The sequence below is a fragment of the Pipra filicauda genome, unplaced genomic scaffold, assembly GCF_003945595.2.
Source record: "Pipra filicauda isolate LSUMZ 115617 unplaced genomic scaffold, ASM394559v2 scaffold107_size2268652_pilon, whole genome shotgun sequence".
Taxonomy (NCBI): Eukaryota; Metazoa; Chordata; class Aves; order Passeriformes; family Pipridae; genus Pipra; species Pipra filicauda.
This window is the reverse complement of record NW_024103518.1, coordinates 442,083-586,261: the sequence shown is the minus strand read 5'-3', so window position 1 is coordinate 586,261 and position 144,179 is coordinate 442,083. Positions and strand designations below refer to the sequence as shown.

The 144,179-nt window shown below is 41.5% G+C and overlaps 2 protein-coding genes and 1 long non-coding RNA gene across 13 annotated transcripts; 2 read left to right on the top strand and 1 right to left on the bottom strand.

Annotated features, from left to right (window-relative positions):
- Positions 1–63,633: 63,633 nt before the first annotated feature.
- Positions 63,634–72,957, top strand: S1PR3 (sphingosine-1-phosphate receptor 3). 6 transcript variants are annotated; one of them, XM_039380391.1, is made up of 3 exons: positions 63,634–63,817; positions 64,397–64,500; positions 68,992–72,957. In XM_039380391.1, exon 3 carries the CDS (start codon positions 69,175–69,177, stop codon positions 70,318–70,320), a length of 1,146 nt encoding a protein of 381 aa, XP_039236325.1. In that variant the 5' UTR covers positions 63,634–63,817; positions 64,397–64,500; positions 68,992–69,174; the 3' UTR covers positions 70,321–72,957. The 6 variants fall into 6 exon arrangements, with proteins under 6 accessions (XP_039236325.1, XP_027598403.1, XP_039236331.1 ...); XM_027742606.2 differs by lacking the exons at positions 63,634–63,817; positions 64,397–64,500 and adding exons at positions 64,517–65,456; positions 67,990–68,065; XM_027742602.2 differs by lacking the exon at positions 64,397–64,500.
- Positions 72,958–81,380: 8,423 nt separating this feature from the next.
- On the bottom strand, positions 81,381–141,091 carry SHC3 (SHC adaptor protein 3). Of its 6 annotated transcripts, none has more exons than XM_027742610.2 (15): positions 140,769–141,091; positions 140,121–140,313; positions 139,754–139,836; positions 138,673–138,837; positions 122,622–122,692; positions 110,296–110,359; positions 107,451–107,570; positions 104,490–104,543; positions 100,183–100,234; positions 96,083–96,209; positions 94,861–95,014; positions 93,778–93,874; positions 92,677–92,871; positions 90,148–90,443; positions 81,381–87,420 (listed from the first exon to the last, which is right to left on the bottom strand). In XM_027742610.2, exons 4-15 carry the CDS (start codon positions 138,820–138,822, stop codon positions 87,292–87,294), a joined length of 1,509 nt encoding a protein of 502 aa, XP_027598411.2. In that variant the 5' UTR covers positions 138,823–138,837; positions 139,754–139,836; positions 140,121–140,313; positions 140,769–141,091; the 3' UTR covers positions 81,381–87,291. The 6 variants fall into 6 exon arrangements, with proteins under 6 accessions (XP_027598411.2, XP_027598422.2, XP_027598419.2 ...); XM_027742621.2 differs by having other exon boundaries at positions 140,121–140,200; XM_027742618.2 differs by having other exon boundaries at positions 140,940–141,091.
- A 33-nt stretch (positions 141,092–141,124) lies between these two features.
- On the top strand, positions 141,125–142,501 carry LOC120323083. Its single transcript, XR_005563210.1, has 2 exons — positions 141,125–141,357; positions 142,416–142,501. It is a non-coding gene; the product is annotated as an uncharacterized LOC120323083 (long non-coding RNA).
- The last annotated feature ends 1,678 nt before the right edge of the window (positions 142,502–144,179 follow it).

Sequence of the window (144,179 nt, the reverse complement as noted above, 5' to 3'; positions counted from 1 at the left end):
CAAACATAAACAGTTTTGTCTCCATCTCCCTTGTATAACCTTAACTTCACAACCTACCCCTGTGCCAATGGATCTCATAGTGACAGTAAGTCAGCAGAGTTAAGCCATTAAACTTCTCCAGGGTTGACTGAGGAGCACAGTCATTTCACTGTGTGCCATTTGAGACAATGGTTTGTTTATTTTTTAGACATCCCCAGCTGAAGAATCATTTCCTGTTTAAAATACAAGACTTATTACTAACTTGCTCATTTCTTGATGGCTGTAATAGTGGTGGGGCTGTATAGTAGATGACAACTGATAAGTGAATCATCTATTTCTCTGGGAACAGATGGCTAACAATTCGAGAAGATTTGATGTTTGGAATGTCCCTATTTTCCCTGGTTTCTGTTCTTTTGACACTTCACAGAAGCTGAGTTCCTAGGAATTTACAATGTTTGGAAATCGATCCACTTGGCAACCTTTGGTTTTGACAGTGTGCCATTTTACAGTTAGTGATTCAGTTGTGATTAACCCACATAATTCCTTGGTTGTCTATGATTTGGCTGCCAAGTGGTGCTGCACAGAGACCTTTCACATGTCACACTCCCATCACATCCAGATTTGAGCATATCAGGTCTCTTATTGCTCTCTACAACTATGTGAAAGGAGGTTGTAGGGAGGTGGAAGTCGGTCTCTTTCCCCAAGAAACAAGAGATAGGACAAGAAAAGACCTCAAGGAAGTGTCGACTGTAATGGAGAAGAGTGAGACAATCAGTTCCTTGCCTCAGTCTTCACTGACAGTCAGGCTTCCACATCTCTTAAGTCCCTGATCCTCTGGATGGGTGTGGGGGCAGTGAAGTCCCTCCCACTATAAGAGAAGAGCAGCTGTGGGACCCCTTGATGAAGCTGAATAACCAACCACAAGTCTATGGGACTTGATGGGATGCACCCAGGGGTCCTGAGGGAACTGGCTGATGTTGTTGACAAGTCACTCTCCACCATATTTGAAAAGTTCAGGTAGTCAGGCAAAGTCCTTGGTGTCTGAAAAAAAGGAGACATCAGTCCCATTTGTAAAAAGAGGAGAAAGGAAGACCTGGAGAGCTACAGAGCAGTGACCCTCACCTCTGCGTCTGTTGTTATGACCCAACCCTGAAGGCAAGCTAACTGAGGTCCTTGGGGTGAATTAGAGTGAGATGACACTGAATGACTGGTGTTTATGTATATGGCAGGTTTATTTTAGAACAATTTGGTTGCAATGGAAAGGAGGTATGTAGCCAGTTTGGTTATCATTATCTACATAAATGAAACAAGGTAAAAGTATACAGACATCATTTAGGAAAATACATAAGGAAGGGAAAGAGAAAGAAAGGATAAGAGTAGACAGCAGAGAGGAAAGATCACTATGGATCCAGTGACAAGAGTAGATTGTTGCAATATACATGTCCATTGGCCGAAGTCATCATCCCAGTCTTGATCCGTCAGGGGTGGGGAAGTTCCCAAAACATGTTCAGTGGGTTAATATGCATTCAGTTCAGGCAGGAATGCCCAGGTACCTCCCCTGGGATGGGGGAAGTTTTACACCATCCTTTGCAACACTGTGGATCATGGGCAGTCCTCTGATGGAAGGCCCCTGAAATGAGTCTGGGGGCACTTCAGGGGTCTTTGATGGTTTATGACGCCTTCTAAGACGTGATAGCTGTCTCTCACATCAGTGTAGTCAAGCCAGTTATGCCCCATCACAAGGAATGGATAACTCCATGAGTATGTGTGAATGCTGCCTTATTTCCCCAAGGCAGGGGCAGGGGGGTGAGTTTTATGCCTGATGTAGTTGTGTGAGGGAGGACATTGGCACGATAAAAAGCACTATCCCACCTGTGCAGGGTCTACTTCTTGTCATCCTTCTCCCTCATCTGGCTCAACACCCAGCTATCATCCTCCCGTGGTGGGTGCACATCCCCTCTGCACCGGGGCTGTGACCTTGCAAACCTGGCCCAATAAAGCACCTCCTGCTTTTCCAAAAGGCTGATTGTTCGAGTCGATTAACCACTAACATTTCAGTCTCTCTCACCTGGTAACATCATGGGGCAAATCCTCCTAGAAGATTTAGGCACATAAAAGGTGATCTGAGGCAGCCAGCATGGCTTTACTAAGTGCAAGTTGTGCCTGACCAGTCTGGTGGCCTTCCAGGATGGAGTAACTGCAGTGGTTAGCAAAGGAACAATGACAGAGGTCATTTATCTAGGTCTCTGCTGGACTTTAGACATGGTCCCACATGACATCCTTATCTGCAAAGTGGAGACACATGGGTTTGATGGATGGACTATTCAGTGGACAAGGAATTGGCTGGATGGAAGCAGCCAGAGAGTCGTGGTTGATGGCTCTGTGTCCACAGAGTTCAGGTCTCTGCCTTGGGACTGGTGCTCTTCAGTATCTTCATCAGTGACACAGATGGTGAGATCAAGTGCATCCACAGCGAGTTTGGAGATGATATGAAGCTCAGTGACGCAGCTGACACAACAGAAGGAAGGAATGCCACCTGGACAAGCTCAAGAAGTGGGCCCACAGGAACTTAATGAAGTTTAACAGGTCCAGGTCCAAGTTCAAGGTGCTGCACATGGGTCAGGGCAACCCCAGACATGATCACAGACTGTCAGAAGAAGTCACTGAGAGCAACCTTGCAGAGGAGGGTTTCATATGGAAGAAAAGCTGGACATGAGCCAACAGTGTGTGCCTGCAACCCTGCAGACCAATTGTGTTGTGGGCTCACTCAAAAGAGGAGTGGCCAGGAGGTCAAGGAAGGTGAGTCTGCCCCTCTACTCTGCCCTTGTGAGACCCCACCTGGAGCACTGTGTCCAGGTCTGGGGTCCTCAGCACAGAACACACATGGACCTGTTGAATTAGGTCCAGAGGAGGGACACAAAGATGATCAGAGGGCTGGAGCACCTCTCCTACAATGACAGGCTGAGAGAGCTGGGGTTGATCAGCCTGGAGAAGAGAAGGCTTCGGGAAGACCTCACTGTGACCTTCCAGCACCTTAAGGGGGATTACAAATAGTAGGGAGAGGGACTTTTCTTATGGGCAGACAGAGACAGGACAAGGGGCAATGGATTTAAAAGGGGAAATTTAGGTTAGAAATATGAAAGAAATTCTTCATTCAGAGAGTGGTGAAGCACTGGAACAGGTTGCTCAGAGATGTAGCGGGTGTTCCAACCCTGGAAGTGTTCAAGGCCAGGTTTGATGGGGTCCTGAGCAACCTGATCTGGCAAATGACATCCCTGCCCATGGCAGGGGGGTTGGAAGTACACGACCTTTAAGGTGTTTTCCAACCCAAATCATTCTATGAATCTGTGGTTCTAAGTTGCACTGAGAAGGTTTATATCAGCTATTAGGAAAAATTTCCTCACCAAAAGGATTCCCAATCACTGGAACTGGCTGCCCAGGGAAGTGTTTGAGTCACTCTCTGTGGAGGTATTTAAAATATGTGTAGATGTGGCACCTAGGGACATTTTTTAGTGGTGGACATGCCAGTGTTCAGTTAGTAGTTGTACTTGGGGACCTGCAAGGTCTTTTCCAGCCTAAACAATTCTATGATTCTATGATTTTTCTCCTATGAAAAATCAGGTATTCTGCCTGTCTGCAGCTCTGCTTTCAGCCCTCTGCTCTGTGCTGGTTTTGAGCATGATTGAAAGATTTCTGTCGAAAGCAAATGGCATTTCATGATCTCAATGATTCTTCCATGCTACAGTGATCAATGGGCATGAGTTAATTTCCTTAGACTTCAGCGTGGGACTCGTACAGGCCCTGGTGTAGCACCTGCTTCTGCAAAGTGCTGAGCATCCTCAGTTCCCTGGAGCTTATGGAAAGAGCTGACTGCAGTCAACAGCTTGTTGGGCTATGCCTGTGCCCAGCATTGACATTAATGGACCTCTTGAATTCATCAACCTTAACAAAAACACGTAAAAGAGAAGCATCCCTCTCCAGGACACATTCTGGAAGAGACTTCTGAATGAAAATAGAGCACATTAAGCCATAATGCTGCCAATGCTGACGTCTTTTCAAGGCTGCACATCAGATCCATATGTCTCGTATCACTGTTCTCAGATGTGAATAGCAGAGGTCAAGGGCAAAACCAACATGCATCCCTTGGAGACAAAGGGCAGCAAAGTCTTTGGGGTCACTATGACCACTGTGGGGAACAGGCTGGTCACTTTTACCTCCTCCAGACTCCAGTGGTGCAGCTCTGTTCCAGGTTCAGCAGTGACCCTGAATCCACAGAAAGTTTTTGTGTCAGTTGAAGCTTTTTTGTGTGGATTAGGCATTCACAAGGCACCTAAACCACCAGAGACTGCTGCAGGAGGAAGCCTTTGGTCCCAAATCAGCTCCCAGCCGTTCCTTTACAGAATTACAGGTGCTCTAAATACAGTTTATGGCAGAGGAACTGATCCCAGTGATAGATATCCTGCAGAAAATTCATTCTCTGCAGGCTAGAGAGAAACTGACTTTTTCAGATTTTGACCCAATAGTTCCTGCAGATATGAGGGAGGGAGGTAGTTATGGGGAGAGTGGTTCAAGGATTCTGCCAGTTATTTTTTGATAATCAGGGTTTTGTGAAGGTTTAAGTATGACTAAAACCTGGTCTGTAGGCCTTAAGAGAGATTTTCAGCTTCTTTTCATGCCTGTCATTTAAAAATAACAGTTCCAGGAGGAATACACTTGATGTACAGCCTATATCTTAGTGGTCTTAAAAAACTAACCAACAAAAAAACAACTGTCAACCTCCCAGCCCTTCTGAGCTACAAATGCATTTAAAATGGAACTTTGGCATTGCTGTTAACTTCTAAGAAATTCTAAGTTCTTTAAGCATAAGGGAATCTGCAAACAGAACAAAAGTGTTAATAATGGGACCCACTCCCTCCTTCTGAGCCTCTCATTTGGGTTTGAAATTGCATTACTGTATTTCTCTTTGCATTTAGTAAGAGAAAGTCAAACATTTATCTTCAAACCCTGAAAACACTTGGATTAGCATATGACTAAAACATCTCACTTTCTGCACTGAAAGGGATAAAAAAAGAAAATCCTCTCTACTTTTATTAAGTTTTTATATCATTCCTTAGAATGAACTTTAAACCCATCTTCTGTAGTACACGTTAGTCTGCACTTTCTAAAATCTGGGAAGCAGAAACAGAGATTTTTAATACTACTGAATTAAAAGAAGCAAAAATATTATTTATTTAGGAAAGTAACATTTTGCTGTACAAACTGCAATAACAGCTTGTGTCGGTCAGCCAATGTGTTGCTTTTTTGTTTCTTTTTTCCCCTCATGTTTTGCTTGTTTCCTTCATCCTTAAATGAGATAATATCTTTTTTTTTTCATGAATTTCATTACAAAATTATTTTTATCTTAGAATTAAATTCTTGGGAATTTTTCAGTCAACTTTATGACCTATGGTATACAAACATAGCTACATGCTAAGTTTAAATATGATAATAGGCACTCTATTTCATGTAGTTGTTACCATAATCACAACTTACGGTAATGTATGAGTTATATATATATATAATGTATGTACAAATTATGGGAATGTAGGAGTTTAGCTTCTGAGCAGCCTACTGCAACACAGAAATAGCCCTGTGCTCATCAGGGAAATATTAGTGGGCAACTGGCTTGTGGACTGTCAGCCTGTAAAATAAGCAAACCATCAATCAGCCTTTGCATGGCTGCAGTGCTGAATCAGCTGAATGGTTCAAACAAAGCGACAGTCCTGCATGAAAATGTTTTAAAATCATTCAGCAGGCTTGGGGCCTTCAGCGGCGGCTGCTGCAAAGGGCCAGCTGTTGGACAGGGATCTGGACAACTTTCTGTAGACAAATGTCTGTAACAAGATGTGTGCGTATAAAAAAAGCCAAAGACCCAGCCAGGCTACAGAGTGATCAGAGAGAATATGTGCTGGTGTTTCCTGGCTGTAGTGAGAACATCTGCTGAGATGCTTTCTCATAATTCTTTGCTTGAAGGCCAGGCTGCCCTTTGTAATCACTTGCGGAACATTCAGAGAGAGAAGGGCTTGGGTGACTGCAGGGTAATGCCCTATCAGAGCAGGACCCGGGAGACAGAGAGAAAGGAAAGAAAAAGGAAAGGAAAGAAAAAGGAAAACTGAATTTAGTAGAGATTCCAATGAGTAGGAAGGCAGTTTCTCTGGTATGGCATAGGAGGGGACGCGGCAATCCCTGGTGAACTGTATGGGCTCAAGCACCATCTCAGGGACTGCTCCTGGCCCAGAAACCTCAGTCTGATGCTCACTGAGATGCAAGTCCCCATATAAAAACACACAGTGAGTGCAGGGAGCTTGTGTCCCTGTGTGGTAGCTAGATTTTCCTGTATAGATGACTCACTAGGATTTAACAAAAAAAATTACGAGAGAGGGACACCTCTTTTTGTGGTTGAATCTATAGAACATTTATCACTAATAAAGAACAGGCTTTACATGACCATCTGTTAAAAAGGAAATGTTTCTCATTTCTTGTAGGTCCTAAGGGACTCCTGAAGAATGCTGTGGACTTTACAAATCAAAGTATAAAGCAAATAGGTAAGTCCTTTGTTTTCTTTGCTGAATGTTTCTACAACCACCAAGATAAAAATCAGAACCTGTGTGTACACAAGTAGAAGTAGTACACAAAGAAATCAAAATAAGAACTCTTCCTGTCTGGAGAACAGACTATTACATGAATAACAACATACTGTTATTATAGTATAGCCGTGCTTTTTAAATGGGCTGCTAAAAAACTCTAAAATCAATCTTTCTTCCTCCTACATGTGTACACACAGAAGAAAGTAACAGGAAATTGTTTCCCTCACAACATTTTGAGGTGTATTAAGAACTTGTACATCAGGATTGAGTAATATGCCTCTTGGGGTTTTTCCAAGTCTGCTCATAAGCTGAGATTCTGTTCTTTGTTCTTTTTTTTTTTTTTTTTTTTTTTTTTTGAGGTGTGTTGTTTTATGTTGTTACTGCTTTTTGCAGTGGAGCTGCTACTTAACATTATCTCTAACTGGCCCAAAATTAGACTTCATAGGTTGGCATGAAAAGTTCTCCGCTGACACTTCTTAATAAGAATTTTGCTCAATCTGGTGTTGCATCAGGGGGAGAGAATTTTTACCCAGTCATCCCTGAGGTATCACAAGTTTTATTTCATAGAACTGTCATGAAGACTTAAGTCTTGAAGTCTGGTGCCAGAATTCAGTGGAGTATGTCACAGGCTTGAGTCCTAGAAAGATGTCAAGGATGGTATTTGCTGCTTACCAGTGGTAATTATTCCCTGTGAAAACTTGTGATCTGGTCAAAGTTGTGAACCAAATTGCCTTGGAACTTTATTGGGTAGGTAGGAGTTAACAGGGACTTTTGGCAACTCACAGAAAATAAGTCCAACCAGAGACTCTTTGAAAGGTGAATGCATTGTAGTGCACTGTCAACTACCTCATCTACATTTCTTCTGTCAGTTTGCGTGGTTATGAAAGCTGTACACTGTAAATGAAGGTGCCTTAGTTTATGTTAGCTAGAATCTGAAGTGTGATATCCTCATGCTCAGCAACATTTGCTAACACAGAGGTACCTAGGAAACCCACAAAGAAAAGACATTTCTGGTGTATTAAAAAACAAACTAATCCTCAAATTTAGGATCATGTCAATTACTAGGTTGTTTTACGTACTTTTGGCCCACGCATTTGATTAAAATCCCCAGCCAGGGAGGCACAGGCAGCTGTGCATCCACCAGCCCCAGACACCACAGGCAAGGAGGGGTTGGAGTATGCTGTGGCTTCTCCATGAGATGTGAGTGCATTATGCCAATCTCAGTTCCACATTCCTGTGTTTTCAGATCATGTATAAAGAGCTGTGTGGAAATAGTCATTGTTGTAGAGCAGAACAAATGAGGCAATTCAAAATTCACTTCCTAGGGACCTACAGATTTATGGCCTCTCATGGGTTAACGCTGTGCTTTATTTAATTTTAAGTTGTTTAGAAATTCAGATGCTAAGCAGATGTGCTCATAAAAAACCAAACCAAAACAAACACACAAACACAACAAAATCCAGCTATTTCCTATGAGAGCTGAGAAACTCACACAACCAACACAATCTTCCTGAAGAACAACCTAAAGACTGTTTTTGTACTGTGTCCTATACTTGTCTCCCCATGACATGTACTGTGACCTATGTCATGGACACAGAGGAGGACTACTGTCAGATGTCCCTGAGAACAACAGGAGGGAAATGAACATGTTGAAACAAACCCAACCTCACCAAAAACTTTTGAGGTGAAACTTGCATTGATCTTTGTATCAGTCCATGTAGTCTCACCGTGGGAGCAAACTGGCTGTCCCTTGCCTTCTTGCATTGTAAGTTTGTGAGACAGATCATCTGCCTAATCATCCCTCAGTTCCATGTGCTCATCTGCCTGTGCACTTCCCACCGGCTCCTGTGGGGAGAGCACAAGGAAAGGATCTCCAGTGTCAGCTCTTCCCACCACTCCACCCACAATCACCCTTTGGGATCAGAAAATAGCCACATGCTTTTCTTGTGAGGCTCTACCCCACAGCTGGTTGCCTGCAGACAGCTTTGAGGAAGTATTTAATTGCTTCATGGCAATCTGCATTTGCCCACCGTGTCGAGTCCTCCACTCAAGTGCACATCCTGAGCAGGCGCTGCTAAATATGTCCTGTGTAATTTGAGGTTTCAGCAGCATGGTATCCAGTTCTTTATCAAAGACATGCATCTCCCATCTTCACATTGAGGCCTTCTCTCTGCCAGTACCTAAGTTTATCCATAGGAGGTGGGAATGCAAACAACAGAACTGTGCAAAAGAAAACAATGTATAAAGAGGTGATTGGTGGCAAGCCAGCATGGTTTTGTTAAGGGTAAATCATGCCTGACAAATTTGGTGGCCTTTTGCAACAGGATTACAGCACAGATGGATGACAGAAGAGCTACTGACAACATCTGCACCTGGGCCTGTGCAAATCATTTGGCACTGTCCTGCACAACATCCTGGTCTCTAAACCAGAGAGTCTTGGATTTGATGGACACTTTATTGATAAGAAGGTGGCTGGATGGTTGCATTCAAAAGGTTGAGGTCAGCTGCTGGATGTCCAAGCAGAGATCATTGATCAGTGATGTTCCTCAGGGGTCAGTATTTGTATCAGTGCTCTTTAACACCTTTACTGATGACTGGGACAACCTTCTCCTATGAAGACAGGCTAAGAGAGCTGCGGTTGTTCAGCCTGGGGAAGAGAAATCTCCAGAAGACCTTACATCATTGTTCCAGTACCTAAAGGGGGCTGACAGGAAAGTTGGAGAGGGACTTTTTGCAAAGTCATGGGGTAACAGCACAAGCGGAAATTACCTAGAACTGAAAGAGTTTTGGTTAGATACTAGGAAGAAATTCTTTACTCTGAATGTGATGAGGCACTGAAAGAGTTTGCCTGGAGAAGTTGTGGATGCCCCATCCCTGGAAGTGTTCAAGGCCAGGTTGGATGGAGATAGGAGCAATCGAGTCTAGCAGAAAGTGCCCCTGTCCAAGGCAGGGACGTTGGAACTAGATGATCTTTAAGGTCTCTCACAACCTTAACTATTCTATGACGAAAAGTACTGCATATTGATAAAAAAAATATTTTATGCCACCTAGAAATCCAGTCCTTGTCACTTAATTAGAGTCCATAATTATAACTGTAAGGCCAAGCTGAGGAAAATATTACTGGCATGTTTCACATTGCAATCCCACACCACATAATTGCATTAAAAGTCAAAATCAGTTTTCAGAAGTGCATACAGGAAGACTTGTAGCTAGACAAGCATTTGGTTATCTAAATTTGACAATTAAAAATCCTAAGTTTGCTAGCTGGAAAACTGCAGTAATTCCCAATGACTTTTTGTGCCATTATGAGCAATGACCCTAGGGAATCGTGTCCATCAGACAGCAGCTGATCACACTGGCATGTGTGACACGCTGGGAGACAGTGATCTATTTCATGCATTTCATCACCCCCAAACTTTTTTTGATCCAAGACTTATATTTAATGCCACTTCTTGGCCCACAACAGCTGAAACTGCATGTGCTTTACCCTGAATAACTAAATTATTAGGAAGTAAAGTGCCACTGATTTCTCTGATTTGCTGTCTGAAGAAGCCAACCTCTGTCTACAATAGTAAATGCTGGAGTGAAGTACAAGGGTGGCTGGAGAACAGAGAGACATGCTCTTCTCTAAACCCAGCAACCTCCAGATAACCTTTCTTTGAGGTTTTGCAGCTTGTGTTGCTACTGCTGCCGCCAATCAGTTAAGCCCCCAAATAGATCTTGTCTAAACCTCTTCATCCTTTGTCTGGTAAGATTATTTTCTGTTGCCGCTTTACTCTATGAGGAGGCTCAGCACCAGTGTTTCCAAGAAAGAGTAAGAGAGAACCCAGACAAAATCAGAGCCCAGAAAATGTTTTTCTTTAATGGAAATCAAGCTTCCAAAGAAAGAAATGGTGTTGTGTTTATTTGGAAGATTACTCAATATAGTTATATTTCCAAAGTAAATAGATTACATCTACAGCATGATAAAATGGATTTGGAAAAAAGTCATGTCAAGTACCACATAGCTCTGATCTCAGGGGGTTTCCCAGCAGGGACTCTCAGCCACCCTGAGTCAATGCCAAATTGTTGCATTACTCTTCTGCCTCCATCTGACAGAGAGAGATCAGGCTTTCTGTCCTAGACCTCAGCTTCCTGCAGCCACCCTCTACCTCTCCTGTCCCTATCTTCTGTCAGCACTTCCAGAGACAGCCCAACAAATTCCTGTGATGTTTCTGGACCAGGAACCGAAAAAGCACAGGTTACAGCAGGCTAATGATGGCATTTGAGAGGAAGGTCTTTAGAAATACAGGAGAAAGAAACTGGAGGAGCAGCCAATTACCTTCTTTTTCCAATAAAATTGTAAACGTTTTTTTTGTTTGTTTGGAAATCTTGTAGACTCTCTGTTTGGTTAAACTCTCTTCTACAGCAAGTTTGTCTCTCTTGTTCTTCAAATACACTCCAAGGGTCAAATCCCAGAAGGCAATGATAAAACACTCGTTTCAACAGTGACCAACTGTTTCACATAACTAAATAGAAATTGTTTGTAAGAACAGCTTAAACTTTTAAGATGTAAAACAAAGCAGTTACTGTCCCACAGAGTAAGCACAGAACTTGTCTTCTGGGCAGGGAGACGGGCTGGGAATTTTTGTCTTTCAAAAAGTGTTGGGGAAAAAATCTGTCTATTTCTTGACTCTTGCTTACAGAATTCCAGACAGTAATTCTTCTACTGAAGGTAGATATTACAGAAAATGTTTTAGAAATCTACTGGAGAGTCAACACTGTAATACTGCACAGTGAAAACCACAGCCATTTACAGCATCACATGTGTAGATGCGACTTTTTTAAAAAAGGAAAAAGCTTTAGGAAGGCCCAAGAACAAAGTTTGTTGTTTTTTTTTTTATTTGAAGGTGGCTAAAGTAGACTGGGAAATTTATGATTGAGAAGTACATCTTTGATTTCTGACCTAGATGAATTTGCACATGTACACTTCTGACATAAAGGAGTAAAGAAGACTTAATTTTTAAATACTTGCTGCCTGTTTATTATGTCAAAAAGGTTAAGTTCTTATCTTTGAATTTGTTCTTCTAATAAATTTTCTACATTTATTGAGCATTTTTTTCTCCCTCCCACTTTATCTTCTCCCATAGTTTTTTTTCTTCCATACCTCTCTTGCAGCAGTAGATTTCTCTCAACACTTCTCTGTATTGTGCAGTCATTTTTTCATTCTTATATTTTTTTCTCTTTTTAATTCTTTTGCTCTGTTTTTAATTGTTGTTTTCAACTTCTGCTAGCCACAATCTCCTTTGTTCTTTCTCTCCTGTCACCGTAGCCTCATTTTATCCCCTCCCCACTCTCCTGTAATCAGAAGGTGAAGGATCAGCATTACAGACCAACGTTTAGTACCATAGGTCCTGGCACTTCACATCTAAATTTTATTTCACGTTCCTAACCTCTTGCTGCTGTCATTGCCAAAAGTCTTGAATTCTAAAGTACCGCTGTAATTAGTACAATAATTTCCATTGATGCAACAGTGTTTGCCTGAACTTGTGGGAAGTCTGAAATACTGGTCTGGAAGATTTTCTTTTGCTCCATGTCTTGCCTCCCCATTGCCCTGCAGGAAAGCGAAGAGAAATAATTCCACTTTTTCCTCATAAGTTTATAGAAAATATTGGCTTTTGCATTACTCTGTCTGAGTGAGAGATGAATGCCACTGTCCTTGTATATGTGGGGTCATACCTATTGTGTCTGATGTCTGGTTGCCTTGCTTCAATCCTGTCCATCTTTGTACCCTGCTGATCAAACACACACAGGCTCTTCTCTGCCTTGCTTTCTCCAAGACCTCTGTCAGAGGCACGCACACAAGCACCACAGAAGATCACAGAAGACACCCACACTTCATACCAGAGACAAGACCTAAGGAAGCAGGCAGAAAATTCAGGTGAAAGAAAGGTGGTCAGAGAGAGGTTTTGGTGTGAATGCAAGACAGGTGCTTAAACATACGTGTTAATGGATATTCAGTAGACAGTAGATGGTGCTCCAGTATAACTGTCACTGTTACTATGTTTTGTAGAAGCAACTTTTCTGGATCACTGCCTTTTCTTATCTTTCAGTCCAGACCTTGCACAAGTTTGTGAAAAAATAAAAGGAGCAGTGAGACCATCTCTTTGGAGGTCACAGGTTGGGACAGGATGGAGGATTAGGTTTGGCTGGAGACATAACCATGGCTGCCAGAATCAGGATCACTGGGGACTTTTTTCTGTGGATTGCTACCTTAGCATGAGAGACAACTGGTGCCCTGTACCCCTTTCCTCAGCAATGGGTTCTTAGGTCTGCTTAGTCCCAGCTGCCCCAGTTCATAAGGTTGGAACTCAGGCACACGCCTGTGAGAGTAATTTGTGCTTCTGCAAATTACTTTACTGTGATGAACTAGGGAGTTAGCAGACTGATTTCCTACACTTGGGCAGTTGTGATCTGTGTGCTAATAGCAGTGTGGTGATATGCCATCACGCTTCATCATGATGTAATTAGTGCACATACTGGCCCTTCAGACCAGCAGCCAGCTGTGGCTCATTAGAATCTTGGCTGAAGGCAGCATTTCATTTATGAGCAATGTTCAGACTTACATATCTGCTCTGCTTGTCCTCATGAAAATAAACCTCAGCAGCACGACCAGGCATCACATGTGGGGTTCTTGTAACCCCAGCCAGTAACACCAGCCAAGTGTTGTGGTATGGGTGCACAGACCCTTCCATCTCAGTGATGTGAGATATCCCCTGAAACATAAGCTTTCCACTGATGCTCCTGTCAGGGTCACCAGGCTGCCTCTGCCCTTATTTTCTTGTGAGGGAGCAGAGCACTGACCCTCTTGTTCTAATGTCTTTTCTGTGCCAGTGCCTGCCCTGGTGGAGCTGGAAAAGCTTTTGTCCTGCTCTTTGCCCTCATTGCCAAGTGTGACCTCCATGTCACAGAGAGACAAAGTGCAGTTTGCAGTGGTCCCCTGCAGCCATCACCACACAGAAGACATCAGAGAAGGGCAAATCAAGGGAAAGCCCCTGGTTTCTGGCTTTCTGACATGCTTGCTTACTCTATGAGTCACTGTATGGGAGCTGAAGGCCATGTTATCTTAAACCCTGCCCCAAAATCTCTGGCAATCACTCAGTCACAAGCACAGTCACTGGCAATTCCAACCCTCAGTCTGGGACAATGACTTCCCCAAGCTAGGAATATGCTAAATGGTTCATCTTTCCAAAACCACTCCGGTTGCTGGGCTGCCAGGTGTTTTCTGTGGGACCTGGATGCAAGGGGATTTCCTGCACAACTGCAGCCTTGTGACTGTAATCTGAGGGTTCAAAGAGGATTTGATTTTTTTGCTGGAATTTCTCCAGTTGAGATCAGTAATTGAGATGTTCCTTCGCCTGCAGTGGGGCACACTATAGAGTATCATTAAGTTTATTCTTGATTTGGAAATATAAGAAATTGAGCTGTTTAGGCAAACAGCCAGTGTAAACAAATATCAGCATACGCAGCAGATAAAGCCAGGCAATCAAGTTATTACCTTCTAGGGAAATAGCAGAAATATGTCTGAAACTACCCCTATCCCTTTTAATGCACTTTTAAAAATTATTCCCTTAAGCTGCATATGGGTGACTTTGAATTCATTGTTAACATCTTTAGAGTGTGTTTGGTTTCCTGGAACAGGAAGTAATAACCGTAAAGCAAACAAATGCCTTAATTAAACCAGCACGTGAAAAGAGGCAAGGGTGATGTCAAAATATTACATTCAACAGCACTGGAAATATTAATGAAGCAGTAGTCACTAACAAGTACTTTTAGTACGTAATCAGCCGGGGTGTCCACTAAAAAAAAACCACATTAAAATGTAACACTGCAAAGTTCCCCCAGGGTAAACTGTGTGCCAGGTGTCTTAGTTGAACAGTGTTGTGGTAAAGCGACAAGGACATGAAAGGAATTCCTGCTCCACATGAGAAAGTGTAAAAGAAAAGGCATGAGGCATTTCTGGAGAAGTGAATTCCTGAGTGCTATGCATAGCTGTACTGTGCTACTCCCTGTCCACAGGGGCATGAACAAGGGTCTGGGAAATAATATATTTGGGTATGTTATACCATATGTGATGCCTTAATATATACTGCAAGTATGGCCTCATATATACGTATGCACAGACCCTCTGACCTCTGACCCTGGCCCAAGGTAAGTGAGAAATTTCTGACTCAACACTTTCTCAGTCATAAGCCACCCACCAGTTTATGGCCACAGATAAGGAACTGGCTGCCAAAAGCCAAGCAAAATGAGAACAACATCAGTCTTGTGGAAGGAAGAGACAGCCATGATATTTGTTGGGGCTATGACATTCAGCAGAGCATCCTGTTCTGATCTTGTTCAACAGGCTGACTTCTGCTGTTGATGTACAGCAAATGCAAATGGCTGAACAACATAAAAACATGTTGCTTTTCCTGACACTATGTAGAAATAAGCCACTTATTGTGGCTTTTTTTCATAGCTGGTTGTCAGGCTTTTAGGAAAACATTGATTTGTTGGAACAGAACCTAAAAACATATCAGCAGTATTGAGAAGAAGACCTTGACAGGAGGCTTACCAGCAGCTGGCATGTCCTCTCCCTCCCTGCACATGTGGGAGGACTGGAATTATCACCTCCTTGGACAGCAGTAGCTGTGGTTCCCTTACTGCTGCCCTCCTCCTGCTCCTGCTGGGTCTCATGATTACAAGTCTGCTTTAGTCTGAAAACATCAGGGGTTTTTATTGGCCGTGGTGCTTGCTTCCATGGGGCAGCAGAAGTGTTTCGGTGAATTCAAACTCTTCCTCTGTTATGAAGGAGAGTAGAAAGCAATGCTAGAAAAGTGAACCTTTTTAATGGTGTGGTGAATCTCAGTTTATTTATTGCTCCGTGTCTACGTCACATGATGTAGAAACCTTGAGTTCATGTAGTGTGTCTTTATGACACAGCACAAGGTCTCACAGAAGGGCAAACACATGATCACAGGGATAAGGAAGGATATGGGTATGTGCTGCTGTGCTGCAATCATTTGCATGGGTGTCAGCACTGTGAGGAATCAGATAACAAACTCTTGCACAGCAAAACTGAGACAGCTGGACTGACTGACACATAAGGATGGGGACCTGCTCTGCATCACTTCTGCCCTCCCACCAAGACTGCCAGTCTCCTTCCCAGGAACACCCCTGTCACTATTCAGTCCTTACCCATATATCCAATACCTGCCTAAAGCTTTACACTCAAATTGCTATACTACTGAGGTCTGGCAGAACCTTCTAGGCTGAGGAGAGGCATGAAACGCGTGTTGCTCAGGGTGCAACATCAGGCTGATGCAGTTTTGTTATTTCACCAGAAGCTCCACCTTAATTTTGGCCAACAGCAGGAGTTCCCACAGAACAAACGAGCATTTCTTTATGGGTGCAGCATGGCAGAGCTCTGTGTGTTGGCTGGTGGGAAATGTTAAGCAGCAAGGCAAGTTCAGCTCCCTTGCAGGGCCGGTGTGTGTCATTCCCCGTGATGCACACTTCCCCTGGCATCCACTCCACCTCAGATCATCCTTTCAGAAAGGCTGTGTGAACCCCACCAACACAGGCTAGGGGATGCCAAAAAAAGCCACGAACTTCTCACTTTGGGACGGAAACAGCATCTGCTGAGTATTTTCTTGATTCCGAATGCTGCAAGGTCTGCAGTTTTTCAACAACTGTTTTACTAGAGGAGGGAAAAGTCTTCAAATCTTTTGGGAAATCTCCGGACAAGGATTTCCATTAATATTTTTTGAGGAAGTCTTGAACCCCTCATTGACTAGGATAACATTCCCATAGCGTGTTCCAACTTCTGCAAAAGCCATTAACACAGACTTCTTTGAGCAGCACAACTCTATTGGCTATGACACAGAACTTGCCGTGCAGAGTATCTGACTGGTTCCATATGAAATGAATGTATCCCAGAAGGGTTGGAAGGGGACTGAAATCTTTTACCATGCCCTACTTTACTTTTAGATATGAGATCAACATAGGGTTTATTTATATATAAATGCTGTTTTCTTATCTCACGTTTCAGCAAAAAAGAACCTCAAATGTTGTAGAGCAAACAAAACTAAAACTCAAGTGAATGTGTTGCGTGTCCTCTACTCCCTACAGCAAAACAGCAAAAGGATAATATGCAATTGGAGCTTTGTCACAAGGTGGTACACAGGCAGTAGGTGAGATTTCGAGTACTGCAGCCAGGTATTCCAGAATGAGTTGTAACTTGGTGGTAAAGATTCTCAAAGTATCACAGATACCCATGAAAAATTATGAAGACACCAAGATATCGAATACGAGGGGATGCTTTTTGAAAAATATGCATGCACTCACTTTATTTTTGAAGTTATAAAGGTTTCTGAAGTGAAAAAGGAAAGGGATGGTGGAGTCTCTCTGACCACCTCCACACCCTCACAGATTAGTAAGATAGAAAAGGCAGTAGAGTGACACAAAAGGGAGCTGTGGGACCATACGACCAACTGCTATTCTTGTTGGCCCCTGACAGAGGGAAGTGAATTAAAATATACATATTTCTATTTATAGGTATACTATGAATGCTGCAATTGTTAAGAACTTTCCCTTATGACAACAAATCTTTGCCTTTGCACGAAACATTTGCAAATGTTTTGTGTCTCCTTAGATACACCGGTTGCTCCTGAATTTAGTACAGATTCATTGGATTCCCAAAAGCCTCTAACAAGAAATAAGCCTGATATAAACTCACAAATGGGTATTACAAACCTCTTTGCTCTGGAGCCTCTCACCTGTGATTCACAGTAGTGAACTTGATGCTGCAACACTCAGTTTAACAGTGGCAGTTCACAAAAAGACATTACTTAGCTGAGCCCACTAGAATCCACTTATTATACCTTGGCTGTTGGATCTTTTACAGAGACACTATATCTTTCAGCTTCAATGGAATTTGCTCACTATCTACACATGGAGACACAGCACCTCATAAGTACTTTTTAGTGCTTTTAACACTGTTTTATATTTGTTCTTAAACTTAGCAAAGTGGTTTTTACTAAATGTTTTGTGGACTACAGGAAGCCTGCCCATGTAACTTAATTACTTTCACTTGTGTACCACCATAATCACATAGGTTTTACTTAAACCAATTACTTTGATGAAACTCATTAAAAATAAATTAGATTGTTGTCTACTAGCTTACTTACTTTTCTAATCCAAATGTAATAATAAGAGACAAATTGAAATCAGATACAGTTTTGAATGAGGTCAGATTTAAGAGCAACAGAAAATAAAAATATAAAGAATTATGGCATAAATTGTACTAATTTTTCTTCTTTCTTAATGATAAGATCTGATTCAATATGGGTTTCACCTGTTTAAGTCCAGAGAAGTTTTATTAAAGTCAAAATACAAGAAGCTTTTTATTGTTCTTCCATCAGTTGTGCTTTGGAGCTGAAATATTTCCTTTATGTACAAGGCAGCTTTCACATTATCAATAAATGCCTGCTTTGCACAAGCAATTAGGATAATGTCTGGGAGTGCTGTTAAAGGCCACAGTCATCTCTCGGAGAAATTAATTTAATTTATTACTGTCAGTGTGTTGAAATCCGTGAAACAATGAGCTATATATTATGCACTCTCCAGCAGCCTACAAGCAGATTGCATTTCCATTAGGGATTGTATGTGGTGATTAAGCCTTCCACGAGGTATACTTTTAGAAGCAGTAATTTTTCAATTTTGTAGTAATGTAATGTGTGATCAGCTCACTGCTCCCTTCACACAGCCCTGCTGCTTTCTCTTGCCCATCTCTGGTTAGTTTCTGGACGGGACTGCTGACAGTGTAATGACACATGCCCTCCTACATTGCCATTATGCTTGTGAAATCTCTGATACTCTCTGGGGACAGGGAGGTGCAAGCAGCAAAAACAAAATCTTCCAGCAATGTGTCGTTGAGCTTTCCCCTTAAAGGCTGTAAATCCTGAAAGCTGCCAGTCTCTGTGAAGAACCGGGGTCCGTTCAAACACAGTCTGATTGGTCAGTCACAGTTTTCATCAAATCCTTCTGTCCCTGCTGTGAACTGTCTCTCTCACAGGTGATTTCAAAACTTATGGAAATGAACTTTGTATGTGTTGCAACAGGCACAGGTAGGCACAAGACCAGTGGACGCGAGTGGACGTGAGACCACCTGAGTACATGAGCAATTTGCCAAGGAAGAAACAGATAGGAGCTGAAACTGTGGCTCAGTTCCCCCAGAAATACAGCCAAGAACAGTGATTTGCCCTGTGAGATATCACGGATGAGCTCTCAGGGTTACTTTGTGAGCTGTTCATGCTGCTTTCACTCTGCCACTTTCCCTGCCCCTTCTCTATTTTCCTATTTTGAGAGAGGCAAAACACTGAATTTCAGCATCTGTCCTCATTGCCTTCTGGGGCAACCTCTCTTCACATACCAGGCTCTGATTTAAATGAAGGTGTAAACAAAGAAAAAAAAAAATTATGTTTGCATCTTGTTGCTGGACATATGGAGGAACCAAAGCAGAAGTAAGAGATGAAAGAACACAGTCTGACAGGGCTCTGGCTGAGACTTACAGGTGTGTTGACTAAAAGGCAATTTAAAATATTTAAAAATTAAATATGGACAATAACAGTTTAGATAAGAGTCATCAGGGAGATGCCATGAACTATAGGTCCAGCAATATGAATATTATATTAATATCAACTGTCAGAAAAAGTGGGAGGAAGCAAAGCCTCAGAAAAACCTCAGCAGTTTTATCCAATCCATGTTCAACACAATCTGATAGCTGGGCATTGAGGAAGACATGTCAGACAGAGAAACCAAATGAAGGAATGATGTAAAGGGCTACGAATTAGGGAAAAAAGGAATTTTGTGAGCCATTTGTGACTGACACTCACTAGTTAATCATATAAGTGGACCAATTAATTCAAAGAAAATGAAAGGTCAAGGGCATAGATGTGAATGGGAAAAAATATTGAAGGACAGTCCAGAACACAGAAGTAGGGATCCCTTATAGTTTACAGCAGAGCTAAGAAGAGCCAGGAGGAGACATCTGCTTTGAGTAAAAACTGTGCTGGAAGTCCTCTCATCACATCCACCTGGATAGATCGTATTATAAAGTCTACAAAAACCCACACGTCTTCCTGACTTATTTCTCTTGCACTTTTTTCCCAAAATAATGCAAGGGTTTTTTTCCTGGCACCCTTATAATGTTTGGCAGAAGTGGATTTTTTTCAACATACCCACTGATGGCTGAAAACTCCTAAAATGTTTTGGCATGAATGGAAAATCCTTATTAATGGAGTGGGAGCAGATCAGTCAGTATGGAGGATTGTTACAAGTCCCAGCTCGTGCATGTCTGTCTCATTATCACAGGAACACTAAACTTAATTATATTACTGAATTTTAAAAATCAATATGGAATGGAGAATACAGAGCAATAAAACCCCAATGCCCTGGTTAAACCAGTGGAATCTTAAAGACCTTGGTGTGAGATTTTCAGTGACAGATTATACATTTATGCAGCTGGTGGGTCTCTGTCCTCTCTTAACACAGATCCATGCTCTCTAAGAGAACCACTCAAAGCCTGTGGAAACCAAGATGACTCTTTTTACTGTCTTCAGCTCAGGCCTTGTTTTCACTGATATAAAAGCAGCAGCTGGCAAGCGTATGTAAACTCTTGTAAATTGCCAAGATTTGCAAGCAAGCTCAGAAAACCAGGTGAATTGTATTGTACACCGACATACTCTGTGCTGATTTGTAAACACAAAGCAGTCAAAGCTGCATACGTGCCATTGCTTAGCAGGGAAATAATTAAAAACAGGCTGCAGCGTTTGCTGAATTCTGTTACCAAAGAGTTCATGCTTCCAGTTCTCAGCATATCCTGCATTCATGGGAAGAAGTTATTCAAAACAGGAAAGTATTCTTTCTCACATAATTATGGTGACAGAGAAGTACATTTGTTTAGTTTTGTTTCCTTCTGAAAGCTGTTCTACTCACTTTAATATTAATGTTCTAAATATTGTCATTTCTTCCAGTCTTTCATAATGTGTAAGTAACACATTCTTTCCTAAATCACAAGTCATGATAAAATCATGATAAATTAGCTTCCAGCTCACACCATACAAGAAACTGTATGTTCCAGCTCTCAGCAACATAGAAATAAGCTGTGTGGCTATTAGAGGATAAAAAGTCCTCCACCTCTTAAGAAATTCTTCTCTTCGTTTTAATGGTGAGCACTTCAGTCTGTTGCCTGCTGAGAAAAGTGTTATTCCTCACACAGCATAAATCTTCCAGCACTTACCGTGTCACCTTGACTGAAAACCAAATATTGCCTCAGTGAATCTACAGGACTTTAAATGTTGTACTTTTGTTATGTTGATTTCTGTTTTGGTGTGGTAATGCATTTGTCATAGAAAATTTCAGCACTGCCTTTCTTCGGCCTTAATGGCCTTTGGAAGAGTTTTTGTAAAGTCAAGAGGGAAGTGGGCAGCCTTCATAACCTCCATGCACAAGACCAATCAGCACCAAGTAGGCCCAAGAGGCTTAGACAGGATGTGTATTTTTTGTGCCAAAATGTCCCTGGAATACAAGACCTACTGTCCTGAGAAGCTCTTACCAAGCAGAGTCACTGGGAGAGGCATTGTCAAAGTGTGGAGTCTTTCTTGAGCTCAACTTAGCTGAAATGTGGCTGAAACTTCTGGGAACTGACTGGTCCTTACCCCAGCTCTTCCCACGCTGATCTTCTCTGACATTCTCTGAGCGTTTTCCTGAAGACTTCATGACAGTTATTTGCAAATTACACTATTAAAGGACAAATCATTGCAGCAGATAAGTAGATTGGCAAATATCAACAGCAGCTTTTACAAAGGTTGGTTGAATTCTGTGCTCTTTTGGGCATTTATCAACGTGATGCTGTGCATCTATACATCCTTGTAAAGTTTTGCTCTGAAATTGTGCTTCCATTGTGTACTTCACAATAGGTGCCTGGATCTGAGATGTCCTAATTTATTTGTGAATGTTACAGACACAAATCCAATAGTGTGGAAATTATTCAACAGTTTCACCTCTACTAGGTGGAAAAAAAAAAAAAGCCCTAGGAAGGTGGGCTCTTTCAAGTACATTTTAGTAGCTCACCTCACCATTATCTTCCCAGTCAGCAATCACTGATAGTCATTGTGATGGTAACCATATATCTCTTGCTTTAAAACAGCATTTAAGGAAATCTTCAAGAACCTTTATTGAAGAAGCTGTCTCTCTAGGCAGATGATTAATTTTTTTTTTTCCAAATTACATAAGACTGATGAAAACCTCACCATAAGAAGTTGTGGAGCTTTTAAATAGCAGATGGTCCAGCATGATTTGTTATTGACTAAGTGCATCCACGAATCCTAAAATACATATAAAAGCACATGGCCCTTTGGTTAAAGTAAAAATATAACCCATGAACTTATCTCACTGCTCAAGCAGCATTTAATGTCTACTAAACAACAGATGTTGAAACATATGGAGACATGGCTAAAGGCCGTAAAAATATAAATAATCCTCAAATTTTTCTGTTATTCTTTAACTATATTGGTTCCACCTGACACACTGAAAATGTCTGTTTGGGCGTCATAGGGAAATCTGGTTCCCCAGTGTCAGCCACGTGAAGAGATCACAGTACAAGTTGTCACCAGGAGGAAGTAAAGCAGGGACTTAGGAAAGAAAACGGAATAGGAATCTTGTGCTTGGGAAGAAGAGGCATGGCTTGAGCCTTGAGAGAGATGAACAAGAAACAGACTGAACAGAAAAACTGATGCAACAAGAGTCAGTGAGAACACAAATTTAAAGACCAGGCACTGTCCTTCAAGCACCACAGTTCTTGGAAGGAGAAATCTAGAGCAAAGCACGTGTTCTGTTTGTCTCTGCTTCCAATTAATTTTGTTTATTTGCTGCTATTGCTGGGGAGTGGAAAAGGGAACAGGGCTTTGTTGCTGTAAGCAATTCAGTTTAATTTCATTCAATTTTACTTCTTTTTTTTTTTTTTTTTTTTTTTTTTTTGGCTTTGGTTCTTCCCTGCAGTCTTATTTTCTAGGTGTCCCTTCTCTTTCACCAGTCGGCAGGAGGATGCTTGTTTCTCAGGTATCAAACTTCTCCTCGATCACGTTTGCTGGCTGTGCTCTGTTCCTTACTAAGAGAGAAAAGATGATTTAGCCCAGGCCTGCATATGTGAGTGACTACCTTGTAAGTGCTGCACCACAATAGTTAGTGGTTGCCTTCAGGGCACTAGGTTCCTCAAAATATTTGTCTGCTTTCGGCTCCCTGAAGGAAGAGTAAGATGTGAGGCAGGATCACACCACTATCTACCCATGTGAAATTACCTCATTTGCATTGAATAGCGGGAACTCACACAAGCCTGGGAAGGTGTGGGCATCATCTGACTGCCCCTTTTGATGTTTCAGCCTTGCCCACACAAGTTCTCCTTGGTTAATGGTTCTCACATTGCCATGTGATGTGGTATGGGCCACAGACACAAAAATTAAAACATCACTTTTTTTTTCTCGCACTGCATTTTCGTGCCATATGCTACATTGGTCCACAAGGGAAGCTTGTTCAGGGTAGTGACAGCTAAGAACAAGATTGGTGAACAGCACCTATGAGAAAACACTAAAATCAGACCACACACACAAAAGAAATTACCCATGCTCGCTTCAAAGGCACAGGGCCTCAGTTTAAAATAAAGTGAAGAACTACTTACGATCCAGGAAAGTTTTAGGGAAATTAACCAATGCTTTTCTCCCCTTCTCAGCCCCACGAAGGAGGTAAGAAAGGCGAGCAAGCAATGCCCAGTACATGAGTATCTTTAAAGTGCTTTCAGAGCCTTGGTCCCATGGAAATCAAGACCATGGCTGTAGGAAGGAGAAGAGCAAAATAACATTGACCCAAGTCTGGATATTTTTTTTTGAGGGATTTTCTGGCTAGTGTTTGTTCTGAGAAGGGTTTTTTTTAGGAGGGATAATCCAGCAAAGTTTATTTTTTACTGAGCTTCATAGTTTTCTGCTCCACATGAGTACTATGAACACCCACATACATTTTTTCATTCACAAAAAGTGTATGAAACTACTTCCTGCTTCTCATTATCCTACAGCTCTTTGTGTCTTCATTACCACTAGTCTAAATCTATCTGTATTCATTAACTAAGAACTAGAAAAATCATATCTGCACAGGGAGTAGAAGTTTCTCACAGAGATCTGTAATGTAAATCTTCCTACTGCTTAGATGTAAATTTAAACATAAATGCAGCCAGTATCCTGGAAGGTATTTGAAGTCAAAGCTGCTCCTGATCTTCTTTGTTGGACTGGCAGTGTCAGCACTGCAACTGTACAACTGCCAAGCACAGAAGGAATAACTGAGTTTTTCAGTTTGTCTTCATGTTTGAAGTTTTGTGTGAATATAGATTAATGAGTAAAGACCAGAGATTTGTATATGCCAAAATCTATTATGGGACTCAATATTTATAAAGACTCAATGTTTATAGTATGAAACTAAAAGGACATAACTGAATTAGGGGCTTTGGTGTGAAAAATAGGAGATGTTAGCTTGATTTATTGAATCAGTATAGAATATATTAAATGTTAAAGGCAAGCTGGAGAAGGTCCAGTCAAAGCAGTAGAAGTGATAACAAATTAAGAAACATGTCCTGCAAGGAAAGGTTAAGGGAAAAGAAACCTCATATTTATATTATGTAGAAGGCAGAGGGACATGATAACAATTTCTGGTGCTTAAAGCTTTGTTCCTGAGAATCTGGTGACCTACTGCTCTCTTGTGACCATAGGGGAAGGCAAGAAGTAAGCTTGAATTGTTGCAGTATAGATTCATAATAGCTGTTACAATTTTTTTCTGGTGTCAGGAAAATGGGAATGAGCTAGCTAGTTCAGCAGAGAAACCTGGACATATTTGGAGCACAGTTCACATAATTGGTTTTGGATAACTTCCTTAGAATAGGACAAATCACACTCTTGGAAGTACCCGTTCCTCCCTGCAGGCTCTGAAGCAAGCCTGGAGTGACTAACCCTGATGTAGTCATCCTCATTTCATCAGATGAATCCCCATACCAGATGTCCAGCTTGGCTTGACAGTCCCAGAGCACAGGGGCCATCTTGGCACTCTGACAACAAGGATGTGTTGTTTTTTTTTTCCTGAAGTTTTGTCAGGACACCAGATTTTCTCTGTCTCTTCCTGTCAAGCTGCAGCCCTGAGAACAAATTCATTCCCAGCACCGTAGCCACAGGAACTGGGTCCCAGTTCCTGACCCTCACCATGCAGGCCAGCACAGGATGGGGGTGTTTCCATCTACCCTGTGCCCCTTTACAAAAAAAGAAGCAGCACTGAGTATTTTTAAGAGGTGGTCAGGGAAGTGTTAACTGGGGTTGGTCTAGGTACGTTCCATCCTGCATCTGTGCTGGGACTACTGCTGAGTTCATCGACTGAGATCCTACTTTTTCCACCATCATAATTCTTAGTAAGACTAAGAATTTAATGGAAAAGACAACAGAATACTAAGTGGCAAAACCTTACTATTAGTAAGATCTGTCAGACTGGAGTAGAAAATTATCTCACAGATAAGGAAGAAACATCAATAAAATGGATTGAGATCATCATGGAATACAAACTGTGAGTAATAATCTCAAGAGGACTTTGAAAGCCTGAACCAAAAGCAATCTCTAACAGGTCTTTCTGAAGGTTAGCATAAAAAAGTTTTAGATTACATTGACACAAAATGTATTTTTCTTGCAGGTCAGTAAAAGATAAAAGAGCTCCCTTTAAAACAATTGTATTCACCTGAGTAAAATTCCTGGAGGTAGGTATCCATATCTATTCATAAGAGGGTGTTACCACCTATTTGGTAATTAATACTGCAAATTCTTACTGTGTGGCTTGCTGTAATATTACAGAATACTCTGACCCAGCTGCAGACAGAGTTCTCCCATGTACAAGTTTCTTTATTTAAAGCAGTTTTTCTCAATATATTAAAAGCTGTTTTCCAAACCCAGTTTCAAGACACACCTTTATTTTCTTCAGTTTTTCAGAGCTTCGGGTAAAAACTGAACTTTTTTTGCCCCACAGCCTTCCAGGATTTGGCCAAGCACTTGGAAACTACATCATTGGAAGTCAAGGTGGGCTTTGATCTTCTTCTTGGGTTTCCTCTCCACCTTCATTTGCTGCCCATCCTCTAGAAACTGCTGCTTACATAGCTAAGAGTAGGTGAAGTTGCTTCCAAAACTGGTTTTGACAAATGGTCTTTGTCAGTGTAGGGGCTCCAGGAACACGACAGTCATGAGGGGTTAGGGGTGGACTGGAGATGGCAGCTTTTTGGTGCTACTCAGTCAGAGCCAGACCACCACCACTAGTTCAGGATAACAAAGTGCACATTTATGAATGCAGCGTGGAGGAAATGGGACTGAGTAGAAACATCAGGAGTACAACAGTGTCCTCTCCCTCCTTACAGCAATGCACTTGCTACACCCACATGCTGCCACGAGCTGCCTCCCGAGCCTCTCACTCCCTGTGGGGGAAGCTGCCCTCAGAGTCACAGCAGTTTTGCTTGCACAAGGTGTTGGGATGAGGTGCCCCGGAGACAGTGGTGTTGGGGATGGGGCTTTTCCTCAGAGGCAGAGCCCAGTGCAGCAGGCTGAAGGAGCAGTGGTGTGCCTTTCTGGAAACCATGGATTTGTGTGCAGGGTGTACTTCTAACCATTCACACTGACACCCACGGCTTCCACTCAGTAATGAACACTTAATTCCTCTCCAATCCTACCTGTTTTGGATGCTGGGCAGCTCTGGAGCAGCTCCCTAAAGTCCTGCTCGTTTGAGCAGGCACTAAGTTCTTCAGTATCTATTGAAGAAACAAGATGTAATATTACTTCTAATTGTTTTTCTAGAAATGGTCCTGAGTTCTCCTCATGAGAGTTTCAGGACCGGTGGCTCAAAAGAGCAGTGCTCCCTTTTGATTCAGATATCTCAGCAAAAAGATTCACATGTCCCAAGATGAGTATGAGCTTAAGTGGTTTGGTGGATGAAAGCCAGTTTGCTCAGCAGCATCCCTGTTGGAAAAGGTGCCCACAAAGTAGACTGAGAAGGTAGATTAAATATCCATCCATCATACAGAGCACATTTTCCCTATCCGGGGTCCTGCTCAGATGCATTAAGGATGTATTTTAATTTCTCAGATGCAAAGTCATTCTGCTTTTAGTAATTTCAAAATCACAAAGGAACATATGCTTTCAGAGAAAGTCTTAGTGAGCACGAGATAACTATCGGTGCTCATAAAGGTGTACATCAGGAAGACTTATGGAAATATGAAGCACATTGGGCCTGAGTCAGAGCTCAAAAGAGGGTTATATAGAGACATAAATCTTTGGTCCTGTCTCACATAAATGAATGCCAGATGAGAACTGCAATGTTTGTGTTTGGAGTACAAACACTTCAGGAAAGTGGCAGCTAATGCAGTCATGACAACAACAAGTAAAGGCCACAAAGGAAACAGTAGCAGCAGTTTGGACTGAGGTGTACTCCTACTGAAGTCCTTGGCTAAACTTTGCATTTGTTTTCCTTTCTGTTGACCTTGGAGTTCTAATCACTTTCCTGTAACCTTTCTCAGACGTCCTGATTAGTGTTATGTTCACGTATGGGATTTTTTTGCAAAGCAGCACTTGTTATCTATCAGGATTTTCATAGTGTTTCTCTGCAACAGAAAAAACATAGGTCTTATTTAAAAAAACATTTCATTAGAATTCTGCTTCCATGGTCTGATGCTTATTTCAGTAGTCACTTGAGTTACTGCATCAAAAAGTCAATCTTTCAAAATGTGATGCTTCTACCAACTTTGACATCCAGAGAGTTTTGGAGATATTTCACAAATGTTCAGGAATTAAGAGTCATGTAAGTTACAGCTAGATAAACACAACTGTAACGCTTTTGCAACAAGAGAAATGGAAGCAAAAACATGTACAACACAGAAACACAGCAGTTCCGGCGTAAATTCAAAAACACACTGGTATTGGGGTAAGGTGAATCTCGTTTCGAGAAAGACAACTGAACTGAAAACCTGGGAAACTCCATCCCTTTCTTTAACCACTAAATAAATTTTAAATGGGATATTTTTGTTAAAGATATGGAAGCTGCAAATGCTATAGACTTTACAAGGAAAAGGGAAATGCTAGTCCCTGAAAATTTGTCAAGCTGAAGGCAAAACCCTGAAAAAGTAGCAGCAAACATTTAAGACATAGGGAAAAAAATTAACCCAAAACCATAACGAGATGAAAATAATCAGATTTTTAATTGCAGCTTAATAGTGGGCAATGGAGAACCTAAAGTGGACAAGGAACTAGTCAAGATGCACTGCTTCCCACACACAGAGCAGTGGACTTGGGAAAAAGGCAGGGGAGCAAAGTGACTTCATTCAGATTGTGGATAGCTTCAATGTTGACTACATAAGGGTAAAGGCAGGCAATGACCTTGGTTCAAAATAGACTCCTGGGCTGCTCTAAGTCACAGGTCGAAATGCAGTAGTGATTTGATAAGATATTATGTGTAAGAGCGTGCAGCAATGGCAGTTTATTATTATTACCTTACCCTATTTCTCATACATCACTTTGAGCTGAAGGAGGTGCTGGGACGGGTAAGTAACTGACAAAGTAAAAAAGGTATGAAATAGAGTGCTTCCATGGATGGACAGGAATGTTTGGGGGTTTTCCCTCCTTTCCTTCAGGGGGATATTAAATTCTTAGTCATATTTCCTTTCTTTTATAAATGAAGCAATAAATCCTGAATCCACAAAAATTGGGTCCAAGACTCTTACAGCACCTGTGTTTCAAAACCCAACTGGACAATCAGAGACCAGTCAAAAAGGACTGTGTGCTTATAACAGTTTACATCTTCCTTACACCCAGTGATCATCCCTGATGTCAGCTAAAGAATTAATTTTCTTTAAGCAATCTGAACTGTAGTAGTTCTAAATTCCTGGGAACCTTTTCTGAAATTTCCTAGGACTCCCAAGCATGAACTATGAAGTGATATGAGCTATAATTCCCTTTAAGCTAGCCCCAGACCCTGTGGGGTTTATTTTCTGCTCTGCATATCAAATTTGAGGGAAGGGGTGTCCTTGGGACACCTATGCACACAGGGATTTTTACCCCAATTTTCCAAAGAAATAGAACTGAAAACCATTGTCCTCACTGCTTCTGGAGCAACATGAACAGTACAGGTACACATCAAAGATCACACCTTCTCTATGAGAATATTTTACAGCCCATTAAGTAGGGCCTTATCAAGAAATTAATGCTGCTATACATCTCTCTTTTCAGCATTGCAGCAACAAAGTGATGCACACGGGAAAAATAACTTACAGAGGCTACAAATTTCAGTGCCTGCACACCAAAGCACTGGCTTTTACATGTTGTAAAAACAGATACTGCTCTTTTATGGAATGATAGGATTTTGAACACCCCCGAGTCCAAGAAAGAATTGCCTCATAAAGCTAAACGACGAAAAGAGCACAGGGAAAGCACAATTCTTCTCATTAACAGCCAGAGATTTTTTTTTTTTTTTTTTTTTTTTTTTTTTTTTTTTTTTATTAGGCATAAGGAGACAGAAGGCCAAGCAGAAGCAGCTGTCACCACTCAGTGGCACTCAGGGCATGGGGCTGCTCTGGCCATGCAATGCCCACCGCGGGCAGGGAATCCAGAGTATCATCAACATCCACCCATGAAGGAGACCCAAGAATACCTTTCTGGATGAGAACAGGGCAAAGCTTATCTTGCCAACAGCCAAAGTCATGTCATACTTATTGACTGAGGCAAAGACAGGGTGTTTTCAGCCCCTGAAAATCTGCATCGAAGCTCCAGCCGCCTCCAAATTGACCAGATCAGGAGAAGCAAAGAACTGCATCCCCAGGGCTCAGAATAAAAGGAGTAACACAAGGGAGAAAAGAAAAAAAGAAGTGGAATTAGCTATATTTCTTCATGATTTAAGCAAGAATGATAGAAATGCTTTTAACTGCTTAGAAAAGATACCAGTTAAAAGCATACCAGTCCCACAGAAGGAGTTAGGGGCCTTTGAGTAGATGACATCTTTGAAAAAAATAAAAGGGACAGTAGGAGAATAGGGTAGCAGGGAAATCAGGAACCTGCCAAAATTGTGTTTGGAGGGAAATTCTCTAATAAGGCTAAATTTAGTGAGATATTGGGGGAGTCATCATCACTCATTAGCCACAAAGACAGCAATGAATATTAAACTGACTATACAGCATATTTAACACATCTCAGAATAATGTTTCTACTCCATAAGTTTTCCAGCCTGTGGATGTTTGATCAATGGGTGATCTCCAGTGCTAGTCAATTATTTGACAAAATATTGGATATTTGCTTTTAATTTTGACAAGTCTGTTTATGTTTACCACTCGAGCAGTTAATTTTGCACAGAATTTACTTATGGGTTTTATAGAAATTTTCCAAGAAGTAGCTGGTAATAAAAATTACAATCACTAGTTTAGAACAAGTGCTTCCCTGCAATATTTGCTTCTTTAAATGGTATTGATGACTCCAAAAGACTTCATCACTGCTGTTTGCACCTACACTTTGTAGCCTTTGGTAAAATTGACTTGTTCCATATCATATTGAAAGTTCATTTCATATAGTCTAGTCAGGGTTAAATACATGAGCTTTTCTCATGTTCAGCAAGTAAATGAAAGTAAATTCAGCTTCATCACAGAGTACTTTTTCTGCTTCTGCAGAGGAAAAGAAAGCCCAGAACTTCCTTGTGAAGTTTGTCTCTGCCTCTTTGACTCAGGAAATGAGTTTATTTATCCTTTAGAAGATTTCACATTCTGGTGATACTCTGGGAAGCAAAAATGTTCTTAGATATTCATGCAGCAACATGAATGAGTGGGTTTTAATCTATGTCAGACTCGGAGACTTTGGCTGCTTCACATGGCCCATGTCTCAGTTTAAGGCTGAACTACTGCTCTTGCAACCTAGCCATGAATTAGCCTAGCCATGAAATCAGCTAGGAAACTGCAGTTTGTATACAAAACAACATTCTTTTTTTCAATGGGATTCATCAATCTGTTGTGGACTAGCTCCCTGGACTCTACAAGAGCAACAAAACAGCCACGGATGTGGCTTGATGTTTATCTGAAGAACAGAAAATCCACTCTGGACACTTTGGGAATTCCCAAATGTGTATAACAATTTGGATCTGAAATTTGTTGCAGATTTAATGCAATAGAGGCCCTTTAACTGTGATGTTGAAATATTGATTTACATTATGGACTGCAACTGTTTCAGAAACCATACTCCCTGAGGCCAATTAGACCGACTGACCAAAACATTAACAACAAACCAGACCTTTATTGTTTGGAAAAATTTCACCCAGTTTTCTTTTTTTTTCCTTGTTCCTCTGCCTGCTTTCAAAAAAGCAACCTTATATTTAGCACCACAGCTCTCTGGGTTTTCCGCAGAGCAATCTGCTCGCAGGATGAAGTTTCCTGCAAGGAGACACTCTCAGTCCTAGGTTTAAGTGTAATCATTTTCCTACATGCTGCAAAAACTTCTCAGGACAGAGTAATTTGTCAGAGAGAAGATATAGCTAGCAAAAACTTTTGCTAAAATCCGACTGAACACTCCTCATCAAACAGCTGCAATGTGACAGGAATGCAGAGAGACAAAACCTGTGCTATGGTAGGTACAGCCCCTCTTCCTAGAGCATGTCCAAGGCACCAAGCTCAGGGCAATCCTGGGACAGCCACAGTCTTCCTCATATAGGTTTTACTAAGAAAGTCTGAGAAATAACATTCTGTAGCCTGGTGGTTAGGATGTTTTCCCTGAGTGACGAGGTCCCGGCTCTTTGTGAATGAGCACAATTACTGAATATAAAATAGTTTGGTTAAACACACTCGTTTCTTCTGCCTCTGGTACATGAAAGAAACATTACTTGCTAGGGCTGACAACATGAGGGTGTTAAAGGAGCTCCCACAAGCATAAGCTGCTGGCTTGGGGGGAGAGAAATGCAGAGGCAGTGTCAGGGAGTCAGTGTCAAGGGAAAACCCAGGAGGCTTATAAGCCTTTTGGCCACTCCTCTTCCACCACTGTGATGCCACAACACCTGTATGTGGCACAGCTGACAGGTTTTGTGACTAAGGCTGATTTGATCTTGCAGCTACCTGGCATAGTTGGCAGTAACTGTGTTACAGGTAGATGCTATCAGAAGTATGTGAGCCACTAGCAGCAATGCCCGTGTGGGTGTTACACAGACATCTGAAAGCAAACCGGGGAGAAAACCAACCAACCCAAGCAACAACAACTTCTTGTTTGCATTCTTTTTCTCCCTTTGCACGAGCAGGAGGCAACATCGTTTTCCACATCTGTTTAGCAGTGGTTTTTCACTTGGAGAGTCACACATAGGGCTGTTCTCAGGTGGCAGGGAAGCTACAACAGCCATGGTAGAGGGTTTAATTGCACTGTTTCTGACACAGAGCATATTGCAACTGATTCCTGCCTCCCTTCTGCCTTGAGACAAGGCAGGGGCACAGTTAGCATCTACATGGAGGCAAGAAGGCTAAGGCTGCCTTCTACCAAACCAAGCCCAGTAAGGCCAGATTGCAAGTAGGCATGAGTATGGAGTATGTTTTGTGAAGCTCTGACCTACTGAATTGGGTCTTAACTAGAAGCAGCATTTTACTTACATGATAGGAATCTAGCTCAAGACTTCTTTTTGTTTGCTATTATTACTACAAGACTAATTGTTTGCTAATAATCCATTGTTTTTATTTTCCAGGCTGGTTCTTGAGCAGGGAAACAAGCACCTCAAAAACTCTGAACCAGAGCATCAGGGCAAAGCAGGCTCTCAACATATGGGAATCTGAGGCAGGACTCTATTTTATGGAGTATTGATGTTGAAGTAAAACTCTTTGATCCCTCACTTCCACAGCACACGAGCTGCCATGGACTAAGCAGACAGCAGATGTACTTACTAATTACTACTAATTGCTGCTGTCTAGACACCATGTGAAGACTAAACTACCAGCCCTGTTTACAAACCAGCAAATACCTGCATACTCTCCTCATATTATTCTGGATCAGTGCGTGCTAAGTCACCAGTGCTGAGTTTGCATACAACAATGCCAGTAAGAATAACAGTACCCCATTTTTGCAGTAATCTGAACAACTGCATGAAGTGAACTGGACAGTCAAGCCCGCTGTTGCCAACAACATTTATTTTTCTTCATCAAATCCTTACTGCGTTTTTATTAACCTGCACTACAGAAGGAAGTAATTTTCTGCATTAAACTCCCAGTCAAAGATCCACAAACGAGAAATTCCCACGAAGAAGGCTTCCAGCAGGCAAAAACCCCACACAGATTTTGTGGCACCAAACATTTTATTCAACCTCTTTAAAAAGTGGTTTGTTCAGTTTTGGTTGGTTGGTTGGTTGTTTCAAACTGATACGAGCTTAAATAGAAAATGTCAGTACCTGACATCATCATCATCATCATCATCATTGTCACGATCATCATCCTGTCCTAAAAACACCTCCTCATGATGGCTTTCACAAGAAAATAAAAAGAACATGATACGGACTTTCACGGAGTTGAAATTTTTTTGCCACACCTTTCTGGAGATAGTTTGCACCGGTTTCAAAGTCATGAGATTGTAGCCATTCTGCCTCTCCTTATCCCACAGAGGATAATACACAGGTGCAAGCACTAAGAATCAGCAATATCAAACACTTTATACGTGGTGTACACATAGTGCCAACCATCTTATCTCCACTGTGCGTTAGTGCATCTACTGTTGTTCTGCCTCATGGTGTTTTATCCCTTTTTAGCTGCCATGAAAACTAAATGCAATATTTCATACATAATATAGACAATATTTCAAAGCGCCTGCACAGGAATTTCTTACCTGTATCACACTAGTCTGGCACAAGAAAACCTTCCAAATGAGGCAGCACAACAGAGAAGGGTTAAAGCCAGCAATGGAAATAGCAAATGAAAATAGAATAGCGTGGAGGTACATGGAAATGAAGGAAGCAGGAAAGTTTTTGGAACAGAAAACAAGTTTATCTGGAGGAACCAAGTTAATGTGTTGTTCTTTACATGGAAGTAGAGATTTTTTATATAATTTTACTTCCCTAAGTGAGAGAAGAGCTGTCCTCAAGAAACAGTACCAGATATAAAGTGAGGCTGAATTTAAAATGGAATTATTAAAGCCAAGGTCTTTCTTAAATTGTTAGACTGTTGGAGATAGTAAGGTCTGGAGAAAGGTGTGTAGCATTAGTGTTTGAACATGGTTATGAACTGATTTGCCTGACCCAAGGCTGAAATTATCTGAGCCAGCACAGATTGAGGCAAACCATTGCCAGCAACCAGCCAGGCACGCACAGATAAACCCTGCCTTGGGAAATGGTGCAAGATGAGCTGTAAGGTTGCAGGTAGCTGCTTTTCAGATTTCCCAGGAGAACCAGGAGAAGTAGCAAACTGGTATAACCTGTGGCAGCCTCCTCTGCCAGTACCCCTCAGCCATAATATCCTCACTGCAGAGCACGTCTGTGCCTGTTAGCCTCGCCTTGCCACAGCACAGCCAGCAGCCCTCAGCTCAGGCCATGGCTGGAGGCAGGGTCTGCACCCCAGACTGGCACACAGCACCTGCATGCAAACATACACCGTGTGCTGAGAGGGAGAAGAGGGATCCAAGGCATCAGTTACCTCTATGTGCCTTTTTTCCCCTGCTGTCATACATTCAACACACTTCGTTTTTTGCCCCCTCAGCTGCAGCACAGTGACTGTGAAACATCAGTCGTACTTTTCTTAACTTCCCTGACTAGCTCAGCATTTGGAATTTTGGAACTTATTAAAATTATAAAGAAAACTGGTGAAAGGACGTGGGATTTTTTTGGACAAAAAACCCCAACCCTCTATTTACATGAATTAAAAAACAGTCATGCTTTCTAGGGCACACAGGGGACCCAACATCCAGGAACAGCCTTCCCTCTGATGGCCTTCTGCCTCCCTAAGAGAAATCTGACCCAAATGTCCTTTGTCAAGCCTTTATTTAGTGGTGCTTTCCCAGAAGTCTTGAAAAAATTTTCTCTGTCTGAAACTTTGTCCCTTTCTCACTTCTATCCTTCTCCCTTCTCCAAAATACCTTGTCCAATCCCTTCTGCACAGATCATATGAATTTGTGAACAACCTTCTATTCATCTTTTGTTTTGGTTGAAATTGCATATTTTATTCTTTCTTACAGCTCCCTGAAACACAGTACACAAAAAGAAACTTAGCACTTCCAGATAAATTCAACCTACTCAGTTATTCTCAAGACCCTTCTACTTCAGACCAAAGTGCATTTTCTGTTGTGTTTCCAAGCCTTAGCCCACAATCCCTTAAAAGCAACAGAAAAAAGGGAAAAAAAAAAAGAACACTGGTTGATGTTCAAGTTCACACAGTCCCTCTGTCCACAGCTGGCCTCTTTCCAGCTCTCACAAGTCCCAAGACACATCTGACTCTTGTTCTTGATGTTTCCACTGATGCCAGGTGGCTGTTCTTCTGCGTGACTCCCTGGGAGAACTGGGCTTTCCAGTACACAATCATGTGCCTCCAAAGAAAAACTTTACTCAGCAGGAATCATGAGGAACACCAGAGGAAAAAAAAAACCCAACAGTAGGTCACAATCTCTACTCAGGGTCTGAAATGTTAAAGAATAACTCTTAGCGAAGGACAGAAAAATGGCATTGAACCAACTGTGTTTTGCCAGTTAGATAACTCTTGGTCATTTTCTTGTGGAAAAAAAGATTGTTTCAGTAAATCTCAATATTTTGTCATGTATTTCATCAAGACCGTCAGTTGCTCTAAAAATCCTGAGGTATCTTGATAGTTCTTGAGGCTGGAGAACCTTCTTGGCTTGTTGTAGATTGGAGTATGTATTGAACTTTCAGACAAGCACTATGTGGGGGAATTAATAGCACAACCAAAGTAGCTCTGCAGGAGGAGAGCTGAGATCAGTGCTGATGGGAAGTCCTAAAGGCTGATGAGTACTTGTCTTGAACTCATAGTCAACCACAGAAAGACTTGATGAAACTTGACAAGCTTGAAGAGATGTTTTCTTAAGATCTTCTTGCCTGAAACAGTCCCCAGTAACAACTCAGTGCTGTAGGACTGACAAACCTGACATTGCAACTGCCACCATAATTCAAGGCAGCCACCAGCAGAGGACAGAGGGTGTCTGTGTCTGCCATGACACCTTCTTGCTGCACCCCACCTTGCCCACACTACTGCCTTAATTCACAAGTGGATCAGGGCAGAGATGATTTCCATCACAAATTTGTCATTTGGGGTTCATTTCTGTGAGCAGTTCAAGCAGCATCAGTGGTGACACTGAAGACAGTCAGCTCAGCTCAGATTCTTTTGCTGAGAAGTTCACCAGCACTTTTTCCTCAAATTCTAGGGGAAGTTGGGTCCATTAGACTTGCACTTTGATTTCTAATTTTCTGCAAAGCAGAATGACAAGGGCCTTGAAGGAGAAAAATGAAACACATCTTGCTAGCGGCTGTGTTAGACTGAGTCAGCCAATAACCTGCTCAAAGCAGAAAGTACTGGGTACTGAAGACACTGGGGCTCTGCCACCAACTGTTTTGTTGGACATACCCAGGGGCTGCTGCTGTAGGTACCACAGAACTCACTGTGTCCTCACCCAGCCCACATCCAAAGGGGATAACAGCTCTTCGTATCTCTTGATCTCAATACACAGTAGGGGTCTGCAGAGGTCTCTGCTCTCTCTCCACTGCCTGTCTAGTGAAATTACACTCTTATTTCAAGAAACCCTGCCAAAGGATCCCCAAAGTGTATGACTATCTGCTAAAGTACTCAGTCATCAAGAGAAACTTTTTGGTTTAATATTTAGCTAGAATTGAACCTAGACTTTCAATACTTTATTAATGTATCTATATTATAGTTTGACTCCTGCTGAAAAAAAACGCAGTTTTCAGTCCTAAACCATTTTCTTCTACAGTCCCAAAAGAAAAAATAGACATTTTTCCCCTGCTGCAGCTCCTAAATATGATACTGGTGTCACCCAAAAGTCAACTATGCGTCCTGCTTTTATCATTGATGTACAGCCCCAGGGCAGGCTGCTGGTGCAGCATGGGACAGAGCATGGAGATTTATTTTTGGCTCACTTCATCTTAGGTGATCAAACACCAGGCGTTTCAATGCAAGATGCCTTTCTCAGGGCAGTGTAGTGTGCTCCTCACTCTCAGGTGCTGTGGGATGCTCATCCCTCTCCTCTTGGGACTGTGGGCAGCGTCTGCTCTAAGAATGGACCTGACTTCTGGGATCAGCAGATGCTAGTTGTTATGAAGGTACTTTTTTTTTGGCAGAAACAGCTTCCAAGGGACTACAGCTAAGGTTTAAGGAGTGACTTTTCACGCAGGGAAAAAAAGTGTTTTACACTTTAAATAAGAGGAGGACAGGCTAGCACCACAACAGTATGTAGGCAGGATGCAATTAGTGCCTGATTGCCATCTTTAGCCATCTTCCTGGTGCAGCTGTCCCAGGAGGAGCGACTGTTTTTGCAGAAATGACAGCTACCTGAAGGTCAGCCAAGCTTACCTGCAACACGAAGTACTCTGGAGGGGAGAAGAAAGCCTTCAAACGGAGGCACAGCTCTTGCCTCAGGGTCTATGTTGACTCTGGGTAGACACAGACCAGGGGAGAATACTGACAGATGAGGAAATTAGGGTCTCCCTGATGCCATGCAGATTTTGAAAAACTAGCTCCTGAGTTCCACCAGTGCAACCAGGTGTGCACGAATCCGTTCTGTCCCAGGTGCTCGCGGCAAGAGGATGCGTTAGTGGGAAATATCCTTCTTTCTTCTTTTTGTTTTGGCCCCTGTGAGGTGCTCTGCACACCCACGCAAAATGCAGAGCTCACACAGTCCGGGGAGCACAATGAGGAGCACACAAAATCACATAGTCGTGGGTGCTGTTCCCACCATAATGTTAGCCAGATGTCCCGGATAAAGCCTGGTGTAGATACACAGATCTAGAGAGAGCAGTAAATCAAGATGTGCTATAGCTAACCCCAGACATACAGAAATCATGAGTCATGCCCAGAATAACCCAGAGATTAGCTTTAAAATGTATGGGGTTTGAAAAGCATAACGGATGTTGTACTGCTTTTATTTTCCTGCCATTCTTTAACATTTCACATACACTTTGATTTGATTCCAAGTAACCATATGGGTTAAAATGGATTTTTTTTTTTTTTTAAGCTAGATTTATAAAGATGCTATAATAACCTGATTGACAGGGATAAGACTTGCACCAAAAAAAAGCACTATTAAGAGGGGGAACTTCAGTACAATTGCAGAGTTGGGTAGCTTTGAAGTGTCCCCAAGCTCACCCTTAATGGAGACTAGGACAGTAACAGCCTCACTGATTTGAAGTCAGAGTAAACATCCACGGAGAAGTCACTATGTTACAGTTATCTCCCTGTAGCACAGCAGCGTCTAATATGTCAACAACTTGAAAAGAACCTTTCTCCTCCAGGCAGCCTTTACCCCTTTATCTTAAAATAGGGCTGAGTGTTACTGTGTTCCTGGCCTTTTAGGAAACACCAGCCTGGACTTTTTAACTTCCCTGTCCCAATCCTCCTGATAGTTTAAGTGACATAAATAAACCATGTGCTTTTAACTCGTGGCTTCACTGCTTGGCTTTTTGTCTCTTCCATAGTTAAACCATAGCTGAGAAAGCTGAAACTTAAATAAATATCTGTATACGTACTATGTTGCTCCTTTAGTGATGGAATCTGAACACGAGGAAAACTTGAACAACCCTTGAACTACTGAGGCACCACTACAGTGAAATTAGATACAGCAGATGATTTGCCTCAGGCAGGCATAAAATAATTGGCGTCCCAGCCATTTGTGGTTTAGCATAATGGGGGTTTGGGTTTAGCCACCCCAGCCAAACCAGTCCCATTCTAAATTTCCCATGTTTTTTGTATTTAAATAAAGTCCAACTCTCCCAGGCTCTGTGAGGAGTAGCAAACCCGGAGGTCCTTGTTTTCTGTTTTCTTTTAAAAGCTGGGACATACTCCTGTGTTTCCACTCCTACCACCTCTGCTCTCCCTGCATTTGCTTTGGAGCCTCAGCTGCCCCGGCTGTTGGTCCCAGGGAAACTTCCTCTGATAATGCTCCTGGGGATAGAAGAGATATGTAGCCAAACTGGTAGCAAGGCTGTGGTTGCATGCATGTTTGCAAAGTTTGTTTTGTAAAGATTTAATCTGAGGCAAAGCGACAGGGATGGAATTTTCTGCTACTTTGGGCCACGCACAGACACTTTGTCTGAGGTCTCCTTATCTTTGCCTGCAAATTCCATCTCACGTGCGAGTTTCCGCCCCGGACCAATGTGATATATACAAATTGAATACTCAAAAGAAGAAGAAGAAATGTTTGATAATTTTTCAAAGTTTTTAAACATTTTGGGTTCTGTAAATCTCCAGCAAAAAAAGAACTTACATGATGATAAAAGAGAATGGAGCTACTCCTCTCACCCCCTCCTCCTCTCCCCTCCAGCTTGCCCTGCAGGAGAGGACCTCTGTCCACATTCTGCAAAGCAAGAGAGAGACATGGCTGAAAGGAACCAAATGCCAGACTCAAACCTTGCTTATTTTGCAGAAGCTGCTGAGCTGAGGTTGGGAGGCACATCTATGCAAGGAAAAGCAGGGAGTTGCATCAGGAGTGGTGGGAAGTCTACAGTCAAAAACCTGGGCCACTGGTGGATGTGCACATGAGCCCCATGTTAGTCGTTCCCCCACGCGGAGAAAAGCTCCTTGCCTCGCCTTGAGGCCCAGAGGCTAAAACCGAAAAGAAAAAAAACCCCACCAACCGAAAATAAAATACATTTAGGAGTCTTCAGAGGACTGAATATGGAAAAGGATTTGGTGCTACAGCGATTTTTATGAAAGAAATTAAATAGTTGGACAAAAAGAGGCACAGCTAAAGCAACTGAGCGAAACCTTTTCTTTGTAAATGAGGAAATTAATTAGCTAGGCAGCAAGTAGTTGGTTTTAATTTTCTCAAACATCTGCCTGAGAGCTTCAGCTAGTTTTTTATTAGTGATCCCTCAAATTTGATCCTTGTGCTTGGAAACCTGGCAGCTGAGTCACGACACAGAACTGTTATATCTGTGAAGGTGCATCTAGTGTGTGTGAACTGTGTACAGACTTTCCAGATGGCCACTCCTTGGTTAGCATGTTGTTGTCCACTTTTATACTTTGTGATATGTGATGATGCAACACTCCAGTCTTTCAGTAAACTTTGACCAGATTAGTTCGGGGTTTTTTTAACCCTCAAATCGTTTTCTTGTTTATTTAAGTAAGTCTTCCACTGCCAGCTTGCAATATCTATTTAAGAGAGTTCTTCTGCTTTCCAATGTGCTGTGAGCTAAAGGAAGCTATCGGCTTCTTGTTTTGGTCAGGGTCTGCCCAAAAAACAATTTCCTCTAATTTTGTACATTTTGGTGGTGGTTTCCATTGCTGCAGTTGCAAGGCTGTTTTAGCATCTCATGCAGCAGCACTGCTTCTGTGTAACTATCCATCTATATGCTTCCCCAGAATTGAAATGACATGGTATATCGTCAATTAAAGAGAGAGTGAGGTCATGGTGAATTTCAGAGACATAACCCATCTTTCTCATGTAGCATTCCCTCTACTTCCATAGATTTGTTCCTTTCCCTGTGAACCACATCCTGCTGTTTTGCCAGTGTCATTCCTTTGACCTCAGCCTCATTGTAAAATAGAGTTCTATTTCGTGTTGCATAGTTTTCATGGAAAAAAACACCAAACAATAACACGCAGTTAAACATCCCTCGGTTTATCTTTCCTCTAAGGTATGTGCTCTAGAACTATAGGAAATTGTACATGTATTTTGGCCTTCCTGGACTGTCCCGCAGCTGAGGCACAATGCATAATGGAGTTAATTGTAATGGCAGGCCTTTGTCTACAAGCTGTCCACACTGTTGTGTTTGTCAGCTGAGCTCTCAAAAAACTATTTTTCTATAAGGTGGAAAAAAGCAAACAAAAACTGGTTCACCAATCTTCCGAAATGAATGCCAGGCCCCTCTTTTTTCCCAATGCAATGGCATGTTCAGTTTCCTTGGAGTCTTTGGGCATTACTGCGACATAAACATTAAATGATGAGAAGAATACAGCAGGAGAATAAAGAAAAAGCCACATATAAGTTCTTCCCTCCACAACAAATACTCTTGAAACACTCTGAGAAGGACACTTTCCCACTGAAATATTCCACAGGAAATAAGAAAAACCATCAACATTCTGACTTGATTGTCTAACTGAACTGTTTTCTCTTTGTACGGGAATTTAATGATTATGAAAAAAATTCGGTTGGTTAGTGTGCAACAGATAACACCAAGGACCTTTGTGACCAGAGCTCAGAGCAAATATTTGCAATTTTTAAGGTGGCAAAAGAGGTGTTACTTAAATGAAGGCACTCTAAAAAGTCTCCTTAAACCATCCAACTCTCCAAACCCCCAATCTGAGGATTAGTTTGAATTCATTATAAGCATGTCACTTATATTTCTTCTCTTCCTTGTGATGGGTTTCTGCGAAGACTAAGAGATCTTACATCCACTCCCACTGACTCCAGAGTCTGCTTGGCCCTGTGTACACTGGCAATCAGACACAACATTGCAGATTTGCTCTCATCCCAGGAGAGCTCAGAAGAGCAGACAGGGGAGAGCAGGGTCTAATTCTCAGGACCATGGAGCCCTTGGGTTTTGGCCAGTCTTCCCAGTGTCCTGCTGTAAGTCAGGGTGCTCCTGGATAACACTAGTCACCCTAAAACACTGGTGGCTAAAGGTTTTCTGCATTGACAACTCCTATACAGCTCAGTGGAGGAATTATATGTTTCATTTTATGCTTAAATAATATAGGAGCACTAGAAAGTAGGCAGGTAGCCCTATTACTTAGAAACCAGCATAAACACAATCCTCAGATGAAGTGAAAAATAATAAATTCTCTTACAAAATCAAAATACAGACAACAGTTGCAAAAGTTTTAAAGATCAGTAAAAAGAAATAAACACATTATTATATGTATCTATATTTCAGATCAGCTCTGGGAGACCTCAGCCCTCTGCCTCTGATGGCATTTACCTGAATTTAGTGCTTACTTTTTGCACATTATTCTTCTCTGTGCCCGAAAGAGATGAATCAGATACAGGAAACATTTAACTGTTATGAAAACTGATGTTGCACTCCTCTTTAAATCTGTCCTTCCTACCCCTGAATGATTCATACAACCATGTTTCAGTCAAGGTATTAATTTTAACCTTTCGCTTGTGGCTGAACACCTTTCTTTATCCATGAGTTTTGTTCAAATACCCTGGGCACTGCTGGCCAAAGCCTTCTCCTGCCCGAATGGTAGCCTTCAGATTCAGAGGGAAACTGTGAAGCACAGCCAAGCTCTCTGGGCACTGTCTTTGGAAAACAATTGCATTGAAAACAACTCTTTGCCAGCTTCTTGTTCACCCAGATGATTTCCACAGCGGGGTCAATGCCCCCAGCCACCCAAACATGAAGTGAGAGCTGCTCACTCCAGCCCCGCAGCCTGGAGAAAAGTCCACAGGCACACGACCTCTGGATGCAAATGACTGGAACATCCCTGCTGCCACAGGCCTCCACATGCTCCACGAGCATAGCAAAAGGAGTGAGCTTTGCAAATCACTGCTAGCTCTTGGCAGAAGGCCCACAGTAGTACTGTCATGCCCTGAGGGGATTCGTGTCCCCTGCTCTGGGCTATGAGGGCACTGGGACATGGTGCTTTTCCCCCGTGGAGCCCCAGTGCATGGATGCTGTACACGTCAGTCCTGCAGTGAAACCTTTGTGTGGCTTCTCCACTGACTTACTTAGTGTAAAACACTGAAATGGTTCATGGCTCAAACATTCTTAAAATCACTGGAGGAGTTTTGTCCACTGTGGCAAACTGTGCAAAGAAGCAGCTGTTCACCAAAGCCCAGCCATCCCGGGACATGCCTCCTAATGTGGACTGTGCCTGGAACTTGAGATAAGATAAAGGTGGTACTTTTGTCCAATTATCCCAAGAGAAGAATGTATCCACAGCTGTGAAAGACTGGAATGCTAATGGCTCAGACAGTCAAGGTGAAAGCTGAAGACCTGCAAAGTAATCACCTCAGGTTACAAGCTGGGTAAGACAAGGAAAGAGGCAAATCCTGCAAGGAGGGTAGTGTTTCTTGTCCTTACACAAATGACTGTGGATAGGTGTAAGGAAGGATGAAAGCATGGAGCCAGCAGAGTTAGGTGGACTGTTCCCTAACCCTTTTTATGCAGCAGAGTATTCACACTCACACAGAAGTGGTATTATGGGTAGCACTGCCTTGGCTTGGATGCACATGGACATTTGTGGCTGACTTACTTCACTGTCACCCAGTTGCAACTTCAGTAAAGCACTGAAGGCAAAGAACTGCATTTTGAAGTAAGTATAAAGTGTTGCAAACTAAAACCTCAGAAAATATGTCCAGAAAGGATGTGGTAAACATCTGTCAGCCTTTTTTTTTTCCTTTTAATACCCAGGGGAAGTACATTTCATTACTACACATAATTACCGCCGGCTTAACATTTTCGTTGAATAATTGAGTATCCTTCATATTCTGAACCAGATGAATGGTTTGTGAGAGTTGTCAGGGAGATTAGACTGCTTGTAAATAGTCCTGGCATCCATCCATTCTGTTCCTCTCCCTAGAAAAAAATCCCAAAACTCATCAATGAGGGAAGATCACTCCAGAGGGACCAGTTTCGTAGCAGTGGTTTATGTAGTCACAGTTGTTCTGGGGACGTTGAATCACTCAAGGGAAAAACTAGTTGTTAATGACTGAGAGATATGCCTTATATTTATTTCAGAAGATTTTGGGGCAATCTAGCAGTTTTTTCTTTTTTGTCTTCCGATATGATTCACCACATGGAAAAAAAAAAAGGAAAAGCCATCAAAATCATTACTGTATAAATAATATTAAGCATACCCATAAGAAAAGATTATGGTTGTTTGGATTTCTATTAAACTTAATATAACCTGAAAACTTTCTGCCTATATAAAGCACTATTATTTGAACTGCAGTATTTCCATAATGTACTTTATCTGAAATTAAATACATACTCTCCAGCTGGACACAATTTTAACATTGTCTTTCAAAACTGGATGAGGCCATATGCCAAGAGGACAGAGGTACATATCATTAGATGTTTGCAAGACCAGTGTGTGTGTCCCACCAACCCTATTTGGTTTGCAACCAATCTATTTTGAAAAATCTCCTGCTCTACTGCCAGCTGTAGTGGTCATTACCAAGGAGCAAGAGAGGAAGTCACTGCACAGCACCTAAACTAGACTATGCATTTTGTATAATTTAGATTAGGGTTTTCAATACCTCAGAGAAACACATTTTGTATTTTTTAGACAGAAGGAACAAAGAGGTATTATAACCCAGATAATTTTTTTAGAGTTAGTTTTTTGTTCTGCAAGAGCAGCAGGCCTTAAACCGTTCAAAGTCTCAAAAGCAGAATCACCACGTAGGAACAAGTGGTTTAGTTATATTGAATAATGGAAGTGCTTCAGTTCAGGCAGACCTGGAACTGAAAGCAATGTAACCACATCAGTGCTGCTGCTCAGGAAGCCTGATTAGCTTAGTCAAACAGACCCAGTTTTTCAGAACAAGTGTATGTCCATCCAATGTAGATATTCCACGTTAGACTGCTGATAGAGACAGTATTTGCATCTTATATACAAGTATGTCCTAAAACCAGGAGTCATCTCTCCTAGCTTCAGGCACTTAAAAGAAATATTTGTTAGAAGCATATTTGCCCTAGTATTATTGTGCACCGGACAAAGACAGACAGACACTTTCCATCACCATTCACATATTTGATGAATTCTAAGACAAAATCCCCTGTTTTACTTAGGTGCTTTGAAAATACTGTTCTTTCTTTCCAACTTTGCCAGTTTTTGACTCAGACCCAAAATTAGAAGTTGGTTATAATTTCTTCCATATGGCTCTCATAAATCTGTCAATATATGTATGATATATCATGTAGTACATGAAAGCAAAAATAGCATGTGAAAGCTTTGAAGCATCTATGTATTTGACATGGTTTGGCACAGAAATTCAAGGGCAGTGCATCAAAACCAGAAAGTGTATCTCATATGCATTTACTCCATGGTGCTGTCCAGGACCCAGAATCTATTTGAAGCATTTTCATTTGACTATTTTCATTTCTGGAGCAACAAACAAAACACCAGCTGTGGACAGTTATACATTTCTGAATCCCAAAGTCCTGTGGTAAAAACAGTCAAAGACAGGAGAGAGGAAACAACATGTTGGACATGAGTTGTACTGAATATTTTATGTTGAAGTAATTAAATGTAACTTATTTAGAGAGGGACTCCAGTGCTCAGTGTTTGCATGCCGTGTAGGACAGAAGAAGAAGTAACAGCAGAGTTAACTTCACAGGGCACTGCTGCTGTGGTCTGGCTTCGCCCTGACTCCAACCACAGCGTCCTTGTGCTCGTGGGCATCTCTTCAGGATGCCACAAATTGAAAAGTCCACACAGCATTCCATCAAAACACAGATCTTAATCTCAAAAGGAGAAAATAAAGCAAAATAAAAATTTTGAAAGAAAGGGCTGTTGGTGGGGACTTATAAGCACTGTCAGTTGGTTGAAGATCAAGCACTGCTCTAACAGATTCATGTGGTCCTTGGCCACCGTAGCACAAATATACAACACAGACATCCTAGCAGTGGATCAGACCTTCCATTCTGTCTGGAAAAATGTTCACTGGAGACTGGGTCAGCAGCTTTCCTGGAAAAAAATCCATTTGTGGTTGTTTTTCTCTGCAATTCCCTCACCCTCACATCTAGGACCGAGGTAGGTCGTCCATCCCTCTTCCTCGTATCTTCTCCATGGTCCTGCAGGTGAAACCACAGGGTACCCTGTAGTGTGTACCTTCTGTATCCCCTTTCCTGAGCAAGTGGACATCTGCTGTCAATTGTAGAGATACAGGGCCTTACAGGGGGGGAGTAGGACACATTCTCTCTGAATTGCTGGAACTCCTGAGTCAGTTTATCTGTCAGTTTATCTGACACCTTCTCCACAGCTGTGACGATGGAGGAAGGCATTGGGCATGTTTTCACGTTCTCAGAGCTGCCAAATCACATCACCCACTGTTGGTGGTGCATCATCTTTCCAAAGTAAGGGGTTGGCATGCACTGTTGGTGCACTCTGTATAAATTTCTGCCACGTGTGTTGTTGACACAAGACATCATCTGGATCTGTGGGGAATTGTGCATTGTCCAGGTCAAAATATATAATTTGTCTCCTGCCTAACTCCCTCAGGTATTGAACACCTTTCTCTGTTGCAGTCCATTTGCCTCAGTTACAGGGAATATCATCTTTATAGCGACACCTTTCCCTCACACTTGATGAGAGTCGCCTCCGGAGACTCAGGACTTGCGTCTTTTTTCCCGTGTCTTTGTCAATGCCTACTTCCTTAGCAAGTCATCTCGTGCCTGGTTTCTTCACCCTCTAATTCCACGCTGTTGGCTCCATTGTGCCAGCGCCAGGACAGCCAGGCTGTAACACCCTCGTGTGGATTACGGCCAAAATATTTTCATATCTCCCTCAGCTCACTAAAGGACAGGGATCAAGCGGTGGTTGTCTCTTCTGACTCCTCTTCTGGTTCCTGTGATGGCCTTGATGATGGCTCTGAAATTCGTCCTTGTGATCCTCTTTGATCTCCTTGTCCTTCTTGACTGTTTTTGCTGGAGCTTTTTTACAGGGTCACTTTCATGTACATTTCTTCTGCTGGTGTGCAGGGACAACTGACACAACCACCTGTTGATTTTCTGTTCCAGTGGTTTCAGTGCCAGTGCCTGTCACTGGGGTTGGAACAGCTGTAGGGCCCGTTGTAGGACCTTCTCTTCCTCCTGCAGGTACTGAGCAGTGTTAAGCATGGCTCAAAAGGCCCCCAACAGCGATCTAGGTCCTCTCTGGGGTGCCAGGGTGACAGCATAGCTTCTTAAAATATTATTCTAGTGTTTATGGATTCTTCACTTGTTCAGGGCCAAAGTGCAAACATGTTGGAGGTGCCCACTGCCTTAAGAATTTGTCCATACAATCCCACAGATCCCACCGCTCTGAACTATTGAGCTTTTGGGCAGATCTTTGGGTGATGTTCTTAATTATTTGTCTGACCTTAACAAAGACCTGAACCATAAACGACAACATGATTTATCCTAGCAAGAAGACCAGGTTGGTTTCAAAGGTAGTCAAGGGATATTCAACATCTTTAAAATTTTCAACTACTGTAATCAGCCTGGAGAACAAGGAAAGAAAAAAAAAAAAGGAAAAAAGATACAGGAAGATATCTCCCCCAACCATTGTTTCTCTGAGGAGAAAAACACAAAGGTGTGAATATTTATCACTCACAGTGGGTGACTCCCAAAGTACAGAGGTACCTGCAATACTGAATATGTACACCAGACTGGTGTCCTGACACTACCATATCATAAGCCCATCCTACAAAATTCACCACAGAGAAAAATGTGGTGAAAATAAAGTGTTCCCAGTTTAATAAAGACAAAATTGCACAAATAGAGCAAATAAATCCACGTTATAACTAGCGACTATTAAACCAATACAGTTGTCCATAACAATTTTCTTTTAACACAGTCTGGTCAGATGTGTTGTTATCTCAGCCTTTTGTGCCCCACGCTGGGAATGAAAAAGGGTTGTTGTGGTTTAAGTCCAGCTGGGAATTTAGCACCCCACAGCTGCTGACTCAACCCCCTCTCTCCCTTCCCCCCACTCTGGTGGAATGGGAAGGGGTAGTAAAGTAAAACTTGTAGGTTAAGAACCGTTTAACGGTAGAAAATAAAGTAAAATAATGGTAAATTATAATAATAATGGTAATAAAAAGTGAAAAACTAGTGCTGCGCAATGCAGTTGTTCATCACTCCTGATCAATGCCAGACCCCCCTTCCTGAACCCAGATTACCCCCCCTTCAAGGTAATTCCCCCAAGTCTGTGTATTAGGCATGATGTTCTGTGGTGTGGAATATCCCTTTGGTCAGCTTGAGTCACCTGTCCCAGCTGTGCTCCCTCCCACTTTCTTTTGCTGCCTCCCCAGCGGGAGTCCTCGACATAGGATAAACACAGCTTAGCAAAAACCCAAAACATCAGCGTGATATCCACACCGTTCTCATTCTGAATCCAAAACACAGCACTGCAACAGCTACTGAGGATAAATTAGCAGTATCCTAGCTGAAACCAGGACGATGAGACAGGAGTAACGTGGGGACAGCACGGCCTTGTGCTACAGCAATCGCGCTCCAGAGATAACACGGCGCAGGCATCACAGCTCCGCTGCACTCCCAGGGCTGGGAAGATGCAGTTGGACGTGTAGCTGCTTTAGGTCACATTAATTGCAGTTTTCCCCAGTGGAAATCCCAAAAGAGAAGGAAGGAAGCCTCATGCGGGCTTCATTTATGAGTGAGCCAGGTCAGCTCACAAGAATATGAAAGGAAATTCTTCTTGCCAGGACCCCGAGGAAGGAGCCATTGGGATTTCCTGTTAGGTATTTGCTTGCTAGCCATCAAACATACTCCAGACAGTATTTATGTAACATCAGGCATTTGTATTCCTCTCTACTTCTTCCACAGTCCTCTGTCGCTTGAAGACATTTTGAGAGTTCTTTCAACCTGGCCGTGCCCAGAGCTGACTGTGGGCGAGGCTGTAACCACTGTGGTTCATTCTGAAGCCAAAATCCTTAAATATTTGATTCAGCCACATTACCAGGAATCGAGACACATTTTCAATCGCATTCTGCCTGAAAATTATTATCAGTTGGAACCTCACATTGCCTTTTTAATGTTTGACTCCAGTGTAGTCAGACTGTGCACACTAACCTCAAGAGAAAATTCTATTCCTCAAAAATATAAAAAATAGTTTTTCACAACCTGAAAACTTGAATGTCAGAGAAACTTACAAAATCCCTTGTATTTCCCCCTCACAGCCTCATGGTTGCTGATTTTTTACCACCTTTTGTGCTTTAAGCAGTTTAAAAATGGTGATCAAACAGCTCCTGATAACAAAAAAATGAATAATGAATATATATTCTTCTTCAGACAAGACTTCTTCCTGTGCCAAGGATCACAGCAACGAGCAACGTGGTAATACTACATGCCCACACAGGCCTCCCCACTGCCTTTGGTCCGTGCCAGTTGCACGCAGAATTAAAGAGAGATTAGTACAAAGCACAAACCTTGAAAGCAAGCCTTAACAGAGATTTGCTTGGCTGATTGCTTTTTGCCTATCACACCCTTTGTGCGGGGTTATGCTGTCAGATTTGATACCTGTTGGACTTTGCCTGCAGATGCCTCTGGCTCTCTCTGTGCGTGGAGTCACAGAGGGTTGGGCTGGCAGCCCTGGCTATGTTCTCCTGAGGAGGCCAAGGAAGGTGCCCCAACAATGCTGCTGCTAAGCTGTTCTGCCCCCAGAATCTCAGGGTTACCCTTTAGCACTTCCCCTTCACAATCCAAGCAGGATACAAGGAACCCAAGAAGTGAAAACCTTCCCACTCCCGTGGCAGTGCGCGGCGCTCCCCGCACAGGCACTGTGCCAGGACACCAGTTGTGCTGCACTTAATCCTCCTTATTTTTGCAGCACTTCTTGTAATTGCCGAAGATGCATTAGGTGTTTAACCTTGGTTGTGGCGGTTTGATGTCGTTTGTTCAAAAGCTGAACGATGAGAGCTGAGGTAAATCAACTTTTTGCATCACATTGTAACAAAAGCCTCTGCCGTGCCACCTCAGCCAGCTTGCACATTAACACATAAGCTCATTTTTTAAACAAAACTAAAAAGGCTCAGTGGAACTGCCTGTGCTTTTCTTTTAGGCACAATAGGGACCTAACTGTCATGTAGGATCACAAAGAGAGAATAAAATATGTCATAAATACAAACACCTTGGCACCTTTCCACTGCTTAACACAATTTACAAAATATTTTGAGTGAATAAAACGTCAGTTTGTAAAACATTGGCTAATTTTGTCCTCAGATTAACAATTAAACAGGAACCACCTCTAATTTACTGTAGACAAGCAGTAATTTAAACAAACTTTAAAGTTAAGGATTATTTACAGTTTGTTGTCTGGTCAGCTTGAGGTCTTCTACATAGAAATTTGTTTTGCAAACTATAGCAAGCCACAGTCTCAGTAGGGAGATATTTCTGAACAGCAGGGAACCCAACCAGGGACATCTATCCATCTTCCCAAATCACATTTCTTTCTGCGTTACTGAGGTGGGCATTACCAGCTCCTTTCTGCCACCCAAGTGCCCAGCAAAATGATTCATAAGCTGCAGAAACAAAATGCATGTCCACTGCCGTGGAATGAATGAATTTCAGTGCCACAGGTGTTTCTGAGCACAAGGCTTCCACTTGCGATCACAAAAAGCAGTTCAGATCTTTCCCAGTTCCTGGTGTCACAGACCATTTTTGGGTGTCCTGCATAAACACTAGGACATCTTCCACAGCAACCAAATGGACTTTAATTGGAAGAGAGAATGATCTTTCTGGTACATAAAAAGATGTATCTCAGCGAAGAGTGGCCCCATGCTCTCTATCAGCAGCCCCAGTATTACCCAGTAATTCCTGAAGTAAAAATCTCTTAAGGCCCTGGAGTGAAAGGATAGTCCTGTTACAGAGGACAGGAGCAATGCATACACCTAGTCTCACAGAAGCACAGCACTGACAACTCACACCAAACCAGTTGGTAACTAATATAAACAGAGACGGTGAATTTCCAGACGATGACTGCACTTTACTTCACACCCAGCAGGGCTCCTGTGAAGGTGTCCATTGTGGCAGTCCTGGGAAAGGCTCTGCACATCACTAGTAAAATGGCTCCTGACATCCAGAAATCAACCTCAAAAGACACAAAGGACTAATGAACAACTGTGATAAAGAAGAGCCTCCACAGACAGTGGAAAAGCTGAGCAACACAGAAGTCAAGGAAGAACAGAACACAGGAGTTGAGTCTATGCTACAGAAAAGGTGGGGGGGAACTTATCACCCTTCAAGAGACCTTTTCTATCAATAAATCCTTTTGGTTTTGTCTCTGAAAGAGACAATATGCTCATGAAAACTCCTGTTGCTTTGCCACACAAACACTCACGTGCACATCTCCCTCCTGCAATTCTCCACAGTTCATCCATTAAAGTAGCCACTCTCACTTGAGTCATCCACCCCCTGTATATTTATAGCACTTCTGCTATTAATTCACTCTTTTTGTGGGTGATCTCTTGAGATATGCTCCCCCTTACATCCTGTGATTATTCATGAGAGCTAAAAATAGACAGCTGAGTGGGTCAGCACATCCTTTCCCCTTGTCTGAAACAGATCTAATCTACTCAAATACTCTGCTCCTCGTTTTCTGAGCGGGGACCTCTTTGCTGCTACAAGAAGACCCTCGCAGAGGATATTGCTGAGACTACAGTATCTGATGAAATAAAATTAGCAAGGTGCATTTCTCCACCTCTCCTGGGGAACAAAAGAGAAGGAGCAGAGGATTGTACAGGAAGTATAGGCAGATGCTTTATTTTTGCAGCCTCACATGACCCCCAGCAGAGCATCTGTGGGGAAAGCTTCTCAACTCGGTTATCCCTAATGTGTGGGCACATGGTTATACCTGTAATCATGTCTTATTCCACAATGACTGCTAAGACATTGTGTCATTTCTTTTCCTTCAGAAGGAGAAAAAATGGCAAGGGAATCATGCCCGATTCTCCAGTCTTATAACAGGAAGAATTCATATCAAACTAACTATTTTAAGCCACGCTATTTTAGGCTGGCCATACATTAGAGGATGTTAACTGATAGGACAATAACCAAGGTTCAACAGAAAACTCACCAAACAAACCTGTGAAAACATCAGCCACTGTCAGTGTGACCATTAGTTAATGCAGGACAGCAAATACAGATCACAAAAATTCTTCAAAATTAAATCATGAGGGTCTTCAGAGCTTAGTGGTAGGTAGCTGCCTCACCTTATACACATCTTGCATTTGCTATTGTAGCCCACCTTGTTATCTCTTGAAGACTGCAAGAATATGCTGAAATTTTCCTCAGAGCAAGAGGCAAAAGGTCTGTCAGACTCAGCTCCAAGACAAGCAGCATACTTTTTTATTTCTTCTCTTTAAAAGGCTGAGGAAAAAAAAAGAAAACCAGAACAACCACGCAAATCCTTTGAAATGAACAAATTTATGCAGAGATCCAGCTCGATCTGGAACTTCAAAAAAAAAAAAAGTAAAAAATAAAAGTTGTTCTGCTTGTGGAGATCTTAAGAAACTGCTCTAAGGTGACACAAAAACTGCTTTCTAGTGACACAACAGTTGATGTTTTCAGACTCATCCAAAGATGACCCACTGACAAAATGCAGCAAAAAGAAACTAAGAGAAGAATGCAAAACATATGAGGTGTACACACAGAAATTCAATAATGTAGCTATTTTCACTGAGACTACAAAATTAACACTTGTAAACTTGTGGACACAAAGCAGATTTTGAAATAACAAAACAGCATTGAAAATAGTACAAATTTTGTTTCCAAAGCTCACCTACAAACAAATGGTATTTCTTAGGAGGAAATACTCTTCCAGTGGTATTTCTATTTGCCCAGAGTCTTTGGAAATCTGCTATGTGTCGAAGAAAGGTACCACAAATAGCATCAAACCTTTTTCAATCTTTTCTGTATCTTGTCCTACCCTTCAAAATTCCTGATTCCTGATATCCCGGGTGATGACACTGACAAAACATAATTTATGCATAAGTAGGTTTACATAGGTGCTGAAGTCAGAGCTTGTGGGCCCCAGTCAACAGGAAAATGTGTGCCAGCTTCACTGTCTTCAGGCTGAAGTTTTGACCAAAAATTCAGGGCAGAAATGCATAGCCCATCATTTCCAGACCATAATCAATTAATACTTGAAAATAAGAACTGTTCACTTTCTGTTTCTATAAAGTGACTGAGACAATTAAGTGAAAATTGCCCATTGATTTAAATGTGCAAAACCAAGAGATCTGATTTCTTACAAAAATCTCCAAAGTCTATGAATAAAAAGTGACATTGCGATTTATTTTCCACCACAGCCACTATCATGTGTTACTTCTTTGTCTTGTAGAACAAGGACAGCTCTGTCTGGAGGCAGCATGAGACAGTGACCTCTAAGAAAAGAAGTGGATATAAACCAGCGTTTACAGAGAAAAGGTGACTGGTATGGAAACAGCTACATCTGTACACCAGGATCAGCCGAATGACCACTGTCCACTATATGTAGTGTGAGAGCACATAGGCACACACAATTTCTGCCAGAATTAATAGTGGCAAGGTGCTTGAAATGAGAACAGAATACAGTTACTCATTCACTGCTCTTTCTCTTTGTGTCTGTACAGATAGTCTGCGCCCTTGTAGACAGAAAGACTACGTTGCTTTTTGAAAAAATATCACAGTATCTCCTGATGTGCTCCGAGCAGCACAACGGTTTTGGTGTGCACGCAGCTGTGATGACACCTCTGTGTGTTGACATCCACTCCTAGACACACTGGCCAACGACTACGAACTCATCCTGGTCCAGGTCCAAGGGCTCTTGGGAGCGCTGTAACACCAAACCCCTCCATGTTTTTTTGTAATGGCAGCTAATGCGTTAGCTATTGAAAATGAACAAAAAAAATATAAAGAGACAGAGAAAATTGATATAGGAGTAAAAATTTAACGCAGCAACTCACTTTTGTCAATGAAATAGAGTGATAGGAGATGCTTGTAAACTAAGTTCCAAAAAATAAATACCACAAACATTCAAACCGCTCTCAGAACGAGACGTAAATAGCTTATAACATCTTCATCTTGTCCTGCAAAATTTTCTCCTACCTGTAACTTACTTAATTTTCTTTAGAACACTTTCTTTAGAAATGCCAGCATCAGCAAGATTTACAGGCCTTTACACAACTCCAGGGAAAGCTGAAAGAACATTGAAGAAAATACAGAGAAGTATGACAGATTTTGGATTTAATTTCATGCTGAGCTGTGGATTCTGCTTTCCAGACTTCTCTGACTAACTTGAGCTCCTGAGGCTTTCAGCTGCTGGGGGCTGCGGTGCAAATGTGCAAGCAGTCCTCTGCCTTGGGGCTCCTTCTGTTTCCTATGCCATTCCCTTTTCCTACGCTGCCTATCCCAGTAGGGTGGGAGAAGAGGGTGTCTGAACTTGGCAGACATCTGCACGCAGCAGAAAGTCATGGGTGCTAACACATATACTTGTATCTTTTGCACTAAGGTGTTACACTAACTCCCAGTGTAATAGCAGTGATGGTCCTGGTGCCAGTGAGGGTGTTTTCCTCCCATTTTCACTTCCCTCCCCACTGCATGCACTGTTTACCCAGTAACAACTGGAAGGGTGCCACTGGTAACAATTCTGTGTCCACACACGCTACATGACCATCAGCACAGATGCAAATGGAGGATTTGTGTTCCAGAACCACACAGCTCTGTATTTAAGCTAAATAAGGCTTTGATTATGCCTTTTATTTCCAGGCTTACCAAAGGGTGGGGCATAAATAACACTATTCCAAAGGCATCCTAGAAAATAACGTGCCCTGGAGACACACATTCCTTCTCTGGAGGTGGGAGAAATTATCATGACCCATTATTCTCCTCAGGCCATCATCCACCACCTCAGCCATCAGCCACACCTAGTTCCACATCCATTTACCTTCAGCTCTGCCAAAGACCCAAGAGACAAGGTTTGACCAAGGTTTGTCCCAGGAAACATCATTACACTTGGACACGTTCCCGCTCCTGCAGACACCTGGGATCTTATGAGCTGCAGCACTAAACTGACAAAAACTTAATTTTCGGTAACGTCGATGTTTTAAATATTGCTGTGCTTAGAAGGCCTTTTAAAAAGTAGCAATGAACAGATAAGAGAAATGAAAGGAGTTGGCAGAAGGCATGGAGAGTTTAAATATTGGCAAAAGAAGATCATCATCAGAGATTTCAAGCCTAAGAGAAGAGAGTAGAGAAGAATGCAAATATGAAATGGAAATAGGAAGGAATATAGGAGTAATTAGTACAGTAAATTGAATGGGAAAAGAAGATTCAGCAACTGGAGAACCTGAGGTTCTGAAAAAGGCAAGAGATATGGAAAGCTAAAGTGTAAGAAAGAACACAAAGGAGAAGCTGTGGATAAAAAGGGGCCTTATGAAGTAACAATTATATAAGGAAATATAATATCAGCAGGGATCTTTGCCTTGTGTTGGCAAAAAAAGACCAGCACTTCAACATATTGGCATTAATTGGTAGGTGATGGGTGAAAGAAAATGACACAGACAACAGACCTAACCGAAGGCTGGTGACAAAGATTTCTGCTAACAGAGCCCAGCCATTAAATTTACTGGTGCCCTCCCGGCAAAAACGATCGGGAAGTGCTACAGCAGCTTCAGGAAGTGGCTTAGTGTAAAAGAAGATAATGAGATAAATGACAAGTGTATAGCCAGTGACGGAGGAGTGTCCCACCCCAGACTAGCAATGAGGCTGCCAGTATCTGGCTGAGACAGTGTGGGTGTTACCACACAGCACTGCCTCACACCACACAGACCTTTTCAAGAGGAACACTGAAAAACTTACTGAAACCTTTAAAACAACTTACTCTGTGTGCTAGTATGGATAGCATCATGTGGACGTGTGTGAAGGTGTCTGGCAGGCTCGCTCAACTTCAGGTCTTCTTTCACCAGCAATCTCACTCCGTTCAGTGACATGACAAGCGATCCTCAGTCTGGCCTGCAGGCCTTACTGCCATATGGGTATTATTTACATAGAGGCTTACTGTGACACTTCAGCCATCATATTGAATGAAACAACAACAAACATGCCATCCACTGGCTCCTAAATAGCTCTTAAAGTCTGATTCACAAACAGGGCACTGGGGGAACCCCAGCGCTTCTGGGGAACTTCTTGTTTCAGCAAGTAATTGTACTCCTCAAGAATGCTATGTGGTATGGGAGGAATTTATCTTCTGTATAAAGGGAAACAGATGTCAAAAGGAGCAGGACACAAGAACATTAAGGGGCTGCTGTGACTGGTCAGGCATTCTCTTCTGAACAGTGCTTGTTTTCTTCTTTTTTCATAATGTTGAGTCATTATTATAAAGTCAATACATATACCTGATTTTTAACATTTCTGGGCACTCTCAACCCCTCTCAGCTCTTTTAAGAGTCAGAATTACTAAATGGATTTCAAAATCAGGTCCATTATCTCTTTTAAATCTTAATTCTTTGCCTCTTCTCTTCCACTTGTCTTTTCTTTCCTTACAATCATTCTCAGCATATAAATTTCTCACAGCAGAGACAGCTAAAATTTCAGTGCCTAGAATGAAATGCCTTTACACTCAGACTAGGTACAGATTTTAGCCCAGTATCCTACTAATACAAATAGTGGCCTCTCTTTGAAGGGCTTTCCCCCTGTGGCTGTGTCCCATACCCGCTGTGGAATATGCAAACTGGTTTATGATGGAATGTGTGTTTTCTATCAGGATCTGGTCTTCCCAAGCAGGTCTTAGCAGAAGGTGTTGGTAGCCTTAACCCAGGCTGCCTGCAGGCAGCTATGCTGCAACTGCTCTGCAGACATAAAGACCCTTAACAGCCTCTTTCTTTCTCACCCACTCTTACCTGGACAGTTTAGATCCAATTTAGATCTCTGTTTATTTGTTCTCCTAATGGAACAGGTATTAGGTTTCCACAGCTGAGTTCCATACGTCCCACTGTGAGTTTCCTGCTTAGTTCCTGACATGCTTTGTCAGCAGTGACTTGTCCAAGCTGGTAGCAGCCAAGATGCAACTGGCCATGCAGTCCCTGCGTGCTGCTGGTGAGCCTCAAAACACAACTTGGATTGCATTTTCCAGAACAGGCTTTAAGAGAATTTGGAGGCATTTAGATGGAGCTCAATCAGCAGGAAGGTCCCTTGTTAACTGAGTAAACCTGACGTGGGACAGAGTCACGGCTGTTTCAAAGCAAGGTATACCATGGATTTCTGACTCACTACCCTTCCTGAGCTCAGCAGAGATGATTCAGTGTTGGGGGCCTGGGGGCACTGATCATTGCAGGGGCACATCTCCAGCCCCATCTCCTGCTGTTCCCTGTCTTTACAAAGAGTAATGATGACCCTGTAACCAGCCCCTGCTGTGGCCCCTGATCAGACCTGTGGGTGAGGGCTTGGCCACACTGAGGTGGCCCCTCTTCAGGCTTCCAGACATTAAAGATCCTATAATCACAGCTTATCATGCCTGCTTGAGGTATGGTATACCTTACAAAGGAGACAGCAGGGCTGATGTTAAACCCACCTGAACCCACGGCGCTTTTCAGCCCAGAGCACAACGTGATGGCCAACAATTGAAAGCAAAAGACCAAGCTATAGTCTCTCTTTATGGAGGTGGAAACAACTTCCAGCAAAATGGTTGATAAGACAACAGGGTTGCAATAGCTTCAGCTTACCTCAGCAGGGCCAGAAAGTCAGTGTCCCCAGAATTGTGACAGCTAAATACAGCACATCAAGCATCATAGTGGAAAAAAGTTCATTCTTCTAGCATTATAAAAGCATTGTATCAGGGGAAAACCTTGCTTTGTGCTTCTTTGCTGTCCCAAAAGAGGTCCACTTTCAGCAAGATGTCTGAAGAGCCCAGTTGTTGTAAATACTTTTTTTCCTGCTGGTTTTTTTGGGGGTTTTGTTTTCTTTTTTTCTTTTTGGCTTGCCTCAGGCCTTCAAGACTCCCACACAGTTGCAGATTTCCAAGAAAGACTTCAATATGTTGGTGAACAAGAAGCTCACTATGACTCAGCATTTGCACTTGCAGCCCAGAAATCCAAAAGTGTCCTGGGCTGCACCAAAAGAAGCACAACCTGCAGGCTGAGGGAGGTGGTTCCCCCCATTACTCTGCTCTTGTGAGACCCCACGAGACCCCCACTGGAGTGCTGTGTCTGAGCCTGGGGCCCCCAGCACAAGACAGACATTGGCCTGTTGGAACAAGTCCGGAGGAGAGACACAGGCCTGGAGCACCATTCCAGAAGATCAGGCTGTGAGAGCTGTGACTGTTTAGCCTGGACAGGGAAGGTTCTGGGGAGCACTTCCAGCAGCCTTTCAATGCCTAAAGGGGGGCTTACAAGAAGGCTGGAGAGGACTTTTCCCAAGGACGTGGGTGAATAGCCTTAAACTGAGGGAGGGCAGGTTTGGATTAGATATTAGGAAGAAATTCTTTACTGTGAGGGAGGCGAGGCACTGGGACAGGTTGCCCAGAGAGGCTGTGGATTTCCTGGAGGTGCTCAAGACCAGGCTAGATGGTGCTCTGACTAACCTGGTCTAGGGGAAGGTGTCCTTGCCTGTAGCAGGAGGGGTAGGAACTACTTGATCTTTAAGGTCCCTGCCAACCATTACCATTCTATGATTCTATGCATGCATCTCCATTTGATAACATATGCTTAGCCTCTGCTTCCTTAACTTTTCTATTAGTAAAAATTTGGTTCTTCACTGTAAAATCCATTCAAACCCCTCAAACTTATTTTAATTTTTAGTCATGCAACAGTCTTTGGCTAGTTTAGAGGGAGCTCAATCAGATCACCTACAGTTTGCTATTTTTCTCTTCAAAGCTTTTCTCCGCCTTTGCTGAGAGTTTAGGTTTTTTTCATTCTTTCAGCCTTTTCTATTGGTTTCACTAAAAGACAAACAGAAAGGGTCAGTCTGCTCCAAAGGGCATGTTTGCATTCCCATCACCTAACGCTGCCCCAGGGAGGTGTAGCACTCCTCTTGGGATGGTGTGCATGCTGCTATGCCCACGGGCTTGGCAGTGGGCACTGTGCCTCTGCCATGCTCTGCCTGCTCTTTCTGGGGGGTGCAGAAGCTCCCATTGCCAGGATGGGGTGGCGTGGAGGCAGCCCTGGCAGCAGGAGCTCTGCTGGATCTCTGGGTGACGGACGTTGTTGCGGCAGCGATGGCACCCATGTGAGCTGTTCAGGTCACCCTGGGCATCTCCCTCTGGTGCCCTGAGGCTCAGTGCACAGGGGGAGACCACAACTACGAGGGGAGGATGGGAATAATGCGCGGAAAAGAAAGGAGGGACAAGCCTTCAGACAGTGATGTAGGCGTACAGTCTTCATGTCTGGAGTGTTGAGCTGCAGGATGCAGATGGGGAAACCCAAGGAGCTGTTGGACTGAACTCATTTCCCCTTCTTGTTTCTCTGCAATTTCACTTTTTACATCATGTCTGGCTGGAAGTGCTGTGATAACAGCTATCTCTCTTCTAGCATGTGCAATCTGCACAGGGCTGTACCTTGAGCTGAGTCAGTCTTGATGTTAACAACAAATATCTGGCCGTGCTCTGAGCACCTGCCCCTTTATCCCTAGGGGAAGGTGTCACTTGCAGAGGCAGACAGAGTTCAGCTCAGCTAAGCACGTGATCCCAGCAGTTAATATAAAACATGCAGCTGAGATATGTCCTATGGGTATATGTTGTATTTACACATGATAAGTACAAGACTGTACCTCTCAAAAACACCATGGCAGTTACAGAAAAGAAGACGAAGAAGAAAGCACATACAAAGGTACAGTTTTCATATGAGCTTGTATGCAGATTAGAAAAAAGACAAATGTTCCATCCCAAATAATGATCTGAGGGAGCAGAAAGTAGGTGTTAATGTGTTTTGTTACAGTGTTTATTGATAATTTCTTAGACAAACTCCAAAATGGTGTGTTGAAGCAGTGTGAATATTTTAAGGTGCTCTGAATCAGAATATTGCTGTTCAGGGATAACAGATTTAAATATATTGACTCAAATGTATTGTGAGATGCCGTGATTCAAATTACATTGACAAAATGTTAGCAATGTTGAGGTAACAGTGTTTTCAAGATCTTGGCCTCAGTCATTCCCGTGATGGATTTACAGAGTTTGTGTGTCAGCTTTACTGCTGCCAAAGAAAGGAGAACACGTATCTTTCAAAAAAGTTGAGACAGGCAAAAGAACACAGCAAATACAAAGACATGAGATACATGTGCATGAGGATGTGAAAAAGTCATAGTTTTTGAAGGTTCCAAAATATCCTCTCTTTATATTTTACAATGATCGACAGATTCCTTCTTTGATGTAGTAAACAAATGTATTTTGGTCACTGCAGATTATGATTAAACAGCACTCCAAATAAATTTCTCCTTTTTTGTTTTTATGTTTACATTCAATTAAAATATTAATTAAATTTGTCTCATAATGACTTCTAATTTAAACAATATTGCATTTAATATTGGCTTAAGACTAGGTTGGAGTCACAGAAATAGGAACAAAAATGGTGTCACAAACAAAAATATGTTGCAGAACTGCATCACCTAGATGTAACAAGTCATACATAATACATCTTGTTAATATAAAAAGGATAGTTCAGCAACAGTAGAGAGCTAAAATATGTTATCATAGAATCAGATAAAATCATACTATTTTGAGTTTTTAGTTTTAAAACTGCTCTGTTGCTGTTTAGTTTTCACACCAAAACAGTCAAAAATAAACTGCTGGTTTTCCAAATGATGAGGGGTTGCTTCAGGAACTCCAGGTAAGGAAATCAATGACAGACCTGTGAAGCATTGGATGAATGTCAGAACGAAGAAATTATAACTAATGCATTAATAAAACATCACATGATCTTGAAAGACAGAAATTACCAAGATTTTATCACACTCTAAACAGTTACCAGAAAAAAAAGTGGACTTATCTGTAACTAATACATGAGAAGGATAATATTAATCTTGAAACATGAACTGTTTTTTCTGTAGAGAAACCACAATATCTTTCATCTGAGGGTAACACTTCACCTTTTATTGCATGTTTATGTATTTTATCTATCTGTAAATAGAAGTAGCTTTAACTGCTTTTTTTGACTTTTAAGCATGTGCTGAAAAGCCTTCTGTATCAATGGCACTCACCATTCACTGCTTTCTCTGGACCAAAAGCCACACACAGAAGGAAAAACCCCCTTCTTTAATCTGCTATTCTCCATGCAAAACCCACGACAGGAGGGTGCTGGGAGGCCCAGGACCTTCAGGTAACTTCACCAGGACATTTGCTGAGCCAATGACATCGGCTGAGCCATCTCCCTCCGAGTCCCTCTGCTGCCTCTTCCTCTGCCATGTCCAGTTTAAATCCCCTGCAGGAATGTCTCCTTTTTCAATACCTGCAGAAGTGGGCAACAGACACACTGTTAAGTGTGCCATAGCTTGCCCCCACAGTCAAGACCATACTTAATTGCAACAAAGGAGAAAACAGCCCAGAAAGGATTCAGCCCATGGAAACTTTGGAGCTGAAATCGAGCAGGGCACCCACAGTCCCTGCTTGGGACTCCCACCCATTGTGCCCTGCACTGCTCTTTCATTGTATTTAAGAGCCACTGACAGGCCTTTACTCCATGCGGTTTCATGTGGTTTGTTTAATGGTTTCTTCTCTCCCGTTGATTGCGTTCCACAATTCAATGGTACATTGCCGGAAATTTGTGTCCTTGTGTTTTAAAATATTCCATCTTGGTTGGTTGTGTTTTTCCCTTTTTCAGACCATTAATTAGACCCAGCCAACTTGGATTTTCCCTCCAGAGATGACTTTTCTAACCATTCCATTGCCTTTTCTGCCTTTTTGTGTTGTACTGCACTCTGAAGGAGAGGAAGCAACCAGAGGTACTCATGGTACTCAACGTGCCAAGTTCGCAGAAACATGTTTTCCAATTTGTTCCTTAGTCCTTTCTTTATAATTCCTAGAATTCAGCTTCACTTTAACAGTTAAATGAACGTCAGACGCTTTCTAAGAGCTATCCACAAAGACCTCTCTTCTGAGTGTTAGCACTCCGTGCAGATTTGTGGATCTATCATTGGAGCTGTTTTTCCTATGTTTCACTCAGCAGCACGGAAATGAACACAGCATTTATCAGCAGGTCACTCTGGACCTCCAGATATTGGAAACATCTTGTTCTCAGTTTTAGTTTCACCGTCAAGTACCCCAAATAACATCAGAAATGGCTGCTTTCCCATTATTCATCCTGTTTGCCCACTCACTCAGGAATTTCCAGGGCAGAAAAGACTTCTCGCCCATGGAAAATTGAGCTGTTAACCTTCTGTTGCCACGAAAATTCATTACAGCTCCTTTACTTTCTATGCCTTACTTAGTCATTAATCTCTTTACGCCACAAAAATGTAATTTCCTTTAAGGTCAAGAGCTTCGTGGAAAGCTCTCCAGGCGTGCATCACTGGCTGTTGCGTGACATTTGGAATTGAACCAGTGGGTTGTATCAGCTATTGCCAGAGAGGCTGAGCTCCCCAAAGCTTTTTGCCAACAGTTGCTTTGGCAACATCTGGTCCTCACCACGGATACACCATTTTCCATGCACACCCCTCTCTGAAGTGACTCCCTTGTACTGTAGTGCGGCCTTGCTGTGGGCTGCTCCTGTGGGTTGCTGGTGGTGGTAAGACCAACTAAGGAAGGCCCTTTAAAACCATCCCAGGCAGCAGGACACAGTTTACCAGCTCCTGGCACCACTGCCAAAAGATCTTTCTGGTGGCAGTATCTTGTCCCCTCATCTATGACAGTCTGATCAGAATGACTATTTCTTCTGGCTCCCTTCTCCAAGTAGGCAAAAGGTAGCAAAGGAAAAAGATGGAAAAGAACAAAAATAATAGAACACAGAGCTAAGCTAGTGCCTGCTCACTGAAACATCTGCTCTACAAGAACTGGGTCTTGACGGCATGTAGCAAGCAGCTACCAGGAGAAATACAGACCTCCGTGGTGTGGTTTTCAGGGAAACTGCAGGACAAGGCCTTGCTGAGCAATGGGAGAGCAATGATTCACAGGCCCGGGCTCCCCTTTGCCTAAAAGTGGCGAGTGCTTTTACATGACATGGAAGGAGTTTTCCACTCCTCTCCTATTCCACAGAAGAAAGCAGCTTTCCACACAGTACATGAGGGGAGAGGACAGGAGATAAGGCTAGGACCATCAAACATTGTGTATAGTCCTATCCATAGCTAAGTGGGGCCATGTCCATTGGGTCCATCAGCTTTGAACCAAATTTACCATCATTTTGCCCTGTGTAGTCCTTATTTCCTATCAAAGTCCTAAACTAGAAGAGTTGTATTACTCTTTTTCAGCAGATAAAAAGCAGTCACTGTAGCAGTTTGTTCTGCTACATCCTCTTTTGGCTATGAAAAGCCATAAACTTTTGGCTATGAAAAGCCTAGTTCTGCTTTCTTCCAGCACATTTCTCCCCTGCAGAGCAGCAGTGCAGGCGACCTGAAAGCCGAGCCTACGGCATAACTCTGAGTGCAACAGTGCTCAGGTCCAGACAGGAGGCTCTCAAGAAAAACACTGATTGCAGCGGGACGACTGGGCAACCCTATACGCCTGCCTGCGCTTTGCAAGGTTGTTGTAGTGTTCCTGTTTACCAGCTCACCGCAAACATTTTGGCAGAAAGATTTGCTGTACCCACTGGCATCTTACAAGTACATTTTAAATTAGACGGTTGCAGGATCCAAGTTCCAACTTCTTTTCCAAAGCGCTGCTCCTGTCACTGGGGCAATCCGCGTGCCTATCGCCGTCCTTGAGTTGCTATTACTCAGTCAATAACTCTGTCAAGTGGTACCTTACCAGGAAACACGCCGCAATCGGCAGCTCTGGGTCAAACCAGAAGCACTTGTGCTTCGCCATGTGCCTCTCGATTCAAGCTCTCTGAAGGTCTCATTATTGGAGACGGTCAAACAGAGGGGCAGATGCAACACACGTAAACCCTCTCTCGAACGCGATAATCGCTCGAGCTGAGTAAGACCTACCCAGAACTTCCTCCCTCCACCACGCATTGTTATGGACGCTACAAATACTCGCCGGCGGGCTCTGCCGTCTCACATTTTCACCCCGGCTGCCCTTCGCGCCGTGTAAGAATTAAACCCCCCGCTCTTCCCGCGGCCGAGCCCCGCCGGCAGCATCCAGCTCCGCGGCTCTGCTCCCCCGGGCATGGGGCACGGTGAGCGGCCAAGGGGCGGGGTGAGGCGGGGCGGGACGGGACGGGGGCAGGCAGGGGCCGCCGGAGCGGGGAGCGAAGCCTGTCCGGCGGTGGCGGCGGGAGCAGAGTGCCGGAGGCAGGACCCAAGGGGGGCGGACGCGCCGGAGAAAAGCCCGGAGGGGAGGTCGGTCGGTCGGGGGGTACCCTGGAGGGGACGCTGCGGGGATTGGCGGCGGGCAGGGCCGGGGCGATCCCATCCCGTCCCATCCCGGCCCGGCTCGGTCCTGCCCGGCGCAGCCCCGGGGTGGGATGCGGCGGCCGCGGAGCTCCGGGGTGAGCGCGGCGAGCGCAGCTCGGGGCTCCGGGGCGGCCCGGCCCGCACCCCGCCCGCCTGCCGGGGCCGTCCCGCTTCGGCGAAGGAGGGCGAGGTGTCCCCGTCCTGCCGAGCCCCGAGAGCGGTGCCGGACCGGCCCGTCGCCGCCTGCCTGGTACGGGCGCGGTGGCGGGCACGGGACGCGTGGGAGCCCCGGGACTGTGGTGGTTGCTCTGTGAGACCGCGGGCACGTCGGGTGACTTAGACAAGATGTTTGTCACCTCCAGAAAGTGCAGGTCGCTGCAGTAGTGGAAATTTGTGAACGGAATCCCGGAGTTTGGAGGCGGGGGGAGTAAGTCGGGAGTGCTGGGAGACGGGGAAAGAAGTCCAAGTGAGTTCCCTTTAACGTGCAAGAATTAAACCAGCCGGGAGTGATGGGGGTGTGCATGCGTGCTATTCGGAATTACAAAATTCAAACTGATATCTAAGAGCCAGAAGTCAGGAAAAGTAACTATTTGTTTTTCTGAGGCTGTAAACTGCCAGCACATCCACTTAAATAGAAAATCTTTTTAACGTTTATTTGAGTTGTCTAAGACATTGTTCTGCAACAGATGTTTATTGTCTAAACTTCATTTGCATCTAGCACAGCTTAATTTCAGTGGAAATGTGTATTGAAATGTGCTGCTGTTCTGAAAAGCCTTTTCTTTTAATGAGGCTAGCTGATAAATTACGTTTACTTTTCAATTGCAAAGGCTGTACAAATACACAAAATACAAAAAAGTTTGGCTTTGGATATGTATTATTGTCTTTACCATTTTAAAATTTTCTTTGGTGGTCAAAGACACGGCAGAGAAGGGAGAACTGAAATATGTGTGGTAGTGGTGAAGGAGCATCCAGTTTCTTTGGTCAAGTCTGTTCATGGCCACTTGGAAAGCAGGAAAATACAATTCTGGTCAAATTACAGTGAGTGTACTGAATGCATAGCATTATACGTTCTTGTGCAGGCAAAAGTAGGTGGTGAAAAGTTAAGTTCTATTCTCACTTTGTTCTCACTTGTTGCTTTGACTTTCAGAAAATTGAGAGCAGTTTGGTTCACTCTTTTGAAAACAGAAATTTCTTATTTCTCTTAGATGTAAAGTACAGAGTGACTCATGAGATGGTAAAAGCCCTCAGGTCCCTGTGGAACTCTTAACCAGAGTGCCTGCTGGAAACAGAGAGCAGAGATGTACTGGAGATGGTTGCTGAAGGGTTTTGGCATCCTCATTATCACAAGTTCCCTGCTGCCTCCTGGCATTGGGAATTACACATTCCCAGAGGAAAATTGCTGGCCGGGGGAGCTGGTGAGAGGTATGACTCTGAGTTTCTGCCTGTACCATTATATGTTTGAGCTGGAGAGGCAGTGGAGATGTGCCTTGCAATAGGGCAGGTTAAGGGATTGTGGCCTTCCACTCAGTGTTGCTTTATTCATGGCATGTGTGGCAGAGAGACCATACAGACCCCAGTGGGATCTAGGTTTATGAGCCATGCTAGAGAGCCCCTGCTCCAAACTGAAAGGCTGCTTGACCCTGCTAGGATCCTTGACCTCTGCAGGAGACCACATTAACCACTGCAGACACCCCAAAGCATGGGGTGGGCCAGGAGATTCGCCAGGAGGGGGATATCTTGGTGTTCATGGCTGACCCCAACTTCTCTCTCCACCCTTGGAGTAGGGAAGCCAAATAGCTGGAGGAGCAGCTGAATTTTGCCCTCCACATGATTGTGGTTCCACATGACTGTGGTTCTTGACATTGTACCACTGCCTTTATTTGAGTAATGTAGCTGTCGCTGTTTTAGCCATCACATCCGTGAGGAAGCATAGCCAGACCGCCCCTGCAATGCAGAGAGGTTAGTTTATCTTTCTAGTGGTACCTGGTGGTGGAGCGATAGGGATCCCCTGCCTTGCTTTAGAGGGAATAAAATTCATTTCCGGTGGTTTCAAGAGCTCAGGGTGCTGAGGTACCTAACCATGGCAGTGCTGGGCAAACAACAGGCCACAGGCAGGTTCTTCAGGTTATTTTTTAAATATTCCGAACTGAAGTCCACACTTTGCAGCTAGTATGTGACTGGGGCAAACATGTTTTGCAGAGTAAATTGTGGTACTGTCAGAAAGCAGTGACACAGGTTATCCCGGACCTGGCCATTGCTGTCTTGTTATTGTAATGCAAAACCAACATCAATTTTTCTAACTGCTAAAGGGAGACTGTGCTTTCTGAGTTACTGGCTACAAAGCAAGAGAAATACATAAGAAGGGTATGGCTAAAAGATATTACTTGGAAATGTTGCTGCCAGAAGAGAATAAATTTTAATTTATTGCATTATTATTTATATTAACTTTCAAGTGTCTCATGCGTGATGCTCATTCCATGAGAGTCCTGGCAGATAGTAATGTTACAACCTTCACTGCCTTCTCACTAGCCTGTCAGAGGCAAAGACTTACTTTTGTGATACTAAGTTTGCTGTAATAATTTTAAGAGAAGCAATTTCTAACAGTGGCAGAGCCCCTGTACAATTTCTGCTGATTGAGTGCATCGTCCTTGCCTTCAGCCAGGGGAACTGGTACAACACCGTTGCCTTTAGCAGAGTCATGACAGTTTGCATCTGCTGAGTTGTGGCTGATAAACTCCTACGTATGGCATATAATTTTCTTCACAGAAAGAGATGCATTTGCCCTTTGATAGACCGGTGTGATAACTGGCTTGAAAAAGACTTCCAGAAACATTTATTTTGTTATGTGTGGTGCTCCTAAATGTTAGGAATATTATTCTCTCAGGCAGCCATCAGCCAGCCTGGTGAGTATTGCTGGTTGAGCTATTATTAACAAACACTTTTCAAGTCAAATGTAATTGTTTATTTTACAGTGGAAAGCACTTGCAATTCATATGGACACAGTGGGATTTTGTTATAAGCCAATACAATGAAAGGCTGTGACAATTTATGTGATAACAGTGTGCAGATTGTGAGTGAATTACAATTACATTGAACCTTAGCTGAGGTGAAGTTGTTCTGTCGAGAGCTCCACTGTTACCATGTTTCAGAAAAGAGTTTTAACAACTCGAGGGCCCAGTTCAGCTTCTGGGAAATGAGTGAGGTGGTTGCTGTCATCTTCAGAGTAAAAAAGGACCAAGGACACCACAGTTTGGAACTATGAACTAGAGTGGGAAAATTACAATGGGCAAATAGCCAGTTATTTTCTCAGAAAATAATTTTAAAACACCCTGAGTGTACTAAAGAATTCAAGTCAATTTACTGTAGGCTTTTGTCAGATCATGTCCTTTCTGAAGGAGGGAAACCAGGAAAAGAGAGAGTAGAAAAATAGGGTGTGGGTCATCCCTTTAAATCCCTTTACATTCTTCTGGGATGTGGTTTGCTCCTCCCCTCATCCTCTTGAGAGACACTTGAAAATATTTTTCTCACTTTTTAAGTGCCCCAAGCAGACTGCTGGGTTGGCAGTGGCTCACACATTTTTCTGGTCTTCAGAAAACTGTATAGGATCATAAAATCATAGAATGGATCTGATTGGAAGGGACCTTAAAGATATCTAGTTCCATCCCCCCTTCCCTTGATACCTCTCTTTTGAAAGTGTCTTTAATGTGCTTGGAAAATGCTCATTGAGTAAATAAATGGTATGGTTTAAGAGCTCTAGCTCTTAAAAGATTCCCCAAACTAAGCTACTTAATTATGGGCCAATGGAAATTGTCCTGGTATCCAGCACAAATTCTTATTTTTTTACCTTTCACAGAAAAAAAAATTACAAATTTGGTTCAGATGAAACAAGTTCTTTCCTCATCCCCACCCTGGTTTTCATAGAAAACTGAAACATTGGCTGTTTTTTCATCCTCAGTGCATACATTTGGGGCACGGACCTCAATTCTCATTGGATTATGCTGCAACAAAACTCTTACATTTTTGGTAAAACAGTAAGTACTTCTGACATCTGATATTTTTACAAAGCTCTATAGATCTCTTGATATTTATTGAAAAAAAGTTTGAAGGATCTGCTGCAAAAATGGAACCTCAAAGTCCATGGGAAAACATTGCAGTTCATTCTATGTTGTAACTTAAAGAAAATCAGAATTTTTGAGAAGGACAATTAAATTGGGTGTAACTATTTTTTATTTTTAAAAACAAACAAACAAGCAAACAAAAACTTTAAATGTATGACTTGTATACATATGCAATGGGAAAAAAAAAAGTGAACCATAAAGAAAAGCAAAACTTATAAAAATATGACTTGCTATGTTTGTTTTTAAAAAGGTAGCAGAAATCCAACTAATTTGAATGGGAAGCAGGATTGGTTTTATGATGACTGGCTTTCAGTGCATCTTCTCAATTGTAAATATCATAATTTTATACCATTAAGGGTGGGAAGTTATTTTGGGCATTGGCAACACGCATGCTGGCATAAAGACTTGATACCAGCTTTCTCAGAATCTTTCCTACCTCGAGTCTGCGTGGGGAACAAGCACAAGCTTAGAAAGCAGAGAGTTTTCCCCGCTGCTGCGGGGTTGGGTGGTGTTTTGGTAGCACCATGTGCACTCAGGTCTTTTGGAGGATCAGTGAGCTGTCTGCTGTGCACAGTGGGTCTTGCTGGGACCAGAGATTTCATAGGGGGAAACACTTTGGAGCAGTTCTGTACATTGCCCTCATACTTCTGCAGCCAAGATGTGTCTGGACTTACCTACCCTACAGCTACCTTGGTAGGCATGCAGCCATGTTCTACCTCAGTTTCCTGCCACAGTCACCATCCCTCTCTCTTGGCTCCTGGGTGCATCTTGCAGCTTGAGCACTGGGTGACATGGGAAGATGGTGATATTTATGTTGCATTTGTTGGTTTTATTTTCAGAGCCTGGTTTGCAAGCCACTCTCCCGAATTAATATGCAAGGCTTGCTGGAGCTGGGGATACACAACGCCTGCCCAGAGGAGTGCTGGGAGGAGCGTGGCTTGATCTCCCTCTTGTGGAAAATTATTGGAACTATATTCTCGTGATACTGAGGAAAGAAAAGTCCAGCATCCATCAGGGAACAAATGATGGCAGCAGTTACCATGCCACCTTTTGCTCTTGTCAGCCCTCAAGGAAATGAAGAGATGGACTCTCTAATTGTACTGCATTATAATTACACAGGAAAGCTTAATTCAAGGGAAAAGGCAACTGGTAATATAGACCTGCCCGCTATTGCATTTCTAATCCTATGTAGTTTCATAGTCCTGGAAAACTTGATGGTGTTGATTGCCATATGGAAAAACAATAAATTTCACAACCGCATGTACTTTTTTATTGGCAATCTAGCCCTCTGTGATCTTTTAGCTGGGATTGTTTACAAAGTAAACATTCTTATGTCTGGGAAGAAGACTCTGAGCTTATCCTCCACAATCTGGTTCATTAGAGAAGGCAGCATGTTTGTTGCCCTGGGAGCCTCCACTTTCAGCTTGCTAGCCATAGCTATTGAGCGACATTTAACCATGATTAAAATGAGGCCTTACGATGCAAATAAAAAATACAGAGTGTTCCTTCTCATTGGTACATGCTGGCTTATTTCAATTTCCTTGGGTGCCCTACCCATCCTCGGCTGGAACTGTATAAACAACTTACCAGATTGCTCGACAATTTTGCCTCTGTACTCCAAGAAGTATGTTGTGTTCTGCATTAGTATCTTCATAGCCATTTTGGTTGCCATTGTCATCCTTTATGCCCGTATCTACATACTGGTTAAGTCCAGCAGTCGCAATGTCACCAACCACAATAACTCGGAGCGCTCCATGGCGCTCCTTAGGACTGTCGTGATCGTCGTTAGTGTCTTCATTGCCTGTTGGTCTCCACTCTTCATCCTGTTCCTCATCGATGTGGCCTGCAGAGTCAAGGAGTGCTCTATCTTGTACAAACCCAACTGGTTTATTGCTCTGGCGGTCATCAACTCTGCAATGAACCCAATCATTTATACCCTGGCCAGTAAGGAAATGCGTCGCGCCTTCTTTCGCCTTGTTTGTGGCTGCCTGGTGAAATCCAAGGTGGCCAGATCTTTGCCTATTCAGCCCACACCAGATCACAGTCGAAGCAAATCCAGCAGCAGCAACACCCAGAAGCCAAGGGAAGATTTCCCACCAATGAATGTTCCCTCGTGTATCACTGAGAAAAATGAATCTCCGTTTCACAATGGGAACTTCTGTAAGTAAAGGACTCCTCAAGATAAGTCCTTTTCCATGGCTTTTAGATTTAAACTACACATGAAGTTTGAATATTCATGCACTTAAATCACAGAGGAAAACACTAACCACTTATTTAACTTTGAGGACTTATTTATCAACAATCATGTGTTTTGGGTGTTCATTCAGTAACGCACCTGACTCAGAAAAAAACCTTTCATGCTGCCCAACAGCCAGGACAGAGTCCATGTACATCTAAGGACATCACACACCACAGTGGCATTGCATGCTGAGACTGTATTTGGCACTTACTCATTTTGGAAGACATCACTAAAACCTGTTAGAAACTTTAGATTTACTAAAGACTGCTGATGGTTGGAAGATGAACCCGATTATTGTCAGCTGGGAGAAGAGTTCATTACATATGTTGTAATGTTGACTGTAGTTCTCTATATGTATCTTGCTGTTATGTTAATGGCCTTATATATATGTGGTATAAATAGCTGTATATTTGTACAATTTCTTACTAAAAATTCATTGTTTGGTGAAAGTTTACAATATGCTAAACATTGTATTGCAGTATACAGTGTAAGGTGACTAATTATACAAATAGATGTGTTTCAATGGGGATATTTAAAATGAAGTAGTAACTTTTAACTGTCAGGAACTTTAACGTGTCATATCAATGCAGTATTTTTATTTTTTTTTCCATTGTTATTCAAACTTTTCGTGTTTAGTGAAAGATAGTATGGCAGTTGTCACTGTGGCATTTCACAACGCATTTTAAGCAAGCAGTAGTAAATAACCATTGTGAGAGGATATATATGTTTGCTATTTAAAGTAGTTAAAATGTGACCCCACAATACACACGTAACAAATGTTTATTCACGTACTGTTTCAATGCATATAACTTTGCTTACTATTTTCAATGTATTTAAAAATTTGTGTCTGACCTACGTAAACCTGTGTACATTGTGAATGCACTACCTAAGCTGAGATCCTTCAGTTCTGAAACAGAGACATATCATTTCAGAAAGCAATGAACCACAGTGGATTCCCATGGAGTTCCTTCTTTCCAGGCACTACCACAGCATGGGATTGTGTTGGGAATTCTCCCTGGGAAGTTCAGCAAGTGAGACAATATCCCATTTTCTGTTAATGGGACCCTGCACTTCTATCACCTCTGGAAACTTTTGCAGATACGAGAGAAAAGATGCGGTACAACAGGATCATGCCGTAGGGTATATCTCCATTTATACCTGACCCTGCCTTGGATCCGGAAGGAAAGCTTGTTTAGTTTGGAAGACCTGGAGCCCCAGCCCCAGCCTTTTGAGAGGCTGTTCCAGAGAAACCTGAAAACAACTTTATGGTTCATCACTGCCTCACCAGCCTCAGTACAGAATGGTGGTCAGTGTTAAAAGGCGTTCCCTGAGACCTAGAGTGGTTAAGACTTCATGAACATCTGGTTTCAAGTCCTCATGGAAGCGGCCCGCGGCACTTCCATCAATAGTACTTTACGGCTGGAGGCTTCAGTGAAGTTCAGCAGGAAATTCTGAGGCAAGTTCCCGCTGTCTTTCAGTAAGAATGTAACCATCTAACTTTGTTGGGCTCTTTCAAAGATTTGTGTTTAAGGTCTCAAAACACGCCTTGTCTTGTGCACAATCAGAAGTAATTGAGGCTTTTTTAACACACAGCCTGAAAGAGCTCATCCTTAGCTTTAATCTGGTCTTAATCGTTTAAAGCAGCAGCATTAGACTCTTCGCAAATATGCATAGTGTATAAGCTGTGTAATGTGTGTAGCAAAAGCCTTTAAAATGTAGAGGTTTGCATTGTGATTATCTTTTGCAAATTAACAGTCTGCTTGTAAATATTTTATGCTGTTAGAAAAGTGTGTAAGAACAAAGAACTCTATTTGAATGAAATAACTGTGAAAAAGAGTAGTAAATAGAAAATAATTTCTACCAAAAATGTCGAAAAGCAGCGCACTTCGAGAAGAACAAAAAGCTAAACCAAGCAAAGCATGATATAACTATATGGACTGCAGATACAGGCTGCAGGCTCTGTAACTTTGTGAGAAACAAGCTAGTGACATTGCATTGCCGTGGCTTGCTTAGGGTTTTAGGTCTTACACTGCTTTTTGGCTGCATTGTAGAAGTTCTTCTCTGAGGCCGTGTCTTCAAAAACTGCCAGCTAAGATATTTGTATACTTCTAGCTTAGTTCATGTGGTGGTGGCATTTGGCAACATTCCTTGCTATTGTACAACAGACAGGCCTTAGGAACACAATAGTTTGAGAAAACTTGGTGGCTGAGCCCACACCAACCCTCATGTCAATGATGTTACATGATTTCCTTAACCTTCTGTCTATCTGCTTGTGACACTTCCTGAGCCAGCCTAAACTGGGCATTTTCCTCCGTGTGGTTGCACCGTTCAGATAAACATCACATAGTTCTCAGCCAGCAACAGCTCTAAAGTGCCAATTACATACTTAAATAGATTGTCCATCAGGTATCTGTAGTTAGGCTGGCTGCTTTCAGGCATAAAGCAAACAGCAAACACAACAATGGCATTTAACCCATCACTATGATAACCTCTCAGCCTTGGCCACATTGATCACCATAACTGGTCTACTCTGGCCTCAAATCGGGAGGCCTGGAGACACGCCATCTATAACGCAGCTGTCTCCTTTGAGAACACACGCAGGATCACCCTCGAGGAGAAAAGGCAATGCAGAAAGAACCATGTTTTGCAGAATACACCATCTAAGGAGTCTTTCTGCTGTGCCTTTTGCAATCGGATTTGTCTGTCACGTATTGGCCTCATAAGCCACCAGCGTGCCTGTAGCAAATGTGGATAGAACCTTCCCAGATCTTCGTTTGTGAAGCCCGGCCATGATGATGAGAACCCCCATGACTGATAACTTTTTTATAGGGTTTCATTGCCTTCATGTCCACCCCATGGTCCTGTGCCGCGGTCCGAAAGGGGAGGACAGGGCGGTGGCACCGCACGGGTCCCGGACACAAAGGTGGGATGCAGGTAGAGTCCTTTATTCACACGTGCACCCGGTCTTTTATCAGCTCGGGAGGGGAAAGGGCCAGAACATAGGGTGGAGCATGAGACAGACAGGTGGCGGGGACAAACCAGGATAGGGACACGGGCAAAAGGGGGAGGAGCGGGGGAAGCAGGGAGCAGGCAAACTCATGGCAAGCCTGGGCATGTCCAGACTGTGCACTGTGTAGTGGGAATACAATGAAACCACATAATAACAGTAAAGTCCATATAATAAAGTCCTTCCAATTGCTGTATGCTTTTCTCCATGCATGGAACTGTTCCCATCCTGAATCTTGCTCCTTCATATCTCACCCTTTCTTATTTGTTTGAAAATGTCTGTTGTGATAGTCCTCTTGCAGCATGTTGTGACACAAGAAATAGTTAATATCAATACAAAGCAAAATTTCAAAGCAAGTTAAAAAGGGTTTGTTTAAATGGACTTGGGGGAGGACAGATCTGCATCTTCCAAAACAGTTTGGACAGCTGCATCTGCTGAGTGACTCCCCCCCTAAAAAATTGTTTCCAGCCTGAGATGCCACTGCTCCATGGTGTCTAAAAGCTTAGTGATAGTGGTCTTCTGTGGACTGCGAGATCCTGGAAAGTAAGCAGAACATGTTAGAAATGGTCTTTCTGCTTGTTACAGCTGGAAGGGAGAACTTAGGATTGGGGTCACGTGGTAAGGGCACAACTTGCGTAATCTGTTCATCTGATTTAAGCAGGGAATGGTAGGTTTAACATGATTCATTCTAATTGCTGTAGTTTCCTGGCACCTGCTGAAGGGATGGACTATGCAGGATGGAACGCAGTTGAGGGGGTGTTTGTGTTATCACTCCACCCCTGGAGCTTGCTGCCTTGTTTCCTGACAGTTCACAGGTGCACTGTTTAAGATCTGGCATTGAATTAGAAGTCACTTTTCTCCTTAAGTCGGGTGACTTTTTCGGGGGCAGCAGCTCTCCATAGATGTTAGTGAGGGAGCAGCAATCCTTAGTCCAGTGTCTGCTTTTGCCACATCGCTTGCACAGTGTCTTTGGAAGCTCAAATTTTGTGGTTAATCGTGCGCAGTTCTTTTTTATATGTCCTGTCTCACCACAGTGAAAACAGGTTTGTGGCCCAGCTAAGGCTTCAGCTACTAGTCTTGCTTTATGAGAATTAGACCCCACATTCTTGCAAGCTTCTATCATCTCCAGAAGTGTGGGATCTTTTAGCATTTTTAAAGCTTGTTGGCAATCCTCGTTCGCTTTTTCAACCACAAGCTTATTAAACAGAATATCTTGGCTTTCTTTCTGCTGGACTTGGTGTGCTATAGCTTCTTTTAGCCTGGTTATAAAGTCCGCAAAAGGTTCTTTTGGGCCCTGATGAATTAGGGTGAATGAAGGTGTTTGGACATATGTATCAGCAACCTTTTTAAAGGCTTCCATTGCCAGTTCTTTTGTAATGTCCAGATATTTTAAATTCACAAGAGACTGGTCTTGTTGGCTGGCGTAGCTGCCCTCTCCATACAACATGTCAGTGGCACTGCTTGTTGGAATACCACGCCTTTCCATCTTTTCATTGACATATTTAACTACAAGCCGTTTCCATTCTGCCTCAAAAACGGATGCTTGCACAGTCAATAACAGTCCATTAATTACCGCTTTGATATCATACGGTATTAAACGGCAGGCGAGGAAAAACGATTCAAAAAGCCCAGTGGTATAAGGTGAACCTAAACCATACTGCACAACTGCGTGTTTGATGTCTTTCAACATAGGGTATGACACCGGACGCCACTCTGGAGCACGACCGTCCTCTAGATAAATTGGAAAGGCTTTTGAAAACTCGGCGTCGTTAGCCTGTGCAGCCTCTGTCCTGAAGGCTTTCCAAAGACCGTTAGAGGGCAGGGGCATCTTTGCTGTCCGGCAGCTGCGGGGGCTTCAGTAACAAAGGTTTCATGCAGGCAGCCATCTCCCCTGATGTTATTGTCGGAAGAGGTCCGGCCCCGCTCCGGGCCCCACGCCGGACCCGGCTCCTGCCCCCGCTGCGCTTGGAGCTGCCCCTTAGTTTCCATCTATCCCGGGAGGGCGATGACATGGGGGTAGAGGCAGCACTGGAAGGAGAGGGCGTTCTGCTGTGAGGGTCCATGGGCGTGCCGGGGACGCACGAAATCTTCGAGTGCCATTTCTGCAGGCGGTGCCCGCTCCCGCGCTCGACCCCGCGCTCCTCCATTTCACCCGCATGACCGCCCAGCTCGCCGACACCACGATGCAAAAACTGCTGGTATTCTGCGCTTTGTTTCTCCCTCCCGCTGTCCGTGCTCTCTCCCTGCTCCCCGCCGTCCCGGGACCTTCAGGACTTGCCCTTTTCCAGGGATGGGGGCTTGGATTTTTGCTCGGATTCTTGGAGATTTTCATTGGAACTGGTTATTTGGTGTTGTAGCATCATCAGAACCAACCTCCAGGCGATTAATGCTTCAATAGCAACTTTGTCTCCCCTCTCTTTCGCTTTCCAGATATTATTTTCAATTTTCTCCCAGTCTTTTAGAGACATGCTGCCGGAGACTGCTTCCCCTCTATTTTCAAGCCATTTAGCAAGGGCTTTTGCGGATTTTTTTGTCTAAGGGGTGTCCGTTTTCCAAAATAAAGTCTTTAACTTGGGGTATACAAACTTTTGAGGGGTAGATAGCGAGAGGCCCATATTTTTGGATTTACTTAGGCTTCTATTAGTCTGCAGTTGGTTTTAAAAAATTTTTGTGAGGGTGGGAGATGGGATTAGAGGTTTTCCCGGTGCTCACCTTTCTCAGTGCAGCGGCCGTCTTGCTGTGATCTGGGGTTCAACCAGGAAGGACAGAGGGACAAAAACACTTCTCTCTGCGTAGTCTGAGCCCTTGTGGCATGTGGGAGGTTTTTTAAGATAAAAACCTCTACCTTTGCTTTGCATTGGACGCCATATGCCGCGGTCCGAAAGGGGAGGACAGGGCGGTGGCACCGCACGGGTCCCGGACACAAAGGTGGGATGCAGGTAGAGTCCTTTATTCACACGTGCACCCGGTCTTTTATCAGCTCGGGAGGGGAAAGGGCCAGAACATAGGGCGGAGCATGAGACAGACAAGCAGGAGAACAAACCAGGATAGGGACACGGGCAAAAGGGGGAGGAGCGGGGGAAGCAGGGAGTAGGCAAACTCATGGCAAGCCTGGGCATGTCCAGACTGTGCACTGTGTAGTGGGAATACAATGAAACCACATAATAACAGTAAAGTCCATATGATAACTCTAAGGTCCATATAATAAAATCCTGTCAATTGCTGTATGTTTTTCTCCATGCCTGGAACTGTTCCCATCGCAGTCCTGCTCTCCAATCCTGTGTCCAGTTCTTGGCCAGTTCTGGGCCAGTTCCTGTACTCAGTTCTGGGCCCCTCAGTTCAGGAAGGATATTGAGGTGCTGGAGCAGGTCCAGAGAAGAGCAACAAAGCTGGTGAAGGGACTTGAGGACAAGTACTATCAGGAGAGGCTGAGGGAGCTGAGGTTGTTCAGCCCAGAGAAGAGGAGGCTCAGGGGAGACCTCCTCACTCTCTGCAACTCCCTGACAGGAGGGGGGAGCCGGGGGGGGTTGGTCTCTTTTCCCAGGCAACCATCAGCAAGACAAGAGGGCATGGTCTTAAGCTGGACCAGGGGAGGTTTAGGTTGGATATTAGGAAGAAATTCTTTACAGAGCGGGTGATCAGACGTTGGAATGGGCTACCCAGGGAAGTGGTGGATTCTCCGTCCCTGGAGGTTTTCAAGATAAGACTGGATGTGGCATCAGTGCCATGGTGTGGTAACCACAGCAGTAGTGGATCAAGGGTTGGACTTGATGATCTTAGACATCCCTTCCAACCCAGCTGATTCTGTGATTCTATGATTCTATGATTCTTGCTATTTAGATGGGGAAAAAAAAAAAGAATGTTTTTTAATAGCCATAGTTCAAGAAAATACACATAAAAGTGAGCTTTAACATCTCCATTTTAGCCTTAGCTATTGTCAATGTTGGTGCAAGGTACAGGTAATGCAGGCAACTCCACTGTTGGAGGCGATGTGATTGCATGTCCATACAAAAACCTTTAATTCTACTTTGATTTCCTTTTCTTATTTTGGAGCTGTGGGGATATTTTGTTAGTTCAATTCCCTGCTGTACTTAAAGCAGGTTTCCGAGATTCATGGGTTCACATATAACACTGATAATATGATTTACAAAATACCTAGGACTGAAGAGGAAAAAACCCTATTGTTGATGCAATCTTCAGTGGGCACATTCCACTGGGAAGTATTGGATAAGGCATAGATTATGGAAGATTTCAGAACAGAATTTTAAATTAGGACAAGTCAAGAGCTTAACAGCAGTGGATGTTAAACAACCAAGAAGATGATGTATTCTTGAAGCTATGAAAAGATGGAGAATATTTTCTTTAACCCTAAAATATTAGAAAATTCCTTCAAACACACCCCAGAATCCAAGCTTGTTACCATCCAGGCTGATTTGAGCATACAGGAAACTGAATAAGGTCTCCCTTTCTAATTGGTTTTAAGTGGAGCAAAGGCTACAAAGGACACTTAACCTTTCATTCATATTATTTCATGAATTGGAATGTTTATTTTTGCTCTGTATTACAAAATAAATGCTAATTCAGCCACCTATGGAGAAAATAAAGGTTTTCACAAGCTGCTTTCCAAGAGTCTTTTATTGCCAACAGTCTTCTAGAGTATTTGCAACTGACTAGGTACCATAAACATTTTGAAAACTTTTAATAAAAAAACTCAAATCTTTGAGCCAAAGTTGTCATGTAACACTCATTTTTCAAAAAATTGAAAAGAGATTTGGGCCTTCTGTGGAAAACATGCATTTAAAAGCTGGGTGTTGAGCCTGAAGGCAGTACCCCGAAGGCAGAAGGCCAGCTTGGCTGAAAGGTGTCTCTTGAAAATAAGACAAAAAAGGAAGGTGTATGCCCAGAGGTCTAATGACATGGGAAGAACTCAGGGATGCTTCTTGCTGCTGTAGGGGGAAAATTCGTGTGGTCAGGGCTCCACTGGACAAATGTGGGGGACAATAGAAAGAGTTTTTCTCAAATATATTAGTGGAATTGTAGAAATAAAAGCTTGTTACAGGATGGGGTTGGTCACCAGGGACAGAGACTAGGCAAGAGGGGTTAAGGCTTTCTTTGCCTTTGTCTTCAACACGGATGTTGGACCAAGGGGGTCCCAGTGCCCTGAGCTAGAGGACCATGACTGAGAGCATGATCAACTCTCAGCTGACCCCGAACTCATGTGGGATCTGCTGCTCCAGCTGGATCCCTACAAATCTATGGGACCCGACAGGATTTATCCCAGAATCCTCAAAAGGTTGGCTGATTTAGTCACAAAACCTCTCTTGATGATTTTTGAGTGGTCTTGGGAATCCAGAGAGGTCTCAGCTGACTGGAAGCTGGCAAACATTGTCCCAGCTTTCAAAAAGGGCAAGCAGGAGGACCCCAGAAACTACAGGGCTGTCAGTCTCACTTCAGTGCCCAATAAAATTATGGAGAAGATTGTTCTGGGAAGTATTGCAAAACACCTGGAGGGCAGCGCTGTCACTGGTCACAGCCAGCAGAGCTTCATGAGGGGAAAGTCCTGCTTATCCAACCTGATCTCCTTTTATGACAAGGTAAGCAACCTAGTTGGCCAAGGGAAGCCAGTTGATGTGATCTTTTTGGATTTCAGTAAAGCTTTCAACACTGTCTCTCACGGGATCCCTCTGGACAAAATGCCAAGCACACAGCTGGATAACCAGGTTTACACAACAGGTGAGCAACTGGCTAACGGATCAGGCACAAAGAGTTACACTGAATGGGGTGACATCAAACTGGTGACCTGTCACTAGTGGGGTTCTGCTGGGCTCCATCCTTGGCTCAGTTCTCTGAACATCTTTATTAGTGACTTGGACTCAGCACTCGAGGGAATACCAAGTAAGTTTAATGATACTAAATTGGGAGGACTCCCTTGAGGGCAGAGAGGCCCTGTGGAGAGACCTCAACAAATTAGAGAAATGGGCAATCACCAACCATGTGATGTTTAACAAGGGCAAGTGCTGGATTCTGCACCTGGGACAGGGCAACTCTGATTGTGTGCATAGACAGGGATTGAGAGGTTGGAGAGTAGCACTGCAGAAAGAGCCCTGGGGGTCCTGGTTGATGGGAAGTTGAATCTGAGCCAGCAGTGCCCTGGCAGCCAGGAGGGCCAACCCTGTCCTGGGGGGCATCAGGCAAAACATCACCAGCCAGTCGAGGGAGGGAATTGTCCCGCTCTGCTCTGACCTGGGGTGACCTCACCTGCAATATTGTGTGCAGTTTGGGGCACTGCAATATAAGAAAGATATTGCATTCAATTTAGAAAAGAGGAGACTGAGGGGAGACCTCATTGTGTCCTTCAGCATCCTCACAAGGGGGAGCTGAGGGGCAGGTACAGATCTCTTCACTCCTGTGACCGGCAACAGGACTCAAGGAAGTGGTGTGAAGCTGAATCAGGGGAGGTTTAGGTTGAACATCAGGAAAAAGTTTTTCACCCAGAGGGTGGTTGGGCACTGAACAGGATCCCTGGGAGGCAGTCACAGCAGCAAGCCTGACAGAGCTCAAGAGGCGTTTAGACAACACCCCCAGACACATGGTGTGATCCTCGGGGTGTCCTGCACAGGGCCAGGAGTTGGACTCCATGATCCTCATGGATCCCTTTGGAATATTCTCAGAATATTCTATGATTCTACCCGTGAGAATGCTGTGCAGCTGAAGGTGATGGGCTCTGCCTCCACCATCCCCAGGGCTGGTGGAAGGCTTTGCCCCTGCTTTCTGGAAGAAGGCTGGGTCCCTTGGCCCACCTGCTTGGAGGGCTGTCTGCTCCAGCTGCACCACCGTGGCTGCTCTCTGGAAAGGCACATTTTGCCAGGATCAGCCATAATGAGGGTGTCATGCTGCCTGCAAGGCTTGCTGTTTCCAACTGCTCTAGTAAGGAAACAGAAAACACACCTGTGCATAAAGTACCAGGTACCAAAAAGCCAGGGTCCTGAAAATGGGCATCTCTGCTGCTGATGAGCAGAGCTGTGCTGGTGTCCCCCTGCGGGTGCCATTTCACTCCCTGGCACAGCTAAGGACACTCCTAGCAGAAGGTGGGGAACCCAGGCCATGCTGGGCCTGGAGACACTCCCTTCTTATGGCCAAACTCATGGGGGGCAGGCACAGCAGCAGTGACTGGAGGGTTCTGTTTGCTGCTACCCTGAGGACCCCCCCAGGATAAATGGGCTGGAGGCACCGTGCAGAGGCATACAGGGCCTGGCAGGTACCCCTGCTCCCTTCAGAGCTGCATTTCTTCTGTCTGGGAGCAGCATAATTTCCTACAGCATCCCCAGGCTCAGCTTTTCTCCAAAAGGGCAGGAGGGAAGGAAGGGCCTTTGCCGGGAGACATTTGGTTGCTTGAGGAAGAGGATTTGGGGAACACCAGCCCAGCTAAGCTTCCTGCTGTCATGGAACCATTCTCCTCTCCACAAATACACTAAGTGGCTGCTTTTGTGTGGACCTTGTCCTTGCAGTCACTCTCCACGGAAAGACCATGGAGTAGGCTACCCTTGTCTGTCCTCACCTGTTCAGCGTGCCAAGCAGGAAAACTACCCTTTCAGGAGACTGGCTCAGAAAGAGGGCCTGTGGGAACGATTCCTTGCATCATGAAAATGGCATTTGTCAAAAAGAAACCCATGGAACTTTGCCTCTGCCAAAGTAAGTGGTGCTCCTGTGATATAAGGTCACTGTAACTGAAGTCCAAGTCCTCATGTACCATTTGGTCCTCTGACATTTTTCACCCCTGATTCTACTGGGCTGAGCAAGTCATTGACTTATTAATATTCAGTATCTTGGTAAGCCTCGCAGAATGGCACATATTCTGCTACAAAATGGGTCTCTTTTCAGGTTAATTAAAAATAAAAACAAAAAGAAAAACCCAAACCCAACAGCCGAGGCCATTAGGGAACCCAAGCATAGGAGAACAGACTCAAGCCCATGTCACATGCTTTTCAAATCTAATAGTGGTGCTCACTGTTTTATTACTTTGGTTAAACACATACAAACTGAATAGTCAGAAAACAGTTGCATGACACTTATATTCCAAACTATGTTGCTCAAGGACTTCCTCAGAGACGAAATTTGCCTCTAGAGCCAGAATACCACAATCAGCAGACAGGCAAAAACTTGAGATTCACAAAAATGGTTGGGAATATAAATTATCACAATATCTCCACATACATTAATTTTTATGCAACTCTCATTTAAAAATGTTTCTAAAAATAATAAATATTAATAAGTGATGATTGTACAGTAAAAGTCCCTTTTACAGCAAAATAGTCACTTCTTGTTGTTGCTGCCTACACAATGCAAAGAAAAACATTTACCTCAAAAGAAGAAACCTGGCTTCTTTCAAGGTTTAACTCTGCAGGACTTTACTGAGAAGCAGTTATCACACCAATCCAGACACAAAGGACACAAATATATACCAATTATAATCTTTACATTCTTCACTTATTAGAAAATTTCACTTATTTTGAATTAAAGTATGCCTGGGTGTGTTTGGTGTTTTTTGTGCCTCACGGAACAAAAAGGAGAACTGCTGAAAAAAATCCTTCATTTGACCTGGACTTTATTTGATCTTCATGATCTTAATCTCAAAATCTGAGGCTACCTTTCTCTTCTGAGTCATCTGCACTGTCTCTTACACAGTGGGGTAGCAGAATGAGTCACCCAGTTTTAGCTTCTTTCTAGCTTTGGTTTCCACAACCCATTTTGTGGTCATACAAGGTTTAAACAGTCTTTATATGGTGCTTTTGCTAGAAATGTATAGCTCTGAAATCTTATTCCCCTTACTGAGACAAAAACAAGCAGCCCTGCTTTTTCTCAGTGGAAGCCACACAAGATGCTTACACTGGAGTATGCAGAGGTACAGATCAGGGCTTATGAACATAAATGTCTCAGTAAGAGATGAGCAGTAGGCATTGCATCCCCAGAGATTCTGCTTTAACCCCATCAACCAATTAGCATGTTTATAATTTGGCAACGGCACTCTATTCTCGTTAGTAACTTTCATGCCTATTGGCTCGTGTTTCCAGGCTTCACATTTCTTATCCCTGAAGGTTTCTCTCCCAGCACGGCTTCTCGCTCTCTATCCAAGGCTCTGGTTAACTGCTGGCAAATTGTATGTCCGTGTTGTCTTTTCCACAGGCCTGTCCTCGTTCCAGCTGCATCCAATGCAGATATGATCAAATTCCACAGACACTGTGGCTGAGTGAACGGAGTAAGTACAGCTGATCACAGAGTTTTTAGTGGGAATTTGCCCATATCCTGACAGCTTTGAACAAGCACAGACTTGTGAAAAGAGTGCAAACCTCGGTTTGGGCAAAAAGACAATGTAAATCAAGATGTTTTTGACAGTACGCTGAGGTAAATCTGAATTTGGACTTAACACAGATATATTTTGAAACTGTCTGGAAGATAAAAAGGGAAGTATGTCTGTTACTTTAGTTTAGACTTTATTTATGCAAATATGGTTTGCTTAATATAAGTTCTTGTTTCTACCACTTACTTCAGATAGACATTGAAAGATAAGAACAAAATCTTGAAAGCAGGATTTTTAAGCTTTTGTCAGAATATTCACAAGTTCTAAATATCCCCCTTAGAGCTGCAAATTTCCTAGAAGCTGCAAAACTCTGCTAGTTTTCAAATGGAACATTTGCTACTTACAAATATCTAAATATGCATCAACTCTATTATTAATACATTGTAGCTGGCATCTGGCACTTGATGTGCCAGCAGCAATCACACTCTGGCATAATTTTTTTTTTAAATTCATGTCATCTTGTTGCATGTGATGCCTGAGGACTATGATGACAAGAAATGTGAGCATATTATTCCACAGAGGTAAAAAAAGAATGAACTCAGGATACAGAAAATTTAGTGCTGGCAGGTGATGTTTGCCAGAATGTTAAAACATTTTCTTACAGTGACAGTGCACATTTTGCACACAAGAATTGGTCCCAGGACTACGTCCTTTGTTAGAGCTTTTACTGAACATGTCTGGCACAGAGGTTTCTGGCAGAACCAGTGTGAATTGTAGGATGTGGAGTGGAGTGAAGCTGCCGTATAACCTTCTATCCTCACCGTGGGTGCAAAGCCCTGGGCAGGGAGGCAGGCATTAAGCCATGGAAATTGCATCTCCTCATATGGTCACCAGCCAGGCATGGTCGATTTGAACATTCTCTTCTTGCATTAGGGAAGGGAAGCTGGGAGTCCTCACCCTGAGCAAACTCCCATTTGTCAGAAGGTAATTCACTTTTCAAATCACATTTTCTACCTTTGAGGTTTCATTGCTTCTATGAAGCATCTCAAATAATAGAAAGTTTGAGAATGTGATTGTACCTAGATGTCCAGTCTATCACTGCCAGCATCACTGGAAAATTTTATTATCTTAATAATTGCTCCAGATCTGCAATAAAAGTATGTGGAATAATTTGGTTCACTTCTAAAAGTTCTTTCTTTAAAGGAATTGAGTGTGTTTTCATTGCCAATAGTTTCTATAATTGCAAAACAACTGGAAACAAACCTCATAATTAGAAAGGGCTCAAAAGCAATGTAAACAGTCTTGCAGGATATTTAGTTTCAGTTCTGAATTCTCAGCTATTCCCTGGGAAAATCTCAAAGGATACTATAATATTGCCTAATCTCAGTGATTTCTACTGAATCTAGAAAATCTTTTCTTTCAGTAAAATCTCACTTCTTGAAGTCATGGCACTGAATTACCACCAACAAGAGCGTAGCCCTTGAGACTGCATAAAAGAGAATGACAACAAAAGGTGGAGGGACTCCAAATCAAAGGCAAACTTTAAAAGGCTCACATTATTTTGCTGTTGTTTGTTTGGTTTTCAGCCAATCACACAGTGTTTGAACCTCTCTCATAATTTCCACATCTCTTAAATTGCTGTCAGTGTTGGTTCCTCACAGAAATGAGCCCAGCTGTTCTAGCAGGTTCAATAACCACTTGCTGAGTTCAGTTTAAAATGGACTTTGACTCTAATAATAACAGGTTTGGAACTGCCATCCAAATGGCCATACAGTTTTTATATCACTTTCATGAAGGGGGAAGCAGAATCTACCAGAGTGACGGACAGAAAGCCATGGCAGGATCCTCAAACAGAGCATTGACTGGCACACGTGCCCTTCCTTCCTGGACAGTTGTGAGATCATTTGGTTCCCAAATGACTTAGAAAAGCCTCTGGATCCTTCCCACCTGGCCAGACAGGATCTGCTGGCCCACTGCATCAGCAGGGCACTGTCACAGCCCAATGGCACCATTGCTATCCAGGACTAAACTGCATCTCATCAAGGTATATGCAGCCTTTGCATAACCAGTGCACATGCTGAGCTGTGCAAGTTGGCTGTGCTGACAGAGCAGCTTAAAATAGCCACATTTCCCTGGAGGCAGAGTCTGTGATATGTAGTCTGGGAAATTTAGTATTTCTGTCAAGCTGGTTCGTTTTGTGTCTCATTGCCGCCTGCTTTAATTTCCAAAGCATCCAGCTAAGTGGGTGCTAAGTTATTAAAGCTACAGCTAGGACAATGGTAAAAAAATTTCGATGTTTATTTCAGTGTATGTTCAGTGCCTTCAATTCATACACCCAAATCTTGTCACGTTTTTCCAGAATACTTAGGAATCCAGAAAGGACATAGGCAGCAGATGGGCATTTTGAAGACACCCAAGGGGGTTATGCACCAAACTCTTACTGAAATTATATGAAATATTCAAAAGAACAAAAGACACCTTCTCTTACAGATAGTGATCTCACACTGAAAACTTTCCACAACGTGGCTACAGGAAGGTTAGAACATGGAATAATAAGTGTTATTTAAGAAAAAAAGAAGTGGCAACTGAGATACATCAAAATGGAATATGGTGAGACATGGAAACTCAAATAAAGTAATTTTGGTGAACACTACTTCGGGATAAAAGATCTGTTCACATATTACGATATCCAATGTAGTAAAACCAGATTTTAAGAGTTCCTGTAAATTTAATGCCATACTGATTTGGGTTACAATGCAGCATTTAATTTCTCTCCTTTGCTTTCAGCTTCCATCCAGACCAAGAAATATCAAATAAAAACTATCCATAGTAAAATTAATCACTAGCATTTTGTTTGCTAATGTCTTAGCTTGGCTTCTGGATGTCTCGATTACAGAATCAAGTGTATCTTTATGCCACAGATTACATGATTAGTCTTAGGTGCCTCAATCATTTTCAGTTTTGAGATTAACCAAAATCAAATTCCCAAGCTGCAAATTCACCACATTTAAAAGGAGATGATACAAGAAAATTATTTCAGAATTTTAACATCATGGTCCTGCCTGAATGTATTCTAAGTAAATCATTCAGTCAGTTTTGTTATGTCTTGACAAACTTTTAAACTTAGCAAATTCTTAGAACCAAATCTAACTTTAAGTAGATTTAAGTGTTGACTACTGCAGGGTAGGCAGATGCTTAACCTCGACTCTACCCTGCCGAGTCTTTATGAATCAAGTCTGAAGATTTGATTTGAGAGACTGGTGCTAGAGAAGACCTCGGATTGCTGAAGGCTAAATCTTGACTCTGGCACAAGTTTTGTCTTTACAGGAACTGTGTCTATTGAATTTGACTCGTAATAAGATTCCTAAAATGGGAAAATAACTTCATATAATGCCTAAATGTGAATAGTACAATCATCCCTTAAAGCATTTCCCAGTACCAGAAGTCGAGGTCATTTCTGCCAGAAATGCGTCTTTAGTATATGTGTATTTTTTGAACATGATGTTTAGAGAAAAACAGTGTATTTGCAATACCTATCACTTGCTGAAGGCCAAGATGAAGTTACGCTTTGGTAGGTAAGTGCAAGTGGCAAAATTTGCAAAACTGACCACTGAGTTGGGATGGTTTTCACCATCCATAAGAAGAAAAGGTTTTTCAGATATGTCTTTGAACAATCATGTATATCTTGGATTAAGCCTATTACACACAAGTTATTTGAACTGGTCTACTCAGTATGCAACATCTCATTCAAGACTGTTAGTCAAGGACACCTAGATCTTCACCATAAGCAGAGAACTACTTATAAATAACCTTTTAGCACTGAAATTAATAAATTACAATATACTGTCACAATATCATCAGAAAAATCAAAGCACACACCTCATACACAGAGAGATCACACCAAATCATTGCTAAAGTAAGATACAAATGTTTCGAGTATCACCATATAAGAATTCAAACTTGACATCAGAAAGATAAAATCCTTTTGACATCAATGACATAAGTGGATAATGCTTTCAAAAATATTTTATGCTAAATTTCTGAGTTGGAATAGTAGATGCTGAATTCAGGCTCCTACCATGGTTAATTAGCATAATCCACCTGTAATCCCCATAGTTGTGCTTCTTAGGTAAAATCAGAAATAAGATTCCTAATATTAAATTTCTCAAGAAATTGAGACTGCTGAATTCTACTTTTTATCTGAACAATCACAATTGTCATTTTTCTTTTGGTAAAAACACATGGCACAGAAGATAGTTCTATACTGTCAATAGACTGACTCAAAAAATATAAATATATACTGTATTTTTATATATGGTATGTATATATACATTATCAACAGTCACATTAGAGAATCTGAACAATTTTATTGAAATTACTTTTAAGAAAGCTTTCTGCTGTGATTTCATGTCTACACAAAGAACTGAGAATTTTCAAGTGTACCATATGAAATGGGGCTTCTTAAACATAAAGAAAACATACTGGTGAAGTATATGTGACTACACATTTTTTAATGTACATGTTTGGTTTTTTTAAGATCTCCAATTTCTACCAGTTATAGCTTGCAAGTTACAAAAACTAAAAGAGATCTGGAGTCAGTGTTTCCTTTCAGCAGGCTGTTGCAGGCAGAGTTCACTCACTGAAGAAACTATTGGCAAATTATTCTCAAGATGATAGTTGATGAGATGACTTATGCTGTCAAAGACACGATCTTTTGTACGAACCTTCAAAAAAAGGATGCAAGAATATAGATTAAAGAGTAAAGTACTTTCCCCCTTAACTTCACACTAAAATTGCCTAAGAACAAAATGACACAATCATGTTTTAGAGACTGATTCCTTTCCCATCAAAATTGGTGGAAATTTGGCACTTATCCATCTTGGCTTCTGTTTTATCTATTACTCTCTCTTTCTCACCAAACAAGCATTTTGCATGCAACCCCACGGTCCAGTCTGCTCTCTCTGGTTAGGTCCGCTTGTAAACTTTCTGTACAACATTTTGTTTCACTGTAGATCAGAATTTTAGACCAACTTCTTTTCTTCAACAGACTACCTGCTTCTTTTAGGTGTTTGCACCTTTTTCATCAGAAAGAGCTGTCCCTCTGGATATGTCAGAACCCAGCTTCTCTGTGCACCTCAGCATTTTTGTGCTTTTCTTAACAGAGACCTTCTTCTTCAGGTACTTGGAAATGTCCTTCCCCAAAAGGGACCCAGCCACCATATGTGCTTAGCTTGTGTTTGCCCCATGCTGCACATCCCTGTGGCTTTGGTACTGAAACACTTCAGGGCAGGGAGCGTCACTTTTCTAGCCCACTTACCAGCCCTCTGTTCTAGCGTCTAGTTATTTAACCACACCTTCACAAAACGTTTCCTTCCTACGTTTAAAATGAATTAGGCATGCAGCTTCCACAGGCAGAGCACAGGTCCGCTCTGGCAAACATCATGTTGCAGTAAAGCTTTGTTTTGGGATGTCTCTACACTGCCTCAAGAAAATGCCTGTGAGCACTGCTCTGAGCAAGGAATGTCACGCATTCTCCTTAAACTTTTCTCAGGAAGAGAGAACAACTTCTGTTAGACCTTTCCAAAGCCAGCTGATGTGTTGGGCACCTCTCTTGAAATACTTCAATCTTCAACATTAAATCCTGGTAAAATTCCTGTAAACTTCAACACAGGATGCCACAGGGTAAAAAAACTTCCTGTAAACTTCCACACAGGGTAAAAAAAACCCCAGAAACAAAGAATTTTGATGGCAGATGATGCTATCTGCTCAGTCCACATGTAGTTATGTCACTGAAAGAAACCAACAGGCTCTCCTCGTTCCTGAGGCATACTACTTTGAAAAGTAACATTCCCTAAATTCAAAGCTACATTTTCAAAATGAAAAGGTGTCTTTAAAAAGGCAGTAACTTTCTTTATCTATATTCTGAGATTTTCTTAACACGAGTAGCCTGCCACCACCAGAGTTCCAGTCCTCATTCTAAATCCAGAAAAAAAAAAAAACCTGCAGTCCTACATTTTAAACACCTGAACGAGGGATCTCTTGTTCTTTTTTTATTTTTCTGTTAGCTGGATGAGAGCAGAGTAACTGGACAGTTAACTCTGCTCTGAAAACACACCCTTAAGAGCCGTAACTGTGTCATTGGGTAATGTGTGTGAAATGAATTTTCAGGCAGCATTTTTGTGAGTCAGTTTTTAAGAATAACCACACTGAGGCCACGCAGAAGAAATGCAAGCTGCTGGCACGGTGCTGCAGCTGGTCACACACTGGCATTTTACTGATGACTCTCCACTCCGACCAGTTGCAAACAGGGCTGCTCAGGGGCCACCTCAGGATCCCACACCTCTCAGAAAAGCTGTTGTTCTGGAATGGTGCCTCCTTGGCAAGGCATTTCAGGGCCATTTGGGCCACGATGGCACATCACAAGCAGGGGTAGATGCAGAGAACAAGCAGGTCCCTGGACAAGGATGTCAGCAAATTAGAGCTGCTCTAGAGGCAGTGCAAAAGAAGATGGGAGGGTCTACAGCCTTCACAGGAGGAAAATGCCCAGGAAGTCATCACTGGACCTGAGTACTCCATGCCAGTCAGCAGTGCAGCAGAGCTCCTGGTGGGACACTGTGTCCCTGCACTTGCCACATCACACAGCAGTACCCTGTAACAGCTATTGGTGGGTTTATGTTAAAGGGAAAATTAGAGGACCTTGTTCCAGGAGCCACAAAACTGTTGGCAAACGTTCAGCAAGGGAGGCTGCCCACCAAGAGGTGCAGAGCCACTTCCCTGGGCTGGTGTCCCCATCAAGCCCGGGACTGGGTAGTTGGCACCTCGAAAGTGCAAAACTGTTCTTTTTCTGGCCTCGTGTGACAAATGTGACTAATAACAAGAAGTACCATGGGCATTCCTTACTGCAGCAATACAGAGTCTGCAGGACTGGCATAACTCTGCCACAGGTTTCTCAGCTGAAAGAGATGCCAACAGGTGAACTCTCACCTACTTTGGGGCTGGTTATCTGAAGTTGTCCTTTACAGAGGAAAAAGAGTTACCCACTTGCAGCTACCAGGAGCCAAGAATAAAATTCAGGACAATGATTTTAATCTCTTAGCAGAGACTAAGCCTCGCCAGAAGCAGGACAAGACAGCTACAGAAAACTGGAGCTCCCTTGACCTCTCCAATCCTGCTGTGGGGAGGGTCCCTTCATCAACTAAAGCAGCCTTTGTGCAGCAAAGAGATGGGTCTTGTTTGGGAATCAGGTCCCTAAGGCTCCCTGCAATCTGCAGAAATCCTGGCGTGTGTCTTCTGCTAGGCATCAGGGAGGGAATCAGAGATGTGATGGCATACTAGAGATACAAGGCAGTACTTATGAACAGTTGTGAATAAGCTGTAAAGAACATTAAACACATTTAGAGAAAACGTGCAGACCCAGAAACCTCATGTATTAGTGAGGAGTCAGTGCTTACAGTTCCTTCTGGGTCCACCAAAAGAAGGTGCTTGGCTTGTCCATTGTGCATGCCTGTCAGCACATAGGAGCCAGGATTCGTGGTACTCTTCCTCACGAGGAAATCTCCACACTTCTTTAACAGCTGTTCTGCTTCTTTCCTGCTCATCTCTCCTTGATACCACGGCTCTGCACTCAGCTCTTCAGCTTCAGTCCAGGCAGCTGCCCTGGATGAAACAGGACTGGTGCATCCCGTGGAGGTGGATTTCTTCAGCACGGCCTCAGAGGTTTGATTCCTGAGGGCATCTTCAAATGGTCCTGGTTATGGAGATAGAAGGAAGAGCAAGATCATTCAGAGGTAAACCATGTAACAAAATGGTGATATTCCAGCCGTTTTGAAATGGGTTTGTTTTGCATTGTAGCCGCATCCCTCTACCTTTTTGAAAAAAATAAGGTAAGATACACTATGAGACTTACTGCTTTATGGATTCTATTAAGACTGAGGAGTGTAACGTGTTTAAAATGTATGTTATGCACAGAAAGCTACCAATACAAATGACAGTGAACCTCTGCAGGAGCTTTTGAAAGGTACTGTTTTTATTTCAGCAGTGGCTATTGTCAACAGCTGTGTTTATATGATCTGGTACCAGGCAAAGCTCTCCTTTAGTCTTGCTAGGTATATCAGACAGTTTAATTTCAAATAAATTGCATAATATGGGTAGCTAATGTCATTATACTCATATCTGGTCTCTCTTCAAACAATTTATTCATTTAAAAATTATCCATTACTGAGTCTCCAGCCCAAGGCTATGTCTAGAAGGGAACAGCCACCCCTACCACTCAGCCCACTCCTAGCCTCCGTCTAGGAAGAGAATCCTGCAAAATAGACAAAGGTTAACACATTTAATGCCATTTACCTGGCTAAAATCAGCCTCAGGGAAACATCTTTTAAACCCCAGCTAAATCCCAAACTCAGTGCACCTTCCTGCAGAGTCGAATGGAGAGATGTGCCATTACGGACCCCAGCAGCCTTACAGGAATAGCAAATACGTCTGTGGGTGTTTCATTACATGCTGTACTGACCCATTGGAAGCTATTTTCCCTCGCACGACCTTTGCCTGTTCCACTAGCGCGCACCAAAAAGCAGAGTGTTGTTCTGTGCCCACTCGACCTGCAGAAGGACATCTGCAGGGCAGTGCCGTGGGGAAACGCTCCCGCTCTGAATAGACTGCTCGGATGCGAGGAGGGCACGGCCATGCTTGCATGGGACCACAGAGAGGGTAATTTAGCTCAGGGAAATGGAGTAAATACCATTCTGTCACAGCTTATTGATGTCTCAATTATTAGAAGTATCTTATATATGTCTTCACTAAATTGCAATCTGCACTGAGCCCAATTCATGTTTAGCCTGACAAACACTAACTTAAGCTGGAACATTTTCTAATACTACTTTTCTCTGATGACCCAAGGACTGATAAAGATTAATGAAGGCTGGAGGACGATAAATCAATTTTCCCTATTTTTAGGAAAATAATGAGTATAAAACAGAAGTAAGCATGTGCATGTTTTAAGGGCATGGCATGTTAGAAATCAAAATTAATACTTCTGACTTCAGACAGCACACTTTTCTCATTTCAGATCTATATTCACAGATAGATACTCTCTCAGCTTTCTTCTCTCCCCCTTTCTTTCAATCCAAAATCCCACTAAGCTGTGGAAATAGAGTCATACCTCAACAAAAACATGCCAGGAAGACAGTTTTATGTATATTGAGATAACAGAAATGTAGATACGTTATTTTACAAATAACATATAGGCACCAACTGCTTTGTCTCACTGCCTTTTAATCACACAAACTGATTTAAATAAAACGTGTCAAGAATTTATTTGAGGTAGGAAGTGTAGAAAAACAAAGAAATTTTTCTGTGCATCAAATGCTTTCCCCATTATTTCCTGTTAAGTGTCTCCCCGAGGCTGAAAACAACATGTATTGTTAGCACCAACATCAAATTATGGCTGATGCTTAAAGCATTGTTTTGCAGCTATGGCTATGATTCTAATTTAGGAAAAGCAGACTTCAAAGCTGGAATAGATAGGATAGTAGGCCTACCCAGTGCAAGAGATAACTCAGCCTTTTAATTTCCATTCCCTGTTGCACAAAGCTTTTGTTATACACCTTGACTTCCTAGTAAAATACTCACAGGACAGGCTGGAGCTAATTCTCCACCCATCCACTTCTCCACTCTCCTTCACTTCCCTGTATGACAGGGCTCCTGATTTATTTTTCTTCTGACATAGTTGCCTGTGATGTTCAGGATAACATAGACTGCAACTCACCTTAACTCATACAACACAGACCAGCTTTAAATCTTCAGCCTCTCTGTTTTAACTCAGTCCAATATGAAATCATAATGAATTCTAAAATTCACCAGAATTACACCAGGAATGCTAAACTTCAGAATTATTTTTTTTTCTTTTGTTTAATTCAGAACTAATGCATAAACATATTGGGCCATTTGTTAGAAAGGGAGTGAATAGGAAGGGAACTCACTCATGTCAAACAGATCCTTTCCTGGGCTGCTTGCTTTGGTCTCCTCTGTTGTTCCACTGAAGGTACATTCAGCATCTGCCTGAAGTGCCAGTAGAGCTTCTACATTTATATGCTGGGTGTTTACATATGTTGGCATCTCTGCTGTTGGTATTACTTCTGATTTCTTTTCTGGCATACTAGAGATATCCAGAGATCCTAGAAAATTCAAGGCTTTATTTTCCTCCTTTTTTTTTTTTTCTATTTGACAAAGCAGTGTTGGTATAATGACCAATTAACACCACACCACAGTACTACAAGTTTAAAATTCCCTGGAATTGGAGATATAAAATCAATAATTGCAGAATCTAGTAGAAAAAAGATGTTGATTAATGGATTCAGGACTGTATTTCAATGAGGGTTTGGGGGCATTATGATTTAGGAGGAAAGGAAACCTTTGTAAATAAAGACTCGGTTTCAAAAATTATATTCAGCTGGGGAGTCATAAGAGGAGGAGAAGGAATAAAATCCTCAGCTCTGCAGATTAACAACAGACAACATATTCTGGCATTTGAAAAGGAAGTGTCTCTAGAAACACAGAAAGTTGTCACATAAAGGTGGATGAGGTGAAATTTAACACGTTTTGAAGTTATCTACTTGGAATTTATAGACAACAACAAAAAAACCCATTACACATTATTTGCTATTTGTGGAACAGAGAGCATTGCTTCAGATTTCAAATGAAACTTCTCACTTTAGGCCTTTCCTTAAAAAAATTCCATCTTGCATACCCTAGTAGGTCGGATTTTCAGAACAGACCATGCAGCCTGCCTTTTAATATCACGGGGTTTTAGGACATTGAAAGTTAGAAAGCTGAAGATTTGGGCAGCTCTATTTATGAACTGCCCTGCAGAAGAAAATATTTCATGAAGGTGTGCATTTAATAATTTATCCAGAAGTAATTAACAAATGCATTTCACTGGTATCAACACTAAAACTCAGACAAAGGGAACTTATCAAAAAAAGTGCAGTTCATTGCCTTAAGACTTTGAGGCATCAGACTTTCACATGCTTTGCCCGCCCAAGACCACCTGAAGTATTACAGCTAAAAGCAGCAAAACTCACCTTGTGTAACAGGCCCATGATGCCATTCTTCACTGACTTTGTCTCCTGAGTGATGGCTCTGATAATAAATTTGCTCTCTTCCCACTCCTGTTGCAGACTAGAATGGAAACGTGCAAGGAAATTTTCAGTTGCCTTTAAAATGCTCAGATACATTATCGGTGGCTCTGACAATTTCCTTGGCTGTATTCTGTGTACTCACACTCTTCCTTTCTGATTCATCATGGTGTCAGAATATATATATATATCCCAAATACATTTGTGTAAGAGTAAGATATTACCAGTGACCTTCATGCATACTTCCCTACTTCCTGCTTTTATTAAGCCCCACAATACCGAAGGATGCATCACCTCTTTCAGTACATTTTCCTTTCACATAACAAGCCCTGACATGCTGTTCCTGGGAAAAGCATTCCACAGAAACATGCCTGGGACCAGAAGACAGCCCCAGCGCTCTTCAAACCACGAGCTGAAAGACCCACTTTGGTACCAGGGAAGGCACTTGGGCACTGAAGGGAGGATGTTGTCTACAGACATCTGGATTTGAGCAGAGTTGTGCTGGATCTGAAAACTCCTCTTAAGTGACTATGTTGATACTGCAGTCAAACTTTTGACAGGAGTGTTGGTAGAAATATCCAAGCTGACCTTAGTTCAACATGAGGTGGAAAACCTGCCGAGGAGTCTGGCTGAATACTGATGGCTGTCAAGTTATTAACATAATGAACTGTTCGTAATGACTGCACTAGATTAAGTGATTCTGCATTAAATCATTCCCAGTTAGTGTACAGTATTTTATACTCTCTGAAGCAGACATGGTTTCCACAAATGTATTTACCCTCAGTGGGTTTCTCTTCCTAGATCCTGGTTAATCTCTTAAAACCACAAGGAACTCACCTCCTTTGTCTTGTTCTGAAGCTGCCTAACATGTTGCCCCCCTAGGTCTGCAACGCCCATTCAACAGGAAATTGTCCATACACGAAGGGCTGTGAGCTATAAAGGCTCCCAAGATAAATCACATCTTAAAATACACGTCTTTTAAAAATTTTGCATCCATCAGCAGGATGGCAGAGATGCAATTGCACTGACCTGAGCTGCGTCTGCAGCAGTGGGAAGTCTTGTTTTGAGCCTGGCATCAAGGAAGCCGCCAGGGGGAGGTATTTTATTTGGGATGTTGTTGTAATAGGGATGCTCTGTTGCCTCGTTTTCTTCCTCCGTCCACGGGTCCTCAAAACTCTGCGTCCTGTAAGGAAGCGAGTGCTTTGTTTTGCCCCTCGCTTGTAAAGCACTTAAGAGATATTTTCATCAGGTTAAGACTGCCTGTCAGGGGGTCACTATTGCGTGTTATTTGGGCAACTCAGCTACCATCATAAGTCAGGAAGCAATAATGGATCATGCAGGAGACCTTCTCTGTTTAGACACACTAATCTAAACCTCCTTTGCAATGGATAAAATTCTTTATGCTGAGTAAAGGATGTTTTTACTTAGCTTTAAAGACCATTACAAATTGAATTAAGCAATTTTATCTAATCCTACAACAGCACTTGTAATATTATGAGTTGATTGACCAACTAGGCTCTAAAGCTTTATATCTAAAGATGTGCTCTATCACCAGTACAAATCTGGAAGAACTTCACAAAGTCAAGAGACATGAATACAGCATGCTTCCATATTAGGATAGTAGCATTTTATATTCACCATATACCTGTTTTACTTTGATATAAGAGATTGTGGAGGGTACCAGCTCACTGGAATTTATACTAGTATTAACAAGCATATAGCAATTCACGTCTCCAAAGAAAAAAGAATGCTATATCCCAGGCTTTTAAACATACACAAACAGACAGATTTTGTATCCTCCAGAGAACAATGCAGTCAAAGCCTCTGTATAATACATCACATTCCCCAAAACATCACCCTAATATGAGAAATAGTGAAACATCACTAGTCATTTTGGAAGCCCAGCTCTCTAACTTACTCCGTCTAAACTGACACAGCTGCTATGACAGCAACAATGAGGAAACACCACAAATAACATCCATTCTTGGCCATCCAACTCTGCCTACTAACAACAACAGAAAACGCGTGATCGTTTCAACGTCACATGAAATCCATATTTAGCCTATTATTTTAAAATTAATGTGCTCCCTTCGTATTCGTTAGGTAAACGCTGCTACGCTAATTGAGCACAAACCTTTTTTAAAATGTTTAAATCCTGTCTGCCTCCAGCAACATCATCCACCACACATTTCATTACGTAAAATAGAAAGCTAAAGGAGATCCTTTAGCAGTCTTCTGGAATGGCACTCACCTATCCTGGAAAGTAGGTGTCTTAGAGGGACATCGCAAATATTGCTTAAATCGAAGCTCGAATGCTTGCCCTATGGTGCTGATCACATCCTGGGCCAGGCCATCACAGCATTCCAGTATGTGACAAGCTAAATGAAAAAGATTTGACACATGCACATGCAAATCATTGTTCATGTTGTGGTGGGATGCACTGACCTGTGACAAAACACCTACATGTCAAGTATAGTTGCCCTATTAGAAGTGTGCACCCTTCAATAGAAACCAATTATGATACAGTGAATTTCAGGCAACGGTGTCTTTGTAAAGGTTACATAAAATTGCACTGGTGTGTAACTGCCATGGGCAAGATCACAAATCTGTTCTGCTATTTTAACAAGTCCACAAACGCAAAGATCTCGTACAATTTCACGTTATGACCCGAATGCAATAGATTATGTAAGAATTCTAAGCTTTAAGCTGAAAATACAAAATATTAATAGATGGTAATAACAGTAAAAGCTTTCTTGGGTTTCCTCAATGTTATTACCACTTCAGTTTTATATGTAATCACCCCCAAGCTCACAAGCTGTTCACTTTTTCCGAATTACAGTCTGAGGGAGGAGCAGTATACTCAGAATACTTTCTAGACCATGGGCCCTGACCTTACTCCAGGAGTACAGATCTTGGTACCTTTTCCTGCTTCCCTGCATGGAGACACTCCCAGTAAAACTGGTGGGTCACCGAAGAGCGCAGGGGCAGGAACCTGATTAACTCCAGTCCTTCCTCATGTGCCACCTCTCCGAACCCACTACAACAGATGCAGTAGGGAGGGAGGCTGGCAGCACAAGCTCTCTTCCTATGGAAGACTGAGAAACCTTTATCAGCTCTCTGAGCACCCAAATCTGCCACGGTTTTAAATCAGCAAGTGGCTCGGAGGTCTCATGTGACAACACAAAGAGGTGAATTCATGGAGAACTGACTCAACATTACAGGAACATAGATGGGTGTTAAGAGCTGGAGGCTGAAGATCTGAATGAACAGCACTCATCATGATATGTGGAAAAGCCCAGGCAAATTAATTTTCCATATTCAGAGTTGGATGAGCACATGGTCTACTTGCTGGTAGCCTGGACTGGGTTTGAAACTCTGGTTATTTTCCAAGTCCTACGCATTAGAGCGGGTCCTTGTTCAAAGTTACTAATTTGTATCACCCCAGACTGCTTTAAAACCTGAATATAAACTCTTCAGCTGAAAAACTGCATTTTAGTACATGCCTAGTGTCCAGCTCAGTGGAACCAAGTGCTTTGGATGCCAATGTCCTACAAACAAGGGTTGGTCACATTTGTGTGACATAGTTTTAATTAACGTTACATAGCGAGACTAAGTAGGTTTAGAAATGACTTCTCAGAGGCTGATCCACTCGACAGACATCTGAAGAGGCCAAAATAAAGGGCCAAGAAACCTGCAGCTGTGGAGGTATGCAGGAGGTATGGAGGTATGCAGGAATGCCTGCTGCCTCTTCTTCAGCAGCACCTCACACAGCATGAGATGGCACCAGTCACAGTGCTACACAGACACAGTGGTGGTCTCTTCTCACCTTATAGCACCTGCTGTGCCGACCAGCAAGCTGAGGCAAATCCTGATTCAGGGGAAAGGACACTAGCTGCATGTTGAAAGTGGATTCAGCAGCCAAAAACAGGACCTCCATGTGCCCAAAGGTGGAGGCAGACATCCCCAACTAGCAGCAGGATATTTGCTGTTTGCACCTTCTGCACCACTGCTGGTGGCATCCCCATGAACGTGGACCAAAAGCAGTTAGGGCAAACAAAGCTAAGATGTTTGCACTGTCTAACTAGAGTGCAGATTTAAAGAGGCTACATTGCTCACTGCTAAACCTGTGCGGAGCTGAAATGAAGCATGAGTCATTAAGTAGTTTCAGTAGGTGACATAATGAGTAACCTGTTTCCTTGGATACGTGAATGGACTTTCAGCAGGTAGGAGATATGCTTCTTGTAAAAGGCTGAGAAGGTTTGGATCACATAGAGATGATTTTTTGTGAATGTTACAGCAGAAAATAGACAGCCTTCAGCTTGCTAGATCCAGAATACAAAATGCGAAGACAGCTTTTCCATCCTTGGGAAGAAATGAGTCTAACATGGAAGCTATGCTACAGCATTGGTGGCAGTGTCAGTAACAGCAGCAGTAACATTTTCACTAGATGTAGAAACAAAGACAAATTCCATTCTAAATCGATTTGCAGATAACACACAGAATGACACAATGGCAAGTGATGGTGACAGAGGGCAGTTCAGATCCCTTGGTAAATTAGATCCTTTTTAAAAATCTGTTTTAATGCAGGCCACATAAAAAGTCACCAATCTGCAAATCACTGATGTAGATATAGGAGTGGGGAAAGTGCCCATAGGAAATGCAGAAGGCTTAAAGATCACAGCATGAAAGAGTTTCACACGAGGTAACAGTGCTTCACTGCAGCCAAAAGGGCTAATGATGAGGACAAAAGCAAGGTGCAGCCTCCACTGTACTGGCAGCCCCTGCTATAAAGGTATCATATAACTTTTTAAAACAATGCAGAAAGATCAAAGAAGGAGAAATCAGCAGAAGGATGGAGGACGTGCACTGCAGCTGGAGACCTACAGAGTTCACTGTCAACCTTTTCATAAAGAAAACTGAGAAATTACTTGACCTAAACACACCAAAGGAAGACGACAGAGCGAGGTGTTCAGATGACTCCTCAGTCTAGGATAGACCAGCTCAACAAGGAACAGTCACAGGAAGTTAAGGCTAAAGACATCCAACATAAGATAGAAGGAACACATTATGTGAAACAGTTTTTGTCTAAAATCTACTCACACAGGAACAGAAAACAGAGGACAGGGCTCCTGCAAACCCTACAGTGCAAACATCTACAATGCCAGCCCACTACGTCGTCACTGAGATCCCTCAGAACAACTGAATCAGTCTCTGATTTAGCAGAAGGGTACTGCTAAAGCAGGTGGGGTGGAGAGCAGCTCTGCACCACACATCCTACAGTCTGACACTGGAGCCTCTCTGAGGGGGGACACATGATGTTGTAACATATCATCCATTGCAAAGATCTGGACTAACTCCATACCCCCCATTCCCCGTAAGTTTTCTAGGTGTTTCACCAGTTATTTTCACACAATATTAGTGTGTTTAGTGCAAGTATTATTTATTTATGAGGTAGTGCAAGTCTGGACATCTCTGCACGTGGACACAGCAGATTCTTCAGGTATCCAAAATCATTAAAGATGATAAAATGTGGAACCTACTAAATTAGTTGTGTCGATGGTAAGGTGGGCAGCTCAGGGTTTGCAGAGTTGGCTTTTTGGAGTTTTTTTGAGCTACTCTGTTCTTCTCTATGACTCTATAAATAATAAATAGATCCTCAGGTATATTACACAATACTTTGTATCTTGCATTAAGACCTAGTGATGCTTTCTGCATTACAAGCAGGAATGTCTTTTGTACCTATTATTTCAGACTGTAATTTACAATTCTTATAGTTTATTTTTTGAGAATGTGAACTGTATCTTAGATTTTGAAGACAGTCAACAAGAAGGTCCCTGTCCCTGACTGACTGCTGCTAAAGCAATGCAACCTTGAATAAAACCTCACTGAGAAAGAGAATTACAGTAAGCTGGCTGAAAGCTCACTATTTGATAAAGAACGTGATTGTGCCAGGAAGAATTAGGCATGTACTGAGAAGACCTAACAGATTCAGCTGCCTCATCAGATGACTTAATCAGAGGACTGCTTAGTTCTTGCATGGTGATTGGGTGTAGGTAAGATTTAGCTGTTGCCTAGAAGCTCATGCAGCCAAGTAAAGCAAGTGTTTGATTTAAGAGATGAAGAGAATCAAAGTGCTATTTGGATATGAACTAGAGGCAAGACCTGTTCCAAGTCTGAGAACCAAACTGTTGCTTCTTATTTCTACACAATCTTTTTGTGACTCTGTCAAAGGCAATCTTTTTATCGGGCTGCATTTATATTTTCTCGGAGAAAAAAAAATCTGACTTAAACCATGAATAATTTGTGTTTCTCAAAGGAAAAACAGATGTCAAACAGGTATTTCTAACTTACCTCTCCGATTAACAGGATCCTTAGCTACATATGCAATATAGTCAGTTGTATCCTGTCAAAAAATTAAGATATCTACAATGAATGCAAAAAAATATTTGCACTGATCATAGCAAAAGATCACAGTCCAGAGTATGTATATTCCTGTGGGTAGAGCCTCAAATGACATGTTTTGCTCTACAGTTGTATACTACTTAAACCCCATATAAATGTTTATGGGTTTTGGTACCGATTGCACCACTTTCTCCAGAATGTGATCTATTCCAGCAGAATTTAAAAATCTCTTCTAAGGCCTTTGAGAATCAATTAAACAAACTCAGTAGGATTTGGATCAAGCCTCATTTAGGAGGGAGTAGAATTACAAGTCCTTATTTTCGAACTGCCCAGAGATTTTGGTTCAGAACATAAATAATCAACCGGTTCTGTGGCAGAAAGAGTGGGAGTAACAGCCCCGCTCCCCAGAAATACTGAGCAATGGCATTTATTCGTGTGTGAAGGCAGGTGTGTTTACTGACTACTACGCCATATGGCACAGAGGTGGTCAGCCCCTGCTTGGCTGTGACTAGTAGAATCCCAGGACGCTCTCCCCTAGCCCATGGGCTGCTCCTTGCCACACTCGTTGCCACATGCCAGGTGTATTTTCGGGCAAGAGTAGGCAGACATTTCCCTCAAGGATTTTTTGCTTGCTCTCCTGCCACAAGCAGCGCAGGCTTGTGTCGTTGTGCAGATGGAACAGAAAGGGCAGTGTTTCTGGGAAACAGTTAGGCCACACAGCCTTGATGCAATCATGAAGTCCTGGTTAGATCTGGTGTTTCCTGACATGCCTGGCTAGTCAGGTGTAGCTAAACCTGAGGGATACACAGGATACACTACAGCTGGCAGTATAACTCTATCCAAAGCCTTTTCACTGATCCCAGATCATTGGCAATTATGCCAAGATCTAATGCCATAACAAACATGAACCTTCAGTTAAAAGACAGACTTCTTCAGCTTAGCTTTCTCTAGTGCAAGCACACACCACAACCACCCACCCAAAACAAATCACTGTGCTGCATGTCTATACAATTTCCATCCTAAGGAGAGAGCAAGGGAAATGATGAAGCAAATTCATGGTTCTAGTAACAGACGTGTAGCCATATCACTTAATAGACTATTGGAAGACACTCAGGTACAGCAGCAATGAGGTTGGCCTATAAAAAAAAAGCAGAGTAGAATGGCCCTAATATTTTGTCCAGTAATTTCCGATGAATCCTGTGACGCAGTACCTGGGCAACGACTAAAATGGAAATAAGGGTGCATATCAACAAGTAAGGGGACAAGAAAAGTGACTATGTCTATAGTAACAGATAAAACAGAACCAAGATAAAGGCCTGAGAGTTGTTTCACTGTCATCCATACTGTTTTACTGTTGCTACTCTCCCATGCCCCTCTGTGCGGGTTTCTCACGCCATGCTCTGAAACTCTCTGAGGGACCAGCATGTGCTGGGCATCGATCCCAAGAGGCCACTATGAGGGAAGAGGGTGAATGTTTGGATGCAAATTTCACTGTGCTATTTAGTTGCAGAGCCAGAAGGGCCAGAAAATGGGCCACAGATCAATTTATTTACTGGTTCAGGCACAGCTAATGGATACATTAATGGCTGAGTAAATCATAGATCTATCTCACAGCTAGTGTGGACGTGACAGTCTGGAACTACCAACTCGTTATTACCTCTAAAGTTCAGATTGAAGTTGACTATGACAAATCATTAAGGACTTAATGTGGGCACATTCCACAGTGGGTAATTTAGAAGATTCCCATCCAAAAACTACACAAAGATGGGCTGATGCAGCAAAGTGGTCCTTGACATTTAAGGACTGAAAACAAGTATGAATGAACCGTAATTACCACCCCTAAGAAACTGCATCGTGGTGGTAAAATTTGGAGGTGTGGCTGAAACTGAAAAACTACTGCCTTCAGGGACCTCTGAGAGACCTGCCTTATTAGACCTTATGAAAACCTCCCCTCTGGCATTTCAGCGGATATCTCCAGAAACAGATGTCTTGTCTAGCAGCCTGGAAACAACCGCCTGAAATTACTATGGATGAAAATTGTTTGGTGTATCATAAGGAGGGGCTGAGGAGAGCTAAAGCAGATCCAGAACACAGTCTTGGAAGTGAACTAAAAATTGTTCTGAAATGGTGTGTAAAGGATTTGGTGGGGAGGTTTTTAAGCTGCCATGTACTGATATAGCCAGAAACTGACTCATTGCAAATGGGAATATTGCAAATATATATATATGGTATTCAAGCTGTTCTCCAAGACTGTGGAACACTTCTCCTGTGGTTACATTTTGAATAATACAAGATAATTAACAGTAAGGGAGTGGGTGGAAAGTGGTGAAGATAATTTCTGTCATGAATGTGAGGCAGATATCCAGAGTATAAAGGTGGATGGGGTAGAGAAGTGAGGGTAGTCTCACTTCCTAATAAACCAAACTCCAAAATTCAAACTAAGGGAAGTACTTCATGAAGAAACATGGGCTCAGATCTAGGTTCCTATTTCACTATGACCTTTCTCTATCCAGTTCAAATTTCATATAAGGAGATGAGCTTATGGGCTGGAGCCCAACTGTGGTTGGGAGACACAGTTCGGTGGCAGCAGTCCTCCATCAAGTGGAAATCACTAAGGGCTGATGAAAGTTGTGTCTAGATGGCCCTCTCACGAGTAAATAAAGCTGTGACTTAAACCACATCCTTGCACCTTGTCTTCTTCTACACACATCCAGGACAAAGGAACCACCTGCTTTATGAACAAGCTTATGGTTTAAAGTTGTGCCAGATACTAGACCACTAAGATACTAGACCACTTGTAGATCATCATTAGATACTCATAGCTACCCTCTTCCCCTCAATGTCAGAATGAATTCATGCAGTAGTAGTCTTACCAGGAAAACAACTTTACAATTTCACCATATCTTGTAGGCTCCCTTCCACCATGCAATTTTATTTCTCTGGTAGCTCGCTGACTCAGTAGAGTGATTTTTATCTCTCTAAAACATTTGGAAGAGCTTGTTTACTCCAAATCCAATCTCTTCTACTGCTGCTCCTCTCCTCTTTCCTGGTAAATCACTCTAGCAGTGGGCAGAGTGAAATGGTGTTTCCAGGACTTAGCATTTGGGATGGCAGATGGGCAGCGAAGAATCTTCTTACGGAGGCAGGGAACTGTGCTAATCACTCCTCTGCCCACTTCAGGAATTGTTCATTTACAGCATACATTGCAATCTGTTGTATTTCAAAGCTGTTGTTGATCCATATTTTGTTCCCCAAATCATTATGATATGGTGTCCTTTTCCCTTCTGTAACTGCATTGAACTCTGCAAAGCTATACTAAGACTGAAGATTGCCTTTACATTTCCTGAGGGTAGCTAAATGAACAGAGGAAGTGCCAAGGATCTTTACCTTAACAGGGTTGAACTGTGAGAATTAACTCACAAAGCAGGCTAGAAATTGCCTTACCTGTAGCACACGACTGATAAATCATGGATGATCATACGATGGAGGAAAAGGCACTCATTCAATTAATCTAGGTTTAAAAGCTTTCAAACCTCTAAGGTAAAAGGTGAGCAATGTCAATATTTTATAATTCCCCCATTGCTTCCTGAGTGACAAATACTTTTTAAGCACATTTATTAATATACCTTCAATAGACAGCTTATAAAACTAAGGAAAAGCACAACAGGCAGGAATCTGCCCTTTGCTCCAAATGAACCAAATGTGTAAAATTGAAAGCTGAATTGGAAACTGAAAGCTTTGCAAAATGAGAAAGTAAGATCTGTGCTTCCTGAAAGCCTGTCTTCAAGCCATATGAGTGTAGCAAATACACCTGAAGGCAGTATTTAGTAGTCTTCTCAATGCACACTTAAAGACAAGAAGGAAAAGAAGGTGCTTCATTACTATAACTGCAACATAGTCTACTACTGTAAAAAGTGCAAATTAAAAACAGGATAAAAATTCATACAATCCCATATGACTGTACCACATTACTCTGAGAAACAGAGAGATGCTTATCAGTTACTACATAAATGCTCTCAACCCCTTAATACTTTTTTGTTTCAGTCTTCAAAGAGGAGGATCTACGAATGCTTGTCAGTCATTCCCCTCAAAAAAGAGTTTGATGGCAACAATCAAGATGAATTTATGAAACAAGAAACAGGAGCTACTGTGGCTGTATTATTTTTTTTCTTTCAGTAGGATATGCGATAAATTCTGTCCCACAGTCCTCACAAGGCAGTATCCACGTGGGGGGAAGGCTTCAAAGGAATGCTTACCGGGTCACCTCCAGACGCAAAGGAAATAGATTGCATGTGGTGGTTTGCTATGATCTGTATGGATCAGAAAGAACAAGTGTAAGTCAGATAGCTTTCTTACAGTTTACACTTTTTTGATTTCTTTTCTGGCTTGCATACAGGTGAAAATCCAAAATCGGGATCAAAATTATCCACAAGGAGTAAAAAGAGTAGCACAATAATATAAACAAATGGAAGGATCAATGAATCTATCCTGGTGTTCTTTAAAACGTATCAGGACACTGCAAAATTGCTAAATGTGCTCAGAACTCCAGTAAATCATACAGATCTGTCAGACAGTATCTTTGGAGAAATTTTAATCAGCAAAAACTCCCTTTCTTCATTGCAGATAACAATGAATGAAGCAAAAGGTCCTATTCATCAAAACATTTTTCTGCTGATGCCACTCTGGTGAAATCAATGAAACCATGCCAATCCGTACACCAGCTAGGGTTCCTAACATCGTTTCCAACACCCACTGTGTCATTTTATGTTTCAAACATCAACATGTTTGCAATATGCAAACAAAAATTTGACTCTAGCTGCACTGTAGCATTGTGGACAAAATCACAGGCATAATCCAGGGCATTTGAAATTCAAATTGCTTATGTACGATTTGAACTAATACAATATTTCTCTGGGAAGAGACAAATTGTTCTGAACATACAATACTAGCAGAACAGCTCTGCTATTCTGAGATTTAACTTATGAAATCTTTTAATAATGAAATCATGTAATAATCAAGAAAGAAAAGGTCATTTGAAAGAAACTTTCACTTGATATTTGAGTCACATAAGCCATGCCAATGAATTCATCTAGGAAAGGACAGGCCTCTATTTAGTGCCTCAAAGCACGTGACAATAGAATTAGTATCTCAGTTTGGAGAGGGAACCACATAGTTTTAGAAAACTGTTTTGGAAAAAAAAAATAGGTTGAAATATATTCTCTGGGATGTTTTCCCTATCCTGCATCCAAAAGACCTGAACTAGCAACTACCTTCCTTGGAAAGAAAAAAGCCTGGCACGACTTTGTCTGGATCTTGCTGCTTCATTAAGTCAGAGAGAGTTGATAACTATTTGCAGTGTTTCTTTCATGTAAAGAGCACTTCATTTTCAATAGCCCTGCTTGTCTAACAGCAGCCTCTGAAGATGTGGTTAGTTTTTAAGTGCTCACTGGTGAATTAGTGTTCCATTACTCATCAGTGAGGATATCCTTCACTTTTTCCCATAAAGAAGAAGTAATCTTAACAATAGAAATGAACTAGTGAAGATCTGTTACACATTTAATATTGTCACTACCCTGACTTGTACAAATAACCCAATCTTTTACTCCAGCATCATATAAAACAAAAATTATTTACATTGTCTCTAAACTAATTTTTCCAAGTTTTAAGAAAACTGAAAAGTGCTTGAAGCCATTAGTTCAAGTCAGGGTTTTTTTTTAAAGAAATATACTAAACAAACCATCTTCCACCCAGCCCTGCCTAACATATTCACTGAATTGTTGCTGCAGCACATGCAATTGCTTTCCTTCTACCCTCAGGGCCAACAACGCTGTCTTGTCTTTTTTTCTTTCTTTCCAGCTCCCCTGGGAAAAAGAGGCTATTACAGAAGTTCACAGCCTTCTTCCTGTGTGGGGCCTCAAAGGGCAAAGCTGCTGGGCCATTCTTATTTGCAAATCAAATCCTTGGCACAAACAAGAAACAGGGGAGACCACAGCCACACTAGGGATCTCTGAGAAACCAGACGTTTCCCAGGCCAGCAGCACCCAGAAAAGTCTATCTCAAAAAGAATTATGTGAGAGAAAGATGAAGAGTTTTGTCAACTCAGAGAAAAGGCAAAACATCTGGGGGATGACTCTGCTCTGCAGTAAATCAGTTTAACTACAATTCTGCCCTGGCACTGGCTGAAGACAAGGCGACTTTCAGGGCTTGGCACTTTCTTACTAATTAACATCAAGTTCCTGTGTTTCTGACTGGGGGCAACTGTCCCTGTGAGAGGCACTGCTGTGTATATTCCATAGTAAGGCTACAAACTGCTGCATCCAGCCATAGCACTGCTCCCAGTGCCTCAGTGCTCACTGCAGGAGATTTGGATGTTTTCTAAGCAAGGACGACGATAAATGAACGAAAACATGATGATAGTAATAATCAGCAAGGTTTTTTAACGGACAGTGTGCATGTTCTTTCTCATTCTTTAATCCTGATGCCCTGAAGGATGGTAGGAACTCTATTGTTTTCCTCTCTGGCTGTATCTGGGCAGAAAGTCGTTGTGCCCTAGCAGAATATGTGGCTCACAGCAAATAGCACAGCAGTGACTACGCATGTCCATCTGCTTTCTCTTTGTATACCCTGAGCAAGGATTTTTCTCATCTCATACATCATTCACAAACCACTGCAGTGATTCCCCAAAGTGCGTCTGTACCTTCAGCACAGTGAAGAAGAAGGAATAAGCTACTTGAAAAAAGGCTGCCTTGTCTCTCTGAAAGACTGGCCTTTCGCTGCACTGCAAAATGCCCGAGGCTGTATTTTTAGCAGTGCCTCAGGAACGGTTTGCCCTTTCAGACTCTAAATGGAAAGAAAACAGTGAAATTGGGGATGTACATTCAGTCCTTTAGTTGGTTACTCCAAGCACATCCCTTTTACCACCCTGCAAGTTTGTAATTGTACCCAATAAGAACTACCATGACCAGAAAATGACATTTCATGTCATAGGTCTTATAAGAGGCAGAACCAATCTACCAGAAACAGGGCAAGAAGGAAGTAATTCATGAAAGCTGTGTTGAATACTGGAATAAGCTGACTTCTACTATGATTCATATTTCGTTTTTATTCATTTTATAGACATTATTGAGGAATAATAACTTTGAGCAACTGAGTATTTGACAGACAGCAGCAAACTGTTCATCAAAAGCCTTACAAATTAGTACAGAAGTTGCACTCACCTGTTTCGTATCAGGATTCATTAGATTTAAGCTGGTGGTGGAGATATTCAACATTATGCTCGTTCCTGCAAACTGAAGATTGCTCTTTCCCAAGATGCTAGAAAGGACTTTGCTTGGTGGCTGTGAGGAGGGGGGGGAAAAAAAGCAGATTTTTGTTCTCTGTTTATTTGGGATGACCTTCATTGTATGCAGGGTTAGCGGTGATCTGAAAGGCTTCTAAAAGGTTTATGACTTTCGAAGAACATTTACTCACAACAGCTGCTTCCCTCTGGAAATGATTTCTCATTTATACTACTACTGCTCCTACTAATGATAGTAGCTAGGCAGGTAGTCATCTACTCTTGACCTAACAAAACAAGAATATATGGTGTAAAAGAAGACCTGATAGAAAATAGGGGGTTTGTAAGACAGCAAAGTCTCACCTTCACTAAGGAACCAAGTAAGCAGACTAAGATAAATGCCTTCAGTCAGTATCTTAAAATGATAATGTTCTTATTCTGTAAAAACAGCTTTAACTCTTGAAAAGAAATCTGTTCTCTGCATCCACTGACTACCTACTCTCCACATGGAAAGTGGGACTCCAGGGATACCGATGGGATGCTTACAAAATGGGATACAGAGTGTTTAAGACCTTTAAAGATCTCCTCCAACCCAAACCATTCTAAGATTTTGCTTGTGGACTTCTTAGCAGTAGGCAAAAGCCCAGACATAGGCTAAACAAAATCTCAGTATGCTGCGGTACCACATGCAGGTAAAGATTACTCCTAACTCAGAGAATAAGTACAAAGTGTTGGAATGTAATAAAGGGGATGTAACAATACTGATAACATTTGCAGGCATTTCACTAGCCCTCAGGAGGTTTTGTAGCAAGTCAGTAAGTTATGTTGACAAAGCAAAATTCAAAAACTTCTCATCTTTGACAGCTTTGGGGAACCACAAATCTGTGTGAGAGCAGCATCATTCAGGTAAACCACAGCCTGTACAAAATCAGGGTGCCCAGCAGTAACAGACCAAGTCCTTCTACTTGCTGAATTTCCACTTGTGAATATTTATGCTGGTTATTAAGATATAAAAGCAAAGCTGTGACTGGAGGCAGTGTTCTTCTGCCACTGTATTTGCATTTGTCCTAAGCTGCCTGCAAGCTTGGAAAGTTCTGTTCATAGCAGGATGGACACACCTGTGCTTCTGTAGACCTTAAAGGTTTACATACATTTAATTTTAGCTTCTTTCCCTTCTGTTTAACTGACTAAAAATACACTACCTGCGTACTGCTCCCATGTGATGTTTGTGCTGCACTGTTTTAGCATTGTCACATTGCAGAGCTAGTACTTCATTAACTTCTCAATAAAACAATCTCCTTTGAACATTCTTGTATCTCTTCTTTCCTTAATCCTTCATGATTCCCAGGTTGTGCCTAAAGATCATGTGCCCACAGTACAGTTAAGACGTGAAAACATACCCTCAGGAACTACATGTCACCTTAACCAATTTGATAAGCCACCAGTGGCAAAAACATGATGAACATACAGACCAGCAAAAGAGACCTGTATTTGATGTTTAGCTAAAGTTCTGTTGCTATTCCTTTTCAATAACTGGTAAGCAGCATTGCCTCTAAAACCCGTAACAGAGCAAGCTGTCTCACTAGGCAGGTGGAACTCCGTTTAACTCACTTTTCCAATTATATTTTGTGTCATGTTGCTTTCCAAGGAAAAAAAAAAGATACTTTTGTCTTTATTTTCAGTATTAAAACAAAAAGCCAGAGAACCAAGAGATGCCAGTGTGATAGATGTTGTGGTGGGGAAACCACAACCCTAATTTCTGAGGCAATTTCCAATTGCGCCGTGACATGTGTTGTCACATATGCCTGATTTTACCAGAAGAAGATCCTCCATTGGAAACAAGTGGCATTTCATCCCATGCCTTTCTACTGAGACACTGCCTAGATGGTGCAGCAGGTGGGGAAGTGGACAGACCTTTTTGTTCACCTCCCCACTCTCCTCCTATGCCCAAGATCTCACACACGGGCTATAATTAACTGCTTTCTGTGCTTCTTCCCTCAGAGTCAGCAATATATCCCAGCTTTGCCAGCAGGCCTCTGGAAGAGCAGGCAGAGCAAGACTGTTGAGAGCCACCAGTGCATGAGCTGAGCCAAGGCTTCCTCCGCTCCCTGTCTGAAGATTCTAACTCCTACCACACAAATAAAAATAAAGGCATGACAATAACCGTGTCAGGGACACACTGGGCTCACCATAAGTGCTGGCCACTGAGCTCACCATAAGTGCTGGCCACTGAGCATCAGCCACATGGAAAGAGCATAGGGAGAAAAGGATCACCTGATACATTCTCTCCATCCCTGGGAATCAGTGATTAAATGATTAAATGATTAAACTCATTAAATGTCACCAGTAGAGCTATGCTCAAAGAACTGACCTAACCACTTTCAGAACTATGTATGTTTTTGGCTTCTGCTCTACCTTCCAGCACCTTTTTCCATGATTTACTCATGCATTTTGTTAAAAGCCATCCCTTTTCTTTGTTTTAACTCTCCCACATGTGACCTACAAAAAAAAAAATAAATAAAGTAAAAGGAGGGGGTTTCTACAGAAGCCATACAAAGGCACAGTCTTCGTCCTAGATGTATTCATGCTTCCAGATGCCTAAAAAAGCAGATCCCTACGAAAAGGGCAAGCGACAACACACCGTGGGTGAAAACAGCCAACACTTTACGTGATTAATGATCTGCAATTCTCAAAGCTGCTTTAAAGTCACCTGCCTGCTGTGCCCGGTCTCCTCTGTGCTGAACTAAGAAAATAGAGTCAACTGCACTACAAGAAAAGAAAAATACCTTTCGTTTCTTGAAGGCTCCTTTGGCACCAGGCACGGCTTCACAAACACGACTGATTGCTTCCCTGAAGAGACAGAAAATAGCTTTATGGCAAATTAATGTGTGGATTTCTTCATTACGCTTCAAATGCACTGGAGAGAACAGCTTCAGACCATATTTCTGCTTACAAGTGAGGATAGTTAGCAGGTCAGATAGCTTTCTCCTCAAAAAGAAAATGTTTTCTTGTACTATTAAAAAGAGATTTTTCTCACTGTAAATAGAAATATTAGCCTTAATGCCTTCTTCCAAGTCTCATTTTTGTACATTGCTTAACACCTTTTTTAAAAAAAAAACGTTTCTTGTAATGTAAGAGTTAGAAAGGATCATTTTTGTCACTACTATACTATGCATTTTTCCAGTCAGAGCAAAACCACCAGGCTTTAGATAGCATTAGAACCCTAAAACATTCCTGGTAATATGCATGTTGTATATAATACATGTGATGTACAAAATTTTAACTGATATCTGTTCAGTACAATCTGAATAATTTATTAGTGGCCTTATTTTTACATTGCAAGCAAGATTAATGCCACGAACATTTTGCTTCAGTTTTGTAATATTGCTTCATTCACCCCATTGCACTTGGGTTGACTGAAAGAAATGCATGTTCAAAAATTATTTGAAGCTACACCCTCTCATAGAAGAGTAACTGCGTACCACAAAAACTCTTGAAATAATACTGCTACAAACAAATCTTGTAGTTCCTTTCATGATTTACCAGCTTATTTTCTGAATAGTCAGTCTGGTCAAGGTTTAGAATTTGCTCCCGTGCATGTAGAGATTTTCCTCTGACCACGACAAACAAAGCTATAATAGGCCTGTCCCACTGATACTGCAGAAGAATTCCTCATTTCACAGGAACGAGCAAAGGTGACTCCAAACCTTGATAAACAACTATTTTTAATATGTGTTGAGACTAACAGGACATTATATTTAGAGCCCAGACCATGCAAATAACAATACCTTATGCAACAAGCAAATAGAAAGCAACAGAGTGGGAGACAATGAACTACAAGCTAAGGAACAGTCAAAATAACCAAAACCTTGAAACATCACCTGGATAAAAACATAAAATATGTTAACTTTGTGCCACATGCAGTGTGTTTCAACTATGCATTGGGTGATGGCACAGGATCAACAAATGAATCAGGAGAGAAATTCATATACTTATCAGTATTCAACGTATAATGGCTCAGGAAATGTCACAGATTATATCTGGTTGCAATCAGTAAGTGCTATATAGTTATGCTTTGGGTGCTTTTACCTAGGGCCCAATCCAAAGTTTGAATCACCTGAAAGAATCACATGAATTTATTACGTTTTGGGAGGTGGGTGGTTGTGAGAGTGAACAGGGCTTGAAGCAGTTCTACAGTCCTGCCATTCTGAAAAAGCGTGAGATTTATAGCAAGAATGGTCAAAAAAGCTTTCAGGCGTACAATCCTTTCTTCAGGTCTAGAAGAGAGTTTGTTTGTTCCACAGCTTGTTTTTGGGGGATGTTTTTCCCCCCTACCTACATCTGCTTGTCTAATAAAATTGCCTCTCACTACAAACCTCGCCTTGCATATGCCCTCAGACCACTATAGCTACAACAGCATTCCATTTCACAGTTCAGTGCTTGTAGTTAGTTCCTACATTCACCACAATGTTTTTTTGATCCCAAGCAAGTGTTTTAGTTAAAGTAGTTACTAACTTTTCTTAAAGAGAAAGTAAAAATCAGTTGCTTTAAAGGAGCAGCCCTGATGCATCTTAGAAGTAAAAGCACAGCAAGCATCATGCATACTGATCACCATGCTACTGAGACATAGGCTACTCCCAGAAATGTGATCAGGAGAAATGAATATTACTCTTCTCAAATGAAGAATTCACTAAAAATGTTTTTCTTTGGCTCAGGACAAACAATCAGACACCATGTTTTAGAGAGTCATCCCCTTTGGCTACTGAGCTACTTGTGGTTTCCTTACTCTTTCTTCCACAGAACCAAATCCTTTGGAGGCAATGGGGTGAGCAGTCCCAGCCAGTGACAGCCTCCAGCCCACTGCTGTCTTTAAGACTCATGCCTCTTGCTTCACCAGGTGTGTCTTAGCTTCCCTGGCGTTTTGGCTCTAAGTTGCTCTCACAGAGACATCACCAACACTTCATCCTCTTTGTCTTCTCCAGTGGTCCAGCTAGTGCATTGAGACACCTGACAGGTTTTGCCTCTCACAGAACAGGTTTGTATTTCAGAGATATGAACTGTGCTTGAGGGATAAATTCGGATGTAATTTCCTTTCTTTTCCTATTAGCCTCCACCATCTTCTCTCTCTAGTGGCAACATGGAATATAAGAGAGTTTTTCAAGCCACTGCATCTGACAAAAATTGTGTACAATCTTGTTATTTTTCTAGTACAGGGTTGGGATTTGTAGTGGTTTTACTACTACCCCTACTGTCTGCCAGCTCCTTGTAATCAGACATGAAGTGTGTTACTCAGTAGATTCATCTGACTCAAAGACCTCGTCGACCAAAACTGCCACTTAGGTGTAGGAGTGGAAACGCTGAAAAGGCTTGAGCTCGGGGCAGAAATATGGCAAAGCAGCCTTAGCTACTCCTTGTACACTCTGCCATGGAAAGGCTGGGCTACATGTCCTCTCACTCAGGAACAAAGTTCTATACATTTTTCAGCTACCTGTCGTCATTTCAGTAAAATAGCTCAGTTTTACTGAACTCAGTGTTCTCAAAGGCTGTGGCCATGCTGTGGCTCTTCAGAGTTCCTGAAACTCTGTGAATACTGAATGTATTCGAGCAATTGCAGAGTTTAATTTAAGAATGCTTTTAGTGAGAATGCTGGGAACTTCAGAAAATACATTCACAGAGCAATTCTGCATAAGCAAGGTCAGAGTGCCCTGGCATCAACCCTTTGCATACCTGCAACAGAGGGCACAGTACTTTTCCTGTGTGGGAGTTTAGAAGTCTAAAAGAGGTATTTGAACAAAACAAGACAAAATAGAACAGCTGAATATCTGCCACTGCACTGATAGGCACTTTTTTCCAAGGACGACCAAGATGGTTAGAGGGAGCACCTGCCCTATGAGGAAAGGCTGAGAGAATTGGCATTTTCAGATAGGAAGAGAGAAGGCTTTCGGGTGACCTAAATGCATCCTTCCAGTACCTAAAGGAGCCTGCAAGAAAGATAAAGGGAAACTTTTTACAGACTTTTTACATGTAGTGATAGGACAAGGGGAAATAGCTTCAGACTGGAAGGGAGCAGGTTTAGATTAGATGTTAGAAAGAAATTCTATGTTGTAAGGATGGTGATGCACTGGCACAGGTTGCCCTGAAAAGCTGTGGATGTTCCATCCCTGGAAGAGTTCAAGACCAGGTTGGACGGGGCTCTGAGCAACCTGGTCCAGTGAAAGTCATGAAATGGGGGTTAGAACTAGATGATCTGTAAGGTCCCTTCTAACCCCAAAAATTCAATGATTCTATGACAGTTCCCAGATCACTCCATTCAGAACATTCTAGGAGGATGGGGGCAGGGGTGTCTTTACACAGATAGCCTGGTGATGTGGAAAAAACAGCCTAAAGATTTCTTTCCAACTTGCATGGTCAGGCAGTACAGGGCAGACGTAAGCTTCTTTTTTTTCAGCAAATCAAATTTGCAAGTGCCTCAGCAGCACAAAAACCTCAGCCACAAATTGGGCCCAGAAATAGATACTGCTGCTACGTTGAGAGTGCCATCACTTGACCTGTGTGTGTGGAAATGCTTGCCCAAGGCAGGTAGAAGTCCTGAACATATCTGCACGGCTAAACGTTGCACGGAGTTTGGAAAAGTTGGGTGCAACCACATCTGCTTCCTTTCCAATTAGAAAGTTATTTGACACAGACACACATCACACCTTTCTAAGCCACATCCTGTTTCATTAGTTAGGCTCAGATAAAAACCAGTGTAAAGCCAGGCTGATCTCTTGTAAAATTAGTTACTGCGCTGTCTGCAGCAGGGACCACACGCTGAGCTCCAAATCTGCCCAGAAGTATTTTCTGCTTTGCAGATGGTCATACCATGGAGTCATTTTCTTGGCACGACACATTTTGTGTATTTTGAATATAATTTCAGCACACAAGATTATCCAGTAAAAAAATTACCAATATGCATTTTCTGAAACTCACCTACTCTGCTTTAAAGTGACTTGACATCTGAGACAGAAAAAAGGACATTTTACATTGCCATTTTGCTCCATTAAAAAGCCTGGTAGCTTTCATAGTTTTCGTGATATTTTACTCTGCTATACAAAGTAGCTGGCTCAGGAAGCTCAAATCTGCTCCTCTGTGGAACACCATCACATGAAAATACTCTCCATTCTTGTGGTTTCAAATATTTTTCTGATTGTGCTGTTTTAGTTGTTGCTGTTCTTAATTAATACAATTTAATTGATTCAAAACCAGAATTCTGGAACTCATATTTCAGGGAAATGACAGGTACACACAAACAGCACAGATTTTCTCAACATATTTGGAAAAAGTAAAGCCATGCCAAATAATGAGACAAGAAAATGTGACTTGCCTTTAGTCTGAAATGTTTTGTATCACAATACTTAAAACCATCTAATATTCTCTTAAGATATTTTAGTATCCTGTAGTCCCCAAGGTTACCTTTTCCACCTCCAAAGCTTAGGACTTCATGGGTTAAAAAAAACAGACATGAAAAGGTGGATTTTCTAAATGAAAGCATGACATGATCGGAAGAATTGTACAGAAGACTTACAGTTATTTCTTAACAGTACTATGTTCCTGTCAATTTTAATAACTTCTAAATCATTACCAAGCATTGTACCAGTATTTCCTGAGGAGAAACAAAGTCTGTACTAAATATAAAAATAACTTGCTTCTGAAAAAGAAAAAAAAAAAAACCAGAGACCAAAAGCACATTTTTAGAAATCTGTTTAATAATTGAAATACTGTTTGTTCTTTTGCAAAACAGGCATAACGAGCATGTGCTGTCTGAAGTAGGACAGGGGACATCCACAAGCTCTGAACACTAAACCACTATATTACTGTTTACAGAACTTTAAGTGCCAACTTGCAGATTGACCATGTCTGGAAGATGTAAGGCTGAAGAAGCAGCTAAGGAGAAACACGGGCATGGAGAGGAAGGGCAGGCTGACTCTGCCATGAGTTCAGACTACAATGCAGGGAGCACCCCTGTGGGGAATGCCTCCCAGAAAGTGGTGCAGAGACCAAGTGGTGCCATTTGTCACACCATCCCGACCGAAGTGAAGCCTGTCTTCATGGGAAGCCTGGGAGAAAAGGTTTGTGGAGCAAGGTGGCACCAGCAGATGTGTCACACAGGCTGATGTGACATCACTGGTAGAGCAAGGAGACAACAATCTTCTCTTTCTTCTTGTCAGCTCCTCGTTTTGTTTCTTCAAATGGAGTTTTTTCACAAGCAGAAAATCTACAAGCAGAAAATGAAAGGAAGCTGGCCAGCTTAATTTTTGTTTTATTGAATAAACTTTATACAGTAAAACTGTTGACTTTGGCAACTGTTAGACATAGAGTACCACATGCCACTAGGTATTTAGCATGCAATCTATCTAATGATAGTTATCCTTATGCTCCTGCATCTTCAGTGTGAGACTTCCATTCAACTCCTAAGAGAAATCAGTGCACTTGTGAAGACTCTTTTGCTTTTACTGACAAAGGGACTTTTTATCCATTGGTATGCTCAATGAGAGCTCTGTTCTCAGCATTTATAGATGACCTAACTTTAAGGAATATTTGGGACTGTACAATTTGTACCTTCTTTTATTACATGCAAGTAAATTTCAGAAACCCAGTTTCATTCACCAGTAACAGAAAAGTCCACCTGATCTTGATGATTTCTTTCAATACAGTAGTTCTGAGCAATAGCCTTATTTAGGAAATGTAGAGTGAAACTTGTTTATCCAGCAGCACACCTTATTTAGGTATATCTCTTAACTCTGCATGCACACATAGCTTTTATGGATGTAAAGTAGGAGTGTATAAAACCTTGGCATTGAATCCACACCTACAAAACCTTTCTCATACACAGCCCTCCATCTGTCACGAATATGGTCAATGGCACCTAAAAAACTAAAAAAAACCCAATGTACTTCAAGGTTAAGATCTGTTAAGTAGCTCAATCCTTTAACTTCTTTTGTGACCTTCAGGCTTTTTTCCACTCAGCCTGGTCTCTAGTCATTTATCCTAGTACTGGTCAGAGAGATGGAGACAGAGAAATTAAAACTGTATTCTGTTGCTGAATCAGGATCATAATAACCTCCAAACTGGGTCCAGCCTCAGGTCATTTACTAAGGTATCTTCTCTATCAAAGAGTAGTGCACAGCAGATATTTCGAAGGACGACATAAAACCTTACAAAAGTAAAACGAAAACATTTAGCCTAACAAATATTTTTCTCTAACCTCTAATTGGCTTCACATCCAAAGCAGGACTTTGGAGACAGATATCTTACAAAAGCGCTTTTTTTTTATTAGATGATTATAGTCCTACTGCTGCCCTTTTGAATAACTGCATAAGATAGATGACAAGCTGTGTTTGCCAAAAAGGACTGTCCATTCGTGATTAACTGTATTCTGTGACTGGACATGCCACAGAAATGACATACAAATTCCTTAAGCCATCATTTCTTTGTGTACTTAAGCTGCCAGGTGCAACTAGCAGACCGTGAGAGTGTCTCCAAGTTTCTAGGCAGTCATTAACTTTGTACTGCAATTTGCATTTAAAATATGCTAAGACCACTCTGCCTCAAGTCCTGCTTCTGATTCTGAGCCACTAGATTTCTGAAAACCCAGGGTATGACTATCCACATAACTGCTTCCCTGACTTTTTGGCTTTCAACTTTAGACCCTCTCCATCCCCTGAGAGGCTCTTTGTTTTCCTGCAAAGGCATGTGAGCTCAACTAATTGGTCTCAGTCCAGCTTTGTATTATCATATATTAGTCAAATTATTCCAAATACTGGGTAACATTTTCCACACTAATACTACTTTGAAAATGAAAGATTCCAGTGTTAGGCATACAAAATCCTATTTATTCTACCCCATTTCTGTGCTAATGACAGCTTAACTAGCAAATGTAAATTATTCTCTAACTATCAGCTGTCATTGCTGCACTCAGTGGTGTGCTGTATGAATTATAAGGATGCCTCCATCCACTTTTGAGAATCTTGTTTCCTGGTAAACCTAGCAGTAGTCAGTCAGCACCCCTGCCTCCCAGAGTTTTGACTCTGAAGTAACTGTGCACATTCCTTCCTGCATACAGCTGTGCATCCAGATGGTTTATGTGTTCTGCCATCCCCTAAGCACCATCCCATAAGCACTGCCCCACAGCCAGGGTACACACAGCAGAAGGCAGAGGTGAACTGCACTCACCTTCTAAGCAAGACAGTGTGTTAAGGAGGACACTGAGTAAAGAATTCACTGCAGATAACACACTACCTATCCACCTTCAAAAATCACAGGAGAAACATTCTTCCTTTTCAATGTCTTCCACCCTTTCTTTCAGTGATGCTTGCTGACAGTGGATTTCTGCAAAGAATACAGATACAGTTGAAACACCACATCAACTGAGCTTCATTCGTATTGCTTAGCACTGGACTCAAATCCAGCTCTAAAATTTGGATTTCCACCATCTCTCCTCCAAAAGCTTGGGATATTAGCATAAAAGGATTTGCTCTAATAATATTCTTAATAAAGTTCAGGCCACAAATTTGGAGAGGAATCTCTTTCCAGCTGTTCAGCCCAACATGGTTCGTGGAGAGGGCTGGAATCAGAGTTTGGATTTGGGTCCAGCACTGATATGAAGTATTTCAGTCCTCTGATCTACTTGCTATTAAGACAGCATGCAACATAATGTTTTACTCAGCATGGGGAGGTGAGACTTTCTGATGCTGCATGCAGCAAACTGATGGCATTGCATTAAGTGCCAGTGAACATGCACCCTTGTAGCCCAGACTTGGACGTACAACAAAACAGTGCATGCAACATCTAATTCAAACCAGTGCATAACTCACTCATGCATACAACACAGCAGTGAGGACTCATTACATCAGAACAGCTTGAACAATAAGGATGCAAACATATTACATGAACTGCAAACACTGCACATGTTGCAAAAGAGTTTTACCTGATTTTTAATTTTATTTATTTTTTTTAATAAAAAGCCCAAAGGCACAAAGGGCCTGGCCACAGAAACTTAAGAGGGGCCCCTTTCTGTGAGGACGATGGTAGGTTTCTGATGAACTTTAACCACTTGCCACCTGTGGTTAGCCCAGTAGTCTCATCTGCTAGTCCTCCTGTTGCTCCATTATGTTGAAAATTAAATGCTTTTGTTCGTCTTACTCCCCAGGAAAGTTATCTTGACTTCACATGTGTTACCAGAATTATCACTGGATAATTAATGATGCAACACGTGGATTCAGTTGGCTTCCATTTATCACTGTGTATAACTGCTGACCCTTGTCTTGTGCATCCATTTATTTGCTCAAGAGTTCACATGATGTTACATTCATTACAGAAAAGAAAAAACACAATACAAGTGATTATACTACTCTGCTTCTTCTGTTTCTCCTGGAGTGAGAGAATCCTGAGACTTCAAATGTGAATCATAAAGGGGAAAATCTATTATAAATTGCACATAGCTGTTCACTTTTCTCAAATCAGACACAAAATTAGGACAACAATAGCTTTGCAAGGCACCACGAAGCTTGTTAAGATCCAGTGAAGTGTAGGACACAAGTGCTTGCTCACTTGCTTTCACATGGAGATAAACGTCTCGTTGCAAGTTTTAACGTTTTAGTTTACAAAAAAGTGAAAAAGGAAAACAAACACAAGTTACAGGCTAGGTACAACAGCATTAGATGGCATGAGTTGATATTTCACGTGACTGCAATAAGGCAGGAAAGGCTACTGACCAAACTATTTACATTGGGGCTTCAATGCAGTTCCTGAAATTGAAGCCAGAGTTCTTCATTTGTCAGACTGGTCCATGCATACACACTGATGCATATGCTTTCCTAATGCTTTATAACAGCTGGGATGTTCAAAGCCATTCAAGTTACCTGGACAAGCTCTGCTCATTGATTTCTTATCTCTAATTCACCAGATAAGTGGAAATCTTAGTTCAATTTTTAAGTGATTTCTAAATGCTCGCTCAACAATTTAAGTGCCATTTACAAGCACTAATTCATTTAATCACAGAATTGTCTGTGACTGGGACTAACAGTTTGTCTAAAATAATACCCAGATATTTCAGCAGAGCCACAGACTACATGTCTCACCCTCCCAGGACTGAGTCACACAAGTTTTTTATTCTAGGAGCTTATCCTACTTTGGGATTTGGCTCATCCTCAAGGCGAGCAGAGACATAAAGTGACATATGCAATAATTGGAAGACAGAAAGAAGGCAAATGGAGGATTCCTAATGACTGACTTCCTATGTTTGAGCTCAGAATAAAGGAGAAAAAGGGCAAGAAAGCAGGCAGGGACAGACGTGAGGCAGTGCTAGAAGAGGAGTAAGTGCTTTGTACGTGAAAAAGACAATGCTTTGTTTATTAGGAAGAGATGCATGCAGACTTCCACATTAAATCAGGTAACTTGACTCATTTTTTTCTAACTGTTTTTAAATCGTATTTAGTAAACACTGCATAATGCCAGAAGTCATATCGGCCCCAGACAGATCACTTTCTGCTACGACTGGTTTTGCAAGGTCTTCGCAAAATAACAGGTCAAACAGGTTAGATGCATGCAGCGGGATCAATTTATGAAGTTCTGGGTCAGAAAGGGATCACAGCTGCTGTGACATCTGTTTCTGCGGTTGTAGGAAAACAGCACAGAGAAATTTACACACAGGAGGCTTCACTGCAGCTACGGATCCAGGTTCCTCAGCTGATGCAGCCACGGCTAACGTTACCAGATCTACAGGCCCGGGCCTCTGCAGGTCACACTGCACCAGAAGCCATCAGGCTACCAGGAGAGTTTTACTGGTGATAGCTGCGGAGAAATCAGCAATGGACATACCTAAAAATAAATGCATGATGTAGTGGACAGAAATGTAAGTTTCAGGTGCTTTTATTTCATTTGTAATCAAAGGGCTGCACAGACCGTTTGGCGCCAGGTGTCTTCTCACAGAGGGAATTGGTGCATGTAATATCAGAACATCAGCCTTATTAATTCAGTACACACCTTAGGGTGTGTTAGGTTTCTTAATACACACGAGGAAGTTAATCAGCACATGTGAATTTTAGTAATTCTTTAATAATACTTTCTTAATAAACAATAGGCTTGTATGAGAAATGCTGTATGACAAAGTATGTGAGTACCAAAAACATAAGACATGACAAGGAGATTTCTAGAGCCAGATTAATTAATGAAATGCAGCCTAAGATGCTAGATCCTGATTCAAAAGTCACCTAAAAATTTCTGCTTTCGGAAAAGTTTTAGAATTAAATGATCAAAATTATGAGTTTTCAGTGTTTTATGATAAACAAAAACCTGTAAATGCAAAATAAAAAGCAAAACAGGAAGACATGACTTCCTCCTTGAAAAAAATATCCTGTGATATAGACATGATCAGAGGAAGATGGGACAACAAAATGACCATCATGTAGTAAAATATGCTATAACTTCAACAGAAAAAAATATAATTCAAAGTCTGTTTCACAGTAAAAGCCAAGAATAATTTTTTTTCATATTGAAGGAACTACAAGACAAAGATATTTTGTTTGTGTACACCATACTGCTTCAGATCACCAAATATGCTTAAGTATTAATGGCAGACTTGTGCCTTTAAGCTACATAATAAGAAAAGTACAAAACTATTCCAATGAAGACACATAGTGAAGGAAATGGCAGAAAAATAAAGATGAATTCGGTTCACTTTTGGTTATAGAAACCAAACCCAGTAATTATCACAACTGTGTCACGGGCCAGTATCACTGAGCTTCCGAGTGGGAAACACAAATGGACCACCTGCATTGGAACTACAAGTCTGCTTAGACATGGAATAATTTTAAAAGTTCACTGCTGCAAATACATCAGAAACGTACATGACGATGTTTTTTAAAAGCACAGTAGTAAAATTCTCAAATACCTCCATAGTCCACATCGCCTGAAAAAGAGAATTCTGTCATTTACCTCTCCTTGGGCTTTTATGCTTTTCATCAATGCAGTATCTTGACAAATCAATGTTTGTGGGGACTTATGGGGTCCAACTCAAAGCTGCTGTATGCAAGTATAACTCAAAAGTCAGTGCATATAGACCATACAATCAGCATGTATGCCTAAAACCAAGCAATTTTTCTCATTTGATAAAAGAAACACTTAACTGTTTATGACACGACAAATGGTTTATGATAGACTTATTGGCAACTGTAAGATGCCTCAAAGAGGTGAAATTCAAGGGCTGTATCCAGTAGTGTCACTTTATATGTGTTTCTTTGGAAAGGATTCCTTCATTATTTCAATTCCAGAAATTGCAAATTGCGGTCTCGAGTTGCTATGAGTGCCACGTTCCTCTGAAATCACATTCCTCTGAAATCAGTGACTCAGGTTTTCAAGTGAAAATGCCTGCAAAACACCGTTTCCTATAGTTCTTAGAAAATATTCTTCTTAGAACAAAATGATTCATGGACACTTCTTTAGAGAGCGTTGCACTTATGTACTGCTCTTTCGAAAATACCATGACACATTTAAAAGAATTGCAGTAAGAACCTAATACAAGCTTATTGTTTCTTACATACAGTCTGAAAAAGAAAATGTTATTCCATTTGTCTCTGGTGTCATTGTGGTGATACATTTTCATTTGTATCCTTTTTAGGATACAAATGGTTTGTACTCTGACATCTTTTCCCAAGAAATTCTGACACCTTTTCATAAGAAATTAATGCAAAAATCTATAAACACAGGTCCCCAAAACAGCTCCCTAGACTAATTTTGCCCATGCATCATAGATTTTTAAGAGTATTTTCATCCTCACTGGCTTGAATGTCATGAAATTGGTAACGAGATAAGTGCCTTACTTGGCATAACAAACAGGTAAACATTTTCTAAAGTACCTCCTGGCATATCAAAAATCCACGAAGAAAATATCCCTTAAGCCCTGTTGGAGCTGTATTAGCACCAGGTAAGAGATTTACCTGTAAAAGCAAAATTAGAAAGTGGACTGAAGGTGTCCAAAATTCTTTACTATGTGTTTTGCCATCTTCCCAGCCTTTCCACTCTGGGGACACAAGTCAGAAGTTACTTAAAAAAGCATAGTTGTACAAAGTCTTACCTTGCAACCTGTGTTCTAGTATTGAAGTCAAGAGATCTCATTGAGCGTAAGACTTCTATACACCCCAAGTACTGTAAGGAGAAAGAAACAGTTGGAAAATGTATTATAATTATGCTTGAGTTCTGGGAGAAAATGTAGCTAACCATTAAGAGTCACTGTGCAATTCTTATTTTTACATTTTATTTATCCTATGCCTCCGGTAGGTTGTTATGGTTATGCTGTTGTATGTCACAGATTTGTTCCATAAACATTTTATTTCATTTAAGTCCTAAGTTTGGTTCAACATATCATTTTATGTTTAACCCAATCACTGTAATACACCTAATTTATAATGTGTTGATATTTATCATAATGTTTATTATGTGTTTTCTTCTATGTTAATTGTTCCATTTTAGGTATAAAACTAATCAAAGTAAAAAATAATGAAAAAGGAAGTGTGGTAAAGGAAATTCATCCAGCACTGGTTAGTAGGAAAAACTTATTTAAGAGGGAGAGAACTAAGTCTCATTAGAACAAAAAAAGGCAAATTATGGCAGGGAAGACTGAAAAGAGTACCAGCAAGCAATTCTTAATAAACAGCTCCGGGATATATGTGATTTAGTAATTTCATTAATTACACTAGTATAAAGATATAGGAAAATAATAACCCACTAGTAACCCATGCTGGGAGATGGATTTAACAGGGTCATTCAAGAAAGGGAAGGCATGAAGGTTAGCTAATATTAAGAAAAGACCAGACTTATTGACCCAGATTTCTGCCCTGCATCTCTGCGGGGAAAAAAAAAAAAAGGGGGGGAGGACCATTACAAAAGACATTATAATGTAACAGTATCTATCACAGGAGTGAGAAAAACTCTGATGAATCTTCTAGACTTGCTTCCAAAAGTGGTCATATTCTGCATGTGCTAGAGTCTACCAGAGCTACAGCTCCTGTCAGATATTTGGATAATGGCTTTGCAGAAACCAGCCCGTGACTGTCACACCCCGTGGCAGCACCTTTGCGTGCAGGTTCAGTATTCAACCACACACACAACTTTTGAAAGCCAGAGGAAATCGGGATGAGTCTTCACATCATGAGCCTGATAATGCCTTTCTAGTGTTGTGGGTTTATATCAGCTTTTACATCAGTTCTGTATCCGTTTTGGTATCTTCACAGCATAATGCAATCTATTTGGGCATGAAACTGGCGCAGAAATCAAGCGAGGCCACAGTTTTGTGCCTGTTCAGGAATTTTATTTTCACTGAAAAAATGATCTTTAAATTAGGGAGTTGCTGCATCAGTAACTATATTTGGAACTTCAGCAGTTTTTTCACAGAAACATGTATGCCATAAACTGTTTACAAGCTGAGGGAGTATCTAGTTTCTTTTCACATGGTATTATTATTTATTTCTATCATATGCTATGAAGTCATTACAACACTGAATAAAGTTGACTCCTATTTGTTAAATTGCTTGAGCTTAGAATATGATAGCACACAGTTTCTGTGAAGGGTTGCCTCAAGCTCCATTTCCTAGAATATTTTAGAAATCTCCCACAATCTTACGTTTTTTGAAAGTTTGTATAATGCTCATGGAAAATGTCTTGTCTGGCAGAGATCCTGGCACATGGAGCCCTCAAGCTAATGGTCATACTTTCAAACTCTCTACACTATCATCAGTCATCTATCAGTGCAAAATTAGGTAATCCTTGTATCTTATTACAAGTAGATTCCTTTTTTACATATATGTCTGCTCGAGTACTTAAAACATCCAGAACTACAATTTCATGCTCTTATGAAGGAAGTTAAGCCATTAACTCTACTTTTAAGTATATCTCAGAGAGTGATTTCATTCTCTTGGAGATGAAGTTCTTTAACATCACTTGAGATAATCAGCTGAAGTAATTTAACTTATAGTAATAAACAGCAATGAACGATGCTTCCCTGCATTCTTTTTGTGTCATTTTGTTGCAGTCCTAGGATGCTTTTGTAGCTTAATTTTGCCAAATATTTATTTCATACAAGATGCTTTTATAATTAAATATGCAGTAAATGGTATAAATATTCAAAGGTATTCCTGTGATTTTTTTGTTATAGAAATACTTGGTTTTCATTATCTCATCAACTGTTAATTTAGACCTCTTGATACAAGACCACTCTTGGATTGCACTTGTTTCTTCACTTATCTATATTTGCCAAAAATCTTTTAAAGTAAAGTAATTGTACAAGTTTGAGAACCAGGCCCAGCATTTTGGAAGCAAACTCTGGAAGGTATTTTGACAAGTACATGCAGGCGTGCAAATAAATACACAAACACGTATGCACACAAGTCACTGTCAAAATAGACAAATAATTAGACAAATACCCATAAACATACTTAGGAGGCGTGCATTTAGACTCCTTTGAGTTATACTACCTGATCTGCATTAACAACAGTAGAGACAAGATCAGACTGAAGGAAAGTCAGATGGAAAAATTACCCTGTACTTGTTTTATGTGTATCATGGAGACAGCTGAACACAACATAGTAAGGCTTGCAGTATTCCTGACTGATCAATGCAAAGATGGCAACTGATTTTCTGGGATAAAAGATGTGAACACTTAATCACCACGGCATGTTTTCAAGTAACGAAATTACTATAAAAATTGACATTCAAAAGGTCCAAAGGCCAACTACAGGGACATAAAACTCACCTACTGCTATGCTTCAATTATTCCCCAAGACCAACACTGCTGTCTAAAAATATCCATTTGAAGTACATCCTGACAAGGATCCACAGAAAGAAGACATACAACCAAGATAGCAAGTAAATAAATTATTCATTTATTTCAACAAATAAATACCCTGATTAAAAAGAAATGCTATCTTTTGCTTTAGGCATTCCATGAAACATTTAAAATATAGTTATAAAACAGTCTACTTCTAAAAAAAGCTCCTCTTCACCCAGCACTTAATGTATATTCCAACCAATCAGCTACTGTATGCTGTGAGATTTATGAGATCCCATTATCATCCTCCCTCTCATTGCTCAGGAACCAAATATACCGAGATGCAGCCCACCCTGAAGTAGGAGGATTTTGGGACTACCAGTTCCAAGCTCTCTCAGATAACATTCTGCCTTCTGTCAACTTCCTGATATCTGAATGAGCTTCCAGCTTGTGTACCCTCATTGAAAGGCACTATGTCCCCAGGAAAAGGTCTTTCGTATGAATGAACAGCTTCCCATTCAGAGGTTTCAGATTCGTAATTAGTACTTTGCATGCTAAAACAGTACCTTGCATGAAAGCAGATGCAAATCTAAGAGCAGAGTGCCACATACACCTGGGACCATACATCTCTCACTGCATGAGGTTCCAGCGTCCTTGCTAGCTACAGTTTTGCCAGGTTAGTGTAAGAGAAGGCCTGGACTTCTGGTTTGTGAGGATTTCCTCCGTACTCCCTAAACTACTTGTCTTCACTATGACTCAGACAGAAAATTCTTGTTCAGCAGCTAAAATCTTTTACCGAAGCCTGTGCAAGAGAGAGTATTGAGTTCTCCCAGCATTTGTCAGAAAAAGACAGTTCAACACATGAGCTCTGAGTGCATTCGTGTGCTCGGAGACAAGAGGGAAAGCAAACGCAGGTAGTCACTGTCAGAGCTGCCTTTTGCTCCATGAATATGAACAACCTTGTTCAGTGTCTCCTAACAGGTTCTCCAAAACACTGGAAAAAAACCCTCTATTGTTAGACCCAGAAGCTAGCAGCAAAGACAGCAAGAAATACTTTCATAAAAACATAACCAGACCTTTTCTGTGATTCTGGGAGGGTGCAGCCCTGTACAGCACTGCAGCAGTCCAACCTGAGTGCTTGAATGCTATGTGCAAATCTAGCAGAGGAGTGTCTGCCCTGTACATGGGTAGCACGAAGATCTACCCATCACTTACTCTCAAATAAAATAAGAACTCCTTATCTCTGAATTTGAACTTACTGGAATATCATTCCATTCCAACAAAACTGTGTGGGTATTCTTAGTAAATTGAGGCTGACTGGTTCTAACCATGTAAGCAGATGACCCATCATCAGGTCTGAGTGGTTCACCACTCTGCAGCTTGTACCTGCCTCGCAGAAGTTATGTAAGACACGACATGGTTACATCAGCAAACAGACACGCACTTGCACTGCTAGCCAAAAATTAGCCAGTGCCCTCAAATACTGATGTATCCAAAGTGTGCTCCTACGTTGCACAGCTGCAGATAACAGCCTGGGGGCTCAAAAGTAAATTCGGATTCCTGGGGTTCTGGGTGGTGTATGGAGACCTAAGTCTTGAAAATAGAAATAAGGTATCTCGTCATAATCTGGTCAATTCTCTGCAATTTTCTCACCCACGGGATTAGGCTGCCCTTTTACTTGGCATGTGGAAAAGTGAGCATCTTCTTACTTGCCACATCTGTTCCTCATGTGTACCTCAAGTCACATGCCTACATTTTTATGATTCCCTTTTTTATTCCCTTTTTTTTTTTGTTGGGGGGGAGGGGTAGGAGAGTGGGGGAATACGTTTGCTTGGTTTTGAGGGGTTTATTTTTCTACATTTTATTCTCATTAGCCAAAAACCTAGTCCAGAATTAAATTAATCCATGAAAGTAAATGAGCAGTTAGTATGAATTGATTGGTGGTAGTTAATTACAGTTGAAGACTGCCTTATTTAAAAATAAGAGCTTTTATTTAAAAATTAGATTTCATTGCTTCTACTGCAACATGCATTTATTTATGCATCAAAATGACAGTTCCTTCTAATTTCAGGGATCATCATTAACAACCAACAGGGCTTGTGAAATATGCACTGAGTTCTGCAAGGTTCTACAATACTTAAATATTACTTTCAAGTTTCCTATGTACTTAAAAGATATTAAGATTCAAATCCAGATGCACCCTAACAAGCAGGCCATAATACAAAAATAGTAACAGCCCAGGACTTGATTTCAAAATCGTAAGTTTGTCCACATGTAACTGTGGACCCAGTCAGGCCTTTTAATAACCATATTGATGCATGAAAAAGAAAAGAGAAGGGAAAAAAAACCACAAAACCAACACAAAAAAATAGCCTAAGTCACAGCCAGAGACTACAAGATTGAAAAATATCTTACAAAATTAATTTTTCTCTTTAGCAAATTTATATGAAACAGTAAATCTCATATCATAATATGTGCTATCACAATATTAGATGAAATTCCCACCTTAACTGAATTCACAATACCCACTTTCTAAACTGATGAAGTGGGAAAAAACCCACCCACCAAAAAAAAAAAAAAAACCAAGACAAAAACCCCCAAACAAACAAAAAACCTCAAAACCCCCAAACCAAATCAAACAAAAAAATCCCCAAAACAAACACTAACAAGGAACGGTAATCAGAAGATGTTGTCTTTAATAAAATAAACTAAGTTAAAGAAAAATAATAAATGCCACAATGCTTCCTAATTTTTTTAATTGTGTTTTAGCTGAACATTTATTACCTTGAACAGTTTACTAATTTGACTGAGACATGCACCACAAAGTTACTTAACTTAGCTAATCAGCAAGAAATGAGCACAAAAAGAGAAGATGCCTTAAGAAAACATACATTTGATTCTTTACTTCACAAGGAGATCATAGTGTAATTATGTGTATTTGACTTATATGATTTGATTGAATTAACACTTGAAATCTTTTAAACAGAGAGGCACTGAAAAACAGTATACATAAAGAGCCTTTATATATATGATGCTTTTCATTGACCCAAGAATGTGGCTCAGCTACCCAGCTGGGACAGGGATCTGGCAGCTTGGAAAGTCTTTCTAAACTCAGTGGTTAGCTAGGCCAAACTACTTAGGAAGTAAAACTTCAACAAAACATAGCACTGTAGGGAGATTCTTCTCTGTATCACCAAAAAGTCAGTATTTTCTGAAGACTAGTGTGCAACAAACTTTTTTCTTCTGTTTTATTCTGTATGTTTGTTCATTTGTTTGTTTTATGGGTCCTTCCTTTCTTTTTCCTACCTTAAGAGCTGCCCATTGCTAAGACAGTAACCTCAGGGGAACCCTTTCCTGACAGGTGGAGAGCCACTGTCCTGCCATAATCATGGCAAACATCTCACCCAGACTCTGGCACCACAGAAGTCTGTGGGACACCCTCTCCCTTCAGGTGTTGCTGATAATGCAGAAGAGGCAGCCTTTGAAAATGCTGGCTACCACCAACTGAGCAGACAGCAGCGTGGTTGGAAGAAGGTCCTGCATGCACACAACCATTCAGATTTGTGGCAGTGTACCTAGATACTTCGAGAAAAAGAATGGAATGGAAAATTTGTTCAGTGACATTTCTAATGTAGAGTGAGTTATAATATTAGAAAAAGCTGTGGGCAGAACCAAGACTGGATACTCAGAGAAAAATAAATTTGTCTAAGCAGTAGTCACAGAGCTCCAAGTCAGCTGCTAGAGATTTCAGTTTCTCTGGTAGTTTGGGATATAAATAAACTTGCCTTTAAATTCTCTGCTTAGCTTTCACATAACATGATACTGAGATCTTACCTAACGTGAGTGTTATTCTCCCAGTCTCCTGCTCCTCCCTCCTCTTGGGGTGAGACATCTCTTCAGGCACAGAGGCAGGTCTCTGTGCTCCACCAGCGTGTGCCAGAGCACCCACTCTGTACCTCTGCCCTGTGCCTTCCTGCCATCTGCAGAATGGCACACCTGGCTGGGGGAGCAGCCATCCTGCACGACAGCCTTGTTCTGAATGAGGGAAAGGCCCTATATTTAGACGTTGCCACATTCCAGCACCAAAAATGTGTCATAAACATATGCTGCCACGAGAAACAGAAAGGCTCTCTTCTGTGCTTCCATACTTCTGCAGTTGGCAATTTTTGTGCCAGTAAGTAATCATGTATAGAGCTTTATAGTGAATCAATATTTCCCCCCAAGGTTTTTTTCTCATTAGAGAACGCGTGTTCCAACGCAGACAGAAAACTCTAAGTAAGGATTGATTGAATGCAAATGGAAGAGAAAATCTTCTTTGGAGCTCAACTGCAAATAAGCCTCAACCATTCAGCTGTAAATTTATCATCACAAAATGCTCCATGAGACAAGTAAACCAACAGAGCTTCTAAACTAGTACAAATGATGATGCATGTGACTGTCAGTTGCGCTCCTCTTGGAAACAGGTGGTTTGTTTCTTCAACAGTGGATGAGAGAACACAGTTTTCCCAAGAATACTGCCAACTTTGGCCAACACCTAGCTCCTTGCTGTTTCCTCTTGTACAATTACTGATTTCTGTAGCATAAAAATAGATTATATGTCTCAATATAAGCAGAATAAACAATTCTCAACTGGTGAATGATAGCCAACACTTTCAATGAATTGGCTTATCCTGTTTGAACACGAGGCTCAGGTGTGCACAACTGTAATAATAAAGGGATTTAGAAGGCAAACACAGGCATTTTGTGCATGAGACCAGTGCCTCCCAGAAATTAATTCCCTGACTCATGTACTTAGATTCATTAATTAACACATTGTTAGTATAATTCAATGCTATTTTGGCAACTTATTATGTTTACTTCTCTATTTTACTCTTTGAACGGGATGCTTGTGTTTTCAATAACAGGGATGCCACTAAAATTATGCTGTAAAACTTTTTGGTAAAGGCAGTAGCCTTCATAAGCTCTTGATTTAACTACCATAGTAGAGCTATAAAATATTTTTCACAGGAGGCTGCTCCAAACAAAAAGTGTTTGTTTAGCACCTTGAGTACAAAATGATAAAAAGAGAGCTCACATTTTAAAATTTTCACTGAGTTGAATGTGAGTTTCCGTGTATTTACTAGACATCTAGCTTTAACCACGTAAATCCTTTTACAGTGACTTTCCTTGGGATTTTCATAAAGGCTTCAATCATAAGTCAAGTGAGGCTGACTTCCACAGAAATTCTGGGATCAACTGTAGAACAAAGTGCCTAGCACTGATTAATTCAAACTGAAAGTCTGTGAAACCTTTTCACCTAATTAAATTCATCCCAAGTCTAACCCACTAACAGTAGAAAAATCAGCTTCTAAATAAAGGAAGGCAACCATATTTTTCTATCTTACACTCCTTTCTTGCATTGAGTTGCTCAAGTGATAAAGAATAAATGCACCTTAACAGGACAAAACAAAAAAAATTATTTACTTATATCTACTTTTATGTATACTATACATGTGCATGTATATATTGTTCTACACAGGCTTTGAAATCCTATCTATTGACTGGAAGCATACACAAATATGCAGTGCCACTGATATTTAAAATGTTTGCCCAAATTCCTTGGCTCTAAAAAAGTCTGCTATTTTTTATTATTTCTGAAATGCAGTACATAAATATTTATAACTATTTTAAAATTTCAGTGGACAGCTGTGTATATCTATTAATAAACTGATATACTATACATATATATAAAAAGTTATCAAGATTTGCCAACACCCTGAAAAAGCTGGAAATAGGTTATTCCTTTTTCTCCCATAAAGATCAGAAAACCTGCAAAGTGCTTCTTCAGTAGCCAAGGAGTCATATAAACACAGAGGCCTTGGAGAATAACACCAGTTGAATGCCTCCAAATCTTGCTGATGATGAGGCACAGACAGAGCGTCGTGTTTACAAAATATACTTGGGTGCCACTGACATCAGAACAGAAGGAAAAACAACACTAAGAAATACTAAACATTACTTTCCATGTCTGTTAACACATCTCTGAAGTATGATGAAGATTTTATGTGGTTAAATACTATCAATTGCTGAGGATAAGAGATACCTGAAAAAAAGTTGTGCAACAAGATGCAATATTTTCACTGTATTTCAGCATATAGTTTCCCTCTGTTGACTGTAGAAATCTCCACACAATATCAGAATTTGGGGCATCTTACCAGTAATAAAATAGTTAAATAAAAGTATATCCCATAAACCTCCGTAAGAAAAGAAGAATCCATTCTATTTGGTACCTATAGTGGTTTTAAATCTGTCCTCTGTGAAAGCATTCTGGCAGCATCTCACAAAAAAATCACACAGTAAGGATTCAGAACTCCTTAGAAAAAAAAAAAAGGTGAAGGCTTCAGCTAGGAAAAGAAGAACATATTTTATCTTATCTTGAAAAGCAATTTCTTAAGTTAACTCTAAGGTCTTATTTCTTGCTAGCAAGGGGAAAGATGCAACAAGAGAAACAAATTTTGCTTCTGACAATTTTCTAATCTCCATCTCAAATGGGGTTGAAAACAAAACACCTTCAAAGAAAATACCTTTTTCTTATTTCATACCTGTAGGTGGATGAAACAAGATTGCCAGCATCACGGTCAAAAATATTTTTGCTGTACAGATGCTAAATGAACTGGGCTTTCACAAGATTTCAGGAAAAAAAAAAACGTATCGGTAGTTTTGTGTGAACAGTATTTCTTATGTTCTTATCTTACAGACAAAAGCTTTTGCATGCAGAACCTCAGAAATGCAAGTATCAGAAGTTCACACATTGGACAATGATTTATTCCATTACTTTAAATGTAAACACATTCTGTACTATGACTCAATTCTTTGTATGGGCTGAAAGTTTTCTTTAAAAAACACTACACTTGCGGAAAAAAAAAACAGAACCTTTAGTCCTACAGTTTTTAAAGTTAATTTTAAAAATATATAATAATGGATGAATGAAATTATTGCAGTGTGAACCAATTAGAGTATGCACTGCAGTATCACAAATGAATTGGTTCATTTTCACAGCTGCATACTTTAATTCAGTGAACTTTCCAGACTGTTTTGCTGCTACCTTGAATATCCACTAAGATATATTTCCCTTTAAACCATCATGCAGATTAGCTGGAGCAGCTTATGTTCTGCATCAGAACTCCTTTAACACACAAAAGCTTCTGCAGCCAAAACACTAAGCTTCAATGGTTGAAAATCATAATTAGACATCTGAAACTGTTAAATATGAACACCAAAAATATATCCAATTATTAAAAAATTTATGCTGCCTCAGTCATTAAGTAGAACTGCTTGATAAGGAGTATTACTAAACCACAGACCCAGAAAATGGAGGATCTAACAGGTGCTTTTCCATTATGCCAAATACAAACCTCTGTTAAGTATCTGACACACACACTATACTGTTATGCTTTTTAATCTGTGCATTTGGAGGTGTGACGTCGGAAGGACCTGTCACTGTCAAAACTGAAAATCCAAAACATGCAGGGAGGCAGAAGGAGTCCTTTTCTATCTGAATGCCACATGTACCTCTGGTCTTCATCCCAAGAGTTCTGCAATTAAATCCAGCACCCCTGCTTTTTCTGTCCACCTCGTGCTCTTTTCTTTGTGCCATCCTATACCATGTTTATTTTTATTGTTTATGGTTTTGGTTGCCATTCCTGCCTAATTTCAAAGGCCTTTTTTTTTAGCCTTTAAACTTTTAGCTGTGACTCGGATGGTCTGATTCACTCTTTTGAGACCAAAATCTTTCCTGGCCCTATGAAAATTTATTTGAAAAACCTAGGGGAATATCTAACTTAGTAAACAAACATTCTAGATTATTGAATTGCACCCAATCCCTCCCAGAAAACAAGGGATAACTGGAAATATGACGGCATTGAGTCCCATCATTGTTGGACAGGCTCTGCCTCAGACCTGCCTGGAGCAGACAAAGGTAGAGCTGCATCACTTTTTGTTCGAAACACATAGAATCAAATGAAATTAATATTACATGACTATGTAGAATTGCAGAGAAGCAATACTGAATCCCTCCTGCTCTAAGAAATTTATTTCATTGCTTAGGGGAGTAAACCAACTTGAAAGAGAGCCAGCAGCTGGAAACACTGGTTTCCTCTGACACTAAACCAGGGCAGATCTGAGGGTTTTTTTCATTGTAAACAACAGGAAAATTTAATATTGATACTTTGTGCATTCACCTGAACTATCTTCTACAAAACAAAGCCAGGCTGTAGCACAAGTATAGCTACTGTGTTAGTGGAGACAAGATTTCTCTCGGCTAGGAGAGAAAGAAGCACCCTGACCCTGGGACAAAGGAGTACCTTGTCTCCAGCAGCACAGAAACCCCGAGGATCTTGGTTCATCTGTTTTCCTTATGTTTGTAGTGGCAGATATTTAGATTGGGCTCGTGATATTCTTACTGCAAACGCTGTCGGATGACAAATAAAGAAACCAACCACTCAATTTCCAAGGAAAAACACAGAAGAAACTCTGGCTGCATGCAGTTTTTACCTCCAAAACTGACCAGCTAAATTCATCTGGGGATTTTAAAACTGCAGGATATATATAACTAGCAGGATAAATAACTAGCAGGAGTGTATAATTTTTGCTTTAAACAAAAATATTTCTCACTTCAGCTATTCAAATCAACATTAACAGTGTCCAGAGCGTGTCACTCACAAAATAACCCTAGGCATGGAAATTATGTCAAAGCTTCCAAGGCAATTTGCAAACACTCCAAATGTACTGAAGAACAGATATTCACATTGACAGTTGAATTCTTCAACTCTGAAATCAATACATGCTTTATTTCCTATGAAAGGTGTGCAAATGTACAGTAATAGTACTTGATTCATGTAATTAGAATAATATTATAATTAAAGACTCTACACTATGATTTCTGCTGGTAGGAACTGATCTAATTTCTGCGAGAAATGGTCTTTTCATATCAGTGGGCTGTAAAACAGACCCACAGTATTTCAGATCCATGGAGATCAAAAGAACAGTTTTCGAGACAGCAACAGGCATCAATATCATTCTTTCATAGTTCAAATAACAGTGAAAGAAAATGCAAAGGATACTAACTGATCTCACAGGAACATGGCACAATGGGAGGGCTTAATTACTAAAACCAATGCTCTCTTTGTCACTTCCTTCTCTCTCCCCTAATCTGCACGCATGCAGCTTTAAAATCCACAATGGTTAGCCAGTTTCATTAGTCTTTACTAACACTGTTTGGGTACCTGTGTTGAGGATAGCAGACTCTGAACCAAAGTCAGTATTCTATCCTATTATCACCACATGACTGAAACACACAACACACTTCTTAAACCTCATTACAAACAGGATGCTCTGGGACTGTGCTCTTTATTATTAGAAACACATGCACATAATCCTACTGAGTATGTTTTTACTCAGGCCGTGTCAAGCTATCAGTGACTAACCATCAACACTACTGCAATTTGACTGACAGAAGTAGAAATTGAATCTGACCTAAAAAAAAAAAAAACAAAAAAAAAAACTTGCACAAATTTTCTTCTAAAATGAAGATAAATTCAACATCAATCAAAGAGAGAAACTAAAAAAGTCTTGCTGTTATGTTAATTTTGGTGTGGTGTGGGTTTGTTTTTTCTTCTTAAACAGGAAATTAATGCTGGTTAGAACAGAAATAAAAAAAAAAAAGAAACATTCTTCCAAAGAGCCCTCAAGTCTTCCAGGGGAAGGCCACATATGTTGCAGTTTCCACTGTGTCAACTCCATTTAAGGGTGAGCTTCAAAGTCTGGGTTAGCCACTAAGGAGACACAGCAATTCAGTCCATCCTTAAGCTCACACACAACTTTCAGTGTACAGAGGCAGCCTCAATTTATTTCAGAGGGAATGCTCCCCGTAAACAGTGTCGTGCAGGAATGTTTGCAGAACTGAAGCCTTGACGTGGTGATGTGTTCAAACAGCATCACAGTGATGTCTATTTTCCATATCAGATATATATGCTGTTACTCCCTCCCAAGGAATGAAAGTGTAAAAATATTAAAGAAATAACTGCAGTTAGGATTATACTCTTTAAATACTTTGCTATAATATTAATAATTTAATGTGCTTTTCACTGAGATATTTGCCTGGCTTGTGATGATTCTTTTGGATGAAGCAGTTCTTCCTCTCTCCCAGACACTATATTTCTACCTGGTTTTATGGCTCATTAGCTTTTTCAGATATACTTCACATAGGTATATAAAATTATGCTACAGTATTTTTGGCTTATTTAGTTTTGAGCTGCTGAGAAAGAGCATTTTAAACTCTTTGACACTTGTTACAAAATCCAATCATGAGTTACCTAAAGACAGGCATCATTTGCCTCCTGACTCTTGACTGTGCTCTTAATTAAATGTAACAAAACTCTAAATGTCTATTACATTACCCAATTAAACTCACCAGTAGATATTTATCATTGGACAGAAAGGTTACATTGAAATCTTTAACCATCCTTACATTACTCAGTTTTACACTTTTTTTTATTCTGTGTATTCATTTTTCTGACAACAGGAACATTTACAATCTCTCTCCATAGTAATCACTCCCACTGTGGGGAAAACACTGAGCTCTTCAATGACTTCCATTACAATAGCAAATTATTTCTTTTTTTTTTTGTCATTAATTCATAATTTGTTAAAGTGTTCAGCAGTAGCATTAAGTAAAACATCAGTAACTCACAACTTTATGTCCCCTAATATGGTTATGATCATTGTCTAAGTCATTAGTAAATTGTGGGGGTTTTTGGTGAAAATTTTTATATTAAAATAATATATAAAAATGCAACATGAAATCCACTGGGAGAAAAAAAAATACAGAAAGTGCCAGCATTTTTGTGGCTGAAAATAATTCCATCATAGCAGACCATGAAAATCAGAATACAGCTACTGTTTACCATAATCCTACACCCATTTTTAAGCATTATACAATGCCCATTTTAAAGAGGAGTAATGTGTGAAAATGTGGGGACAGCAGTGAAGTCTCAGATTTGCCATACATTGTACACAGGAATTTTGTGCCTCTTCAGAAGACTCTAGTGTGAGCAATCAAACTGCCCAGTAGTTACAATTAGCCCTGTCCCGTGGCTAATCTTACGTTTTGAACATGGATTAATGAGAAAATAGTAACCTGATGCACATTTACACACAAAAACTACAGAAGTTTCGCTGTTGAAAAAAAAAAAATCAAATTTTCGTCTCATTTAGCAAATGGCATATGGAATTTTCTGCAAGGTATGTGGTACTAATTGAACATGGTACGAGTCCACCAGACAGTCAATATAGCCATGAGGTATCCAAGGAATGTTTCCCTTCGGTGGACATTATCTGTGTATTGATTTGATGGCCTGAATGGATAAAAGCTTTGGTAACAAACAATGTTTGAGGATTTGGGAACTGCACTTCTTATCTGTATGAATGCTGCAGTTGCTGAGGAAAATTTTGAGACACTTAATAAACGAGCACATTAGGAACTAAATAGGATCAGTTTATTTTCATTTACTCATTAACCACTTACTTTGGTATTTATTGTCAACCTTTTTTTTTTACACTGAGACCACTGTTCTGTGCCAGAGACCACTCTCATGCCAGAGAGCATGAAGCCAAAGTTATCACCCAATTTTTTTAATAGGAACAATAATCTAGGTTCCATACATTTTAATGACATTAACAAACACCTAAAAGAAAGTTGTATGGTACCGATGATTTATTTTGAAAATTCTGATATACACAATGTGTATAAATACACTTTCAGGTATTTGACACCAACTGAACTGATTAAAATATCAGTTATGCTATCTGTGTTAGATACGGGTTAATTATTAACTTTAAATGTTAGTCCATTTCTATATAACTTTAATTCTCTTTTCAATTCAGGTAAAACAAACAGCAGCAGTGAATTCTCACTTATCCTAAGCAAAATTAAAAGTCAAATGGTTGAGTCCCCCGAGCTAAGGTGAAAATGACTTTCTGTTAACCAGAGTATTTCTGTGCAAAAGAACATCAGAGTCTCAACACCACTATATCCAGCACCAGTGGGTTATTTTTATCGAGACACTTGAAGAGTAACAGAGCAGCAGTTTGTGGCTTGAAAGGTAGCACTGACTCCTTTGTAGCTCCAGTAAATTTCAGAGTAGTATAAAAGACAGGACAATTTCAGTAGTGCTCTGAATGGGTCAACTTCCTCAGTCTACCACCACTTGCAAAATCTTCCATCACCACTAACAGAAAGAAATGAAATCTGCTTCCCAGTCCTTCAACAGTTAAATGTGCACTCTGCTTTTGATAATGAGACTGGAGAAGAAGCAATGAGAGTTAAGTAACAAGGGTGTCACTCAGTTTTAGAGCATCCTGAAATAAAGTCACACTGTGACTCTTATACCAAAAATAAGATGAGATTAAAAATAGACCTGTAATATTGGTAGTCTGTTACAAAACAGTTTAACATTCAACACAAAAGCTACTTGGCAAATAAAATATGGCAACTGAAGAACAAATCCTGGAAAATAATGTTATTTTTATACTTTCTGCACTGAAACTTTATGCTGAAAGGTGTAACCAGAATCTTACCTAACCACAAAAAACGTTGCACATACCCTTCTCTTGAAGGCTCTAATTTAACAGGTGGTTTCAAAATACTTTCAAAGCATATGGAAATATCACCCTGTAAACCTAAGAACCTCTGCTCTTGACATGCTGTATCAATGAACTGAAAAGAGCAATAACATTTAAGGTGGCTGAATCCTCATTATGTAAAACAAGCTGCATTTTCCTGGTCTACCCCCTACAGTATTTCTATTTGTGGAACACAATAAGAATTGTGCTCTCTGCCTTACTTCCCTAAGATTTCAAATATCATTTCAGTTTAGAAACACACCTGCCCTGAGAGGTATTTTCAAACTGAAAAATCATGCATGATTAACAGTTTTTCTCACATCAAGGGCTCCTTCTTTCCTCCTGTATATTGCACCAGACATATTGAAAGGCTACGTATCCAAGATATATACAGTATGCTAGATAACACTGAAAACCTAAATTCAGAAGAAGGAAAAAAAAGCCAAACCAAAAAGTAACAAAATCAGCTTTTAGCTTAGGAACAGTATTTTCACACAGCTGTAGAACATTATTTGCAGGTTTGCTCTAATGAAACAAATTAACACAGCTTCCCAACCCTGCCTTCCTGCATTTACATTCCATGTATTATGCACCAAAAAAGCAATATACAAATAGAGATCCTTTCAGCCTGACTAGCCTGTCTGCAAAACCAGCAGAGAATTTTCCATTGATTAAAACAGAGAATGGAAGAAAACAGACCAACCTTCACAATGTACGTCACACCAGGTCCCAGGATCTTCTCATTCGAGTGCAGCCATCCTCGAGAGGGTTTACTGACAAAGCTGCTACTTTGATTCCAATCTTCACCTCCCAGGTGCATTTCCTCTGACCGTGCCTTTTTCCCCATACTCATCTTGCTCACGTCCTGCTGAGAACACGAAGTGGCAGAGACAAGGTTACATGTGTTGTCTGAAGCCCCTGCTGCTGAACTAGAAGCACTCGAGCTTCCCTGCAACTTGGAGACAGCAAGCTCCTTTACTGCAGAGGAGAGGTTTTTGATACCCAAAAGGCTGCCTGTGCTAGAGAGTTTCAAGTGGGACACTTTATGGATGAGGCTACACAGGGTGGTGGGTCCATCTTCGTGGTCCTTGCGGAGAACCTCTGTTGAGACCAGGTACGAAGGTGAAGCTGAAGTCGTAGCAACTGTTGAGACCTTGCTGTTCATGGACAAATTGTGAATAAGATCATCAACTGATGTCACAGAATCATTCCTGAAGCGGTTATACTTGGTACGTTGAAGCATGCCCTTCTATCTGCTCTCCTGCATATGTTCTGGCAAATCTGATGCCAAGGCAGGAGATGCCTGCACTAGCATAGCACACGACTCATAACGACACGGACGGATAACAAGATTTTGGGGTAAAAAAAAATCAAAGAGTATAAGGAAAAACAAGCAGGAAAAAAAAAGTATATTTTTAAGCAATTTCTTTTGGTTCCCTGCTAAGGTTGGGTGAAGTAACAGTTTTCTGTGACTGAGATCCCAGTCCTGCTTAGAGCTGCCAACTCGCTCACAGCAAAAGCATGACTCACACAAATGAGAAGGACCCTTTTCAACAAAAGGCTGTGAACACTGCAAATCACTTCCTGTAGCCAAAAAAAAAAAAAAAAAAAAAAAAAAAAAAAAAAAAAAGAAGAAAAAAAAAAAACCACATCCACCCACTTACAGCACACTAGCTACCAATCAATTCTCAAATTTCCTTTTCCTATCTTCTCAAACAGATATTTCCTTTCAACCTTTAATTCCTATCCCCTCCCACCACCCTTTTAGTACCAAAGGCAATTACCTTCAAAACTGAATTAATAGCCTTTATGAAACATCACACTTTATTCTTCTGTTAAAATTCTTCCACCTCACACATTTGTGAATCTATAAAGAAATCACAATTAGATAGCAAATACTGGGATAATATTTACATACATATATCCCCTCTCTCCTGTACCTGCAACAAAACACAGGCACCTTAAAGGTTTTCAGAACAGATGACAGAACTAAGGAATATGGACATTTTCTCCCACAAAAGCAGTCTAACAGTGCCTTTTTGTCAATGCTGTCCCTCACAGAAACTGTTATATCCCAATTTTGACAAAGAAATGCTTCTCCCCATTACTCCACAAGAACATTCTATTTTAATTCAGGAATTACATAAGTACCTATGTGTGAAGAAAAGCATTTTTCTGATGTCTGACAACAGGCTTAACAGATGTTTTTTCTTTCACCACTGATATTCACTCTGAAGAAAGACAGGAAGAAGATCTTCAATTCACTGGAATGTTTGGTTTAATTCTGAAAAACTCGAAAACCTGAAATAATATTAAAAAGTCCAGAGAGCAGCAAACTGACATCCTGCAGTGAAAAACAAAAAAAAGGTCTTTATTTAGCACGTTAGTCAAAAACACTTGATCTGAGAAGTAGCAAAACATGCAGAAAGCAGGTATTTAATGTTTCCCACTTCTTTTTTTTTTTAAAGACAAAATATGTACAGCATTGTGACACACAATGCCCATCACAAGCCATATGGCTTTTTCCTATAAATCAATCTGCTTTGCAAAACATCTTTCGGATGTAGGAAAATACACTGCATTATAAAGAAATTCAGATCAGAAAAGTTGCATAGTGCAAAGCTATTTCTTAAATACATGACTAACTGCAGCACAACTTAAAGGAAAAAATCCTATGGAATTCCTTCCTCCTCCCATTGCTAAAGGCTGCAGTATACAAAGTGCAAATACAGTGAAACAGCCAGCTCAAATACAGGTATTTAATTAGTATATTCATGACATATTGAATTAAATCAGCACCTCTTATCCCAGCAGTGATGAATAATGGCAATGTCTTAGTCAATGTAAAAGCAGGTTTCTACTGATCTGCAGAACAGCCTTTCATCACCACACTGCAAACCTGCTACAGCATCCTCACAGCATGCATTCCTCTCTTCATTCTCCTAGCACAGCAACAGCAAGTATACACACCACAGCCTATTTTTACGTGTCTCTACAGCCCAGAAAACCCTACTGCTCCCGAACGACTGTCTTCATTAGAAGCGGCTAGCGAGACTGCAAAATGTGAATGAGATTCTGAGCGTGTGAATGAAAGGGCTGGCTAGCATCCCCACATTTCTGTGAATGAAGCGAGGCCTCGCAGCCTCTGCCAGGCAATCCCTTGGGTGCTCACCAGCCCAGCCAATACCAGCCGGCGCTGATGACTCATTCAGCAAAGCCTTGCTAAATAGTGGAAGATCCCATTTCGAGCACAGGCGGCACCCTTTTTTTGCGGCAACGCCAGAAAATGAAGCCGGCGTCTGAGCCGACGGGAGCGGGTCGCAAAAGCCCCCCGTGGGAGACGGGGTGTTCGCCAGAGAGATGCCCGGGGTGTCCACAGGGCTGGCAGGTGAGGAAAACCGCGGAGTCGGGTCTGGGTTTTCTCCCCGACTGTGTTCATTCAGCCAATTCATTTACATCCAGGACAGGAACATGAATGTGCACATTTCGTTTGATGTTTGATTGCTCCCTGCGTGCGCCCGCAGATTCACTGGTTCTGCAGGTTCGCCTTCACAGACCTCCGGCGAGAAATAGCCCCAAACAAACAAACGAAAACAACAACAAAAAAAACCTCACACAAACAAAACCCCAAAACGAACAAACAAACAAACAAAACATAAAAAACCCAGCCACGAAACAAAGCCAAAACCCTGCCTGAAAAAAAAGAATTGCATGGACTTATTTACCCCTTTTTTACCCTGTTAGCACAGTAAATATTTAACGATGGTATGACCATCGGTCCACTGAAGGGGGGGAGGAGGGCAGAGGGAAAGCTAGAAGACAAAAGCTTCCCAGAGCACCAGCAAGAGGTCTGTTTTCTGGCACTGTTTCGCTGGACACAAAAATGCTCCCAAGACATCCGTTGGATGTAGAGCTCCTCTGGAAACCTGATATTAGGCACTGCAGAGGACTAGAAGCCACTGCATTACTCAGTGCTTGAAATCCAGTGCTTATTTCAGTGTCTGGCTGGGGAACTGTCTCCTTTACAAATCCAGCCCTAAACGGGGAGAACTGAACATTTTAAAACCTTGCCTTTTACAGTTTCTGGGATTAGAAACAGTGCATAATTTTGCCCTACATAGGCAGCAGGTTCAAATCCAATTCTGGGATAATAAATGAAATAAGAAGACTGTGTAATAGGCATAAACTCCAATTAAAATTAGGATCTAGCTCATTCTAGCTATTGCCAAAGAATTTATAATGTCTTTGGCATTTCCAACACCATGCCTGTAGCTTGCACACTGACTATACCACACCTGCCTTCAACAAGCTGGTTGCTGCCCATATCATAGACAGCAAGACATTCAAACCACCATTTCTTCCTTATCTCTATTTGAAACCTATGTTAAGGCAGCTCATAAAGTGGATCCAAGTTGAAAATGAGCCTTTTTCTTTCCTTTTTTGCAGGGCTATGAACCACCATGATTAACAAACAGCCGTGGAACTATGACTTCATTGCTGACCCAGTAATAAAATGGCAGGTGGAAATTCGATGTTAATAAATGCAAAGTAATATATAATCCTAGAAATACATACACAGTGGGGGTGGTGCACTGCCTCTGACAAAGTACAGCATTTCTTATGAACTAGTGGTGATTTTGGCATCTCAGACTTCTTTTTCAACTTCTGTTGGTTTTCTTTTTCATTTCTGTTTTCTCATGGACACTCCTGGTGTAGTCCTTGTTTCATGTCACTGTTCCTCCTTTTTTTCCTCCAAGCAGCACTCATGGTCATATCCATAGCCAACATCTTTTTCCTACTGTACCTTCACTACCTTTGCAAACTGTATTTCAGAAGAAAGTAATTTGTATTAACAGCAAAGGGTAGGAAAAAAAAACAGATGCTGGGGACAAAATCAGAGGGAGAAACTACATTTTTTTGAGGCTTAAAAGGTTTTAAATTGCTGCAGTTGCAAACATAGGAGACATTGTCAATACACAAGCTAAACCAGGTAAGATGGTGTGATCACCAAAAAGAGGAAACACACGGAGTACAACCACTGTGTTCCTCTCACTGTAGTAAGAAATTCTCCTGAATGCAAAAAAGGTGACTTTCAGTGATCCATATTTAGAGAAATATTAATCACATAATCAGATTTGGCAAATATACCTCGTTCCAGTAACACACTATGGTCAAACATGTACTCTCTATCCGAATAAGAACTGTTGAAGTTCTGCTGAAAGACTATTTGCATTTCCAGGGTGTCTGCCCAGTGGCAGTAAAACTGCTCATGGACTAAACTGGATTTAAGAAATTCATGGAAGACAGTGTCTTTGGCGGGGGGGGGGGTGGAATCCAAAATGAATTTGGGTAGCTAAGTTAAAAGAAACAGTGAATCTGTCCAGAAACACAAACACAGATGTTGCTAAGAGTTTTAATACTATACAAAAAGCAGCCATAAGGCCATCATAGTTGACATCCCTCTTTACAACAAGCCCTAAACAATTACTGTTACTATGATGTAACATTAAGCCATCAGCAAACAGGATGCTATTCCTCACATTGTAGTATGATGGACACAAGTTTTTATGCTTGGGCTTTAGTAAATGCTCTTGCAGAATCTTTAATACTAACAAATGGTCAATTCCATTAAAAAAAAAAATGTTTCAATAGGACAAAGATTTCTAATATCCTGTAGGGACATTCTTCTTTTGATTAGTAATTCAGAAGGAAAAATACCAGCTTTCTTTGCATGGCCCAAGCTAGACATATACCAGAAATCTCTTACCTATGTATTTATTAATCAGCCTCATCCAGCTTTCTTTGTGTGAGACAACCTCAGATGATCTAGGTAACAGAGGAGCAAGATGACATCAAGGCAAGCTGAAAAGAAGTATGATATAACTTTCTTAAGAAAAAAATATTTCTAAACAATTTGATCTCTTCTGTTTTTACATACTTAATATATCATATTCTGTATTCCTCTCTTTCTCTGATTTACCTGCATACAGAGCTCAGTTACATCTTACTGTGATTTCAAGGGAGGCTTATCATGTAGCTGACAGAAATAATGAGAAGCACTGAACTTCCCATCAGTGCCATGACTATCTACCTCCACCTCAAAATATTTCGCAGGAATAAAAACATGGACTGGGCTCACATCACTTTTTTTTCATACTGGGTGTTTTGAGTCAGACCTCAGCTTACTGTCCTAGGCAAGAAAACCACATG

Bases quoted from the DNA above. Each gene is read 5' to 3' on its own strand.
- S1PR3 (XM_027742602.2), top strand. From the start codon at position 69,175: ATGATGGCAGCAGTTACCATGCCACCTTTTGCTCTTGTCAGCCCTCAA.
- SHC3 (XM_027742608.2), bottom strand. From the start codon at position 139,212: ATGCTTCAACGTACCAAGTATAACCGCTTCAGGAATGATTCTGTGACA. The intron at 107,571-110,295 runs GTATTTTTCTTT...CCCTCCTCACAG, and splicing joins GAGCCTTCAAGAAACGAAAG to CCACCAAGCAAAGTCCTTTC. The intron at 90,444-92,676 runs GTGAGTTCCCTT...CTCCATAACCAG, and splicing joins AAAGGATCTGTTTGACATGA to GACCATTTGAAGATGCCCTC.